The sequence below is a fragment of the Eretmochelys imbricata genome, chromosome 24 (assembly GCF_965152235.1).
Source record: "Eretmochelys imbricata isolate rEreImb1 chromosome 24, rEreImb1.hap1, whole genome shotgun sequence".
NCBI lineage: Eukaryota > Metazoa > Chordata > Testudines > Cheloniidae > Eretmochelys > Eretmochelys imbricata.
The window spans coordinates 5,226,261-5,367,539 of record NC_135595.1 but is presented as its reverse complement, the minus strand read 5'-3'; the positions used below and the strand labels follow the sequence as shown (position 1 = coordinate 5,367,539).

The window sequence follows — 141,279 nt, the reverse complement described above, 5'->3', positions numbered from 1 at the left end:
AGACCAGGGCCCTGGCTCTTTACGATCGTTGGGCCGAGCGCTCCAGAGCTGGGGGGAGGTGGGGGAACGAAGATTTTATCGTTCATATAATGCAGGAGTTGTACTCTGTGGGTAATTTGAAGCAGATGAGGCAGAGTGGATCACATGCATCACGTTCCCTGGGACACGAGGACAAGCTCCTTTCTCCACCCCCATCTCCCCTGCCCAGTCAGCTCCTCCATCACCAGGCAAACCAGCCCCTCAGACCAGCCTGGGTGAGTCGACCCTAAACACAGAGAGACCTACATAACCCTACATAACTCCACTGAGCATGCAACCATTTCCAAATTCCTGCGGGGCTAGGGAAGGAGGGTTTGCTCCTGCCTTTCTAGCTCTTAAAGCCGAAATGGGGCAGGGAGAGCAGGGAACTGGGTGTGTGAAATAGTCCGAGGGGTGAGATTGCTTTCGAACTCTTTCCCCCTCTTCCAAAGAGGCCTGTCAAAGAGCTGTTCCCAGCCAAACCCCAGTGACTCAGAAGGAAAACAAGTCATTTCCATGGTATTAATAGCCTTTTGCCATATATAAGTCGCTTTTTGTCTCAAAGAGCTTTTTGATGGATGATCATCCTGACTGCAGGGGCGCCCCGGAGCTGAGCATTTCTAAAAATTGCCCCATGCTCCTCACTCACCCACCACTGAAATGCAGTGACTCAGAGGGAGCAGTGCCCCCTACTGAAATACCCACCCTGCATTTCCGATGAAATGCCTAATTTTTGTCATTCTGTCCATGAATCCCATTGTTTAATCCCTAGCCCGTGGGCAGACCAGACTCATCTCCAGCTTCAAAGCAAAACGAGAAAGAACGAACCCGGATCCCAGACTGGGCAGCTCTTTCCCTTTAATGTGCAGGCCTCTTGCGCGCCTGTCCCCAGTGATCATGCTGCCATTTCAAAAGCAGCCACACACCCAGTCCCCAGGGCTTCTCTGCTGAAAGACCCTAGGATTTTTCCCCATTGCGCTCCAGCGTTCTGAACAGTCTACAGGGCAGGAAAATGCTCCGTTAACCCTTGCTCTTCTGGGGAGCCAACCAGGGCTTAATTTGTGCCAGGGCTTGCCAGGGCTGAGCCCCGGCCCCTCTAGGCTGGGGAGTTCAGAGCCCCGGCACCACTGGCCTTGCCGCATCAGTTATGAATGTAAAAAAATTGCTTGAGCCCTGGCAACTAATTGCTTGAGTCCCGGTACCTCTCATTCCAGATTAAGCACTGGAGTCAACCCTCCCACTGGGGTCTTTGCAGTTAATCCAGGCACAAAACCAAAGCTCCTGTAACGGGGAGGACTTGAATGTCCCAGGGCTGGGGGAGGCTGACAGAAGGGACCAATTTAACTGAGGGTGCTTCCTCTTCCAGCTGGGATGGGCAGCTGAGGAGGAAGATCCTGGCCTAGGAGATGATCCCTGGCCAATCCCACTGCTAGCCCAGCGTGCAAACCAGCGTGGGACCCCCTGGGAGTGTTTGTTGCCTTGACCTTTTCCATTGGCTTCCATCCAGCTGTATCCTCACTGCGGGCGTCATTCCAGCAACACCCAGCACTGGGAAGTATCAGCCAAAGTCAGCACCTTTTCCAGTGGGTGGGTGAATCCAGCAATGAGCGAATGGCCTCAGGTAACCACTGCCTGTGGGAGATTTGACAGAGCGGTTTGGTTCCAGAGCGGGAGTCTGGTGGCAGCGAAGATAGAACGAGGTTGGCCATTCCCACTTTACTGCCTTTCACTAAAGAGTGCGACAAGCCACCCTACAAGGTCACAGTAAAAGCCAGGCTTCAAAACTCCGATCGCTGCCCCCTCCCTCAGTTACACCTTTCACCCCCACCCCAGTCTCATACCATGGCTAACAGTAGTGCCTAAAGGCCCCACATGCATCAGAGCCCCGTTGTGCTAGGAGCTGTACATACGCACAAGACTTGTCCATAAGAGCACTTAGTTTGTGGCACACTAGGGTGTAAATCTACATGGCGCTAGCCTGCTGCACGCTAAGTGTCTGTGTAGACCTTACTGCTGTGCACTAACAGCTCCCTAGCGTGCTTTAATCGGCTCCTGCTTCACCATGGGGTAGATCAAAGTGCACCACAGAGCTTTTAGTGAGCAGCAGCAGGGTCCATGCGGACAGCGAGGTTAGCGCAGGGTAGATTTACACCCCGGCTTGCTGTGAACTAAGTGTTCGTATAGAGAAACCCCTGGTAAGAGACACTCCTTCTCCTGAAGCCCTTATCATCTAAACAGGCAGGGCAGACAAACTGAATATTATTAACCACCTTACACAGATGGAGAACTGAAAAAGATCACACAGTATGTGGCAGAGCCAGAAGTTTAACCTAGGCCTCCCGAGTCCCTGTCCAATGCCTTACCCACAATGCCACGGCCCTGCTGATGATTGGTGCTGTGATGACCAGTGCCTTCTTCACCTTGCTTTGGTGGACTTTTAATTCTAACTGCTAACAACTTGTGAACATAAGGGGTTTGTGTGTGTGTGTGTGTGTAGGAGTTTTAATTAGCTAATAATCTTTACTAGGGCTTAATTGCCTTGTTATAAAAGGTAATTACAGCAATACATCAATTAGCACTGTGAAATTAATAGATTTACCAGTTGTATTCATTGAGAGAGAGCGGACTCTTCCAGCCAGCAGCAGCCCGGGCACCCGCTTGGAGATGCTCGTGCTAGTGGAAGTGAGAACCTGACAGCAAGACCTTTGCTAATTCGACAAGGAATCTGGTCACCCACCCCTTGCTTAGAAGTGACCCCATACGAGCCCCTGCTGCCCCAGGAGGGATCAGAACAGGAATTGTCTACACTGCAATTACAAATCTACGGCTGGCCTGCGCCAGTTGACTTGGGCTCGCAGGGCTTGGGCTAAGAAGCCGCTTAGACATTCAGGGCAGTGTGGACATCTGGGCTTGGGCTGTGAGATGGGAGAGTCCCAGACATCAGGCTGCAGCCCAAGCAGGAACCTCTACACGGCAATTACAAAGCCCCTAAGCTGGAGAGCCAAGTCAGCTGGCATGGGCCAGCTGCATGTCTAACTGCGTGCAGACATACACTAAGAGCACAAGGGTCCCTAGTCCTTACCAGCCAGCATGCGGCATCCCTGTCTCTTTATCAGTAGGATCCCTATACTCCGATTTCCAGATTCCCTTTATCAATACCGTCCCCGCCCTCTGATCTCTGCCTATAGAGTCTCACTTCTTTATCTATAGCGTCTCTGCAATCATATCCCTGACACTTTATCTATAGGATCCTTATCTCTTTATCTATCTTTATGCCCCCTTTAGCTTTAGGAATCTTGCACTCTGATCCCAGCCCCATTAGCTATAGGATCCCTGTGTAGTGTTCCCTGCTGCTTTATCCATAGGATCCCAGTACTCCGTTCCCCACCCCTGCTTCCATAAGGTCTCTGCACATTGATCTTTGCCCCACACAACATGCTTTCCCATAACATTTAGCAGGGAACAATCTTTCTTTTTTCCAGAGACAGGACAACCCTATTCCAAGTGTCACGCCCCTTTTTCCTGTCTATGAGAAGCAGCTAATCCAGAGGGTCTAGCCAGCAGCAGCTGGATCCGTGCCCCATTTTGGTCCCGTGCCCAACTCCTTTCCCCCCGAGAGCAGAGATAGTAAACCCAGGCTTTCATGTTCACCAGCACCCCCTCCAACCTGCCCTGCATTCACCCCCCACCCACGAGAATGGAGTAATGCAGCTGACCAGGGTATGGCCCATGCTGCTCATTAAATAACCTTGTGGTGAAACTTCCTCTCCCAGAACGAGGGGAATCTATTCTTCTATCAGTCTCACCTCCCCGGGCACTGTGGATCCTTCTTCAATTACATGGTTGATACTGATTTGGTAACACTTTGCATTTCCTTAGCATTTGCCTCTCAGGGCTTGTCTACACATGGGTTTATTCAGGAGTGGCTATGTCAGGTGGATTCAGCTTCGTGGGTTAAGGTAAACCAGAACAAGGCACTCTTACTCCAGAATAAGACTGTCCACACATGGAGTTAATCAGGAATAGCTATTAGGCTTTAAATTCACACCCTCTCTTAATCTGGATTAACTCTCAAGTGAAGACAATCCCTGAAGCTCAGAGACAGGAAGGGTAGATGGGTCACAGGCCAGGATCCTTCATCACCAGTGCAGGCTACAACAGACATGTTTGCTCCCTAGTTTGAAGGTGTTTTTATCCAGTCACCTGGTTCCCCCAATTCCTCCCACCCCCCATAAATCCCTACCCACTTCACCAGCTGAATTTATCAACTCTTGTGAAGTGCTTTGAGATCTTTCAGTGGAAGGGAAAATATTGCAATGAACTGACTGTGGTGGGGGGGACGGGACAGGGTACATGTTCGAGAGAAAGAGAGACCACTGCCTTCTACAGCATGGAATTAGTCAGGCTCAGCTGTATATCATAGACCCTATATGCTAACAGCTAGTGAGAATTCTCCTCTAGCCATAATTGGATTTTGGAGCAAGAGGAGCTGAATTCTAGCTCCTCCAAGTTCTGCGTGGCCATGGATTTATTACGGTATAGCCAAGGTAACCTAGGGCTTTGATGGAGAGGCGGGTGGAAGGCGGGGCTTTGAGGCAGAGGCAGGAAGCTCCGCCTCCTTGAGGCCTTACCAGGGAAGGGTGAGTGGCGGGGGAGGGAAGGCAGACGCAGCTGTGCGGTTTCTGTCCTAGCAGCTGTTCTTTTTCACTGCGCCTTTTGCATTCCTAGCAACTGGCAGAAGAGAGCTCTCTCTAGGCTTCAGCTTGCTCCCAAAGCAGTGGCAGGCATTATAAACCGCCCACATTTGGGTTTGCCTGGATAACATCATGAGAACAGCCTCTCCATTGCAAGGCTGAAATTTAGGGAACCGAGTGTCCAAATCCCTTCGGCATTCTTGAAAATCTCGGCCTAAATATTCAACAAGGAAAAGGAAAAACCCACTACAACAACAACTGTGGTAGAACCTCGTGACAATAACGGCTGTCCCTACAGCAGCAGTGAGCTGGCAAAGATGATTTCCTGGCGACCAATGCAGTCCATTGTCCAAAAATATCCACCACAAAATAAAACACCTGTTTTGGTAGCACCTACCAAAAATAACTGCTGATCTTGCAGCTACAGAGGCAAAACAAATCAGACCAAACAAAAAAAACAAGCCCTGTCCCTTCCGCAAACCAACAACCCTGTGAAGTCAAACTCTGATTGTTTCCATATAGAATTACTTGTGGGGAGCGGGAGTCAACTTGACCCAGGGGCCCTAGAGATTGTTCATACATGAATCAGCCCCTCCTAAGCATCTTCTCCAGATTGTGACTCTCCCTTATGGAGCCCTTGAGCAGGAGGAGCAGTCACATGGGCCGGCAATGGCGCCATTCTGCGGGGGCCTCTGCCCATGGGGGGATCACACAGATACAGGAACAGGTGGGAGTTTTTTCCACGTGGATACGACAGGCTGGGCACGGAATAAGTGCCCAGGTTACAGGCAGGTCCGGCTCTGTTCGTGTGGAGGGAAGAGGGTCACAGATCAGAGCTCTGCAGAAGAGAGAAACCTTCTAAGCAAACAGGTTGAAACAGCCGAGTGCAATTAAAGGGAATTAGAGCAACAAGCAGGAGCCGAGCTTGGGAATGCAGAGTCTGTATAACTGCACCTGGAGCCAAAGGATCTTCTCTCATCTCCATTTCTAGATCATGGGGCAGGGAGCAGCTTGCAGGGACCCTATGCGTACAGGGGTAGGAATCAAGGTGTATGCATCTTGTAGATGAAGGGGCAGGGATTGGAATGCAAGGACACTATAGAGAAAGGAGCAGGGATCAGAGTGGAGGGATCCCATAGATTAAGGGGCAGGGATCGGAGTGCAGAGTCACAGGGAAAGGGGCTGGGATCAGAGACCTCTGCTCTAGTGGTCATGCTGTCCAGACTACGTTCTCGTAAAACACACGCGTGCTGGTGCTGGGGAAACGTGGCCAAGCCCTAGGGACACAGGCCGTTCCGGGCCGTCTCACGGAAAACACACCTCATCCTTGGATCACCCTCGCCTCCTCTTCCATCGGAGCAGGGAGATCTCTTTAAAGGAAAATCTGCCGAACCTCTTGCCTTGGAGCTCCAACTCCAGGCCCCAAGGCAGCCAGCCACGTGGGGTCCATGAATCTTCCCTGCTCCCATCCTGGGCCAACGACTTCTCTTCTCTTCTCCCCTCCGGTGTCCATGAGACGCCTTTATCTTTAATAGCTGTTGGATCAGGCCGCAGCTCAGAAAGCCAATAGCCCAGGCTACAGCCCTAAGGGGTCGTGACTAATTTGTACTAGTGATGCCAGTGCCGGGGGTGCCCGTAGGGAGCCAATCACACCCTGCACCACCCGCCTCCCTCCCCAACACCACCTTGTTCCACTTAAGCCAGCTTCCTGGTGAAGAAGCCTAACCAAGCCAAATTCCCTCCTCCCTCCCCACACCAGGAATGCCGGTGGGTTGGGGTTAAGCTCAAATTTCAGTGTACATTTTTTTCCTCTGTGGCTGCCAAGGTAGCAAATTCAGAGAGCTCAGAGAAATTCAAACACAATGAGCTGGCTCTGGATCTGTGCATGGGGGAGGGGGCAAAGGGAAGCAGGCACCTCCCTGCCCCCCCAGCCCAGATGTGCCACACGAAATGCCAACCTCGGAGGTTTTTCTGGGAACAACGTTGGTTTCCTGTAGATAAACTGAGCCCCTGAAGGGCTGATTCTCAGGCTATGTCTATGCTGCACGCTGTAGGGTGTGATTGCAGCATGTGTAGACAATACAGGAGCTAGCTTTGATCTAGCTAGCAGCTCAGGTCCTGGAGGAGTATAGCCGTGCCAGCACAAATATCAGCAGAGGCTTGAGAAGCTGCAGCTTCACCTCTCTAGGACCCAAGCTAGTGAGTGCATGTCTATACGTATATATGTCGCGAGCAGCCTCAGGGCTGCTCTAACTTTCACTCTGCTTCCTGTACAATGGAAAGCAGCAAATACCCACAGTACAGTGTGTTCTGGCCACACCCCTAGTCCGCCCCCTATACTGGAGGCTGGGCCCTTCAGCCAGTTCTACCCTGCATGGAGGGAAATTCCCAGGGGGTCGCTTCCACCCACTATCAGGGCCCTTTATGCTACTAGCTTACAGGGCTTTAAACACGGCTTGTCCCACGCTAAGCAACGTTGAATGCCTCCTTTGTTGACCCATTTTCTTACATGATGTTTTTTCCCCAGTGCAGAAGTGGCCAGCTTTGGGGGAGTGCAAGATCCAAGGTTTTATTCCAGCCCTTTAATAAAGATCCCCCCAAACACACCCACACACCCCTTTGACTGCTGGGAAAGACAACATGTTCTGATACAGTCTGGCAGTCCCTGAGGAGCTTCTGTTGGCACCATTTTCTGCACAATGGTTGCGAGTGGAGAGCTTCCCCCCTCCTCCCAAGCTGACAATTCTTGGAAAAGCTTGTGAGCCTTGGGGAGGAGGGGGTGAGGAGGGGGAGACTTGGCACTGCTCCTTTCTAGCAGAGGTCCCCACCCTTTCATCTCCATGCCGGAGTGGCAGCACTGTGGTTTCTGGGCAGTTCTGGGAGAGGCACATGGTTTCCCGTAAATTACAGATCAAGGAGAAGAGACAGGAGGGGGTAAAGTCATGTGACCAGGGAGAGGATTTCCCATCCACACTCAGTCACTCTCATGGCCCCTTGTGCTGCTCTGGAAGCACAAAGGGGTCTTAAAGTAGGTGGAAACAGCCTCCTAGACCCCCACCAAGCAGGGGGCCTCCCCCGACAGGGTGGAGTTGGCATAAGGGCCTTACCCCAGCCCTGCTCCTAGAACCTGGTGCAGAGCATGGATCGGGGGTGCAGCTGGAGCACACTGCACTCCCGCTAGTCTCTGCTCCCCAGGAGCCAATGGACTCAGATTGTAAGTTAGAGCAGCCCTGAGGCTGCTCTAACTTACACTGGGGGCCAGGTTGTAGGGCCACAGAATCTTGGAAGTGCTAAGGTGGCTCAAGGCTGCCTTCCCTTTGCCCCCTCCATCCCTGCTCCCAAGGCAGGAATGGGGGAGCTGAGAATCTGGCCCACTATCAAAGGCACCAGGCTCGGTGGATGCCTCAGGCTGGTGATGCTTGGTGTGTATATTAACATGTTGGCTCCTTGTATATTTCTCATCATCCCAGCAGAGGTAATGGGCTTTGGACGCTTTCACCTCCAGGTCACCAGTCTGAATCCAGCCTGGGTCAGCCCACTCCTTCTATGCTGGCTGTTTGGTGGCCTGCAGGGAGTTTATGTAGGAAATTATGTGTCTGCATCACAGAGCCTGCTGGGGCAACTGGCACTGGCTGGCCTCCTTGTTGACAGCATCACCAGCAGCTCCCAGGACCAAGCCATATCTCAGCAGCCAAAGATGCAGATCAGAGCATGCATGTGTTACAAGCAAATGTGAAACGTGCAAGCTCTTACCCTGGTGCTCAAAACCATTTTAATTCACACATCAGCTGGCTCTTTCACCAGACATTGTGGGCAGGATCCAGCGCTGCCGCCCTGTTGTCCCAGGCCAGAGACAGTCCAGGCTGAGTCACCAGGCAGCGGCTTATCAATTTCCTACCAGCCCAAGTGGAGAGGTTTGGGGGGAAATGTTTGTGCAGGATGGAGCTGGAACCCATCCAGGACATTAATGGTACTCAGCCATCCCCTGGCAATTGTGGGTGGAGATGAAAGTGCCTGCAGGAAACACAACGTTAACCTGCAGATGGGTAATCCCTGTCCTGCTTTACAGGCCAAATCCTGGCCCTGTTGAATGGGAGAACTCCCCATTGGTGTCAACAGGAGACAGGGTTAGCCCAAGGACTGGTACAGGCAGGGAGGCACCTCAGTTCTGATCTCACTTCCACCAACAGCAATCCAGAGCGACTCCATTTAGACCAGCGGAGTGAGTCTGGATTCACTGGGGAGCTGAAACCAGGCCCAAACCGAAAGGCAGATCCCCAACCTCACATCCGGGCATAGAATGGACCTCACCCCTTGAATGCAAACAAGGCGCTCGACTGCCCCTGGGGCTCTGTTTCACCTCCGGAGCCTTCAGAGGGCTTTCTGAGGGAGTGCAGGATCCTTACAGGGAAGGGGAGTCGAGGGTGGGGGGCACCACAGGCCAATCCACCAGATGTGTGGGAGGCTTCTCCATGGGAAGGAAGTAAGCCCCATCCCCTTCCAATGGAATGATACGGGAGGGGGGCCTCTAGCCCAGATGGGTACAAGTGAGGGGCCAAAGAGTCAACCTGTGGAACTCCTTGCCAGAGGATGTTGTGAAGGCCAAACCATAACAGTGTTCAAAAAAGAACTAGATAAATTCATGGAGGACAGGTCCATCAATGGCTAGCTATTAGCCAGGATGGGCAGGAATGGTGTCCCTAGCCTCTGTTTGCCAGAAGCTGGGAATGAGCGACAGGGGATGGATCACTTGATAATTACCTGTTCTGTTCATTCACTCTGGGGCACCTGGCATTGGCCACTGTCAGAAGACAGGAAGACAGGATACTGGGCTAGACGGACCCTTGGTCTGACCCAGTAGGGTCATTCGTCTGTTATGCTCTTAAGAGCATCAGCAGGGAAAAGTCCTTTACCTGCTTGAAATCATTTTACTATAGGAATGGGGCCAGAGTCTCAGCTGGTGTCAATGGTAATGGCTCCAGTGCAGCGACACCAATTTATGCCAACTGGGGAAGTGTGGCCCACTGGCTTCAATGGAGCAACACTGATTTACACCCGCTGTGGATCTGGCCCACTGGCTTCAATGGAGCAACACTGATTTACACCCGCTGTGGATCTGGCCCATTGGCTTCAATGGAGCTACGCCAATTTACACCAGTTGCCTATCAGGCCCATTGATTCCAATGAAGCGACGCTGATCTACACCAGCTGGGGATGTAGCCCTCACTGAATTGTCATGTGCAAGCATGTCCACAGTGGGACTTTAGCAGCAGATAATGACTCATATGAGCAGGGATTGCAGGATCAGGCCCACTCCTTCTCGTAGACAATAAAGCCCTTTGCCACTGATCTGGTGCCTTAGGATATGTCTGGACTTCAGTCTGAGGGTGTGATTGCAGCGAGTGTAAACATACCCAAGTAATCTTTCGTCTAGCTGTACCAGGCGCTCTGCCCCCCGCGTCTCAGGCGGACTTGTACAGCCATGCTGAAGGCCCTGCGGCTGCAGCTTCCCTGCCATGGGTGCCCAAGCTGCCTACGTTAAACCCAGCTCGGGTAGGTCTACACAAGCCGCAGTCACATCCCGGGACTGCAGAGTAGACGTACCCAGGAAGTGAGAAGCCCATTTAGGCTTCCAGGTGGGTGTCAAGGGGCCCCAGTGTTTCTGGAGCAAAAGCCACCTTAGAAATGGTTCTGGGGGAGGCGTCTGTGCAGGTTCCCCATGAGCAGGTGCCCGGCAGGGCTCACAGACAGCAGCTGGCCTCCACGCCTGCTGCTTTTGCTGCCTGGCAGGGCAGACTGTATCCAAACTCAGTGCGGGCAGCAGTGACTCAGGGGCCACTGCTTGAAGGCTGTGTTGTTCCTTTGGCTGGTTTCCCTAGTGACAAGAGGGAAACCCCGAAGCATATGGTTTCCGGTGCATCCCTCTGTGTGTCTCCCCATGTGTGTGGGTGGCAGGGGGACCGTACGTCACTCTGCAGGCGAAACCCCTCTCGAGATGACACCAGACAAGAGTCAAATCAACTCTTCCCACACTCAGAGCTCTGCTAGCCACTGCTGACAAAGGGCGTCCATTAAAATTACTCACCCAGGCAGACAGTCACCCTCCATAGCTAGCCTCAAGCCTCTTAGCTGTGATTAATGCTAGTATAGTATTGCTAATGGACAGCGTATGATGCCAGCTGAAGACAGCAGGCAAGGGTAGGTGTAAAGAATCACATACAACCTTGAGAAATCGGAGAATCATAGACTATCAGGGTTGGAAGAGACCTCAGGAGGTCATCTAGTCCAACCCCCTGCTCAAAGCAGGACCAACGCCAACTAAATCATCCCAGACAAGGCTTTGTCAAGCTGGGCCTTAAAAACCTCTAAGGATGGAGATTCCACCACCTCCCTAGGCAACCCATTCCAGTGCTTCACCACCTCCTCGTGAAATAGTGTTTCCTAATATCCAACCTAGACTTCCCCCACTGCAACTTGAGACCATGGCTCCTGGTTCTGTCATCTGCCACCACTGAGAACCGCCAAGCTTCATCCTCTTTGAAGACCTGGTCTGAAATCAACAAGATGAAACTGAATAAAGACAAGTGCAAAGTACTTCTCTTAGGAAGGAAAAATCTACACAACTACAAAATGGGGCATACCTGGCGAGGCAGTAATACTGCGGAAAATGATCTGGGGGTTCTAGTGGATCACAAATTGGAGATGAGTCAACAGTGCAACACCGTTGTGAAAAAGGCTAGTATCATTCTGGGTTGCATTAACAGGAGCGTCGTATGTAAGGCTCCGTCTACACTACCCACCTTGCAGCGACACGGCTATGCCACTGAAAGGTGCACGGTGCAGCTGCTGTTTGTCGGCGGGAGAGAGCTCTCTGGAGAGAGCTTTGGAGAATCCAAAGGAGAGCACCAAAAATTCTAAAAGGTTTAGAAAACCTGATCTATAAGGAGAGGTTAAAAACCCTGGGCATGTTTAGTCTTGAGAAAAGAAGACTGAAGGGGGGACCAGATAACAGACTTCAGATGTGTTAAGCACTGTTACACAGGGGACGGTGATCGACTGTTCTCCATGTCCACTGAAGGTAGGACAAGACGCAATGGGCTTAATATGCAGCAAGGGAGATTTAGACTCAGACTCCACAGAGATTTAGGTTAGATATTAGGAAAAGCTTTTTAACTCTAAGGGTAGTTAAGCTCTGGGCTAGGCTTCTGTAGCGGGTTGGTGGTGATCCTCCCGCTCTGGCTCAGGGGGAGGTCACTCTACCTCACTGTGTCTCTGGGACGCCGCTCCCTATCAGGAATTAAAGCTGCGGCCCTTAGGCAGGACTGCTCAGTCTAGCAGTTTTAAGGAGTGCAGGGAGTGAGGGCTCTGGCTAGGGGTACAGGCTCTGGGGTGGGGCCAGAGATGAGGGGTTTGGAGTGTGGAATGGAGTCAGGGCTGGGGCAGAGTGGAGGGGTGTGGGCTCTGGGGTGGAACCAGGGATGAGAGGTTTGGGGTGCAGGCTGCCAAAGGGCTGCGGAGGAGAGAGAGGACTCCCCCAGCCCTCTCTCGCTGCAGCAGCTCGGAGCCAGGGGAGAGGCGCCTCTCCCCGGCTGTGGCAGCCCTCGCGGGGCAGGGCTGGGCCGAGGGAGGGGCTCCTCTCCCCCAGCCGTGGCAAGTCCAGGGCAGGTCCATGCTGGGGCTGGCAGGGAGAGGCGCCTCTCCCCGCCACAGCCCTGTTCCCCTTGCACGGGGCTTAATAGGCAGCTGCATGGCTGTGCAGCTCAGAGGGAACTTGGCTTCAGACTCAGGCCCTTAGGCCCAAACAGTCTACGATCTCTGGCCCCAGGCAGGGCAGAGCAAACAAACGACAAGACAGACTGGCATCCTGGCTCTGGCAGCCAAATGCAGGCCTCTGGGCCTAAGGTTGAGGCCACCTCAGGGGTAGGGTTGGCAGCCGGGGGTAGGTGGACCCAGTTCCACCTACTCGACCGGGTCCCGGCCCAGGGCCCTAACAGTGACAGAGCATTCCAACACTAGGTCAGGCGGCGACGGAACCAGACTATAGTCAACTGCCCCTGGGCAACTTCCTACTCTCCCAACGTAATGTACCTGCAGCTCGGGGTCGTCCCCCACCTCTTTGGGGTATAGGGCGAGTGGCAGTCCTGGCAGCTCTTCCCCTGGTTCCGTCTCCTCATGCGGAAGGGCATGGTGGAGCACCAGTCCAGCTCTGACGCTGTAGCCACTCGCTACGGCGATGGGAGGGGTTCTCGTATGACTGTAGGTAATCCAGCTCCCCGAGAGGTTGGGAGCTAGGTTGACATCTACCTAATGCTGTATACTCAGGGGGTTAGTGGATTGGCTTACATAGGCCACTCAGGGGTGTGGATTTTTCACCCCCCGAGCACTGTAGCTGGGTCAACTTCACTTTTTAAAGAACTCAAAACATCTCTCTATATAATATAATGATTCTTAAAATAATCTCATGATTTTGGGGGGCCTGACTTGTGATTTTTGAGTTCTTGCGGTTGGCAATTCTGCAGATTTGTGTGAACACGTCATCTCCCACTGAGCTAAAGAGAGTTACATTGATGCGTAGATCAGGACTAAGGGCTTGTCTACATGGCAACACTCAGGAAAATTAATCCAAATTAGCTGCATTAAACACCTCTGTGGACACTCCCTGGCCCTGGTCTGGGACTCAAGAGGCCTGGGTTCAATTCCCAGCTTTGCCATTGCCTGGGTGACCTTGGGAAATCACTTCACCTTTCTGTGCCTCAATTTCCCCATCTGTAAAATGGAAAGAATGACACTGACTGCCAGCCTTATTACTTTATAGGCCTTGTCAATACTGCATTAGATTAACCCTGGATGAGTTCTTGCCAGAAAAAGGGTGGTATCCTTACCATGTGCTAGCTACCACATGGTAAAAGCCTAGTGAAGACAAAGCAGCTTATAGTTTTCCCATGTCTTAGCAAGTTGAGGTAAACCCTAGAGGTGAGTGCTAACAGGATGCTAGACAGGACTGAGAGCATTTCACAGCCACTATGCAGTGCCGTATATGAGCACACAAGGTGCAGGGCAAGGGAGAATCTGGCCCTCTCCTCTTTTGTTCACTGGCAGGCACAAATTGCTTCATGCATCAGATTCTTCCAGGTTCTGGACTGCAGGGACACACTACAGTGGTTAGCAGTCATCTCCCTCCCTCCCTCAGTGCCTCTTCTGCATGTCCTGGAGATGAATCATAGCTCCCTGTAACCTAACAACGCCAAAACCCTGTTGCCAAAACACTCCAGCCAGTCCCAGAATTGTACCTCGTAAGCAGTCGTACTTCATTCATTTTCCTTTAAAGCGGTTTCTACAACTGGTGTTTTCTCAGTATCCATTATTAGCTCATCTTTCATGGAAAGGCTGTGATTTTCAGCAGTGGGTTTGACTGACTTTCATATAGCATCTTAGCAACACAAAACGGGATAAAAATAGCCCCAAACCAAAGGGCACATGCTGGGATGGCTCAACTACAGGAGTGGGGCCAGGACATTACAAGGAGAAAGCAGTGGACTCTAGGAGTCAGAACAGGGCCCTCTGAGCGAGAGCCAGGGGGCCCTGGGTGCAGATTTTAAAGCCTGCTGTTTTCAGGATTGTTCTCATGTGTTGTTTGCACTTTCTCAACCTGGTTCTGAGTGATGCTGAGGCCCCTTTAAGCCACCCTGACAGCAAAGATGTCATTGGACTGGGTGGAAATGACCCCCTGACGATGACTCCCCCTGCCCAGGTAGCACTGCTATATGGGGTGTGCACAAGCCCCTCGGCGTAGGGGGCAGATCTGGGGCACGGTGGCCACAGTGCACTTTGCTATGGCTGTTCTTTGAGTCTAACGCCCCTGTTCGTGTTGGGTTGGGAGAGCAATCCCTGTGCAGCACTGCTGTCTGCTGTTACGACAGCTGTTGTGTTCTGCCCCAGAGGTGGCTGCATTTGAGAGGTGGCTGAAATAATCCAGAGAGAATCATCAGGGCAACCAGACTAGACAGAGCAGAAGGTCTCTTCCAGCCAGGCTGGAGGCAGGACACTGAGAATGGGCCAATGGACTGGAGTGGCTACGCTGCCTAGCACCTACATTCCCGTTACCTCCTGGGGAGACCTTCAATCTCCAACAGCCTCTCCAGCATCTCAGTTTTATTGCAAGGAGCTGCAGAGATTAACTGAGGCCAAACTGAAGAGTGGGGGAAAGACTCTGAGGAACAGACCCCCTTGTTAAAATAATGAGAGCAACATATACAGCGAGAGGAAGGCAGGAGCGTACCCTAATTAAATCATTATATTAGAGCCCTGGCAAGGAGCAGGAAGAGAGAATTCCAGATGCCTCAGCCAAGCGACCTTTCCAAACCTGGTCCCCGCTGTCTAGTTAGACGCCTGCTAACACAGCCAAAGCAGACAACATGCCGTGTACAGGCCAAGCTCTGAGCTGAGGTAAACAAGGGCACCGAAGCAAACGGAGTCACACCCTGAGTTTGCTCCCAGTTCCTCCTCCCCACCAACCCACATGCGCTTTAATAACTGAGGAAGAGCCGCTACCAACCCTGGGGCGTGGAGTATAGAGCAATGAGCAGATCGTCCTGGGAGTCAGTTGCCGTTGGGAGGGAAGCCGTGATCTGGATCATTGCAACACCACCAGGAATCATGGTGGGACTGCCCGCAGCCCTTTTGCCTCACAGGACTGTCTCTTGGACCAAGGAACGCTCATCCTCACCGGACACTGCTTCAGCATCCCGTGCTGAGTGCGGAGTCGGGGTTCTCCTCCCTGCAGCTTTCAGGTACAGCTACTAACCACTTTGTCCTTCTGCTTGCAGGGTCTCATTCTCGTGCAGGTGATCCTTTGCCGCTCTGGCAATGCAAAGGGGATTTGGGGGATGGGCAATCTGTACAGCACATACACCCATGTTCTCTATAATGCACAGTTCCTTGATCCCTCAGCATCCCACATCTGTAAACCCAGGATAACAGTCCTTCCTTTCCCCAAGCCTTTGATTGCCTTTTCTATTTAGATTGTAAACTCTTCAGGACAGAGACTTTCTCTCACTGTGTGTATGTACAATGCCTATCTCAGAAGTGCCCTGATCTCAGCTGAGGACTCTAGATGCTACAGTAATACAAATAATAACCATTTACTATTAAGAATTATAAATAATAATACACAGTCCATATGCTCTATGTTATACAGTCTACACAGTCCCGCATACTCTATAAAGCATGGTCTGTATAGTCTGCAGAACCCATGCACTCTATAATGCTTGGTCCCTACACCCTGTACAGCCCAGATGATCTCTAATGCATGGTCCATATACTCTATAAGGCACAGGCTGGCTTGTACAGTCAACATGAGTGCTGGGCCAAAAGCAGAACTATTCAGCTCAGCAACCCGTTAACTTTGGGGTGCTGATAAAACAGGATCTGGGTAAAAATCCCTGTCTGATCCCATGCTCTCTATAAAGCCACGTTTGGAAAGTACAATACAGCTCTAAGCCAGTGGTACCCAACCTTATTACATAGGAGAGCCACATAAACCTACACACAACCTTGTGTGGGCCAAACAGACTCCACATATTTTAATAAGATTTAAAGTCACCTGCTTAGATTTATATTTATATTTTAAGTTCTGCTTGTTTTGTATGTGTTTAGACAGGTTGTGTAAACTAACCTGATGTAAACGTGACGACAAAAAGCTCACGCATCGGCCGTTACTATATTGTGTTGAAGCAGGCCATGGGTTGGACACACCTGCTCTAAGCTGCTGCGGAAGGTGCCTGGAGCGATTTCATTAATGGGATTGTCCCATTTCATGGATCAGAAGTGCACCCCCTGCAGGGCTGGGCCTGCCATGTCCTTTGTGTGCAGGGTAGAGATCATTTACCAAGCCAGCGGCTATCAGCCTGCTGATCCTGCAGACGCAGCTCAGAAGGGAGGATAGTCATGTGGACTCCTAGAGCCCATCCCGAGGGTGCAGTGTACAAAAGCCTGCCAACCTGCACCCCAAATCCAGCGGGGATCTGCGGCCGCCCCGCAAAGGGTTCACAAATCAGCGAGGACATGCCCGCTGCACGTCTGAATGCGCAAGAGCATTGCACTCCTCTCCTGCTCCGTCCTCTTCTCCCACCCTGCTCGGATTTAACTGCAGCATGGACACCTGCCCACAGCTAACGGGTACATGTGACAGTCATCCATCTTCGCGCAGGCAGAGAGGCATCCCCCAAACGCATCACTCTCTTCCCCAGCTCCACAAGCACTGAGAGCCAGACACCCTTGGACTTGGCACTCAAGTGTCCGACTGCCCACACGCACACATTCACACCCAGGGACACACCCAATCAGGCACTCACTCACACCCAGGCACCCACCCAATCAGGCACAGGCTTACACCCCAACTGTGGCTGTGCATTCACCTCCACAAACTTACACAAACTCACATGCACACACCCACTACCACCTTCCCTCACCGCACCATTGTCACCACCTGCCAATGCCAGACAAAGGCAGCCACCTCTGCACAACAACACCGGGACACACACTCCCAGATCTCCTGTGTCTACAGGCGTGTACTCATGCCCACACACATACACACTTGGATCACTCCTCACTGCACAGTCGTGCGCACACCCCCCCATGGCATGACTGCACACAGACTCACACTCCCAGAATCACAAGATGTGACTCTCCCTTCACACACACACGTCATCAGTGGAGTTACTCCTGATTTCCAGCAGTGTCAGGCGAGAATCAGGCCTCCCGTTCCTGGGAAAAGCCAGATCCCTCAGGCACCAGATTAAGTCCCCCCAATGTATGATTAACTCCAGTGCCCCCTTCCTTGCCCTAGGAGATGGTGCCAGTCACTGCAAGCTGTCAGCTGCTGCCTAGAAAGCTACTAGTTGTACATGCAGCCCATTTACCGTTGGATCTGTCACCCAGGACAGTCGCCCTTTAGAGGGCCAGGACCTCTCACTCCAAAACCAGCAGTTGTCTCTACCCACATACCAGATGTAAAGCTGCCCAACTTTACCAAGCTGAGCATTGTTGTGGTCACCCAAACAAGAGTGAGCAACTGCGCCACCTAGCATATAATGCGAAAGATACACAACAGGAATTTTGGGTGAAACTCAAAAACTCAGGGTGAAATTTTCAGTGGTGGCTCCTAACTTTGGGTACCACATTTTCAGGGTGCCCACCTTGAGCCTGATTATCCTAGGTTTTGAGGCCAGAAAGGAATATGCTGATCATCTAGTCTAGCGGTTTTCAACCTGTGGTGCACGGACTCCTGGGGGTCTGCAGACTATGTCCAAGATGCCCAAAGGGGTCCTCACCTCCCTTTGAAAAAACGTATGGGTCCACAAACTAAAAAAGGTTGAAAACCACTGATCTAGTCTGGCCTCCTGCTTAGTACAGGCCAAAGAACCTCACCTGATATATTTGCTTCAAGCTCCTAGCTTCTGGTTGAGCTATGGTGTATCAGTTGGAAAGATATCCAGCTTTGACTTTAAAGACTAAAAGAGACAGAGAATCTGCCATGTCCAGAGGTGCTGAACACCCAAAACAACCGGCTGAAGTCAAGTGGAACTGCAGTGGCTCAGGGAATCAGGGCTCTTTCAGGCATCAGAAATTGAGGTGCTCAAAAATCAGTCCCCACTTGTGAACACTTGAACTTCTGCATATACAGGTCTGAAACTCCCCCCAACCCCACTGATTAACCCCATCCTCCCCCGTGAGACAGGTCGGTACTATCTTCATTTCACAGGTGGAGAAACTGAGGCAACGGAAAAAGGAAGGGACTTGCTCTCAGGAGCCAGATATGGGAGCAGAAGTCACTGACTGTTCCTAGCATCTGGTCCTGTGGCCTGCTCATTTGCTCATCCTTCCCTAGAGACACGCCAGCCTTCTCACTGTCTTCCCTGCAGCTCCATGTGCTTATCCCATGCTCAGTGTGGTATCAGGGCTCACATTTCCAAATCGACCCCTGTGGAAGATCAGACTTGAGGGCTGATCCGGGGCCCAAGCCATCACAGCCTCCTGGCTTTTTGCTCTGGAGCGCGACATTTTTTTTGGAAAGCTCAGGCCACCAAATGCCTCTACGTATATATTCATTTTAATAGGCACGGTGCCAAGGCTGGAAAATTGCTCCTTGTTAGCTCAGCAAAGCGTGGTGATAAATCATGGGTCATGTAATGTGCTGCAGGCTAGGGCCGTACCAGTGAGGGGGACGCGACAGAGTTGGGGAAGGGAGAGTCCTTTGTTTGAACCCCAGAGATCCCCCATAAAACATGTAGCTACACGATTTTTTTCCTTCGATGCTTCCTTTCAGTGGATGGTGGCGCCCCCTAGTGACCGACTGCAGCTTCTGACTCAGTCCAGCTGGCATCTTCCCCAGAGGGCTGCAGATTTGCATCCACCCAGCAGGGTTTCTCACCCCGCTTTCCTTGCAGAGCAGCGGGAAATAATCCCCACAACTTTCTTAACTCCGCAAGTGCTGGGAAGGATGGTGGGTGCAGCAGCTGGGCTATGCTGGCCCCGAGTGTGTTCATGCTGGTGGCTGGCAAGGAGCCACAGGGCCTGATTCTCAGTTATTGCCACAGGGACGGAGGGGGTTTAGGAGACTTTAAGGTGGTCTTTATACGCCCCATATTCCGGGGCTAAGCAGGTTCCCTGTGTAACTAAGAGCAGCCTCAAGGCTGCTCTAACTTATGATATTCTCCCAATGGGCCCTGGAAAGCAGAGAATAGCCACAGTGCAGTGCACTCTGGTCACCCCACCAATCTGCCCCCCTACATGGGGGTCTGGGAGCAGTGTGGGTCCAGGGCCCTCATGCCATCTCCACCCCAGTTAGGGATACCCCTGCATATGGGGGACAATCAGGGGGGCTGTTTCAAGGGCCCATGGCTCCACTGTGTTCCTGTGCTCCGTGGAGACACTACAGTCATAGCCAGAGCCCACAGACTTAATTCTCAGTTAACGCTGTTCCTGGGCTTCAGCCAGGGATGGGAGGTGTAGGGGAAAACAAATTTTAAGCCACCATTGCAATCCCCATATTATGGGCTCTACCCCTGTTGTCAAATAGTGCAGCCTCGGGGTGGCTCTAACTTACGCTCCGCTCCCTGTGGGACCCCAGGATTCAGAATCGGAGAGCAGCTGCAGTGCATTCCAGCCACACACCTGATCCGCCCCCTCTGCCGGGAGCAAGGCAGGTGCAAAGACCCACATCTGTGCTGGGGGGAGGGGGATTCTCACATGGCCCTTTCCACCCATTCTGAGGCGTCTTTGTGCTGCCGGAACAGCCTAAAGGGATCTGAGGCTAAGTGAGAATCAGGTCCCATGAGCAGAAATCGAAGCAGGGATTCCCCAGGGCAACAGAGACCCGTTGGTTTGTGTTCCCAGCCTGTGTCTGAAGGGGCTCCCCATCATCTCCGTTCCCCCAAGCCAGCTGCCCACACCCTGCCCCTTTCCTCTGCTTAGCCCCACTCCTGGCATGCCCCGACTTGCCCTGGCGCCAGGATATTAGTGCTCCCAAGGCAGGGAGCCAAAAGGAGACCTGGATGTGGCCAGTTAACAGGCAGACAGCACGGCAGCAGGCTGCTCTACGGGGATCAGGCTTGTCCCTTTTCACTGGGCAGGGGTGGGGTGGAATCCAGGCCTCTCTGCTTTCCACCCCTACGAGAGAGGAAATATGATCTCTGGAGAGGCAGGCTGCCCAGCCATCACCTGGCAGGCGCCAGGAGTGCCAAGTGGCTGGCTCCAGCCCAGGAGGCTCTCTGGTAATGAAGCCAGGAGAGAGCAGCCAAAGGGTGGGAGGGGTGGGGGGGAATCTGGTTTTGAGTGTCGTCAAAGGGGCACCATTCACACGCAGATCAGACGCCGGCTACACCCTCAGCCTGGTACGTGTAAATCATTTCATCCCCTCCTCAGCCCAGCCGGGCCCCAAGTGCCCTAGGGAGGGAGCCCCCCGGCAGGCATTGATGGCACCTGCCTTCCTGGTGGAGTCTGCGGGATGGGAGTGGGTCGAGTGGCAGTCTAGGCACCATTGCGGGGACGCTTGCCAAGGGGATGGGCTGAATCAACTCTGGCCACTCTGCTCTCCCGCCTGGCATCACCCACTTCCCCCCCCCGTTCCCCACTCCCGCCAGTGGCTGCAGTAGCAGGAGCATGGACGCGGCTTGTGGATCCTGTCATGGAAGGTGGCCGTAAAGGGCAAAGGGGCTGGTTATCTTACAGTCCTCTCTGCCCCAGGTGCCTTGTCCACCCCTTTTTGCTAAAGCACATTAGGGAGCCAGCCCAGCCAGATTAGCACCCGCAACCGCTCCTCGTCCTCTGACCTGGACACCGTCCCCGTCCCCATGGCTTCACTGAGGGGAGCGGCAACGGAGCCTGCATGAGATGCCAGTTGCTACTAGCTTCTGGGAAGCCCCAAACGCAGGAGCAGGGGAACTGAGAAGCAGAACCACGTGTCCTGGAAGCCACAGGCACAAGGAGTGGTCAGGTGGGTGGCTGCTTTCCAGGGGGCACCGCATGCGAGGAAGAAACCCATAAAAGTCCTCAGGCCAGAGAGAGCCAGAGCAAGCTGCATCTCCCAGCACTGTCATGCTGGAAGAGGAGCGTAAAGGTGGGAGGACGCAGCAATCTTCACCCACCATTTATGAGTCAATAAGGCCAACCAGAACGTGATTTATAACCAGAGCTGGGACATAGGGTGGTGTCCTCTGAGGAGCTGGGAGAAAACCAGACATCCACAACAATCTGCCCTATACTTCGTCTAACCTTCTACCCCCTGCCATATTCCCCGCTGCTGCCACTGCCCTCCCCTCCCTGCCATGGGAGCTTAGTATCCTCAGCTATCCCTTTCAATCCTGCTTTAGCCCCTAGGGAGGCCTCATCCTGCCAGGCGCTGTCTGTACACATAGTGAGAGACAGTCCCTGCCCCAAAGCACTTAGAATCCCAACAGGGAAGACAATGGAAATATTATCCCCATTTTAGAGTTGGGAAACTGAGGCCTCATTTACCAGTGACACTAAGGCCCCTTTCTGATGCCAGAGTGGTGTAAAGGGGCCTCAGTGTAAATGAGAACCGAGTTCTAAGCTATTTTGCCAAAGGACATGCAGTGAACCCAGGTGTCCTGGCTGCCAGTCCAGAGCCTTTCCCACAAGATCATCCTTCTCAGATTGGCAAACCGTGGGGCTCTATGGCAGTAACATGCTAGCAGTGTATGAGGAAGCAGGAGCTGCTTGACTGTCGCGCCAAGTTCCCTGAAAAACTTTCTCGCTCTGAGACTTCTTCCTGAGGGAAACGTGTGGCCATGATGCAGCATCAGCCTAGACCAGCACTCTGGGTGCAGCACAAGCGCTGAGCGGGGGAAATTTGGAGAGGGGGTTAAGAGGAGCAGTTTCCAGGTGAGATCTGAAAAGAGCCAGCTCCCCAGCTGGGCCTAGCTCTGCTGCAGGCAACAGAACTGCATTGCACCAGCCGAGGTGTAATTCAGGCCAGGTGGCCCATTTTCATCAGTGGAAGACTGGGCCTTTGGAGAGCTCTCAAAGAATCCAAGGGCCCATTGCTTTGTTCTTAAATGAATCAAATTCCAGCCAGCCCCGACGACATTTATTATTCGAGGTCCCTCTTAAAGTGGAGCCGGAATTAGCTGCTGGGCATGAAGGGTGGGGGTGGGGTGGGGTGTCTCTCCCTCCCATCCAAACCCACTCCCCGCCTCTTTCCTTTGTGTTTCTCCACTTCTCTGAGTGGCAGGAGGAGGCGCGGGCTCTCAAGGCGGCTTTTGTGCTGCAAGGAGCTGGGCGGGTGTCCCCGTGGGACCATTACACCACCGTGCTCCCTGGCGAGACTTGTCTAGACAATAATTGCATGCACCTGACTTTTCAGCGAGCAAAGGAAACAGTGAACCCAACCTCCCACAGCCAGCATCCCCCAGGAGCACATGAGGCGAGGGGGGATGCATGTGGAAATAAAGGCCTTTGTCCCCAGCTCCCTTCAAACACCTGTCGTTAACATTTCTCCCCTCGGAGCAGCTGGTGGAGATCAGATTTATTGGGGCGGGGGAGTCATGGTTTATCATCCCCCACACTGGTAACCTGAGAAAAAACTATCCTGGGCTGGTAGAAGTTAGGACTTGGGCCATATTCCTATCTGGTGTAAATTGCCCTCACGCCATTGAAGTTAATGGAGGAACAGCAGTTTATGCCAGCTGAGATCCTGCCTTGTATTGATGGAATTGATTCTCAATTACTCTATTCATGCACTTGGGGCAGGGATAGAGGGGTTAAGGGGCGCTTTAAGTTAGTTTTGTGCTCTCTGTATTCTGGGGCTGTGCCCAGTAGCCAGTGTCAGTTAGAGCTGCCTCAGGGCTGCTCTAACTTACACTCTGCTTCCCATGGCACCCTATGAGCCTTGGGAAGCTGAGAATTCCCACAGTGCATTGTGCTCTGGCCATCCCCCAACCTGCTCCTATGCCAGCGGTGGGGAGCAGGGTGAGTACAGAACTCTTACACCAACCCTCCCCCCCTCCCCCCACCAGCCAGGGAAGCTCCCAGTGCAGGAAGATTCTCAGAGGGCCACTTCCACCCACTAGAGGGGCCTAATGAGACTGAGAATCAGGCCCTTTTAATCTATTTCTGGGCCAAATCTGCAAAATTCTATGTGACCTGGGGGTCTAGTGGTTTGAACTGGGGACTAAGAGTCAGGACTTCTGGGTTCTCTTACTAAATCCAGCAGAAGTGTGCAATCTAGTGGTGGGAACACATGGGGAGTCAGGACTCCTGGGTTCCACTCCTGGTTCTAGGGTGGATAAGGTTCATATCCTGCAGTCTCACTGACTTCAGTAGGGTTATTTGCCAGATCAGGCCCTCTTGTATGATTTTGACAATAATCTTCATCTTGCTTAGGGTAGGAGCAGATTTGTATGCCTGGGTGAGACCCTCTCGTGGTGATTTGGCAAGTCTCCTTCAATCAGGGCAACTGGTATGCATGCGTTCCTCTCTGTGCTGCCGGTGGTGTCCATCCAGATTTTCCGAACATCTGGCCAGGTGTGCCTCTTGGAAGGGGCAGGACTCAGGCCCACATGCACCTCTTGGAAGGGGCAGGACTCAGATGAGATGGATGGATCGTGCTGGGGAAGAGGACTCTTGAGAGTTCCTTGGCTGGAAGGGGAGGAGAACCTGATGGAGCTAAATGCTTCGGGGAGAGAAAAGGAAGGGACAAGCCGCAGAGGGGCGGGGAAGGCAGGTCAGTAATATGCAGCCGGAGGTCACCCGCTGGCTCCCTAATGGAGCAGGCTGCAAGCACCATGAATTAGTGATGAGGAGGCTCTAGAGCGCAGGAGGGGAGGGGGCCTAGGCTCAGCCCATCTACCCTGCAACTGGAGGTGTGAGTGCTGCTCATGCAGCCGTACCCACGAGAGCTTTGATCTAGCTAGCTCGTTAAAAATAACTGAGCGCATGGCTGCAAAGGCTTCAACATGGGCTGCCCAAGCCTGCCTGGGACCCTGGCTAGCCCTTGCATTGCCCATCTTCACTGAAACCCCTGCTGCTGCCTCTGCACTCCTCTTTCTAGCCACGCCAGCTGGATGAAAGCTAGCACAGGTCTGTCACCACAAGCTGCAACTTACACCCCCCACCCCTGGTTCCAGTGTAGACGTAGCCAGAGGGCTAAAGAAACAGCTCAGCTCAGGCCAGGTTCCGATCTAAGCCCTCGTCTACATGAGAAAGCGGTGCAGGTTTAACAGAAAGCAGACTTTGTCTTCACTACAAATAAGGTGCGTGTTTGACGTGGATGTAGCGATGTTGATGTACAATTCTAGCAGAGATGAGGCAGAGGTTGTTTTTAACTATACTGTAGCTAGTCAAGATCATCCCTACATCCCATCACCACCTGGGGTTTTGTCGTGCCTGGCTATGTCAGGAATTACCTGTGCCTTGTCTCCACTCCAGGATTTTACAGCGAGATAGCTATCGCCAGAAAAACCCTTCCTTTTTTGGCTGTAAAGACGCAGCCAAAGGCAAATTCAGACTGGACACAAATCTTGTACAGTGAGGGTGATTAGCCACTGGACCAGACTACCAGGGGAAGCAGTGGGGTCTCCATCTCTTGGAGTCTTCAAATCAAGACTGGCTGCCTTTCTGGAAGAGATGCTTTTGCCGGGTTGGTTGGTTCGACAAAGGGGGAAGTGAATTAAATGTCATGCCCTGTGAGATACATGGGGATGGTCCCATCTGGCCTTAAATGCTATGAATATAGCCCCTCTGCACCATGCCGGCAAGGGAAGAAGGGAATGGAAATGTAACTGAGGCCCCTGTGTGGTTCTAGAATGGTGCAGAGGGGCCTTGGTGTAAAGGAGAATCCATCCCAATCAGTGAGCAATGATATCGGCTGCCTTTGGCGTCCTGAGATGTGTCGTATATGTACAGCGTGCACACTGGCCCTCATGAATTTAACGCCAGCTCTCGGTGCCACACGGATACCCCCTAGACAGCAACGGCTTCTGTTTCCCCACATAGCAGGCATACAGCCTGGGCAGCTGCTTGCCCCAACACGTCACCCCGCCAGCATGTCTCACTCCTGCCCCAAGGGGACCCCCTCTAGGGGGGCAGATGAGAGGAGTTAGTCTCTACGGCCTGCTCAGCCCCTGGCCTTTGTTGAGGCTGCCAGCAAAGGTGCCAATTAGTGCCAGGTCTTGTTTGTGAGTGATCCTCTATGCAAGGGTTTTGTTTTAATTATCCTAGGATTTGGGGGCGGGCAGGGGCATCAGTTTCCTTTCCCACCCCCATTGCCCGGGATTGGGTTGCTCGATCAGCCGTTGCAATTAAAGCTCCCCTTTGTTGCTTGAATCCAACCGTCTGCAAACCCATAGATGCGTCTTACACCACTTAGTCTGCTTTAATATCTCAACCAATAAGCTTTAGGCACATTAATCCATTCGGCGTTACAACCCCTGTAACCCGAATCCTTCGATGAAAAGGGGCTGGATTGATATAGGACACTAGTAATAATAACTTTGTAATAATATGTAGTAACATGCTACATCTGCATTGAGGGGAAGGATGAAATTCAATAAGGACAAAAGCAAAGTACTACACTTAGGAAGGAATAATCAATTGCACAAATATCACATGGGAAATGACTGTCTAGGAAGGAGTACTGCAGAGCAGGATCTGGGGGTTATAGTGGTGTAGCTCACGAAAGCTTATGCTCAAATAAATTGGTTAGTCTCTAAGTCCTCCTTTTCTTTTCGCAAATACAGACTAACACGGCTGCTCCTCTGAAACGAAATACGAATCAACAATGTAGCACTGTTGCAAAAAAAAGTGAACATCACTCTGGGATGCATTAGCAGGAGTGTTGACATGAGAAGTAATTCTTCCACTTTACTCAGCATTCATAAGGCCTCAACTGGAGTACAGTGTCCAGCTCTGACCACCACACTTCAGGAAAGATGTGGACAAACTGAGAAAGTCCAGAGGAGAGCAACAAAAAAAAAGGTCTAGAAAACATGACCTATGAGGAAAGATTGAAAAAACTGGGTTTGTTTAGTCTAGAGAAGACTGAGGGGAGACATGATAACAGTCTTCAAGTACATAAAAGGTTGTTATAAAAGGCAGGGTGATAAATTGTTCTCTTTATCCACTGAGGACAGGACAAGAAGTAATGGGCTTAAATTACAGCAAGGGGGATTTAGGTTAGACCTTAGGAAAAACTTCCTAACTGTCAGGGAAGTTAAGCGCTAAAACAAATTCCTAGGGAGGCTGTAGGATCTCCTTACTGGAGGTTTTTAAGAGCAGGTTAGACAAACACCTGTCAGGGATGGTCTAGATAATACTTGGTCCTGCCTCAGTGCAGGTTATTGGGCTAGAAGACTTACCCGGGTCCCTTCTAGCCCTACGTTTCTATGGCTGTGTGGAAAAGGCATAGGGATAGGAGTGACAGGTTCAAGTCCTAGCTACGCCACAGATTTTCTTATGTGACCGTAAACAAATCACAGAGGGCCTAATCTACATCCTTTGTCTGTTTAGCTTTTGGGGGCAGAGTCTGCATCTGTGCAGCACCCAGCACATAGAGGCCCTGCTCTTGGTTGGGGTCTCTAGCTGCTACTGTAATACAAATAATTAATAGTAGTAATCATGGATCTAAGCTTTCTTGATGCCCACCCAAATGCATTGTTATCTGGCCCATAGCCTCTTCCATCCAAGGATCTCCAAGCCCCAGCTCATTTTGCCCAGAGCACCAAAATGCCATCTGGTTCTCATGAGCCTTCGTATAGCGAATGTTACAGAGACCAGCGCTGCCAAATATATAGCTCCTGGCTATTGTCTCCTTGTTTTCTTGTTAGAGCATAAGGTGTAGCTCACGAAAGCTTATGCTCTAATAAATTTGTTAGTCTCTAAAGTGCCACAAGTCCCCCTTTTCTTTTTACTGATACAGACTAACATGGCAGCTACTCTGAAACTTGTTTCCTTGTGTTCCCCTGTCTGCATTCATCTACTGTCTCTTGTCTTACCCTTAGACTGGAAGCTCTTTGGGGCAGGGACGGTCTTTTTGTTCTGTGTTTGTACAGCGCCTGGCCTGTAACTCAATGTAGTAGTAAAAACTGCATTGGCTAATTTCTCCCAACCATGCCAGAGAGAGCTAATTACTGGGAGGGAGAAGCTTGAGTAGTGCCAGGTCCCTAGAAAACAGTGGGTTAACCACAGCTCATTTTCCCCTTGCATGGATGCACCTGGCTCCCCAGCCATGGTGGGAGACCTAGGCTGGCTCCCAGTTGGGGCAGTTTCTCTTACTCCACTGATTTCGGCTTGGTGACCTGCTTTGATTTCCTATCCGCTGAGGAAACCCTTCACTGATTGCACCTGGTCTATGCCACACCAGCTCACCAGCCCTCTAAAAACACAAGGTGTGATTCTCATCTATGCTAAGACCTCTTTATTCTGCTTTGACAGCATGAAGGGGCCATAAAGTAAGTGTAACTGTAATTTTATACCCACTTTAAGGGCCCTTTATGCTACCAGAATGTGGCAAAAGGGCCTTAGTGTAAACGAGAATCGGAGCCCTTTAAGAACAATTTGGATCACGCACAGTTTCTGCTTCAGGTGAGGATTTGTTTTCTCTGCTCCTTTGCTAGCTATGGCCCCATCCAGCCCCTCCCAGGCGCCTCCAGAGTCATTGTGATAATGAGCTGTCTCAAACTCAGACCCCCGGCCTGGTAAGCATGTCTGTGAAGGTGCAAGACATGAGTCGCTTTCATAGATTCTTTGGTTTAAGCATTTTAAACTCACTTTGCTCGGGTGTAAATGATTACACTAAGTGCAACGGAGAATCAGGCCCCATGTGACTTGGATGGCAGAATCACGCTCAAACTATAAATACATATAAATTGCAGAATCAGAAAAGTAAATAGGCATACTGAACCTAAATCTCATTTGCAAGGCCATGGGAAGTCAGGACTCCTGGGTTCTATTCCCAGCTCTGGGAGGGGAGTGTTCTCTAGTACTTAGAGCAGGGGACTGGGTTCTATTCCCAGCTCCAGCAGATGTGCATTGCAGAAAACAGCTCAATTTCCAACACACACCCTCATGAAAAGCATCCCTCCCCCGGCCCCGCCATGAGCCTACCTGTAATACAAAACTTGTACCACCATCTGGGACCACGGAGCTGGCATGAACTCTCCTACCAACAGCTGTTGCTCTGTCTCAGCACAGACCCCACCTGTGGTCTTGGCAGCTGCTGGGTGTCTGTCTGACCCACAGGTACCATCTCAGGAGAAGCAGGAGGATCTGAGTTCTCCCTGCATGCGAGCAACCAGGACACAACAGGCATCCTCGCACCATCTCGCTGCAGATCTCTGTACCAGAGCCAGCATCAAGCAACATCGCTGGTCCCGGGAATTGCTGGATGCTCCGGATCACTGAGCATTGCTCTGGGGTCCTGTCTTCCCCTTTTGCAACAGAGCAGAAAATATAAGGGAGACAGAAACACTTTATTAAAAAGCTTTGAAGGCTCCCACACTAATTATGAACAATAAAATAACTAACAGCAGCAGCTTTTGTTCAAGGATTTCATGGCACTTTATTACTGTTATTTTTATTATTATTTCTATTACTGTAGCACCCAGGAGCCCCAGTCACAGACCAGGACCCCATGGTGCTAGCTGCTGTACAAACACAGAACAAAAAGACTGCCCCTACAAATGTTAATGCATTTAGCCTATTATCCTCCCAGGGTGGTGGTATGATTATCTCCATTATACAGGTGGGGAAACAGAGGCACAGAGAGGGGACAGGATTCACTCATGGCCACAAAAGAAGTCAGTGGCAGAACAAGGAACAGAACCCAGGAGTCCTGACTCCCATTTGCCTGCGCTAATCGCTAGATCATGCTTTCCACACAAGAGCCAGGAATAGAATACAGGGGCCCTAGCACCTATTGGCTCATGTTCTAGCCACTACATCCCACTCCCCTGGAGTAGGTGGAAAGAGATTCATAGAGTCCAAGGCCAGAACAGACCACTGTGATCATCTAGTCTGACCTCCTGGATACCACAGGCCACAAAACTTCCCCAAAATAATTCCTAGAGCAGATCTTCTGGGAAACCATCCAATCTTGATTTAAAAATTTTCAGCGATGGAGAATCCACCACGACCCTTGATAGATTGTTCCAATGGTTAATTTATTCTCACCATTAAAAAAATGACACCTTGTTTCCAGTCTGAATTTGTCTAGCTTCAACTCCCAGCCATTGCATTATGTTAGACCTTCCTCTAGATTGAAGAGCCCATTATTAAATATTTGTTCCCCGCATAGACACTTATAGACTATAATCAAGTCACCCCTTAACCATCTCTTTGTTAGATTGAGCTCTTTGAGTCTACCACTATAAAGCCTGTTTTCTAATCCTTTAATCAGTCTTGTGGTTCTTCTCTGATCCCTCTCCAATTTAACACCATCCTTCCTGAATTGTGGGCAGCAGAACTGGACACAGTATTCCAGCAGTGGTCGCACCAGAGAGTAGAACCCACCCAGTTTGAATGCGAGACCACACGGTCTCATTTGGCCAGTGCACCTGACACTGAAACAAAATTACCTTTCAAATGCCACATGCCAAAACCTTGACCTCCTAGCATGCCCCACTGACTAGTCTGCGTCCACAGAGCCCTCCCTGCTCCCAGGACTGCGGCCGCACAGGGAATGCTCTGGAAGCATGGCTGAAATGTTGCAAAGTTATCCACATGTGTGTGTGCGGGGCGAGGAAGCGGATACAAAGGTACCGGATTTTGTCAGCTGATGGCTCTCCCCTCTCCTGCAGATTCCGGGGGATCCACAGCATTTAAGGGTGGACCCCAGGATCTCTGGGCAATGTGCTGATGGTGTAATGAGGGGGTGGGGGCATCTCTCTGTGACAGGGGAAGGTCTGGCCCTTTGCCCTTAGCTGACATCCTTTCCTCTGTCTGCACTCCTTTAGCCCAGAGCAGCTGAGCCCAGCAGTCTTAAAGGGCCAGCTCACCCCTTGACAGGCCTGCTTAGATCATAGGCATTTCTGGGGAGCAGGGAGCTTGACGGCTTTATGTGTCTGTAAATTAACCAGCGTCCTGGTGTTGCTATGGAAGCAAATACAGGAAAAGCAAACAATAATTAAAGTGATCAATTAAATAATAATAACTACATGAATAATTAATAATTGGAAAAAATAATGAATAATAACGGCTAATAAGAACATAGCGCAACGCAGTAGCCAGAGATCTGCTCATCCAATGCAGAGATGTGTACGCTGGGGCAGAATGGCCCATCCAAAGGGGAACACAAGGCCAGGGTGTCTGCTGCCTGCACTCAGTGGCTTTGAAGCCCAGAGCGCAGCAGGAGTCAGGAGGGATCAGACTTCTTGGCCATGTCAGCAAGTGTTTTGATGCCAGATTTATTGTCTGGGCTGAAGGAGCTACATGCTCCGACAGAACCAGGTGCACCTCTTACAAGTCTCTCCATTTATTCTTCACCAACATCTGCTATTTTCACTAGAGCCTCTTGTATATCTGATGTTCCATGCAGTCCACTAGGTATGTTGATAAGCACCTCTGGATGTGCTTCAGGTCCAAATGGGTTTGTTGTATGGTTGATTACATGGTTAGTAAGGGCAGTAACAAACTCTTCATCCTCCTTCAGTGCAGAAGCGAGGACTTGTTTGTGGACTTTGTCTTCACTACTTCTTGTTAGGCCACTTTGTTCTCTCCTAGCTTTTGGAGATTCGTAATATGAAGCTGTTGTCATTTCTAACACTAATACGGACCTGTGCATGATTGTCACTGAATTAAAAAGCTAGTTTCTAGAATATTTCAAAGGCTAGTTCTATAGGCATAGGCAATTACAAATGAAAACCTTCTACCAGGCAGACTAGATGATACATTGCAGGTACAAAGGCTTACAAATGGAGAAGCATTACATTAGGAATTCACATACATTTATATCTACCCACTATTCAGTGCAAACCATGGGCACGCAATCTACTGCTACTGATGCGCAACCTTCACTGTGAGACTGATCCAGCTAGCAAATCTCAATTGAAAATACAGAAAACTATTATAATTACTTCTGAGATATTTTGACAATTAGGAATATGTGATGTGAAAACATTTCATGTTAGTATATTGCACAATGTTGATCTTTGCCATTTTTCCATATGCTAAACAGCTTCATCATTTCTGAAAAAACAAACAAACAAAACTTGCCCATGCAAAACCAATAAAAATCTTTTAATACATTGTCGTTTGGAAGCTCTGACCAATGAACTTGACATTAAGGTGTTTAAATTAACTTAAACAGTAAGTTTAATCATGTTGCAGTTTCTGGAACTGTGCACACAGTGGCATTTTCTCATTTTGGGGACCATTGTTTCACCTCGCCTATAGGCTTACAGTACCACTTGACAGCTCCACATCAGGAGCCTCTCTGAAATGAAATGCCTGGTCTCAGCCTAATTCCTAGCAGACAACTGCCCATATCCCCAGACCCACCAACACACCAGATGTGGGCTGTCCTCCTTGTTAGCTGTCTCAGCACAGAGGCTGAGGAATGAATGGGCTGGAGAGACTGAATGTCCTTAGAGGTGGAGGTCACTTTGGATCCAGGTTGAGGAAGATTTTGAACATCTCAGCCTAAATGCATGTGATCATGTTGCCCAGGCTGGCCGGGTGAGCAAGGAGAAGAACCTGCTGCTTTGTGACTGCTAGCAAAGCTTTTTAGCTCAAGTCATAGGGCTCTGTGGGTGTTGACAGCCACCACTTCAGTCCCCATCAACGACCATGTTTATAGGCGTTGTTCTATTTGCTTTTAAATGTCTCATGAGATGTAACTTCCACTGCTCCCCTTTGGAGTAATTGTTAATTACTAATCAACAATCACTAATCATTATTTAATTTTAATATCAACCTTAACTGTTAATAACATGAATTAAAAGTAATTAGTGCTCATATTAATATTATTTATTTACTATTGCTGTAAAGCCTAGGAGCCCCTGATACCCGAATCCCATTGTGCTGGGCACTGTGCAGACACAGAACAACAAGAAAGCAGTGGCAGTTTGTTGCAGTCTCTACCATGTGATTAAAACTAGCCTCAACAGAAAGCATGCCACAGCCTCCCTCACTGAAAGGAACAATTAAAGCATCTTCTGAAAGGAGATAATACATAATGAAATGTAATAACATCCTTCTTCATCCAGAGCACTAAGTGCGACATTGTGGAATGGGAAAAGAGAGGTGACCCATCTCCCACAGTTTAAATCTGAGCAGATGAAGGGTTTTCTAAATACAGACTATTCTGCCACAAGGGGCAAAAAATTAAGAAAAAGTAGATACACAAATGAATAAATAAAATACCAATGCATAAGATGAGAATACTACTAAGGAGAATACTACTAACAGGAAGTAACTGTTATCAAGACCAGTGTTTCTCACCCTTTTTGATACTAGAGCCTGGCTTGCTGCCTTCCTAAACTGTGTCAGGGAGATATCAGGGACCGGTGCTGGTCCACGGACCGGTCCTTGAGAAACACTGGTCTACAGGTTGCAGGAACTGGGAACAGCTAGGACTCCTGGGTTCTATTTTTGGCTGTGCCACTGACTCACCATGTGACCTGGGCCAAATTACTTAAAGGGATGCTATGAATTTAAGGCTCATGCTACTGTCTGAACATTTGTCACCTGCTTTGGTTCTGAGAAAAACTCAAGATTAGAAGATAAACAAAATAGCTGGGTGTAATTCTCAGCACGGGTAGACACACCTACGCCACCTCTGCTCAAGCTAGCCCCTAAAAACAGCAGCGTAGCCCCAACACCACCTCGGGCTAGCTGCCCGAGTACAATCCCACCCCAGTACAATCCCACTCAACCACCCAGCTCGAGCCACAGCCGGTGCTGTCACAGTCACTCCGCTTTCGTTCACACACTAGCACCAGCAGCCGTAGAGCAAGTACACCGCCCCGCTGGCATTCTGGGAATCACACCTCCCAGCCGCTGTGTGTAGACGTACCCTTAGTGGCTTGTCCCTGTAACCCACGTCCCTCTGTCCCCTCTAGTTGTGGCTGAGACTCATGGAGAGGTCGGTTTCAGAGTAACAGCCGTGTTAGTCTGTATTCGCAAAAAGAAAAGGAGTCCTTGTGGCACCTTAGAGACTAACCAATTTATTTGAGCATGAGCTTTCGTGAGCTACAGCTCACTTCATCATCTGATGAAGTGAGCTGTAGCTCACGAAAGCTCATGCTCAAATAAATTGGTTAGTCTCTAAGGTGCCACAAGGACTCCTTTTCTTTTTATGGAGAGGTCGATCAGTCTACTAAAGTCTTGGCTAACACAGCTGGGTTTGTCAGCTCAAGCAGTAGAGGCTCGTGCTTTAAACCGGAGGTCTGAGGCTCAAACCCTGCAGCTGCTGAGCCACCTACAGATGCAGCATTACACCCCCGCCTGTGGCAGCTGACGTTGGTACAATTCGTTTGGAACATATTGCTCTGAAACCTGTTTGCTTTGCAGCATGGGCGGACGGCAATAGAGATCTTGCAGTGACAGTGCTTTCCAGACAAGGATCCCAAAGTGCTCGACAAACACTCATTCATGAAGCCCCTGTGTGAGATAAGTAAATATGATCTGTAAAGGCCTTAATTTAAAGTTCAGTGACATCCCGGATGGAGGCTGCTGAGCGCTTGGAAACCTGACCCTGAGCTTTTGGGAAACTCTGCCCCATGGTGGCTAAGGGGGCACCACCAGTTTGAAACCTAGTCAGTTTTGAACATTGGTGAGTAGCTTCGGGGATTACACTTGGCCCTGAGTGTCACTGCCAACTTGTGTGGTTTTACAACTACATTTTCTTATTTAAAGAACAATATGTTTCTCTCCCCTGGGTGGAAGACCCACACAAACGAAGGCCCCAATCCTACAACACAGCAGTGGAGGTGGCTGTCAATTTATTTACTGTAGCATCTGAGCAAGCTCGCCATCTTTAGTATACTTCTCCTCCTGTGGGGGAGAGCAGTGTTGTTACTCCCAGTTTACAGCTGGGGAACTGAAGCATAGAGAGACAGAGGCCTGGATCCTTAAAGGCATTTAAGCACCTAACTCCCAATGGGAGTTAGGCACCTAAATATCTTTGAGGATCTGAGCCTAATTGAGACTCACCCAAGCAGTCTGTGGCAGAGCTGCGAATTGTACTGTGGCCTCTTACATTATGTCTACACTGCAATAAAACACCCATTGCTGGCCCGCATCAGCTGGATCGGCCTCACATTGCAGGGCTATAAAATTGCTATGTAGACATTCGGCCTCGGGCTGGAGCCTGGCCTCTGGCACCCTCCCACAGCACAGGGTTCCTGAGCCCCAGCTCCAGCCCAAGCCCAAATGTCTACACTGCAGTTTTATAGCCCTGCAGCATGAGCCTGAGTCAGCTGACATGGGCCACCATGGGTGTTTTATTGCAGTGTGGACATAGCCTGACCACTAAACTATCCTCCCCCTCTAAGGCTTGCTCTACACACAGTTTTAATGCAAATTTACCTATTTCCATTAGGGGTGTGATTTTTATGCCAAAATAGTTAAGGGATTAAGGAAGACCCTTAAGCCCGTGTCAGATCTCAATGACTTTAAAGAGAAAGCAGGTGGGTGTACAGCTTTGACTGCACTAGTCCTTGTTTGTGGAATTGGGATAAAAAAGGAAAGCTAAGAGCCGGATTCTGATATCTCTACACACACTGAACAAGTCAGTGGCTGCCCTAGTGCAGTGGTTCTCAAACAAGGGGTCCGGGGCCCCCGGGGGGGCTGTGAGCAGGTTTCAGGGGATTCGTCAAAATAAATCAGAGAGCAGGGCCGGCGTTTGACCTGTCTTAGCTTCGCAGGGCTGCCTGTGGTGTCGGACCCCAGGCCATTGCCCTGCTTGCTACCCCCTAATGCTGGCCCTGGCTTTTAATCTACTGGATATGCATAAAACAGTTGTGGCAAAGGTGGGCTGAGGAGTTTTTATAGCATGTTGTGGGGGGCCTCAGAAAGAAACAGGTTGAGAACCCCTGCCCTAGTGGACTGTACAGGAGAAACTGTGAAATGGACTATATACATAACGCTGTCCAACGGACACAGTTAAACAGCACCTCAGACCCCAATCCCACAATCTCTTCTGCATGGGCAGACCCCCCGACACCCATGTGCAGTCTGACTGAAGTCACTGGGGCATTTCGTGGGCACAGATATCCCCACCACAGGGAGCAGCTTGCAGGATCAGGGCCAAATTGTGGATCTAAATTCGCTGCCCCAAAAGTTAGCTAATGTACCGTTAAGTTTGACTGGCAGTGCCCCAGGCCCTTCCAGAATGTCAAGTATGCAGCCACGTTTAAACCTCTGAAAACCAGGAAATACAGAGTTAAGGTGCATCCCTAGCCCCTCTGGCTGTTACACACTAAACTAGTAACCAGAACTATGGTGGTACTACTGCTCCACCATAATCCAGATCAGGATTCCGAACACCCATCAAACTCAAAGGCATGTTGGGTGTTGGCGTGACCTATTTGTATTCAAATCTCAGTTTGGATTTCAAGCACAGTAGCCCTTCCTACAAACATAAGAACGGCCATATTGGGTCAGACCAGTGGTCTATCAAGCCCATTAGATTGGCCAGTGCCAGGTGCTTCAGAGGGAATGAACAGAACAGGTAATCATCCAGTGATCCATCCCCTGTCGTCCACACCGAGCTCCTGACAATCAGAGGCTAGGGACACTCAGAGCACGGGGTTGCATCCCTGACCATCTTGGCTAATAGCCATTGATGGACCTATCCTCCATGAACTTATCTAGCTCTTTTTTGAAGCCCGATATAGTGTTTGCCTTCACAACATCCCCTGGCAAGGAGTTCCACAGGTTGACCGTGCGTTGAGTGAAGAAGTACTTCCTTTGATTTGTTTTAAACCTGCTGCCTATTCATTTCATTGGGTGACCCCTGGTTCTTGTGTCATGTGAAGGAGTAAATAAACACTTTGTTATACAAACGCTTACTCATGTGAGTAAGTAACAAGCAAGCCCTGTGCAAGTTGCCCCTCTGACATTAATGGGGCTATTTGCCTGAGTAAAGTGAGCCAGTATTTGCAATATCAGCCTATAAACATCAGAATTACTCTTCCCCTCCCCCCCACTTTCATTGCTTTAGGGGTCACAGTTCTGTTCCTGAATTATAGGGTGGATCATAAAATGGGAGTTGGAAGAGAAACCGTCTCCCTAAAATGAAGTGATACCTAAAGACAAGGCATCACTGCCTGTCACTCTAAAGAGATCAAACTCTGACCAGGTGAAAAACAACTTGTGAATGCTATAATTTAGAAGACAAGTACATTGTTTCTCAAAGATATATATTCTGTCACTCACCCCAAAAACTACAGTGTGTGTGTAAGCTCACACAACTACAGTATATATACGTATTTTGTGTACGCACACACACTTTACGCAAAAACATACACACTAAGTATGCCCACACACTATATATATGCACTCACACACCTTACACACACACTTTATGCACACAGATATATGCACATATTATGCGTACATATACACAGTACATATCTATATATACACACATACTTTATTCTCTATATATCATTGTCTATGTGTGCATTTGTGTAATTGATATCGATCGTGTATGTGTACGCGTGACTGAGTGTGAGTATATGACTATCTATATTAAATAAATGCACATATAGACTTATCCTGTAGTATATGAAGTGTTCATGTCTCATACATGAGTACGCGTGCGTTATGAAAACAATGTGTGTGTATGATGCGTGTAGGTTTACATGTAAGCACATATGGATATAGATACACATTACACAATTCTAAAATCATAGAACAAGATGCACTAAATATAACACGGTGGCTTTTTTGTTCTTGTTTTACTTGGGTTTTTTCCGATCGCATCATAAACATGAAATATTGAAACAAGAATAGAATCATTTCATATGCTGTAGAAAAACAAAACTTGCAGGGCTGTCTGATCTGATGGTGTTGCAGCATGCGGCTGACTTTTTGCCATGGACCAGGGAGGCTGGTTGGAAAAGACACAAAATACCCACTCCCAAACTGCCCAGGCAAAGTTGCAAAGAAAGCTGTAGCAACACCTTACCTTGTGAGTCACTGGATGAGACATTTCCTTGTGCAGTATCCCTTATCTGCTTAATTCATTTGCAAGCTGAGATCTTCTGCCGCAGCAGAACCAGAAAGAGAGAGAGAGAGCTAGTTGCAAGGATCTGAGAGAGAGAGGGAGAGAGAGAGAGAGAGAGGAAATAATGCAAAATACAGTGCGGGGTAGCAAATTCCTGCTTCAGAACAAGGCTACCCACTACACACACTCACACACACACACTATTCCCTCCAGCCAGAGAGGCAGACGTCGCCTCTGCCAAAGCTGCAGTGTAGCGTGGCTCAATGGGGTCTTGCATCTTTCTGCATTGTCTCTCTCCAGCGTGAGCTCATGCAATCTCATTTCATGGGAGAGACATCTGGTTTGATTCAAAGAAAGGGGAAGGAGGGAGGGAAACAGCTTTGCAGGCTTGGAACTGAAAAGCGATTTTCAATGCTCCCCTTCCACCAAGTCACCCCTCATTTCAATAAGAAAAGGGAGCACTGTATTTCTACCACCCCCGATCTCTAGATTTGGGGGAAGGGGAGGTTGGGTTATTGCAATCAATTCAAGGGTTTTCTGCTTTTGCATGGAACAAGTAGCACATGAGTTCCTTTGCCCCCATCCCCCACCCTAGCAGCTCTGCCAAGTCTGGCTGATGTAGAAAATCCTTCATCGGGGAGTCATCTGAAAGCAGGGTTGTTCGTCTTTTCTTTCCAAGGATCTCACTTCTTCTGGTAGATGGTGAAAGATTTTTTTTTTTAAAGTTGGGTCTCTGTCCGTTAAGAGGTTTAAAAAAATCTTGTCTGAGATGGCCCAATACTGCTTAGTGGGCTTGATTCCCTTGTCTCTTGTGCTGTCATTTACACGGGTGCAAAGCAAGTGTGTTACCAAACCAGAGCAGTACAAAGGACCAGTGCACAAGGCAGTGGAGAATCAGCCCCACTTCCCCAGTCTCTTTCTCTCCATGGGCCAATTTACTGTCGCCCTACAACTTGAGTGGTTGTTTCCACCCTCATGAAGTGAGAGCATTCTGATCTGGTAGCGTTTTGCACTAGATTCACAGATTCCAAGGCCAGAAGGGACCATGGTGATCATTTAGCCTGACCTCCTGGATAATACAGGCCACAGAACTTCCTAGGGGAGCAGATCATTTAGAAAAGCATCCAATCTTGATTTGAAAATTGTCAGTGATGGAGAATCCACCAAGATACTTGGGAAATTGTTCCAGAGGTTAATTACCCTGGTGCAAACAGCTGCACAAGGCTACAGTGAAATGACCCTGTGTGTCTGCTTCTCTGGCTCTGGGTCTCTTTCTGTATTGCTTTCTCTACAGGGCCCTGATCCTGCAATGAATGTGTTGATTCCTCTGTCAACTGGAGCTCCCCACGGAAGTGAATTAGACTCTGCACAGGCACAGAGTACCCACATGCAGCCCTGTTGCTGAATCAGGGGCCTGTGTGAGCATATTCCTTTCTGTTCCCAGCTAGCTTGTTTTTTGCCACCGCTCCTTCTAGCTTCTGGGGCTGCTTCTCCTCTAGATTTCAGTGGACTCACTCCTGATTTGCCCAGGTCTAAATAAATCTCTCTCTCTCTCTTTGCTCCTGTCTAGTTTCCAGTGTCCTCTCCCTAGTACTTATCACAACAGGATCTGAGCCCCTTGCTGTTATTCCTGGATTTTATCCTTACAGCATCCTGTGGAGATCGGGAAGGATTATTGTCCCCATTTTATAGTTGCGGGATCAGATGCTGCAAGATTAAGTGAAAAGAACAGGAGGACTTGTGGCACCTTAGAGACTAACCAATTTATTTGAGCATAAGCTTTTGTGAGCTACAGCTCACTTCATCAGATGCTGTAGCTCACGAAAGCTTATGCTCAAATAAATTGGTTAGTCTCTAAGGTGCCACAAGTCCTCCTTTTCCTTTTGCGAATACAGACTAACACGGCTGTTACTCTGAAACCTGTCATTATGCAAGATTAAGTGACTGGCCCAAGGTCACAAGGGGAGCCAGTGGCCGAAGTCAGATCTCCTGAGTCCCAAGCCAGTGCCTTACCCACAAGACCAGGCTTCTTACCTTCTTTCATCCGTTCCTCCCTCCCTCCCTCCCCTTCTTTCTTTCCCTCTCTGTCTCTCGCTCTCTCTCCCAGACTGCAGGAGCAGCAGGAAAAGGGGGTGTGTGCGCCTGGGTGCGAAACTACATCCCCCAGCAGTCTCCGGGGCCCTCCTGAGTCTCAGTGTCATGCTGCAGCCAGGGAATTTAAAACAAAAGAGTCGTCGTCCCCCCCCCCCCCCCCGTCTTGTCTCCCTCCTTTTGCACACGCTGGCTGCTGCTGTTTCTTGCACCTCTCCCTCCACACCCCCCTCAAAAGCCAGGCGGGGTCTGCCAAAGGGGGGGGGCCGTGGGGGAATCTTTTCTGTGCAAAGGTGGGAGGGGATCCACGCTGGAGTGGAAGTGCCTGGGAGAGAAAGAGGGAGAGAGATCAGGTTACAGAAAGGAACCGGGAGAGACAGAGAGAAAGGGGCTTGGCCAGTGAGAGGGGAGGTGGGCGGAGGGTCCCTTTCTCTCTCTCCCTCTGTCTGTTTCTCTCTCTCTCTCTGCCTTTTTCCCCCTCCTCTTTCTCTCTCTCTCTCTCTCTCCCAAGCTCTTTGTTCCCCCCCCAACTCCCCTCCTCTCTCTCACACTCCCCCCCCCCGCCGCCGCCACCACCACCACACACACACACACACACACACACACACCCTCCCCAACCCACCACCACCACCCAACCCCCCTCTCAAGTCTTTGTTAGCCATGCCTAGCCTGGTAGTATCAGGGATAATGGAAAGGAACGGGGGTTTCGGCGAGCTAGGCTGCTTCGCGGGGAGCAGCAAGGACAGGGCGCTGCTGGAGGATGACCGAGCTTTGCAGCTCGCCCTGGATCAGCTGTGCCTGCTCGGGCTGGGGGAGCCGTCCTCCTCCTCCTCCTCCGCCGCCGTGGTGGGAGCGGAGGACAGCAACAACAACAACAATAACCCGCCGCCGCCGCCGCCCCAGCAGCCGCCCCAGCCCCAGCCGCCCCAGCCGCCGCCGCCGCAGCAGCAGCCGCCGCCCCCGCCGGCCCCGAAGGGCTCCGCGACCATTTCGTCCTCCGCTTCCACCGCCGAGACCAAGTTGTGCGCCTTGTACAAGGAGTCGGAGCTGCGGCTCAAGAGCAGCTCCAACACCACGGAGTGCGTCCCCGTGCCCAGCTCGGAGCACGTGGCGGAGATAGTGGGCAGGCAAGGTACGCGTGGGCTTGTGTGTGATGCGGGGGGGGGGGGGCTTTTGTGTGTGTCTGTGTGCCCTAAGCGTGCCCTGCTGCTGTGCCCGAGCAAGCCCCCCCCTTCTTAACCTCCCTCCACTCCTGATTCTCCCCCCTCCCAGACCCCCCCCAGCTACACTTCCCCCCCCCCCCCCAGGGCTCTGTCTCCTCTTTCCTTCCTCCCTCCACGCCCCCCATCTTCGCCGTCTAGCATCCCACCTATTTCTTTTGTTAAGATGGGGGGGGGGGGGGGGAAGGAAAGGATGCGTGGAAGTGGTAAAAGTTAAACCACCCGCTCAGTTGGCATCACTAGGAAACACCCCCCCCCCCAGACTTTCCCCTTCTTTATGGGATGGAACTCAAAGTGGGTTTTAAAGTTAAATAGTTTCCGCTTGAGATTCTCTTCTCCCCCCCCCCCCGCCCCATTCTGAGGCCTCCTCTCCCATTGTTATCAACGAGGTCCATCCATCTATTAGTAGTTTTTCCACCCACCCTCTCTGGTGATGAATAATGGCCACTGCAGGGGGAGGGAAATGCTTCCCCCCCCCCCCCCGTTTCCCTTCTCCTTTCCACCTCATCACCCTCCAAAGTGTTTCATAATGCCAAGAAACAAAGGGGGGGAAATCTGGATGTTCCGCCCCCTATTCCCCCCCCCCCCCCGGAGAAATAAATCTCACTTCTGATCCTCCCCCCCCCCCCCAGTGCCCCAGACTGAAAGGAAAAGGACTTCTCTGGGCCGAAGTGAATGGAGGGATGGTCAGGAGTTTGTTTGTTTGTTTGCTCTAAACCCCGGCCGGATGAAATCTGGAGGAATGTGTGTGAGATCATTCCGCTCGTTTGCAAAAACCTTTTGCTACTTTGCTGGGGTGAAAGATGTCTATCCCCAGCCACACTCCCTGCCTTCCGGCTAGGGAGACTCATGCGATCATTCTTTCCACGGGGGCAAGGCGAGGCGAGGGGAAAATCCCCTTTGTTGAGCTCCGGGCTGGAAGTCGAGGGGTTGTGCTGTGGGTTGTGGTGGGGGGTGGAGAGGCGTTCTTAAGGCCTATAAAGGATTCAAATAACAGATTAATGAAAGTTGAACTCTTTCTGGAATCATGTGACTGGAGGGTTTGGAATTTAACAATCCTGCTTGTGCCCTATTCTTTATTTTCCATCCTCCTTTTCTATCCCCCCTCCCCGAGCTGACCAGAATCTCTTTGACAGTGATGCTTTTGTTCTCTTTACGGGCTCCATTCGAAGCGAGGTAGAATGGAGGAGGGCTTAAAAAATTATATATATACCACACCCACTCCTAAGTCGCCCATCTCCCCCCCTCTTCTAGTCTTCCAAGTAGAAGGAATTGCTGGAAGCCACCAGTCCGGTGCCAACACAGGGTTAAAATTAATACGGCTGTCGGAGAGAAGTTTTATGTTGTTGGGGGGAAAACTGTGGCTAAGTGAGGTGTGTTTTTTTTTTTTTTTTTCCTGAACCAGTAACTTGATGCGCTGGAAGTGTGACTGGTAAAAACTGCAGTTCAAAACCCAAATGCCTCCCCTTGGGTTGTGAGTCAAAATTGCATTAACAGGGAGTTTTGTTGTTTGACAGATGTGAGGAGAGTGGGAAGGCAAAGGGGGTCCTTTCTTGAGGTTGATGCTCCCAGAGGGAGAGGTGAGGGGGGAATTAGAGAGGGAGAAATATGGATGACTAATGGTTGTGCATGGTTAAGTGGAACATGTATGTGGAACCTTCGGTGGCTTGACTTTCTACTGTGAAGGCGAGTTTTAGGCCTTTTGCCATCAGTGACGTGCCTGCTGCCTTGAGAGGACCCCAGGGTGGGCAAAAGTGCCTCAGGGGTCTGATTTCAGTGCAATTCTATTAAAGTCAATGGATTTCACTCTGGATTCATACCACCAAGCCCAGGATCTGACCCAGTGTCTCTGCGAATAGAGGGGATAGGGGTTGTGGGGGTATGTTGCTACCAAAGAAGATCTCCCTGGACCCAATTCTCAATGGCCCTGCACCTTGTGCAGTCATTTACGCCAGAGCAGAGTGAGCATGGTCAGCAGGGTTTGCACCAATGTTAATGATTGCACAAGGTGCTGGGCAATGGAGAATCAGGCCCCCTTTGTTTAATAAAGTTAAAAGAGAGAGAGATGTGTTAGGCCGAATCAAAACTGGAAATGTTATGTGATGCCAGAAAGATGCCTGTGGTTGTTTTCTGTCTGGGTAGCATCGCTGACCCAAACTCTGAAGCAGAGAGGTGTGTTTTGATTTGTTTTGTATGCAGCAGTGTGTGTGTTGTGAATGGAGTGATGGAAGGCAACGCAGAAACCTGCTGCAATTCTCCCACTAGCGGTTTGCCTGTGGGGAGGGAGGGTTGGTTCCAATGTCTGGGAAACTGGTAAGTATCCATGGGCCAGATTCCCAGCTGGGGTAAATCAGCATTGCTCCATCTAAAGTCAACACGACAAATTTTCAGCTGGTTTAAATCCGTTTCACTCCATTAAAGTCTATGCAACCACACTGATTTACCCCCGCTGAGGATCTTTCTTGCCTAATGTTATGCCTTTGGGGGTCTGTTTTTTGTTTGAAGGTTAGGTGATGGGGTCCAGGTTTCCAAAAGTGCTGAGCATGTGGTGAGAACAATGGGTGCTGCTAGGTGCTATGCTCTGAGAACCTGGTCACTTTGGTTAGGTGAATGGGTGCTGAGTTCTTTTGAAAAGCCTGCTTGGAGTCTCTAGAGAACCCATTGCATGAAGATTATAAATGAGGTCCCTTGTTTAATAGAGTGGATACATTAAAGGGGAATGGTTGCTTTCAGAGGATATCTGAGGATCAGGAGATAAAAATGTATGGAAAAGAGATATAAATATCCATTTTTTTTAAACTTGTTTGAGGATTTTTAATCAAAACCAGTTGTTTTTCTTTTAAACTTGACATTGTTCCAATTAAATAAATTGCTAAATTTCTTGATCTTTAAAAAAAACTTTTCCCAGCTGTCAAAGTGCAACTTATTAAAAACATACACATACAAGGCCTCTTTGCACACTTCTGGCAGTGCAGTTTATGCCCACTTTAAGACCCCCTTTACACTGCCAGAACAGTGTAAAGGGATCTTAGTGTAAATGAGAAGCAAGCCCCATGTATTTTTATTTGAATGGTTGTGGTGCTGTTTGCAAAGTGGTTTAATTTGGGGGCAGGAGGGGTGGATCTATTTTGAATGATAGATGCTCCAGGAAATAAACTTATGCTTGGTGGATATACATGTTCCATGGGAACTGTTAATATACCCTTAAAGAGCCAGTTGCTTGCTATAAACTGTACTTGAGTTGTGGTGCTCCCGGTTGCTGTGCTGAGAGCCTCATTAATGATGCAACCCCAGGCTATGTGGCCTGTGGACTTTAAAATGGACAAAATTCTGAGTCACTGGGACACTGGCTTTTTGGAGGAACTGGCTAGCCATGTACATAGGGCTTCTTCCTCCCCCATCTTGCCACAAAAGTCAGCAGTGAACCTGGATGTCTGGTGGGATGAGCCAGTTACTTGCTGCCTTTTTAAATCAGGGTGGATGGAAGGAAACCAGAGAAGGAAAGACAGGGAGCAAAGTAATAATGATTCCTGAGAGTGGCATTTATGAACTCCAAGTGCACAGGGATTGGAGGGGAGGCAGAATCCACCCCCCAAGCCAGGGTCAGTACCTAGACCAGCCAGGCATTCCCTTCCACAGCTGGAGTGGGAGCAATGACCCCTAGGCAAACCCCTACTTGGCTGCCTATGGCCACTGGAGGTGCAAACCCACTGCGGGCACCTCTGCCTGGCCCCCAGCCCCTTGCTCACCCCCTCTGTACATGAAGTTAGTGCAGAATACAGCTTTGCTGGGTTTGGAGAGTACAGAGACCCTGTATGTTTTTTCTGAACTCCTATGTGCAGATGTTTGCCTGTTCTGGGTCCCTTCTGGGTCTGCTCTGGAGTGCTTTGAATTGCTACTGGCTCCTGTATTCTACCTCTTGTAGACAACACCCATGCAAGCTGCTCCCAAGAGCTGAATATGCTCACAAAGTTAAACACAAAATTCATAGCAGAGGGCAGGGGAGAAGTTCAATAGGTTTGCAGGTGACTTTGAAGATCAGAGAGAGCAGAGTTGCAAAGGAGAAGGCTCTTGTGCCCAGACTGTCAAGATTGTCAGAGAGGGGACTGATGCCAGATGAGAGTGGAGGGGAGCGAGTGGTGTGACCCCTCGCTACACATGCCTGGGACTTTAAAAGGGACAAAATTCTGAGCCACTAAGACACCTGGGTTCTTCACTGAGGGGCCCAGTTGTGGAAAGGCCTGAGAGGCAAGGAGCTGAATTTATTGTTGGGGTAAATTGGTGCCATTACCTCCCACAGGGAAGGTAGGCCCTGGGGCTGGCTGGGGACTTCCAAGATACTAAGGAGGGCAGTTTTTAAACTGCATCCTGAGCTGATATGCAGTTGCATTTCTTTGTTTGTCTAGTGGGGGGATGGGGGAGGATTAGGTTTGCTTTCTAATGCTCCCAGCGGTGGGTTTGCAAACACTGCGCCCTCACCCTGTCTGAGAAAAGAAGTCCTCTGTAAGATCTAGGTAAAATAGTAATAATAAAATATAATTAATTATTATTATTATTATTTATTATTATTTATTTTATTTTATTAGCAATGGCAACATCATTACTCCCTAAACCCGGAGAGACTCTCTAGTGAAGCATCTCCCAGCCTGCTCTTACTAGCCCTGTTGTCAACAGAGATGAGATTATGCTGAGAGGGAGCTTAACATAAATTGTGCTTTCTTGGTGAGGTGAAGTCAAATAACAAGAGGCCCCAGTAACCCCAGGTGATTGGGCTCTTTGTGTTGCTCTGAACATGCTCTAACGCTCTCTGCATTTAAAAATAGTCCAAGGGAGCCTTTTCATTGAGGCAGCCTGATGATTATATCTGCTCCCCTCCGCCTCCCATGTGGAGGTGTGTCGGGAAGCAGCTCTGGGTCAGATCCTGCTGTCTGCTGTGCCATGGAAATCCCAGATTTAGCTCCTTTCGGTGCAGTGGGGCCTGATTCTCACTCTGGCGGTGCAAAGGGGCTTTAAAATGGGTGTAAATTGGGCTGAGTGCCCAAGCGGTATCAAGTGTAAAGGAGAATCAGGCCCAGCTTAGTCTCGATTTACACCAGCGGATGCAAGAGGGAACTCTGCCCTGGCTGGTTCTTAAGAACCTAACCAAAAGCGTGTAGCAGGAGGAGAAAGTGAAGTCTGGAGAGACAAAGAATTTTCCATGTATTGGGTCTGGCTGCTGGCTGGGCTACTGCTGCCCAAACGAACCTCACTGCAGAGTGGGGTGGCTGGAATCTAGGGCGGTAGGAAAACGTCTTGCTGTTTGGTTCTTGGTCCCGTCCCTCCAGATTTCCACCACCACCAATTTCCCACCTTCGTCTGGCAGCCCCCCATCCCTGTGCAGTTCTCCTGGCCCTGTTCTCCCAGCGAGGTCTAAAACATGTGACAAAGTCAGACGTCAGGGTTGCGCCATGCGGGCACAACGGTGACACACCCACCCTGCATGATGATGCCTCGCTGTTTGAGATCTGCTGCTGAGATTGGTTTTTTCTCTAGCATAACTTCCATCTGCAACACAACAAGATGGTGGTTGTTTGTGGTGTCTTGAGGTGTATATGCGTGTGGGTGTGTGTTGAATAACTTTAATCAGCAAAAAGGCTTCAACCACACAGAAATCAGTGATTGCTTATTTTGTGGTGTGTTGGGTCTTTTTTAACACAACTTGCATCAGCAATGCACTAAAGCCTCGCTGCAAAGAGATTTAGTTGTTGTTTATTTGTGGTGCTTTGTGTGTGTATGTGTTTTTTAATACAGCTTTCATCAGCAATGCAACAAATCTCACCCAACAGATAATTAGTGGTCGCATGTTTCTGGTGCTTTGCGTATGTGTTTGGAACTCAACTTTCACCAGCAATGAAACAAAGTTTCGCCACACAGATATATTTGATGGTTGTTTATTTTACGGGCCTCTTTTAATGTTATGAATATTACAGACAAGGGGCCAGGTCCTCATTTTCTTTGAGGCCCCTTTACACTGCTCTGGCAGCGTAAAAGTGCCTTAAAGCAGGTCCATACATATGTAATTTACACCAGAGCGGTGTAAAGGGGTGGTATGGAAGAGAATCAGGCTGAAAACTTTTGTCTGTGGGAATTATTTATATCTTAAAATATATATATTTGTAAAGACCAATAGTGATTTGATGTGATCTGTTTAAAAACCTCAGGACCAGATCAGCAGCTGATGTAAACTGGAATAGCACCATTGGCTCCTGTCTAACACACTGGCTTCAGTGGAGTTACACCAGTTTACACCAGCTGAAGATATTCATGTTGGCTTCAACCGAGCTACACCAGCTGAGGATCTGGTCTTCAGTCTTTAGAAATGAAAAGCTGCATTTTGCTATCAGTGAAATTAACTTTGGATTTACACTGGTGTAAACTTCCAGTGGCTTGATTCTCTTTTGCACTGCGCTTTGCATCAGCATTTACACCCAAAGTGAGTGCATCTGTAATTTAGATCCCCTTTAGGGCCCCCTTGACGCTGCCAGGGACCTTGGTGTAAACAAGAATTGGGTCTCAATGGAATCACACTGGTGTAAAACCAGTATGAGAAGATTATTGGGACCAGTGTATGCAAACGATAGCATGTTATACCCACACTGCAGTGATTAAATAACTGCACTAGGTACAGGAAAATGACAAATCAAACCCTTAATCTTTGATCCCTCAACTTCAATGTGTTTTTGGAGCAGGCTCTTACATTGGGGTAACAGAGAGGAGAATTTGACTCATTCCACACCAATCTTCCACATTTCTAATCACTAATCCTACCCATATTTGGGACATAGCCAAACTAGACTTTTTAGCTGGAGTTAACTGATTACCAATTGCCTCCAGTTAGCTAACTCGTTTGTACATGCAAGTCTGGACATGCCACAAAGGTTTGTTCTGGGACACAAAGGTTTATAGTTTAGGGAAATAATTTACAAATTTGTTAGTGAACTTAAGTTAATTGGCGATCAATGAACTTGAGTTTTAAAAAAAACCCAACAACCTGTATACGCAAGCAAGGGCTTATTTCCCTTCCCAATACAAAAACCTAGCTGGCAAGGATAAATTAACTGATGTTTGTGCAATGCCTTAAAGAGTACTTACTGTCCTATAGAAATGTGCTGGAGGTTCTCTTCGCTACTTAGTTTTACATTCTTAATGGCGTACTGGGTAATTCTGCCCCTTTAATAATCCTCTAGGTAAAGTGGTTTGTTCTGTGTTGTACGTTAGAGATGAGAAAAAGCTTTGAATGACCAAAATAGGGGAAAGGAGTGTATGTGTTTGTGGGGAAAGGATACCATCCTTATTGCTCATTCCAGCTGGGATGAATAGAGCTGGATCCTGACCCTGCTTTGTGCTGCCAAAAATGGGGCATAACCCCCACTGAAGTCAATGGAGGTTATACCCCTCATTTACACTGGCATAGAGTGAGATCAGGATCGGGTGTGGGCTCAGGATTAGGGCCCCGTCATAGGTATAAATAGAAAAATCAAATATAAGAATGGCCAGATTTTTAGCTGGTGTAACTCAGCGTGGCTCCCTTGGATGTCAATGGAACTAAACCAGTTTACACCAGCTGAGAGTCTGTTTCATTGTCTTCCGTGGAACTACACCAATTCACATCAGCTGAGGATCTGGCCCATTTGACTGTGAAGGGCCTCCTGGCTTAATGGTTGGGTGTTGGTCAATCTTGTTTCCGGTGTTTTTCAGTTTAAAGCAAAGGTTCCCCCCATCTGTCTGTCTCTGCAAAGCTAGCTCTCCTGTCTGCAGGCCGCTTGGAGACCCTCCCTCCTCCCCCCTGCTTCTCACACCATCAGCTGCACCATGCGTCCTTTTGTCCGTTTCTAGATCTTCCCTCCCCCTTTCTCCTGTGCTGTCTCCTTGCCTGTGTCCCCTTTGCCATTCGGTGTGTTTCTCCTTCTCCCCCGCCCTTGCATTCTCCCTCTCTCCTCCCCCCCATCACTGTTTGTTTCTCGCTGTCTCTATAACCTCTCGCTACCTGCTCCAGTTTATATGATCCTGTTCTACATTTGTCCCCATTCGTGTATATCTTGCCTTGGTTTCCTTCCATCTGTCCCCAGCTTGGAGCCCCTTTCCTTTGTCTCTGCCTGCATGACCCTTTGTGTCACCTGCTTGATTGTTTCCTATCAGGCTGGGCCTGGATCTCCCCCCATCCGTGGGCAACCATTGTCCCAGGTTCTTCTGTTAGCAGATCCCAGGTCCACCCCTGGCACGTGCATAACCTGACATCCTATTTTGGTTGCAAACGGGACTCTTGTTCCTGGGATGCAGACCTATTTACCTAAATACCAGGGCGTTTGGGCAAACATAACGTCAGTCCCATGCAATAGGTGGACCTTCACTGCAAGGCAGAAGCATGTCATTAACTATATAATGGTGAGGTGATCTCCCACAGGACATCATGGCCTCTCAGTTAATCTTATGAAGATGGCGAGCTCCTTGGGATAGGGACTGTGTTTTTGTTCTGTACCTAGCACAATGGGACCCGGACCCCTGACTAGTGCTACTGCAATACAAATAGAAAATAATAATCAGTCCATGTGAACTATTTTAAACCTTGACTGGACAAAGCACTGCAAATCTACTACAGGGCACAATCTCAGTGGGGAGTAGCATCAGGCTAGATAGCACTCAGTAGGGTTTCTAGCTGGCCAGGATTTTCTGGGAATTGCCTTGATCTTTCTCAGGGTTGTATCTAGCAACCCCCTCCATGGGGCTCTGTGAAATCAATGCCTTGGCAGACAGTTAGGTGTAATGCAATGCTGTCACATTACTTATTGTGCTAGGCTCTATACAGATACATAGTGAGACAGGCCCAGCCCTAAATAAAGGGAAGAGGAGTATTTCCCCCAGAGAGGCAAAGTGACCTGCTCCAACTCACACTGAGTCTGTGGCAGAACTGGGATGTGAACCCAGGCTTCCTGAGTGCCAGGCCAGTGCCTTAACCACCAGACCATTCTTTATTTGTTAGCTTGTGATGTTTCGATGTGGTGTCGTATTTCATTGCCACAGAATGGTTGACTAGCATAGTGGTTGACTAGCATGATGTGATGGTCCAGTCAGTACGCTTTATGCAACCCTATCTAGTGACTGAACCATATAAACAGTCTATCACTATTGCCAGCTGACAGAGGGCATATCTACAGTGGGGAAAAAATCCCGCAGCAGTGACTGTCAGAGTCGGGGTCAACTGATTCAGGCTTGTGGGGCTTGCACTACAGAGCTAAAACGAGCAGTATAGGTGATCCAGGCTTCAGTGAAACCCAGCAACGGGGGTGTGTCTGAGAGCCCGGGCTCCAGCCTGAGCGGGAACATCTACACTTCTATTTTTATCTGTGTCCCACAAGCCCGAGTCAGTTGACACTGCAATTGCTGCTGCAGGTCTTAAAAAAAGAGAAAAAATGTGGCTGTCCCCAGAGTTATCCTTATAGCTCGAGTGGGTGGCCTTGCGCAGGTGCAGGGTTCAATCCTTGCTGCTGACCCCTGGCAGCAAAAGTGTTACATGGGTGTAAATGCCATGATGTCACCATAAGCCAGTGTCTTGCAAGATGAACTCCAGTCCAGAGCTCCCAGCTCAGAGAGTTGCTGTTACTTATTAGGATCTATATAAATAATAATGTTCCAGCCTACGAGCTGAGGAGTCTGAATATTTTGGGTACAGAGCACCGCTTTGTAGGCCATGGTGTGTTAAAGGTACAGTGTAAAAGGAGGAAAGGAGGTTGGGACCAGAGGGCAGTAGAAGGCAAGGAAGTTGCTTATTTTCCAGGGAAGGGGGTTTCAGAGGTGCTGGAGGGCAGTCTCTCAATCACAGATAATGCCAGTCAGAGGATCAGAGCCGTATCGCCTTGCTTCACCAGTATCCCTATTGGGCCAGGTGCTCCATTGTCCTGCACCTTATGCAGTCATTTGCAAAGCACTACAGTTCTGATTTGGTTGGCAGAGGTGGAGATGACTGCACGAGGCCTGGCGCAGCAGAGAGCCGGGCGCCCTGAAGTTTGCTTTAGAGTTCTGGGCTGGAATGAGCTGCAAAACCTCCAGCTGGGATGTGCCTGATTGCCATCTGAATTTGCTGGGAAGGAACATGGGGCCAGATATTTTAAAGGGCTGATTCCCAGGTGAGCACCTTAACCACACCACGACTGTTCCTCTGTTCATTGGTTATGTTCCAATGTGATGTCATCATGTTTTGTGCCACTCGGTCTAACGCAGCAGGGTGTGTTTAGGCCCCTAACAGTGCAGATAGACACACAGTGTGATTTACATAGGCACTTAGGGGGAATTAGGTGCCTGGATGCTTTTGAAGATCCCACTAGGCACCTACCTGGATCTTTAGGCTCCTAAATACCATTAACATCTAGCTCTTGGTCTATCTAGTAGGTACATTTTTGGCCCTCACTACAGTATCTGAGCATCTCCCAATCATTAATGGGTTTTATCCCCATTTTACAGATGGGGAAGTGAGGCAGAGGGGAAACGAAGGGTAATAATTTGCAAAACTACCTAAGAGACTTAGGAGCCTACAGGTCAGATTTTTAAAGGTATGTATTTGGCTGAAGGGGTGGATAGGTGCCTAGTGGCTGCCTGGGTGCTTTTGAAAATTCCACTGTCGGCATCTTTTGGTATCTAAATGCGTTTAAAAATCTGGCCCTATGTCACTTTTTCAAAAGGAACCTCAGTGCAATGAAAGTCAATGGATGCAGGTCCCCAGATCATATTTAAAAGTGGGACTCAGGTCTCCAAAGTCAGTTGTGTGCTTTTGAAAATTTTACCCAACATAATTTGTCGAAGGTCACTGTGTGGCAGAGCTAAGAATTGGTCCCAGATTGCACAAGCGCAGTGTTCTACCCACTAGGACATCCGTCCTGCCTCTAGATCTCCGTTACATTTCAGACATACTCAGATCCGGGTCCAGCTTCTGGAGCTGTAACAGTATGGGAAAGCAGGTGAGTTGCAGTTGGGCTAGGGTTTGCACAGCTCTGGCTGGGAGCTGAAACCTCTGTGCTCCCCGGTCAGCAGACACCAAGGGGGAACTGTATTTATTGAGACTGGAGCAGGTTGAAGACATCCGCTTTTTTGACCAGCTGTAACTGAGACATCTGCAGCTGGGAAGAACCCCATTTGCCTACTGCAGATTGGGGAGGGGGGTGGAGGGAAACGATCACTTTCAGATCTCATTCTTTCCCTGGTATAAGGCCGTTTGCACAATGGCTCCTTCCTACATCAAACCACCATGAATCTCCTTTCCCTCCCTTTGGAAAGACAGGAAGCAATTTTTGACCAAGGGAGAGGGGACTGGTGATGGGGTATGTACCCTTTCCCCTTTAGGATGGTGTGTAACTCTCACCCAGGTCGATTATGACCAGAAGCCTCACAACTGTTCAGTGGCCTGTGTGGAGTGAGTATGGTGTGTGCTAGTCCAGATCCATACCAGAAAAAACACCAGGCAGCCTTAGTAGAGAAGTTGAGTGACTGGACCGTGGAGAGTCAGGTCTCCTCTTAGCACTTTGATGGGGTTCCTATAGAGTCTAGGATATTGACAGGGAAGTAGTATAGGAAGGAAGCTCACCTTGCTGCTGCTCATGCTGTACTATCAGCTGCCAGGGCTGTTTATTTTGCATATCTCACCTCTCTGAAATTCATCCAGGGCAAAATGCTGCCCTCTCTGTGGCAGCAGAAGCTGCAGATTTGATGCAGTTCTACAGGAAGATTTGGGGCGCATGGGTGGGGCCCAGGCATCATGCAGTCCTGCTCTGGGCACTTCTTCACAGCAGGGCTTTGGAGAGTGGGGTGGCGCTGGTACAGCAAAGCCAGGGAGGCGGAGGGGCAGCTGCCACGCTGTGGGCTGGGATGGGGACGCAGCTGCTGGCGACCTGCAGGCTTGGTGCTGCAATGGGAGAGGGAAGGGCTAGCTCTAGACAAAGTGAAAAGAAGAGGGATTTCTAGGTGAGCCGCAGCTTGGCAGAAAGGCTGCAAGCCAGCTGGTGAGATCATGTGGAGCCTTGAAGCCCTAAACCTGACTGGTCTTTCCAAGACCTTCAGGGTGTGGGCAGAGCTGATCATCTGCAAGTTTTCAATACCAGCTCAGCAGTGGTAATGCAAGATTCTACCCGCTACCCCAAACGTACCATGCTCCCCAATGTCCTTCAACTCTGGGGATCATCTGTGACCGAGAGGGGCACATTCAATTCTCTCTCTGCTGAGGCTAACAATAAGGGATCCAGTGACAACAGGTGTTTGTGTCGCAGGGAACTGGGCTGAGCCCTGCTGAACTCGTTTCTCACAAGGAACCCAATAGCCTCCAGATGTTAACAACACTGGGTCACCACCAACACGATTTGAAAGGATGGGTTAGATGTGAAAGGCTCTATGTATCATCCCCCTTGAGCTTGCCAGTCCCCCGGCTTTGTTATTTCAAACGGACCAGTGCCTGACATGATTTGTCCCTAAAGTTGAGATGCTTGTAAAAAGGAGTTTTTAATAGACTCTATGTCCTACAGAAATGCCGTCTGGAAGAATTTTTCTCTTAACTTACAAAGGACACATTTGTTTTTTAACTAGTAATTATCCCTTATTTCCACTTATAAGAAGGATGTTCTTGTGGCTGAGGTGCTGGGCTAGGACACAGGACATCTGGTTTCCTGACTCTGCCACACACTCCCGGTGTGCCCTAGCGCAAATCATTTAGTCTCTCTGTGCCTTGGTTTCCCATCAGTAAAGGGGGGATAATAATTGTTCCTTTGTCTATTTATATTGTAAGCACTTCAGGGCAGGGATTGTCTCTCACCATGTGTTCATACAGCGCCCAGCACAATAAATCCCAATCTTGGGAGGGGCCAGAGATACTACCATAACAGGTAATCTCGAAGGCCTAGCAGGCCTACTATAACTGTGAGCCTAGCCAATGGAAAGTGGATAAAGGGTCATGAATTGTTATAATGACCTGTTACATAAAACTGTTTAAGAAAAGATTTAAGGAGACAGAAAGACAGAATTAATTTAAACAGAGAGGGCTTACTGATATTACCCAAGGACTGCATTAAGATTATGACTGGTAAACAAGAGGAGCAGCGGACCAGAAATTAATGAGCCAAAACTGGTGCTTTTGAGCTTAGGCCTAATTGGTGGGCAAAATAAGAAGAGGGCGGGCCATTCCACCCATCACACTTTTGGGGGCACTAAAAAGAGGCTTGGGAGGAAAGGGAAGTGCTACAACCATTGTGGCTGCGGTGTAGGGATTTTTACCTTGATACTCCACTGGGGACTCTTGGCCACCATAGCTGCTCCAGTGAGGAACCCAGGCTCATATGAGTGAGGTCCTGCCCTGTCTTCCCCTCCTTCATGTGTCTTTCTGTCCCCCACTATATTCCTTCTCTCCTATCTCTCACTCTGCTTTTTACCTGATCTTGACTACACCACACGGCACACTGACATAAGGCAGTCCATTCAGTCCTGCAGGGCCTGAGATGGACCAGGAAAGGGACCTGACCAGATCAGTGAGATGGTCGGAGGTGTGGCGGGGTCCAGAACATCCTAAAGCATCCATTCCTGACTGACCTGCCATCCCGTACCATAAAAACATCGACAAAAGCTGTATTTTCCCCATGTTGCCCCCCTCTCCCTTCTGTGTTGAGGCTATCATTCCCAATTCAGAACTGAACACCAGAATTAATCCTTTTTTCCCCACCAAGGGACTGTTTGACCGAATAAAAGACTTTAACCAGTATTCGCCCTCTTTAAAAAGAGGTTTTGATTAAATTTGTTTTGCATAATCACTCAATCTCAGTTCCAACGCTTTTTGCCGCCTGTTGATTCTTTGCCTTTTGTGTGTTTCAGTCAATACGTTTCTAACTTTTGGCATGAATTTCCTAGCATGTTTGCCGTGGTACGAAGCAGGCTCTGCATACCAAACCCCAGAGGTTATTTAACACTGTTTAAAGTGGGACAGTGACAGACAGAGTCAAGTTAACAGCTTTGACTCTTCAGGCCCATATATTCCATCTAAATTAATATAACAAGACTCACCGCTGGCTCGCCCCCTCGTTGCTGGATGTGGCATGGCAGCTCTTTCCTCTGTAGTGCTCCCTACCAATGGTCGCTCCAGTCCTGCAGTGGGTTGTCTTTTGCTGCAGCTCAGCCCTTCGGACAGGCCATGTTTTTAATTCCACCCCTTCCAGGTTAACAAAGTCTGTTGTCCTCACATCTGGTCCTCAGTCCAAGCTCTCAGCCCCGTGGCCCTACCACCCTTTGCTCAAGGCTTTAAATCACACTTATCCCCTTTTGCTGGGGGGCTTCATGCCGCTTTCCCAGTGGCTGGTTGGGGAGCCCAGGCCCCGCCGTCTGCATTATCCCTTCCTCGCCTCTTCCCCCTGCTCTCTGCTGCATGCTTTCCATCATGCTGCCCGCTAGACTGGGACACTTCTCTGCCAAGCACCTGGTCCCTCCTTTAAACCCATCTCTTCAAGCAACCCCCCCCCAACCTCCTTTTCACCACTAGTAATCCTCCTCACCCAAGGCTACTTTTAGGAGCTGGACCTTCAACGTGTGGAGAGGGGCTGAGCCTCCCGCATCGGCAGTCGGGGTCCCGTTATTCCCCTGGGGGAGTCAATGGGATGAGGCCTGTTAATGTCAATGAGAATGATGGGTCGGAGCCCCTCGGCGCATTAGGCAGGCCGAATCCTGCGTTGCCATGGGAGCCGTTTAAGGGCCCAGGCAGTGCGTAGGGAAGAGGACAGGGTTCTCCGGGTGACACGATGGGACCCCTGGCCTTTTTTGGGGATTGGTGAACAAAGGGACTGAGGAAAGGAGCCACTGTGGGGCAGAGGGCAGGTGATTTCCTGAGGCCTCCATATGCAGTGTTTATGTGGGGGGCGAGAGGGTCTCTCCCTCCCCAGTGTGTGGCGGGGGAAGGGGGGGGCTGGAGCCTCTTCCTCCCCCTTCCCCAGTGTGTGGCTGGGGGGGACAGGGGGACTGGAGCCTCTCCCTTCCCCCTCCCCAGTGTGTAGCTGCGGGGGGGGCTGGAGCCTCTCCCTCCCCCTTCCCCAGTGTGTGGCTGGGGGGGGGGGAGCTGGAGCCTCTCCCTCCCCCTTCCCCAGTGTGTGGCTGGGGGGGGGGGGGAGCTGGAGCCTCTCCCTCCCCCTTCCCCAGTGTGTGGCTGGGGGGGGGGGAGCTGGAGCCTCTCCCTCCCCCTTCCCCAGTGTGTGGCGGGGGGGGGGGGAGCTGGAGCCTCTCCCTCCCCCTTCCCCAGTGTGTGGCTGGGGGGGGGGGGAGCTGGAGCCTCTCCCTCCCCCTTCCCCAGTGTGTGGCTGGGGGGGGGGGAGCTGGAGCCTCTCCCTCCCCCTTCCCCAGTGTGTGGCTGGGGGGGGGGGAGCTGGAGCCTCTCCCTCCCCCTTCCCCAGTGTGTGGCTGGGGGGGGGGGGGAGCTGGAGCCTCTCCCTCCCCCTTCCCCAGTGTGTGGCTGGGGGGGGGGGGGAGCTGGAGCCTCTCCCTCCCCCTTCCCCAGTGTGTGGCTGGGGGGGGGGGGGAGCTGGAGCCTCTCCCTCCCCCTTCCCCAGTGTGTGGCTGGGGGGGGGGGGGAGCTGGAGCCTCTCCCTCCCCCTTCCCCAGTGTGTGGCTGGGGGGGGGGGGAGCTGGAGCCTCTCCCTCCCCCTTCCCCAGTGTGTGGCTGGGGGGGGGGGGAGCTGGAGCCTCTCCCTCCCCCTTCCCCAGTGTGTGGCTGGGGGGGGGGGAGCTGGAGCCTCTCCCTCCCCCTTCCCCAGTGTGTGGCTGGGGGGGGGGGGGAGCTGGAGCCTCTCCCTCCCCCTTCCCCAGTGTGTGGCTGGGGGGAGGAGCTGGAGCCTCTCCCTCCCCCTTCCCCAGTGTGTAGCTGAGGGGGGGCTGGATCCTCACTCATTAAGGGACCAATCTCTGCAGTGATGAAATGAATTTTTCCTCCCCAGTGGGAGGCTGAGGCTGCTGGTCTCAAGATGGTGGCACCACCAATGGTCACCAGCCTCGCCCGGTTGCCGGGGGCTGGGCTGACGTGAGGGGGAGAGAAGGGGGCTATTGTACTGCGACCCCGAGCTCAGGGGGGCCCTAAAACACCTGTAATGTCTGTGCAAACAAAATGAAATGGGGAGAGGATGAGGCCCCAGCGAAGGATGTACTAGAACCTCATATTTCTCTCAACAGACCTACTGGGTGAATGGCTACCCAGCACCCCCTGTTGGGGAGGAAGGAGTGGCGGGGAGGCTGCTGAGCATAAAACACTGAGCTATATCATGTTAAGGCCCTACATTTCTGGGGGAGACCACTGGACAAACGCACAAGCCTGGGAGTGTAGAGCGGGGCTGGGACCAGGAGATGAATGGTGTTTTCATGGCAAGTGGCCAGATCATTAGGTCCCTGGCAGGTCTGGGCCTTGAGTGGGAGGGTGCTTGGCCCCTGACGGGGCTGGGCCCCAGGGTAGGCCTTGAGGGAAAATTGAGCGCCAGGTGGAGTTTTGTGAAGAGGATGTTAGGGAGAAGACCTTGACTCTAATCCCTCTCCCTTGTTTTCTGTCTTTGCTTTTCCCCAAGGCTGCAAGATCAAAGCTCTGAGGGCAAAGACCAACACCTACATCAAGACCCCGGTGCGCGGTGAGGAGCCGGTCTTCATGGTGACGGGGCGGCGGGAGGACGTTGCCATGGCTAGGCGGGAGATCATCTCAGCAGCTGAGCACTTCTCCATGATCCGGGCCTCCCGCAACAAGGCCGGCACCACCTTTGGCAGCGCCCCTACCCTGCCCGGCCAAGTCACCATCCGGGTCCGTGTACCCTATCGTGTGGTGGGCTTGGTAGTGGGTCCCAAAGGGGCCACCATCAAGCGGATCCAGCAGCAAACCAATACCTACATCATCACACCCAGCCGGGACCGGGACCCTGTCTTCGAGATCACAGGGGCACCGGGCAACGTGGAGCGGGCCCGGGAGGAGATCGAGACCCACATTGCAGTGAGGACAGGCAAGATCCTGGAATACAACAATGAGAATGACTTCCTGTCCAGCAGCCCTGACTCGGGCATGGAGAACCGCTACTCAGAGGCGTGGCGGGTCCACACGCCTGCCCCAGGCTGCAAGCCCCTCTCCACCTTCCGACAGAACAGCCTTGGGTGCATTGGCGACTGCTCTGTGGACCCGGTCTACGAGACACCCCGACTGAACGACCAAAATGACTTCAATTATGGTTACCTCTTTCCTAACTATGGTGTGAACAAACAAGATCTCTATTATGGGGTGCCAGAATCTGGTGCTCCCATGTGGGCCGGGCAGGAAAACACCAACCCCGTCTCAGTGCTCTTCTCTAAACAGCAGCGATCCGGCAGCACTGGTGCCGTCCATCCTAACTCGCATCGCTCCCCGTCCTCTTCTATCCAAGAGCCTAACCTCTCTGGGCTCCCCAGAAGGTCTCAAGGGGAACCACTGCAAGGATTTTCCAAGCTGGGAGCCAACACCACTGCCCGGACATCCATCTCCAGCAGTCGGGAGTGCATGGTGTGCTTTGAAAGCGAAGTGACGGCAGCCCTGGTGCCGTGCGGCCATAACCTCTTCTGCATGGAGTGCGCTGTGCGGATCTGCGAGAGGACCGACCCGGAGTGCCCGGTTTGCCATGCTGCAGCCACTCAGGCTATTAGAATATTTTCTTAAAGAGACAGGACGGGGTTGGGGGGGGAAGTGGGGACCGAAATGGGGAGGGGGTGGGAGTCCAATAAAAAGATGATGATGATGATGATAATAATAATTAATGACATCTGAAGACTAAACGAATGAATGAAAGAATAAAATAATTAATTTAAAGAAGAAGAAGAAAAAAGAAATTATTTTACGAGCAATGTACATTATTTTTTAAAAAAAGAAGTGAATAATAATAAATTAAAATGAATAGAAAAGCCAGAAATTTTGAAGGGCAAACGATGCTCCAGCCTACAATGTCTTTTTAAAACAAGTACTCTGAACGCACACTTGGATCTCGGAAGCAAAGCGGTTTAGTTAATTTTTTTTTTGTGGCGAGACAGGACTCAGAGCTCCTCTGCATTGACCACGCTTGGTCATCTTTATTTGACCAGGACACCGGGGGCACATGGGGAAATGAGGGTCTTCCCCAACAGCTCTTCCTTCCCCACCGACACTCCCTCTTTTAACTTGGTCTGAAGCTGCCCCCCCCCGGGACATCAAACCAACCGGCAGACAAGAGCTCAGAAAGAAAAGAAAACAGACGGCAAAGGGGGAAAAAAGAAAGAAAAAAAAACCATCAACCTCTGGGAACCTGTTAGAACGAGGGCACAACTCTATTACCTCAAAGATTTTAAAAAATACAAACAAAAAAAAACCACAAAACAGCAGCTAAAGAACTTTTATTGTTTTCCTTTTTTTTACTAAAAAAAGAACATTGAAAAAACAAATAAAAATGACGCCGGTGAAACTGAAGAAGGTTTGGAAGAACCTGTAGGAGTCACACTGGGTGCTTAGCATTTATTTTATTATTCTGAGCCACCGTGGAGTTTGGAACTCTGTTTTGTTTTTTTTGTTTTTTTAAATCCAAACAGGGATTTGTTCATCAGATGAATCAGGAGTCACTAACAGGGTATTTCAAAACCAGTCTTGAGTTCCCATCCAAGGGCAAGGATTGACTTCCATGTTTCCATAGTTCACTCTTCTTTGCTTTTTCCAAGTGATACCAGCTGCAGCTCTCCACACACACACAGAGCATTGTTCTTTTCTTAAAGTACACACACACGCTAACATTCTTTTCTTTTCTTAAAAAAAGTATACCGCACCAAAACCTAAGAAAGACGATCATGCAATACAAGCAATGAGCCCATTTGAAACCAACATGCATCCCGACAGAAAGCAAAAAAACGAGTTTATATGTATAATTTTGTCGTCGTCGTTGTTTTTAAACTGGACCAAAACTTTTGTTACCCAAAACCAAGTGGAAAATTTAAAAAAAAAAAAAAAGGAAGAAGAAAATATTTCTTTATGGACCAAAACCTCTTCAACTGTCCTTAACCTGGATCTTCCGGAGGTTGCCACTTTTATATATTATATTTTTTTCAGAACAAAACAAAAAAATAAATAAATGAATTGCCTTGTTGAACATCCTTTTAATCATTTGAAGACTCCTGGTTTTGTTAAATCAGATACTTTTTAAACTGTTGGGAAGTGGGAGAGACAGGCTTCAAATCTGGCCTCGACGCCAATCACAATCCAGCATCTTAACGTGATCAGGTTTGTTCAACCGTGCCTGGATGCCAAATTGCCATGGTGGCAAAGTTACGTGTGTTGGATTAACCTACCAAGTACCAATATATATATATATATATTTCCCCCCACCCCACTCTTTTCCTACCCCCAAATTACTTCTACTCACGAATCCTGGACCCTGATTTAGAACTGTGGACCAACGAGCTTAGCAACTTGGGAGAGACAGTTCTACAGCCAAAAAGTAAATAAATAAAAATAGCCAGAGATGTTCCTTGAGTTACAGGAGACTTTAATTTCATCGTAATGTGCTTCCTGGGACTATCCCCTCTTCCTCTTGATTCTTTGCCACTCAACCCCAACTGAGCCCCTCTACAATTCATTCAAGACATCCTTCGGTCACATACAGGGGGTGGATTGCTGATACTGAGGCAGGCCTTTGTTTGGACTTTAGCCTCAGAAAAGGTCCATGTATGATCTTCAGATGTTAGGTGGAGGGGCTTGAGATTTTGTACTTATAACACTTTGCATTGATGGTGGATTGTTATACAGGGCAGGCGATAGACAGTGGTAGGAGGTTGCGCTCCTAGGTTCTGCAGCGGATGCTGATAGAAAATGTTGTACTAAAGGGGACACTGTCATGTCAAAGTTATATGACCCCTCTTCTTCCCCACACAGCTTTAACAAACCTTAAGCAGCCTAATTCTCCATTGCCCTGCACCTTCTGCAGTCATTTATACCGCTGCAAAGAAGGTGTCAAACTGCTACCAAATCACAGCCATAGCATTTTAGACCCACTTGCTTGTGTTGTCATTTACGCCAGTGCTGTAAGGACAATGGCGAATTGGGCCTGTTGCCTTCCATAGGAGCAAGAGGCTAGGTACCACTCAAATCTTGAAGGCTTAAGTGGTGCATGGGATTCGGGCTGTTCCCAATGTGCAGGAGTGAGATCCCCTCCCAGCCGCTTCAATGGAAACACGGCCTCAGTGAAAACTTGAGGATCTGTCCTGTTCTGACCACGTCCTTTTCAGAAAGGGTCCAATAATTATTTGAAATCTGTTTGTTTCAAACCCAATAGAAGAGAAGGAAAGGTAAAAAATAAGTTTTCTTTTTGGGGAGTAACCCCCACAATTCTGTTCCTCTTTGTGCATACCTTTCCTACTGATGTCAGGAGAGTGGTTGGGGGAAAAAGCTGGTCGGAAATCAGACCACCCTTCCAAAGGGGCATTCAGAAATATCTGTGTTGGTAACGGATGGGATTACAACACAACAGCCGGTGCTTCCCTGGCTGAGTCCCATGGGGCCAATATCTTAGTTGAGTGACTAGTCATGATTGGCTAAGTGAAGTCTGTTCGTGGTAATGTGAGCGAGTTTTTGATCAATGTTTTTCTTTGATGCCAGGTTGTGAAGAGGTTTGGGTGGGGTGGGATGGGATGGGATGGGTTGGAGTAGGGTGGGAAGATACCCAGACTGGGGACCTGGTGTGGACGGGGGCCGTATTCTAACACTGACCCTAGGGAGTGGTGGGGAGGAAGGTATGGGAGCTTAGAATCTCTCCCTTCCCTTCATGAAATAAAGTGACGTAAAAGCCTCCTGCATGCTGAAAATGTTAGAAAAACCTTTCTAAAGGGAAAAAAAAAAAAAAAAAACCCTAACCCAAACAACTATCCAAGCTTGTTGATCGGAACCAGGAGGGGAAGCCATCCGTATGGCCGGTAGGCAGCCTGTCCATATCTCCATGGACTGGGCTTTCCCACTCCAGCTTCCAAGTCGGCCTTTAATGAAATGTTTAGTTCCAATAACCTTTTTATATATATATATTTATATATATATATATATATATACACACACACACATATACATATATATTAAAAGAAAGCTTGATGTAGCAGTTCTAGTTTATACTGAGTAGCAGTATTGTGACCTGTTTTATTTTGTTCTCCCTTCCTTACCCCTCTTCTTCCTCCCCATATTTTGATGTAGCAACTTCAGAAGAAAGAACAGCAGGCTGCAGGTGCACCAAGAGCTACCTCTGGTCTGAGAGGGGGCTGTACTTTCGGGGGGAGAGGGGTACAGGGGGCCTAAATCCTCTTGAACTCCTGTAGGGGGCATTCAACTGATGGAATGCCCCAGGCCCCGCCTCTTAGCAGCTCGCCAGGACCCCAGCGTGTGGCTGAGCATAAATTTGCATAACTCTTTATTTTCTTTTTAAATATATGTATATATATAAAAAAATCTTTAAAAAAAAAACCCACAAAAAAATAAAAAAAAATCAACAACACAAAAAATGCCCATGACCTTAACTATTTGCTCTGACTTACACCTTCCTGGACAGGTGACTAGAAATGGCTTGTTGGTCCAATTCACCAGCAATAAGGATGAAAGAAAGAAATGCCCCCACTCCAGTCTAATGTGTCTGTACTGTGTTTTATTTGCTAACCTACACGCAGTGTAAATCTGTATGGCTGTATTTGCTGTGAGGGGTAAGGTACTGGGTGACCCATCTTGCAATTGTTACACCCGTGCAAATGTCTTTAGTTTGGACAAATCCTTAGTGTCTCCACCTTGCAGTCATGGGAGAAGGGACGTATTTCAGGACTCCATGAGGCACTATTTGGGGTGTGAAATTTATGGGGATCAACCTTCCCCCTTCGCTCCCCTAAAACATCCCCGGTGGAAAGAGGTCAATGTTGGACTGAAATGCAACCCAGCAAATGTGACCAGTATCAGGTCTCATTTGAGTTGTTCCACCCTCTCCCCACCTCAGGGTTTAAGAACAAACAATGCTCAGTGGGAGCTGGATCAGCCCCCAGTCCTGCAAACACTTACACCTCGCTATCATGAGTCATCCCGTTGAAATCAGTTAGGCTTCTGGTAATAGTAAAGTTACGCATGTGCCTAAGTATTTGCAGGATTGGGGCCTCAGAGGGTAGGTCTCTGCTAATGCTGCTGCTGCCAGTCTACCTCTTGGCACTGCTGGACAGGCTAGAGGAGGGTTGTAACTTCAGCATCGGGCGATACTAAAGTGCAGTGGGCTCCTGGGAGAAATGGAGCAGGTGGGGGCTTGACCCTATATAACAGCAGTGACCATATATAACACCTCAGCAATGGCTTGAGGGGCTTGATCCTGTCAAGGTGCACAGTGGTGTAGGCACGTGTTTAAGTGCTTTGTGGGACCGCAGCCAGATTGCACAGCAGAGGGCAGGACGGAACCCTCGTTGTGTGTTGGGGGCCAAGCCTGCGAGTCAGTAGGAGGTGAAATGGCTCGGATACCATGCTGATGGGCACTCTTCGAAAGAACTAGGTCGGTTAGATGCATAGGTGGATGGGGAGAAAGGGACATCTCTGGTACATTGATCTGGGACCTGATTTATGCAAATAGTTCTTAACTCATACTGGTAGAGACATTAACGTAATTTGGGACTGAAGAGTGCTGAGCCCTTTCTCTGGAGGCTCTCAGGACCTGGCAGGATTGGGCCCTTAGGAGTCTGAGTGGGTAGAGAAAACAGAGACATATCTGGTATCCAATTCAGCAGAGCCTTGGAATTTAAGCACATGCTTTGTTGAATAGGAATGGATTTAATCCTGTGCTTAAAGATAAGCACACACTTAAGTGCTTTGCTGAACTGGGGCCTAATCCTGCAATCTTTACTCACTTAGACAACTAGTCCTGATGGGCGAGTAAAGATTTTTCAGGACTGGGGGGAGATCCCTTGGTGTTATATATGGTACTGCAAGCTTTTGGGACAAAGCACCCCTTGATGGTGGACTGTGACACTAAAGAAGATGCGGGCTGTGACAGGATGTTCAGAGGAGGGGTTAATTAATTAATAACATCTGCTTTGCCTGTGAAAGGAGACACAAATATGCTATGTCTTTGGCCATTATTTTAGAGGTATTGGGGAGGGGTTGTGGGGGTGGGGAGGGATGACTTGGGGAGGAGGGGTGATAAATGTAACAAAGGGGCAGGGAGGGATATAAAATATACTGTGATATCCTCATCATCATAAATTATATAGAGAATAGTATGTATTATAATACATAAAATTAAAAAAGAACCAAAATTGGATTTATATTTAATGAGGAGATACTATAAGAATATCTTGTCCTAGCTCCCATTTGCAAATGTATTTTTCAGCTGGAGGGATATCTATTCTTTTTTCTCTTTTCTTTCTTTCTTTTTTTTTTTTTTTAAATCTCCATACATGCAAAGGCTAAGACTGTTAACATTCAGAACCTCTTAAATCAAAAATATTCAACTTGCTTATTTGGTGTTTGACTTTTTATTTGGGTTCTTTTACAGGTGTTTTTTAAAAATAAAAAGAGAGAGAGGAGGAAAAAATAAGATTTAAAAATTAGAACATTTCTTTATAATTTAATATTCTATTTTAATAAATGCATTTATTACATGTAAATGTAGCAAGGAACTGGGCTAATAAAAATACTTTTTATTAGGTAATTTATTATAAGAAAAAAAAGGATATTTTATTTTATGATAAAGTGATCCTTAAAAAGTTTAGAAGGGTTAGACTATATGTAGGTTAAAAAAAATACATTTGTATCCAGAGTATTGCTTAAAAAGTGTTTTTAATATATGTTTCTTTTTTTGTGTGTGCGTGTGTGTATGTAAAAGTTGATAGTTACAGTGCAAATGGCCCTTCCCAGAAATAAAAGTTACACACAGTTGTATGTATTTTAAAAAAATTAAAAATTAGAGAAGAGGAAAACCACTATGAATTCAAAATCTTGCTGCCATTTAAAACCCCAGTCCTCCCAACAGCTCCTCATATGTGTCACTTCACATATGGGAGTAGTCCTTTTGCCTGGGGGAGTAAAGTTATCAGCAGGCATGAATCTGCAAGATTGGGCCCTGAGTCATTGCAGGATCGGGCCACAGCCTTTGCTAAATCAGTGACATGTTTCACTATGGCTTCAGTCCAGGAACCCATCCCTGTATGGGAAAACACTTAAGCATATGCTTAATTACCAGTAGAGTCGAGGGTTAATCATGTGCTTGAGCATTTTCCTGCCTGGTGCAATCATGCTGTCATTTCAAGCCCTGATTCAGTGAAGCACTTAAACACGTTCTTAAGTCCCTTTGACTTGAGCAGGACTTAAAGTTAAGCATGCACTTAAGGACCTGATCCAAAGCCCATTGCGTGAATTCCTGGCCTCACTGAAGTTCTGCCTTTGGCTTCAGCAAGGCCAAGTTTTCACCCCTTGACCCTAATGTGCTTTGGGTCAAGCCCTTTGGTGCGGATCAGAAGCTTGACCCTGAGGACTGTAGGGAGCGGGATTATTGATCTGCCACAAGGGCCCAACCTTGCAAACGCTATCAGGCGCCTGTTGTCATGAGTGGTTCCACTGCACCCAGTAGCTTTTACAGGATGAGGGCCTTAATGCGGCCTTCTTAGGGTATAGTAAGTGATACGACCAAGCCAGAAGGATGGGGAAGAGGGTACACAAAATAGAGCCCATCTTTTTAATATGGATTTCTGGCTACCCTGACCTTGCCCTCTTTTGACCTCCTACAAACTAGAGCAGTAACAGCACCTGGTGCAAAAAACCATAAAGATAATGCATCCTCTTTAAGAAAATTGTGGGCTTTTGAATGGGATGGTGGGCATGTTCATTCCCCTGCACCCTTTTAGCCATTAAGGTCCCGATCCAGCAAAGCGTATGTTTAAATCCATCCCTGTTCAGGAAAGCACTTAAGTGCTTTGCATGATCTTGGCTCAAGGACCTGACTTGCAGAAGTGCTGAGCACCCTTGACCCCAGTACAAGTCAGTGGGAGCTGTGTTTACTTGCGTCAGCTCTGAAAATCCAACCTTAATGGTATTCACCCTTTTCAAGGCATCAGAAAGGTGGTAGTGGGGTGTTTCTAATCTGTTGCCTTCTAAAGAAGCATTTTAAAATAAGAATTGTTTGTTTTTAACCAAAAAGAGGGGGGGGGGGAAGTTTGAGTTGATGGGTATAAAAATATTAAAATAATAATAATAATAAACATTGAAATTTATTTCATATAATCCTATAGAAAAGATTAAAAAATAAATAAACTTAACTAGTTCATATAGTAGATGCTATCCATATTGTTTTATCTATAGGAGAGGTGATGATCCCAGACAGAACAGAATGTAAACTAAACTTGTAAACAAGGTCAGTTGTTCCTGTTTTAATTTCCCCACAGGTTCCATCCATTTTTGCTCAGTGCTATTTCCTGAAACTTAAAAAAAAAATTTCAAACCTCCACCTGGTACCTTCTGTCAATCAAAGTCCTGAAGTTATTTTTATAGAGGGGGAAAAGTGGGATCTGATAATAGGTATTTTTTTAGGAAAGATCAGTTTGGAGTTTTATGTTCCTTTCTTTAATGTATAAAAATTGGCTATCCACTGAACACACAAAACTGGCAAGTAAGGCCCTTGTTTTTGCCTTATTCTGAACTCCAACCTTGGGCTAGCATGGGTGGAAGTGGAGATTTCAGAGAAAGAAGGGTTAAAAGTAAATATCTCACCATTGTTATGTTTCTTGTACTATTACTTTGGTTTTTTAAAACGTCTCAAAAGCACTAATGGTTTTGGAAGGTCCCTGAAGCAGGCTGGTGGAGACAAGTTACATTGTACATAGGCAGAGAAGCAAAGGAAAGTGCCTCTCTGCCTATGTACAATGTAACCTGTAAAGGTAAAGAAACGTGCTGTAAAAGGATGGTGCTTTTTAACCTCTTTCTTCTTCCAAGTGTCTTGAGGTCAGAGGAGTGCGTCCACCGCCTCATGGGTCGTGCAGTGTTGGGGCCTGCGTTTCATTTGCACCTAAGGCCGGTGTCTTCAAGTGACTGGTGTGAATGAGAATCAGGCCCTCTGACACTGTTCTGCCATAGGTATGGCTTCTAGGTGTGGGATTCGTCTAGGGTCCTGTGTGATGCACCGGTTGGACTCACACACTGTGCAACTCTCAGAGCAAAAACTGATGGCAAGTTTCTCTTGGAAATTCTAAGTCCAGCCTGCTAATATTCTGCACCCTGACCATCTGAGCCACACAGGGAGAGCATCAGGCCATTAAGCCCAGAGATGAAATACCCCTCTGGATGAGGTTAGCCTCCAAAGTGTCAAGTGTCTGTCTGACAGCATTACTGACCCTGCACTATTTGGGAGGCCAGACGAGATGATCGTAATACCTTGGAAAATCAGGACTAGTTTCCATGGACAGCTAGCATTGGCGGGTCGACCTACGCGTTTGTACCATTCTGCCAGGGCTCAAGCGCTGGAGGGCACAGAGGTGTCATGTTTGGGGAAAGCCTTTCGGACTTGCTGGGATGGAGGGAGGAGCTGGTTGCTCCATTCTCTTGTGTATCCACCTACGCCAGTTGACATCGGAGCTGTCAGTTCAGGTCCTCTGTGGGAAGGTTAATATTTCTGCTCGGGTTCCTAGGTAGAAAAGGAAAGACCGCACTGTTATCTGTTGGTTAGAGAGAGGGATTGGGAGTCAGGAGTCCTGGGTTCCATTCCTGGCTCCGGCCTGGGAGTGGGGTCTACTGGTTAGAGAAGGGGGCACTGGCTGTCAGGATTCATGGGTTCGATACCCAACTTTAGAGGAGACAACATGATCTAGAGGCTAAAGAAGGAGACTTATGTGTTCTTATGCTGGGCTTTGGAAGGGCAGTATGATCTAGGGGCTGGTACAGGGAATCAGGATTTCTAGGTTCTATTCCAACCTTTGGGAGAAACAGTGTTATCTCGGGGTTAGAACAGGGGACTGGACATCAGAACTCCTGGGTACTGTTCCCAGCTCTTGAAGTGAGCGTGGTCTAGTGGTTAGAGCACAGGTCCCACGCAAGGACCCTGGGATTCTATTCTGACCCTGCTTCTGGATTCAGTGCAAGACCTTGCACATCCCCTGGCTCTGTGCCTCAAGCTTCCTCTCCCTGTAAACGGGGATGCTCGAATGGAGGGGGCCGAGGGAGCGCAGAGTACCACTAAGGGGCAGGGATGGAAGTGAACGAACCACGTACCTATTTTATTTTTATGGCTAATCTATGAATCCAGAGTGTAAGAGGGAACTATTCCCAGCTCTGCGGCTGAGATACTGTGATCTCAGGGACGGGTCAGCCTCATGCTCCACCTGCCTGCCTTTCCCCTATGTAAAAGGGGAGGCAGGACTCCTGGGTTCTTTTCCCGGCTTTAGTAGGGAGTGTGGCCAATGTCTCCCTACCTGGCAGAACAGTGTTCAGATTTAATGGTCTGATCCAAAAAAGCCATTGAAATCAATGTGACTTCAGTGAGCTATGGATCAAGGACGAGAGCTTTGAGTTCTGCCGATGGAATCTTATCTGGTGTCCTGGGCATTCACTCAAGGCAGGTTTTACAGTAGGAAACACATCCCAGAGAGTACATTGGACAGCTGTAGATGAGACAAAGGTTGCCCAGCAACCTTGAGTATTGTCATGCTACACCCTAGTTCATCATTCAGAGTAGGGTGAGCCCTGTGTCCCAGCACAGTGGTTATTGCACCAAAATCTCCCATTTATATGATATTATTATAAAATAAATAACATAGTTTTTAAAATATATAGGTGCTATGAGAAGAAATTAACTACCGCAAAAGAGATGCCTCAGAGAAGTAGGTGTTGCCTTTGGTTTTAGTTTTTAATACTTTGTACTGTGATTCATCCACAATAACGTCCTACAGTTCAGTAGCACCCGCAGGATCCCAAAGCATTTCCACAGGCAGTGCAGTCGCTGCATCCCTCATCCCAACTGCTGGAAATGCAGCTGCTTCTGGGGTGGGATGTAGCAGCTGTTTAACAGCGCACAGTAATGCCATTTGGCAGTTTAGGACGGAAGTGAAGACAATTGGTTCTTGTTATGCTCCTGCAAATCAGGAGTAGCTCCATAAGGACTGATTCTGCTCTCTTTCACAGGTGTAAATCAGGAGTAACTCCATTGGGCCTGATTTCTTCTCTCTGTAATCAGGAGAGCAGAAACGGAGCCCTAACCACCATAGCCCAACTTGCAACAAAATTAAAACGGTGGCAGCTTTTTGAAAGCAGAGGGTGATGGTTTCTGGTTTGCGTGCTGGCCCGTTGGAGTTTGTGGTGGGTAGAGTCAAGGTCTAGTCCTTCCCAGCAGGGGTCAAGAAGCAGACTGTTTGCTCATTCATTTTTATTTTACCTCATTTTTGTTTTTAATACTTGAACTGTCAGTGATTGAAGTTATGCAGTGATGCCCTGGACTGGAGATCAGATGCACTTTATATTAACTTTTACACTGGCCCCATCCTACCTCTGTTAAGTCCATGGCAGAATTCCCATTGGCTGCAGTGATAGGAGTGGACCAGGAAAGGTTAACTAGTCAAAAAGTCGTTTCTAGGATTTTAGGGAGGGATTTGTATTTTATTACTATTTTTCACATACTGTAGAAGCTGAAGGCCAGATTCTGCTTTCTCTGGTGGAATTCCAGTGTCGCTCCATTGGAGTCAATCTAGAATCACCTCACTGGAGTGACTCCAGATTCTATGCTGGGGTGACTCCATTAAAGTCAATGGAGATAGAGAGACTCCAGATTTTTAATCTATTAACTTCAGTTGAGTTACACAGTGGAATCTGGAATCACTCTACCGATGTCAGTGGAGTAAATCCAGAGTCACTCTAGTGGCGTTACTCCACATGTGTCAATGGAGTTATACTGGGATAAAATTTGGAGCCACTATTGGAGCGACACCAGATTTAGCCTGGCAGCTAACGGCAGAATTTGTTTTTTCAGTCTTGTTATGATTTTCCAAGATTGTTTTGAAACAACTTGCAAAGAAATGTAGCAGCAACACCCATCAGCTCTCTCTAACTCCTTGGATCTCTGCTTAAATTGGTTCCTTCCGCAGCTCTCTGGAGCAGGCGGAAGAAGGTCTGGTTCTTGCAAACTGCTTTGCTATTCTGGAAGGTAATCAGCACTTTTCTTTTTTTTTTTTTTTTTTTCATAATTACAACTGACCTGCTTTTAAAAATACAAATATTCAGGGCCAGATCCTGTTTTGCCTACAGGATTTGCTCCTAGATTAGAAAGGATGTTAAGCAAACGTGAAGGGCGTCAGGGTTATGAGGCTGAGTTTTGGACAGTGGTGGCTGCTAAAATGACACTGCTGTTTTCAGCTCAATCTCAGCAAATGCCATTCTCTGTTCACACTGTTCCACTGTCCTCCAGCTGAGCCAGATTCTGATCTCACCTCTGGCATATCTCCACTGAAGTTACACTGCAGTCAAACTGAAGTCAACATGGGAGATTCTTCTCTCATTTGTCTGTCTGGAAACCACATTCATTCCAGTGAATTCAGTGGAGCTGCTCCACAGTTCACTGGAGCAACAGAGACTGGAATCCCAATCATGGACTTCAGCGTGCTCCACGGGGACCCAGCGATGCAGAATTGGTGAGATATGAGAAAGAAGAAGAATCAAAATGATAACTGGTGTAAATTGGGTCCACTAACTTCAGTGGAGCGATGCAGATTTACACAACTAACGAATCTGGCTCAGTGCGTTCAAAGTAAATTACAAATGTCCCTTCAGCCCTTTGTGTATTTTGCTTAACAACAAAATTACTATCCTCTTGTCGGAGATTGCACATGCTGTGCGAGCTTGTGTGCGTGCTTCGTTTTCCTTCTTATCTGGGCACCGTTGTACGTTTGTATCACTCGGTCTAAAACAAAATATCTCTCTTGATAAACCAGCCAGCCACAAAATTCCCCAGCATTAGCCTTGATTTCCCAGTTGTGTGGCCACTCTGTTGAAAGTCCATTCCTTGTTTTATTTTGTTCTTATCATAGGAAACCTGTAATTGGGATTGTTACTAGCAGAAACAGATCACATGTTCCATCCAGCTATTTTCATCTCTCCGGCATCTCGCAAAAATAAATAAAGAAAGGCCTGCGAGAGATATAACCGAACATAGAAAAGTAGAGTTAGGTTCGATGTCTGAGTTTTGAGGCATATAGTAAAGGGGAGAAGAAGAAAAAAAATTAAAATAAAATAAAAAATTAAAATAATGATGTTGCACAACTTGTAGAAAACAAAGAAGGGAAAGGGTTAATGTATTAAATGTGCTAAATTACATTAAGAACTTAATTTTATTAAAGTATTATTACTTAAGAAACTTGGCGTCATGTCTTGATTGTATCCTGCCTCTTCCTGCCTTCACTTTGGGATGGGAGCGATTCAAAGACTTGTTGACTGATCCAGTCAATCTAGCTGTCCATTCAGTGTGGCCTCCATCTAGGGATCCCAGCTTTGGGATTTGAACATAAGAATTGCCAGACTGGATCAGACCCAAGGTCCTTCTAGTCCAGTATTCTGTCTCTTACAGCCCTTTCAAAGTTGTTATAATTATGTCATCTCTGGATATTGAAATCCATATCAATGTCCAATCACTTTCTGAATCTTGGTATGTTTTTTCCCTTGTCAACGTCCTGTAGCAACGAGTTCCGCAGTCTAAGTGATTTTTTATTGGTTTTGAATTTCCCACCCTTTTGATTTCATTGCATTTGAATTAAGGATTTGGGATTTCCTCTTTGAGCTTTAACTCAATCCCAGAAAACATTCAGTGACTGAAGGTGTCTTCCATGGAATATGTTTTTAGAACCAAAATCTATCAGACTTAGTTACAAACTTGAAACATGGTGGTGATTGGCCAGGAGGTACCTGAGGATAGCGGGCTTTTTAATCTAGCAGACAAAGGCAGGACAAGATTCAACAGGTGGAGAATGAAGTAAGAAGAAATCAGAGCGGAAACAAGGTGCACGTTTTTAAACCGTGTGGGTCATTAACCATCAGAGCAGTTTGGAATTCTCCCTCATTTGGGTTGATTTCAATCGAGATGAGATGGTCTTTCTAAAAGCACCCAAGTGACTTAAGAGTCTATCTCCCTTTTTCAGAAGCCACATTAGGATTTAGAAGTCTAAAGCTCATTGATTTTCAACGACACTTTGACACACTCAAGACCCAGGCCCTCCAAGGTTTTTAAGCGCCTGACTCCCATTGATTTAAGTGGCTTGTTCAAACCTAAAAGTACAAAGAAGGGAGCAAATGCCACAAAAGGGTTCAAAAAAAAAAAAAGAAAGAAAAGAAAACCTTATAGATCGCTCGCACCCAGGAAACGGAACCTTTTTACCCTGCACCTTGGGCAAGTCACCCCATGCTCTGTGCCTCATGCTCTTTGTCAGTCCTGTCTCTTTATGCCTGTTCGACACACAGTTGTTGTCCCAGTATAACTAAGCTGGTTAGGGATGTGATTTTTTTTAAATCAACGTACTTATACGAGTACATAATGTGAACGCAGTTATACAAGGAAAAGGTGCCTTATAGCAGGACAGCTTCCTACCCTACAGCTATACCAACATAAAGTACCTTTCTATCACTATAGCTGTGTTCACACTAGTGAGGCTGTACTGGTTTCACTATACTAGGCTAATTAAAGCAGGGCAAATTTTGTGCATAGACAAGGCCTTAGGGGCATGTCTACACAGCAAAAAAAACACCCTCAGCAGCAAGTCTCAGAGCCTGGGTCAACTCACTCGAGCTTGCGGGGCTCACGCTGTGGGCTAAAAATACCAGCATAGACATCTAGACTCAGGCTGGATCCTGGGCTCTGAAACCTGGCAACAGGAGAGGGTCGTGAAACCCAGTCTCCAGCCCTTAGCCGAAATTGCTAGACTGCTCCTTTTAGCCTGAGTTGGCGGAGCTGGGCACCAAGCTGCACTGCCCTGGTTTTCAGGGATTTTTGTGGTGCAGTCTGTATGGTCCAGATCCTCAAAGGTAATGAGCCTTCTAATTTCCACTAAAATCAATGGAAGTCAGGTGTGGCGAGAGCTTTGAGGAGCTGTGTCCAAGCTCTGTGGGAGACTGGCAGCAAGAGAACATGGCAGAGACTGGGGCAAGCTGGGGTGAGATTTTTTACACACTTTCCTAAACTCCTTTTACCATGGGAACTGAACAGTTGCTCTGCCCCTAACCAATTTGGTGCTGCAGCCAGATTCCCACTGACCATGTGACCCAGTCACCTTTCCATGGAGAGGGACATGTCTCCCACCTGCCCCAGCTCCATGCAGTAAGAATGAGTCACCAGTCACAGTGTGTTAGAATAACATCACCCTCCCAGTCTCCACCCTGGCAGCGCCAGTGGGCGAAGCAGTTGGGGACTAGGATGACATCACCACTTGGCGCTGAGTCACGGTGTAGGCAGATGGTGGCAAGGAAGGTGTGTGTGTGTGGGGGGGGGACACAACACTTGGCTGCTCCATCAGCGTGATCAATGCAGGCCGAGTAATTGCAGCCACTTAGTGTGTGGCTGAGGTGCAATTGCCTCTTCCATGCTCCGCTTGGAGGGTTATTTTTGTGTGTGGGCTCAGTGCAGAGTCATGCTAGCTAATAATAATATCCCACCTGGAGACAGTCATCTAAAGCTGGCAGGGCCCCAAAGTGCACCACAAGGCCAAGGAATTGGCTGCTGCACCGGGGATCAAACTGGTGACCTCCAGGGCTGCAAGCATGAGCTGAAGAGCCACAGCTTGAAAGGGGGAGTTGTAATTACGGATATCCGCTGTGGCTCAGCACGGGGGGGGGAAGGGTCCAGATCCTCAAAGGTAATGAGACTTCTAATTTCCACTAAAATCAATGGAAGTCAGGTGTGGCGAGAGCCCGTGGGTTACAATTGCTCCATCTGGCACTGAAATGCTGCTGCTTCTAGGGTGGAGCATGGCGGCTGTTTAAGAGCACACAGTAACGTTGTGCTGGGATTGTTTCACATGATGCTGAAATGCAGCCACCTCGAGGGTGGAACGCACTCACAGTGTAAAAAAAAAAAAAAAAAAAAAAACCCAGCACTCAGCAACACTCACAACAAGGGATGTGGGAACCTGGCTCAAGAGGCTCTGGTGGAAGGTCACTGACCCACTCATTCCCCTCCACCCCACTGGCTCCTCACCCTATGCTGGGCCACAGGATGGCCCCACGCCCACCACCGAAGCAGATGGAAAGGGACTAGAGCCCAGCATTCCCTCCAGCTGACTTTGGCCTCTGCTGAGCGTTGGCAGGGGGCGATCTTCCCCCCACAGCACCCGCACCACCGCTCCACCACAATCCTGTACTGCAGCCCCCTCTACCAGTCCAGGCAGGGCCGCTCTTGAATAGCGGCTGCCTATCACACCACGCGGGGTGAGGGGGGGGACCAATACAGGGAAACATGCACCAAGCGGCTGTGGCATTTGAGATAAATGGTGCAATTTGCCCTAGCAGCTTAGATCCACAGTTGAACCCCGGGCTGCAGAAGTGAAAGGCTCATTCACCCCCCCTTGCCCCACACCGCTCCCCTGGGCCCTTCTTAGACGGGGATAAGGGAGCAGTAATAATTGATTGGCGTTTAAATCCACCTGTTGAATGGAAAGGCACCCACTGTCACCCCCTAAAACCAGCGAATAGCACCACCTAGTGGCAGTAAGGGCATCTCGCAATTAGATGCTTCTCTTCCCATTCAGCCTCCCTTAGCAGTTGATGGGGCTGACACAAAGGACGGGTGTTCAGAGCCCTTTGTGCATCGGCAGCACACTGCCCCTGGAGCTGAAATGCAGCCAGTTCTGGGGTGCCGCAAAGTTCGCAGCCATTTGGGATGTGCATGGCACACACACATGAATCTGAACGGCAGGTGGGGAAATGAGCCTCAGGCCACTCCGTGTCACACCATCCCACCTCGCGGGCAGCCTCAGCAGAGGGAGACAGAGGCTTGATTGTGGAGCCTGCACTGGGGGAGACTGCACCAACTCAATGCTTTGCATAAAGCCCCAGCTGCTGGCAACCTGTGATTTACAGCAGAATGGCAGTTTTCCTTTAACCAAATAAAAACATACATTTCCAGCTCTCCTAGCTGAGGAGTAAAGCTTGGAGACATGACTGGAGTATGAGCTAAAGGCTCAGAGACCAGTAGGCAAAAGACAGAGCATCCCAATAATCTTATTTTGTAAATGGGTCTCACAATATTTTTGAGGCCAGCCACCTGATTTGTAAACGCTTGGGATCAATTCTATGAACTCCCCCTCTCACTCCTAGCCGGGGTCCCTCCAGGACAGCATGCTTTGCTCCTGGGGGGCAGGGGTTTCTTGCAAGGTGTTGTCCGTATGCCGGTCCCCACAGAGTTTGCGATCTGGCATCCTTCACCCCCACTACGTTCCATTTTAAATAGGAACCTCAACTCCTCCTCCCCCAGATCATTTATGCTGGGGAGTCCATGCCACTGACCCCTAGAGGACAACAGCCTACTACCTCTGCCACTTAGAGTTATCCACTGGAGTAGGCGAGGCTCATGCTTTTAATGTGGAAGGTCCCAGGGTTCTGACCCCGCTGATGAGCCTGGTGGTGTGTGCTGAAGTCCCACACCCCATGACAGAGAGAGGGCGGCAACAGGGAAAGATGTTAGATATTTTATTTAAACTTTTTTTTTTAAACACACACACATTCAACAAAAACCAAGACACAGTCGAGAGCAGATGTTAAAAGGCTCCATCATATTTACACAGCTTGGGGGGGGTGCCAGGTTCAGAGCTGCACACAATCCAACCACAGCAGACAAAGGAGGGGGAATAAGCCACCACCAATTACCCCCCTTCCTGCTCATCACTGGTTGTGGCCCCAGCAGACAGGCAAATGACCATGCAGGCTCAACAGCTCAAACTCCCTTCTCAGCCCAGGACCCTCTGGGACAGCACACTGAGGAAGTTTGCCCTGAAGTTCCCCATTCTTGGCTCAACCAGGACTCAGTTTCCAAGACTGGATCCAGACAAGGGCATGCAGGGGTTAGCACTGCTTAAACTAACCAGCAGCCCCGGCTTGCCCTTTTCCACACAGAGAACTGAGCACAGCTGCGGCTACACCAAAGGCTGAGTGGGGCTAATCTCCAGGTGGGCGAGACCGCACGGGGCAATTTTAGTAGGATCAGTGCTGAAGAGAGCAAAGCTTTGGCTGCGGCAATGAAATGACACCACTTTAAGATTCCAAGCCGGCAGCTACACAGTTTAAAGCAGGGGCGGGGGCGGAAAGAGCATCAAGTTCTTCCTTTATCTCGAGTCCAAGGCTCTGCTCGGACAGCAAAGAATAGAGCCGGTTCTCCACTCCTGGCAGAAAACAGCCCCGCCTCTCGGGGGTGCCCTTGGCTCTCGGCATGTGACGGAGACATAGAGCTGGGTGAAGCCAATGGGAGTCGATGCTCAGACCCTCTAGAAATCCTGCTCTAGCCGGGGACCAAAACAGTCAGACATGGGTGCCCAAAACGGAGGCACCGCAAGCCACGAGTCACTCGCCACGTCAGTGGTCAGCCTGCGCCTTCTCTTTGGGAAGCGACAAAAGGCCATGGATTCCGATCCCCTTGATACTGGAGTAAATCCGGAGTTAACGCCGCCAGAACTCAAATCTAACCTGACTCTGGAAGGACCAGAAAACTGTCAGCCAACCTGGGCTGGGCTCTTAGTGTTTCTCATGAGATCAGTGGGGCTCAGCCCCAGGGCTTTCAGCAGAGTCACTCTGGATTAAGACGGGTGTAACCGCACTCTGCTTCCAGCCCACCTCACCGCAGACAGAAGAGCTTGGTGATCCACAATAGACTCTCCCCAGTGTCCCAATCAGACCTGTCTAGCAAGCCTGCCTAGCAGCCACACCTGCAGGGTTGGGCCGTCAGGGCCCTTTGAGTCTCATGTGAATGCACACGCACACTAGGCCATTAGGGATCTTTAAAGAGGTCTTTTTTTTTTTTAAAAAGGAGAGGCAGGGCCAAAGGGAAGATCCCCACAATATGTCTACTCCCATTAGAGTAGGCCCTATATAAACATACATCCAATAGCGTGCGGGAAGGGAGGGGCATGATACCAGAGGAAATGATGATCTCAAATAGATAACACCCATCTCCCCAAGGAACCAGTGGTGGCCTAGTTATGTTTATATAGGAGTTACATTAAGTAGAACAGTCCATGGGTTGCGGGAGGGAACAAGAGACAGGGAAACGACAGGATCTTATATAACACATGCTCCGACACCCCGCCCCCCTCACAGGGAAGCAGCCCCGGTGAGGGACGACAGCAGGGGTCTGCCTGCCTCTGGTGCCTCCCGTCAGCATCATATGTTCTGGCAGCAGGGAGCCTGTTTCCCCTCCTGGTGAGTGGGCAGGACTTTGACAGGGTCAATGGCCGTGCTGGACCCAAACTCCGGCTCCTGCTGCCCGGTCATCTGCCTCTGCGACACGATGCGGTAGATTTCTGCAGGTGGGAGAAAGAGCAACCCCAGGCGGTGAGGGGGAGTTCATGTTCATCCCTTCCCACCCTCCCCCCACAACATGGGCCACGGTTCCCACCCCACGGGAGCCAGGCGGCTGTGGGCCCCGTACCTGCCAGAATGCTGTGGAAGGCCGTCTCCACGTTGGTGGAGTCCAGGGCAGACGTCTCGATGAAGGACAGGCCATTCTTCTCTGCAAGGACAGGAAGTGGAGGGTTCAGACGGATGGACACACCTAGCAGAACTCCCAGGCCACTGGCAGTTCCCTTTACTTGGCCCAACAGAGCCCCCTTTAATCCAGCCCAGGTCCAGATCCCTTCAGGCCCACCCCCATGGCCCTTGCCTCAGCTCCCTCCCCAAACCCCGCACTGCAGTAACCAGCTGCTAGTGTGACAAGCCGCCCTGCTGGGGATCAAACCGGGGACTTCCCAAGCCAACAGCAGCATGAGCCAAAACGTCCTAGCAGAGGGTATAACCATTCATCTCCTCCACGGGGCATAAGGGAGGGGAACCTGTGACACCCACTCACCGGGAGGTACCCTGCAATGTGCCCCTCTGCTCGATCCCCCTCTCAGACCCCATCCACCCACAGCTGACTCCTTTAACTGGCCTCTCTTAGAGGAACTGGTGCAACGCACAGCCCAGCAGACCCCATTGCTCATTGGCCAGGTCGGGCTGGAGATGGGACCATCCCGCTGGCTCCCCAGCTGGGGTATTCCCTCCACTCCCCCGGCCTCCAGTTCAGGCCAAGAGGTGAATCTAGCTCTGCCTCTGCCCTGGAGCCTGCCCCCCCCAGCTGTGGCTGTCCAGAGCCCCTCCCCCCCCCCCCCCACGAGTGCCCAGTCACTGGAAGGCAGTGCCTTCTGGACGCTCCCTCCATCCATGTCCGCGATGCTGGGCACATCGTTGGGTGAATGAGGTGCCCGCTGCTGATTTACATGGACGGGGGGGTGGGGGCGCTGAGCAATCCGCATCCCTCCCCCCATGCCCTTCTCCCGACGTCCTCTGCTAATTCACCTCCATCTGCATTAGAGCAGCCCTGCCCCCTCGTCTGGGCTGTCAGCCCCCTCCAGACAACTGCTCCCCGACCCCCACTCATGCTGAGGAGCACGGCTGGCCAGGCAGGCCCAGAGGCTGGGGTTTGGGAAAGTCTCTAGGGTGAAATATGGCATGAAAAGCCACAACCCAGACAGGCTGTGCTTCCCACCACAACCCGGGGCCCTCTCAGTGCTGCAGGGCAGCAATGGGGATGGAACTGGGGCCCCCCACACCCAGGCCCCAGGTGAGCTGAGGGAGAATCTCCATCACTGGCGAGGACCTATGACTCACGGTTATGCAGCACCAAGGCCACCCAGAAGAGGGCGGTGCCCTGGCTCACTCATGCGCCCCCCCGCCTCCCCCCCCTTCAGCAATATTGAAAAGCAACACAAACCTTGCCAGGATTCCCATGCACACCAGCCAGCTGCTACCCCCCCCCCCCCCCCGAGTATCACCCCCATCATTTAACCCTGCCCCACTAAACCCCAGCCCTGTCCCTTCCCGGGATGCCAGCCCTGTCTCCCTGCTCTGCATTCGATCCAGTGGGTAAAGCAAAGAGAAACAGGAGGGAACTCCAGCTCTGTTCTCTCTGCAGCCCTGGGGCAGCTCCCGGAGCGGGGTAGCCGTGCCCATACCTGCAAAGCTCTTGGCCTCGTCGGTGGGCACGGCCCGGAGGTGCCGCAGGTCGCTCTTGTTGCCCACCAGCATGATCACGATGTTGGCGTCGGCGTGGTCCTGCAGCTCCTTCAGCCAGCGCTCAGCGTTCTCGTAGGTCAGGTACTTGGCGATGTCGTAGACCAGGAGGGCACCCACCGCACCCCGGTAATACCTGGGTGGGAGAAAGAGTGGCGGAGTTGTCACGGGCGAGGCAGGAGGTACAGGGGGCCGGAGTGGAGCAGGTCAAGCTGGATCCCGCCCAGACAGGGGCTCATTCCAGCGTCACAGGGGGAGCTGCCGTGCTGTGAGAATAGTGGTAGCCTGGGAGTCAGGAGTCCTGGGTTCTAGTCCCAGCTCTGGGGAGGGTAGTAGTGTCTAGTGGGTAGAGATGGGGGGGGACTGGGGACTCCTGGGTTCTATTACCAGCTGTGCCCAAGGTGACATACCAAGCTGTGCCTCAGTGCACAATTAGCCTGTGTAACTCACTGCCACAAGATATCACTGAGGCCTTGTACCAGGCTGCTTTGCCCCTTTAAAGGCCAGCCAGCCCAGTTCAGTTATCACACACAGCTACCAGGGAAGGGAGGACGGGATTAGAAAATGCCAGCGAGTGGCTCAGTTGTGGAGGGAACTGCAGAGGAGACAGGAAGCAGCTGTATTGAAAGGAAGGGAGTGTCTTTTCAGCACAGAGAGTTAAGGGGGGCTGGGAGCTGTGGCCCAAGCAGCAGCAGGTGCTGGCTGTTGTCTGAGACGGCATCCTGGACTATCTGAACCTTCGCTCCGATTCAGCCTGTCAATTTCTATGTTACTGTGTGTGTTAGACAGCAGTCGTGTTCCACCCCAGAAGTGGCTGCACTCTGAAGGGATGCACTGCCTGTGCAACCCAGGCTCTAGGGCAAAATGCTACTACTCACGCTGAAGTGATGGCGCGGTAACGCTCCTGACCCGCTGTGTCCCAGATCTGAGCCTTCACGGTCTTGTTGTCCACCTGGATGCTCCGGGTAGCGAACTCCACCCCAATGGTGCTCTTGCTCTCCAGGTTGAACTCATTGCGGGTGAAGCGCGAGAGGAGGTTGCTCTTCCCTACGCCGGAGTCCCCGATCAGCACCACTGAGAGGCACAAAGTGCAAGGTTAACAATTGGCCTAGGGCACAAGGGTGCTTGCAATCTTCAACTCTCACCTGACATCGGCTGATGCAGAGTGAGTATTGTCCCCATTCTGCAGCTGGGAAAACCGAGGCACGGAGCAGCAATTTGGAGCACACTCTCAGGGCCTAGTCTACCCTGGCATTGGCCCTGAGCAGCTACACCAATGCAAACCCTTCCTGTAGGTTTTGCACCAGTGCAAACAGTAGCGGGCAGCAGCTTTGCCTGTCTACACTAGGGGCTCTGGCCACGTGGCTATCCTGCCGGATTAGCACCAAGCGCTCTCCGTCCCTGGCCCAGCGGCGCCAGCTCAGGCGAAAAGATTGAGAAACACTGGACTAGATGACCCCTTGTGGTACCTTCTAACCCTCTGGTTCTATGATTCTATGAAATGTGATCCCAGAGCAGGGGTGGGGGAGAAGCAGCCCCTGTTCTCGGATATTGGAACCAAACAACTTATGGCCATTTAAATAACACCACAGACACTCAACAGGCTTTAAACAGGTCTTAGGAAAATTCCTGCCCCAGAGCTGGAGAGATTGCAAAGGTTTCAATCTTCTGCCTCCTCCACCCCAATAAGACACACCCAAAGCAAGAAGTTAGCACCTGATGCAAATTTTGAGCCAGGGTTTGGGGTGGATGGAATCTGACGGCGCACTATAAGCAACAAGAGGAAGGAGGGTCTTGTGGCTAAGGCGCTGGGCTGGGATTTGGGAGACGTGGGTTCCATTCCCACTTTTGCCACTGATTCCCTGTGTGACCTTGGGTGAGTCACCTGGTCTCCCTGGGTCAGGTTCCGATTTATACCACAGAGCAGCGTGAAGGGACCTTACAGCAACTGGCCGTGTACAGTTACTTGCATGGTCACTTCACCCTGATGTGTAACTCCAACATTCTGACCTGGAGCAGCTACCATCCAGTCAGTGGCCTGCATGGAATGAGTTTGCTGGGCCTCAGTTCTTTCCAGACATGCATCAGAAACTGCTCTATCAATGGCATACACAGCCCCTGCCCTGAAGAGCTTACAGTCTAAACAGACAAGACAGATGGGGAAACTGAAGCACACAATAGAACAGGGACTTCCCCGAGGTCAAAGCCTGGACTAGAACCCAGGTCCCCTGAGTCCTAGATGTGTTCTAGCCACTAGGCCACACTGCCTCTTGAGGACGAAGGCCTCTCTTGCCACAGAGAATAGTGGCCTACTGCTGCTGCCAGCTAATGGAGTTGCTCCTTTATCTCAATGAGCAGAGAGGCCTGCAAGCTTGGTGCTGAATGCCCAGAGGGTGGGTTACAAAAAGCATTTCCTACCAGTCCCAGCTTAGCCCTGTTCCTGGAGAACCCATGCATTAAAGTGCCTCAGTTAAACGAACAGTGGCGCCAGGGGTTTTCTCTCTGTGGTTTCCGTATCAAGTTTGTTCAGTTTATGACTCAGCAGAGAATGATTTTTCCAACCACCGGCTCTGCAAACCCAGTTTGGGAGCAGAGACACAAAACTGCTCTGTCTCCCCCACAAACCAATGCTCCAAGGCAAAGCGGTGTGTGTGTGTTCGTGTTCATGTGTGTTCATTCAATTAAACCCAAAGGGGGTGAATTCCAAACTGAACAAAGGAAAATACTTTTCTCCACACACACCTACAAGAGTTCTGAGCAGGGTTAAACAAGGATTCGACATTTGTACAGAGGGTTAGACAGGAAGATCCAGAGTTAGAAGATTGAAAGCTTTGGAAAGGACAGATATCTGAGAACTATGAACCAAGTTCTAGCTAAGGGATGGTGGTGGGGGATATCATCAGAAGCAGATTACAGTCATGGCAAAAATTCTTGCACTTCTCTCTGGCACTGGACACAGGACAGTCTCTAAAATGGTTATCTGGCTCCCGTTCTCTGAGCACCTCACAATCTCTAACATATTTCTCCTTACAACCCCCTTGTGAGGCAGGGAAGTGCTATTATCCCCATTGCATTGTATAGATGGGGAAACTGAGGGGCAGAGTGAGAACAAGTGACGTGCCCAGGGTCACACAACTGTGGCAAAGTAGGGAATTGAATGCTGGTCTCCCAAGTCCCAGGCTAACGCCGTAACCACCGGGCCATTCTTCCTCACTGGTCTAATCCACTCTAAATTACTGTGTTCCCAAGAAAACCCATTTCGGGCTCCCTTTTATCCCCAGAAGTGCCAAGGTAGGTGACTGCTTGTTTGCCGAGTCAGAAGACCAGACTCCAAGCCTCAGGGAACAGCGAGAAAGTTTCATAAAAATTACTTTTTCTGATTAAAGTCTCTTTTTAAATAAGCCCCAGATAACCAAGTAACACAGGGCCGGGGCGTGGGGAATCGCTTGACTGCAAGTGAACGGCAGCAATCTATGAAACCTACTGTCGTGTGAAATGAGTTGCTGTTATTAGCAAGGTCATTTGGAAGGCACAGAAGCATCATGAATGATTGCAATATTTTTTTAAAGGTAGGACGTAACTGGGAGAGGCTGGACTTTGGAAATCCAGAATCAGAAGTCTCCTGGTGTTAGATGGAGGCCAGGGAGGTGGCTGGTTTCTTGGCATATCAGGAGTGGGAATTGTACCTGGTGTGACAGCATCAGGCAGCAAAAATACAGACACAGGGGCCTGATTCTTATTCATGTTAAGGCCCCTTTGCACAGCTCTGGCCTTGCTCACTCAACCTGGGGGCCATTCACATCACTGGCAGCATAAAAGGACTTTAAAGTAAGAATCAGACCTCTAGATATCACCACCTAGCTCTCATCCAGCATGCAACGGAGGGCAGTATCACTATCCCCATTATACAGATGGGGAAACTGAGGCACAGCAGGGGTTTGACCTGCCTGTGGTCAACCAGGAGGTCAGTGGTAGAATTGGGAATATAACCCATGGTCTTCTGAATCCCAATCCAACGCTTTATCTACTAGGTCAGGCTGGCTCCCATAAGTAGAAGGAGTCATCTGAATATTTCACGCTGCCTACATGGCCTAATGTACAGACCACTGAACTGGAATTCAGAAGACTTTTCTTTCTGTTCTCAGCTCTGCCACCAGCTTGCTGGGTGACCTGGGCAAGTCCCTTCCTCCTGTGGCTTGGGACAGAGCTGGCCAGAAAACAGATTTTCCATCCCGCAAAAAATTTCAAGACTTCGGGGGGGTGGGGGGGGAGGAGGAGTCCTTCCTGATTAAGAAGAAAGAAAGTATCAGAAATGTTTTTGGGCAAAACAAATTTCATTGCTCTTGTGACCCTTCATACTAAAAACGTACATTTCAAAATGAACAGTGCTTTTGAAACGACAAATCAAAACTTGCCACGCTGCTAGCGTGACATTTAGACATTTTCAACATGCCTTTTTAAACACAAGTGTCCAGGTTGATCGGATTTTGCCAAAACCTTCTGGTTTTGTTGAAACTGCATTTTCCAAGGGAAAACTGTTTCCAGGAAAGTTTTCCAAGGAGCTGTATCCAGGAAGTGACGAAGCCCGCACGCACACTTCAGAAGAGTGCAGTCACTCCAGAAATGAAGACACTACAGGAATAAACCGGAGTCAGTGAGCTCTAGCAGGCCGCTCTGGGATTTGCCAATCAGCTTGCGTCCACAGGAACGTACCACTTCCCCTTGCTTAACCGCGGGGCTTCCTCCAGTTGCTGGTACTGCTAGGGTAACAGGTGATTCTGCCAAAGGAAGTAATGCTCATGCCTTTCCTCTCTGCCTACTTGAAAGGCCTGAACAGATGGCTCTCTCCCCATGCTACAGGTGGGTCAAGTTGAGGAAAGGAGAGATGACGTGACCGACCTGGGACAGCAGACCCCACTATACATACCCCTGTAACAGAGACCCTGCCTCTGAGAGCTTACAGTTTAAATAGACAAGGCAAAGTGTGTGTGGGGAAACTGAGGCACAGACAGGGGGACATGACTTGCCCAGCGTCACCCAGCTGGTCAGTGGCAGAGCCAGGAATCTAATTCTCTCCTCCAGCCTCTCAGGCTATGTCTACACATAGGGCAGCATGCAGAGCACAGGCATGTAGCTACACACCGCAGGGAAAGGCTCTGGCAGGACACTGCGCTGCTTACAATGGCCGTGTAGATGTAGGAGGCACTGCCTGGGTGTGTACAGAGCTGGGTAGGACATATAACCTTGGGGTTCGAGTGTATACGGCACTCTAGGGTACTCACCCAAGACATCTACATGGCTATTTATCCCCTTGCCAGCTGGGCCTGCAGCGTCCGTACTCGACACGCCAGTGTAAGCGTAGACATGCCCTCAGATGCATAGGACTTGGGATCGAGTTGGTCTTCCCATGAATTAGATATTCAGTGTCTTCTGCCAAGATGAATGGCAATGTAGGGTGCTTCCATGGTTCCCATCACCGGAGCAACTGAGCAAGGGTGCCCCCAGAAATATTTCACGTGGCCCAGGGCTCCCCGCCCCCTTCTCCCAGCCAGCCTCCCCGTGCTTGTAGCCACTCTTGAGGTTGACGTGACGTGTATACGGCTGTAGACGCCATTGCAGGGGAGCACCAGGCACCTGAGCATCCCCTGGGAAGGAGGGAAATCGTTGCCTCCCCCACTGTACAGATCAGAGAGGTTGATTGAGAGATCTCTGGACACCTGAGAGGAGGGTGAGTCTCCTACCACGCATAGCAGCTGCCCTCCAATACAGCGACAACCTCCCACAAGGCAGCACACCTGAAGGATACTGGGATGCCTACCCACAATGCAACATGTTTTGGCCAAGCCGAGCAGCACAAGCAGCCCAGTGTGAACCCCCAAAATAGCTGTGCCGATGGCCAACAAAACTATTCTCCAGTGCAACTGTCTAGTGCAGACCCAGCCTGTGCAACTTGACACACATGGAGTCCACGACACAGCAGGGAGTTGACCCTGTGTCTTCTCAGTGTTCGGCTAGGGTCTTAACCACAAGGCCATCCTTCCTGTCCTCATAAGCCTCTTTTAGCTGCCTCTAAAACCATCACTTCCCCCAAATCATACCCATTTTGCTAGCTGTTTTCTTGAGTCCACTCTGGCCCAAGGAGAGGTGGAACAGCATCTTGCCTGTGCCTTTCAGATGATTGTCCAGGTTTCGCACATCCCCTAAGCACCGAACGGCTCCGAGCGCCCCACTCTGGTTTTGTTTGCCGTATAAGAAGTGCTCGGATCTAACTCTTGTTTGCCTCTAGCCCATGGGGGAGTACTGGGGATTGATGCTGCCATAATTTGTCACTGCCTAACTTCCTACCTGGTGACAGGAAAATGCATCACCGTGGTAAAACCTCAGAAGATTGGGTGGGGAAAAGGAGAAAGCTCCAGGTCTGAATTCTTACTTATGGTCTGGTCTGGGCTGCACCAGGCTTTTTACCAGCATAGCTCTGTTGGTCGGAGGTCTGTAGAAGTGATCCTTGACAGACATAGCTGTGCTGGCAGGGGTGTGTGTGTGTGTAAGAAGTGCAGCTGGAATAAGCTGTGCTGGTATAAATTGCATCCATCTATGAGGACTTTGCCAGTATGGAGTGTATCTAAGAACTCAAGTCACTGGCTTTGTACCTTTGGATACATTGTGAAAAACAATTACTCTTACTCTGCACTTCTCTAGCCACCTTTCATGCAGGAAGTGTCTTACAAATGCATGAGACACAATTCCCCTGGGGAGTAGGGCCTGTTTCCCGGGTGGGGAAACCGAGGCACTAATGCCACTTTCCCAAGGTCACGCAGCCTGTCAGTGGCAGAGCTGGGAAGAGAATCCAGGAGGCCTGTGGTCTCTCTGCTCAAGGTCCCCATGCTGCTTACTTGCAGTAGCAAAGGAGACAGGCGAGAAGGCAGGATATAGGGGAAGAGTGAAGAGACTGAAAGGGGCGCATGAGTGTGATTTATCAGAATATGGCTGCAAGGAAAGAGTGCTGGGGCACATTAGCTCATTGTCCTCAGAGGTGAGGTGTGAGCAGTGGGCTGGGAGCCAGGAACTCAGAGATGTAATCCCAGCACTGACACCCCCATGGTTGCAGGATACTGGCCTCTGTGCCTCTATTTCTCCATTGGTGAACCACGGACGATGATTCTGACCCCCAATTACAGCATGGGTTTAACTTATATTTGCAAAGTCGACTGAAATCAGAAAGGCCCATGTCAGTACTGCGAGTTAGTACGTTGCAAATGCGGTTATTAATATGACAAGCTTGGGAGTCCAGAAGGTAATCGAAAATAGCTTATAAGGTCACCTAGGAACTATGGTAAGCCCCAAGCTGTTCACGTGGCCATTTAGAATGTCACAGCAACTGTGGGAATAGACTCAGACCCCCTGGCACCTAAATTGAGGCCCTACCTTCTGACTTAAAGGAGAATCACCACTAGGTGTTAGCAGTATAGGGTCCATGACTTACAGCATTGTAGTTCTGATTCCATCCAACACGCAGAGCACATGAAGAAGTGAAAGCACTGCAAAGCAGGCTATACATGAAAAAGGTATGTGGTCTAGGGAAGGCTTCCTAGCCTTGAAAATAAGTGGTTATAGGTTCAAGTCCCACTTGATTATTTATAGAAAGGGGTAAAAATGCTCTGACTGGTGCTTTGCAGGAGACCGGAATAGTCCCTTCTGACCTTAACCTCTGTCCAATCAGATTTTAATAACTTCCATTCTGCAGCCACCTTGCAAACCTGCAAAGAATTCACCCTGCCTTACCCTTCACTCTGCAGTGCCTTTTGCACTGAATATCACGTGTCCTTCAAAGTCTCAGTAGCAGGGACCGTGGATATCCTTGAGACTCCATTGGAGAGAACAATGGATACAGCCTTGAGCTTACAGGAGCACCAAGGAAGAAGTGGAGACAGAAGGATTTGAAGAAAGACTGAATTCACAGCCCCTTTGCATGGCCAGAACAATATAAGAATGGCCAGACTGGATCAGACCAATGGTCCGTCTAGTCCAGTACCCTGGGTCAAACAGTGGCCAGTACCAGAGCTTCAGGGGGAGTGTACAGAACAGGGCAATTTTGGAGAGATCCACCTCGTGTTCCCCTCCCAGTTTCTGGCCCTCAGGGGTTTAGAGTGGCTGTATTATGGGATTGTGTCCCTGATCCTCTTAACTAATATCTTATTAGCTTATCTAGTTCTTTTTTGAACCCAGTTATGCTTTTGGGCATCACAATGTCCCATGGCAACGAGTTCCACAGGTTAATTGTGCATTGTGTGAAAAAGGACTTCCTCTTGTTTGTATTAAACCTGCTGCCTATTAATTTCATCGGTGAAAAACTGCCATAAATTGGGGAGAATGGGCCCAATTCTGATCTCACAGGCACTGATTTTAAAGCGTTGCAACTCCACTGATTGCAATGGAGTTATACTCGATCACCACGGGGGTAACCGAGATCGGACTCAGGTCTGATGTTTTCCTGCCTGTGGAGCAACCTGCACAGAACTTGGAGGGAGGAGCAGAAGTTGCAGGAGGAAAGAGTTTGGAGGAGGTACCTGGAAGTCAGTCTGTGTACACATGGCTAGCATGCTAGCTGCAGCATTTGCGTGAACAGCTCTCCTAAGAAACAGTTTTAGAAACCTGTAGGCCTCTCATGTTATTACCCAGTGTGTGGTACCTGAAACAGACTCACAGTGGAGATTTAGTGCCTTATTCTCGTTTATATTCAGGCCCCATTTACAATCCTCTGGCAGCATAAAGGAGCCTTCAAGAGAGCAGTGATGACAATTGTACAGTAAGGTCCCTAGAGAGGAAGGATGTCCCAATGGTTAAGGACTTGAGAGACCTGGGTTCAATTCCCTGCTCTGACTCTGCGGGTGACCTTGGGAAAGTCATTTAGCCCCTCTGTGCTTCTCTTCCCCCTGTGGCACAATGGGGATAACAGCTCTGCCCTGCCTCACAGAGATGTTGTGAGGATAAATACCTTGAAGATGGTGAGATGCTTCAGTATTACTGGGATGGGGCCAGTTACATATCTTAGCCCCTGTTGCCAGCAGGGTGTAAAGGAGAATCAGGCCATAGAGCTTGTCCACACCCAGGCTTAACTAACAGTGGGGTTGTTTTAAAGTCAACCAGTGAAAACCCTGGTTTATAGCAATTTAGCTCAAGTCGATTTCTTGCCTGTGAAGCTATTACATGCTGCCGCCTCCTACTGACAAGGAACCCACCTCAGATCCCCTTTACCTTCAATGGACCGGCATCTACAGAAGTGGGGCATCCCCAACTCTTTTACTAGCGATTGGGGTGAAGATTGAGTTCCATTGGATTCGTATGTTTCGGGTACTGCAAATACCATAGGGTTTTAAATGCCAGGGTGCATGGAAGCCATGAAATGATTCAATTAAGTGAAAATGAGCTGGGAAGGAGGCTCTCTTCATCAAAGCAGGGATTCTGTCACCCGCTATCTTATCATTTACACCAGTGTGAAATGCTACCATGCAGGAATGGCAGCATTTTGCCTCAGGGTAAAATGACTCCATGTGAAGGTGTGGAGCAATGGAGATTCTGGTTTTATAGGAAACCACCTGAAAGGCACAAGCGGCTTGAGCCATTTATGGCCTTTCAGAGAAGTGCTTGGAAAGAGAAGTGACTCATCAGGAGCGGAGCATGATGACTTAATGCATCCTGGACTCGATTCATCAGTAGATGATATCTTGCCAGTCCAGCCTCTCCTTACCTCCCGACCCTTTCTCTGTCCTCATTCATCTGCGGCTGGCTACCACTAGATGATTGCTAAACGGACCCATGGCAGGCACGTGGAACTTCATGGCAACAATGGGGACACAACCCAGGTCCTCTAGCACAAGAGCCTGCCACCTGAGTGACAGGAAGATCCCCATCAGCTGGCAGCAGTAAATGGCCTATGACACAGAGTGGAGCAGTGCTGGTTCCATCCAGCAAAGGACAGTGGCACACATGCGATATCATGACAATGTGTTGAAAATCTACGCTCAAAACCTTTTAAGTCCTTGTAGCCTTTGCTGGAACTTAAAGATAGAAGAAAAGCCAGTGAGTTGGCGGTCAGAGACACACACAACAGCAGCAGCAGCAGCTAGTGCCTGGTATCCACGGATCTCAAAGCACTTTGCAAACATTAGTGCATTACCCTTGGCATCCCCGCGTGGGAAGTCAGTACAATTCCCATTGCACACAAGGGGATGCTGAGGCACAGAGCGTTGCTGGGATTTGCCTAAGTCACCCAGGGACTAGAGCTGGGAGTCGTAGAACCCAGGAGTCCTGACTCACAGCCCTGTGCTCCTGCCACAAGCCCTTCCCCTTCCCAATTGCAGCAGAGTTAGTGACATCACTTGGTTCAGTATTACTCACTCAAAGAAACCAGCATCACCTCTGTGCTTTGTGCACCAGGTCAGCTCAGAACAGGCTAGTGAAACCTGCTGGGTTCTGGGAGGGGCCCACGGTGCCGGGGCAGGCAGATACCAAGGGGATGGGCGCTGCTCAGACACTGGGGCTGCGTGGTGCAGGGGGAGGTTTATGTGGGTTGATCTGGGAGGCTGCATTGAGCAGACTGGGCCAGCAAGGGGTTTCCCCCTCATCACAGCCCAGCTGGGGCATCCCCCATTGATTTTCCCTCAGCCCTTTCACACACACTATCCATGCCCCACACCCAGGCCAGTAGCCAGGGCAGGGTAGCCAGAGAGAACCACAGGGGTTGTCAGTGTCCAGCAGCCTCCATAAAGTAAGCCACCCACCCACCCTGCTAGGACGCTCTCTGGGCCAGGGCGTCTTTCCATTATATATTTGTACATGCATCAAGAACGCCCTGTTTAGGCCACTAGCGTTATCCCAACACAGACAACCACTGCCACCAATGTCCATCACTTCCCACCACCGGCCCCCTGCAATGCGCCTGGTCCTAAAGGACTCTTGCCTCAGTGAGCAGCCCTCTTCCCATCCCCCCACCCCCAGCATCCAAGCAGGTGCCATAAAGTCAAGGGGATGCCCCCCCCCACCCGATTCTGGGTTCAGAGCAACCCATGCAGGTGGCTTTTTTCAAGTGGGATCATGGATGATAATTATTTGCATTGCAGTAGCGCTGGGAAGCCCCTGTCTTGGCCCAAGATCCCACAGCACTAGGTGCTGTACGAATATAGAACAAAATGACACTCCCTGCCCCGTAGAGCTTGCAATCTAAACATGGGCCATGGAAGGGGGATGGGGAAGACAGAGTTAGACCAGCAGGATCCAAACCCCAAGGGTAGCTAAGCCAGGGGGCTCTGGTTCCAGGCCATCTCCGAGAGCAGCCAAGACTGGTAATAACTCATCTCCCAGCCCAGGCTGGGCAGGTGCCTCCCAGGGATGGAAGCAGTGAAGCCCGGTTGCAAAGAAAGCCCCAGGAGGAAAAGTTACCTTTAAAGAGATAATCATACTCATCATCCTTGCCACGCATCCTGCCGCCCGCTCTCTAGATGAGGCTTCCTCCCCGTGCACACCTGTGCTCTGGTCCCCCTGCCCCCAGACTCTAGCACGGCTGATCTCAGCACTCCGGGATTTCCTGGGCTGGGCCAGTGACCCCCCCCAGGGCAGGCCTCACCAAGCCTTCCCTGCACGCCCATTGGTCTGCTGCTCTCCGCCTCTCCTGCTCTGACTGGCCGGCGGGGCTGTCCCTCGCTGGTCAGGCTGGCAAGGTACTCACCTGGCACAGGTATGCAGGGTGGGGCTTGCATGATTTTTTTTTTAAAGGAGCCATGTCTCTTTTTCCCTCTCTCTCTCTTGGGTGTGATGGGAGAGGGTCAGGAGGCAGATTAATGGGGTGGACAGAGCAGGGAGGCTGGCTCTCTTCCCTAGCTGGCAGCCTCTTTGAGGGAGAATTTGTAAAGCACACCCAGTGCCTGTCATATTCCTTTAACTCTTTGTCTTGAACACGCAGTCACATGGGGGGGAGAGATGGGGTGAGGGGGCTTTTGTGTGACTATGTTAATAAAATGATCTGCACACCACTGCCTCTGCTGGATGGAATCAGAACTGCTGGTCTGTGTGTCATAGACACTTCACTGCCCATGGCTCCTGAACTAGGAGGATCTTTGTTCTAGCTGCGATGGAGCAGCAAACGCACACGTGTGTGCTCAGACACATGCATACTCCCTCTCACTTGCACACTCATGTGCAGACACATACACAATTGGTTAGTCTCTAAGGGGCCACACGTCCTCCCTTTCTTTTTGCGAATACAGACTAACACGGCTGTTACTCTGAAAAAAGGGTTAGAAGGGACCACAAAGGTCAAGTAGTCTAACCCTCTGCCAAGATGCAGGGTTTGTATGTTCACTTGCACGCTCACACTCATGTTCACTCACTCACACACTTGTGTGATTGCATACACACTTGCTTTGCACACTTGTGCGGGTGCACTTGTACTCACTCGCACTCACACAGGTGCACACTCACGTGCACACATGCATGCTCAATCATACTTGTGTGCATACACACGTTTACACACATGCGTTAATGCTTGTGCACACACACACACCGCGTGGCTCTCACCAAAGTTTTGGGTTTGTTCCAATTAGCCCCAAAAATTCAGCACAAAGCCGGGCTGAATCAAGCCACTGGGCTTGGAACGGTTCCATCGACAAGCTCTGACCCAGCTCCCCGGGGCTGGCTGGGAAGCAGGGCCCCAGCTCTCGTCTCCAGGAACCTTGCAGCTAATCTGACCAGACTTTCAGGTTGCTGGCTCATCGTGGGCCCCTGAGGCTGGTGTCATTAGCCAAGGTCCCTGCAGCTCTAGGGAGGGGCTGATTGACATGGCTGCTCCCTGGGAGGTGGGTCTGTATGCAGTGAACTATGGTACAAACTCTGGCCTCTCTCCGTCCCCCAGCCCCTATCCTGCCAAGTAAGCAGTTCAGCCCCCGCCCCCCACACCCCGTAGCAGACCAACACTAAGGAGCCCCCATGGGCGAGATACAGTCTCTCATCCCCCATCCCTTAGCGTAACCAGCTCCTCTTGGGCTGCTAACAGGGCTTGAACCCAGGACTTTCAGAGCTCAAAGCAGGGAGCTGCTGCCAACCTCTCAACTTCTTCCATGGACCAGACACTAGAGGGCGACAATGAGACACCCTCAGGGCTCCATTCGTTGAGAACGGCGGATGACTTATCAACCGCTTCTTCACACTGGCCACTAGAGGGCAACAAAGAGGCAAACTCTGAGCTAGGACAGCCCTTGGGTACTTAGAGTCGGACCCCCTGTTACCCAGAGCTCTGGGGAACACCCATGACTTTCCGTGTGGCTGACCAGCAGGCTTTGAAGTCTGAGCTTAGAGTCCCCTGATGTGGAGTGCAGACTTGCAGGCCCTTTGGACCAGCTGCCTCTGTGCAAATCATGCCCTTGGCACCCCCTTTTTTCTCCTGGAGAGGGGTCCTCAGCGCGGGAATGGCCCTGCTCCCCAGCAGTGGCCTGGCAGGATGGCAGAACACTCTCCAGTCATGAGTGAAAGAAGTCTCCCAGCGCTGCAGGGAAGCGATCTCCATGGCCCTGTCGCACCAGGGATGCTGCTGGCTAGTTTAGGACAGGACATGAAGGACAGTGCTGTCTCCCGTTGAAATGGCAGGGGGCATTCTGAGGGGGCAGCGTTCTGTGGTTTGGATGGGGGCACTGGATGTTCAGGGCCTGGTTCTCTGTCCCCTCCAGGCTCTGCTGGAAGTGCAAAGGGGGCTTAGAGTGGGTCGAAACAGCCCCCAGAGAATCCCCCCTGTGCGAGCGGGCCTCCCCGTTCCGAGTCAGGCCAGCATCTGGAAGCGACACGGGGCACGACCCGCATTGCTTGCCCGAGCCACCTGGGCCCTGGGACTGCAGGGGGCCAAGGGAAAGCACCAGCAGCGTGGTGCGGGTGTGTAGAGAGAGAGGGAAAGGAGGCGTGAAATCCTGAGGTCAGTTGTAAAACTCCCATTGACTTCAATGGAGTCAGCATTTCATCCTCTGTGTGCGCGCGTATGCATGTCTGTGTGTGTCTAGGCATGCGTGTGTGGCCACGTCATGCTCTGGAAGGACCCCCTCGAGGGGTGAATTGGCCGCTCAGTCTCCATGGCCCGGTCTGATCTCAGCTTCCAGCTGAAATGACCAGTAAAGCGCTAAGTCGTGCCAACGGGGGGGCCAGTTATTGTCATGTGGACGCTGTCTGGTGGACCCTAGACAAGGGGACTGATTTGCCTGGGCTGGGGCTTGGCCTGTGATGGCTAATACTGAAGCCCAGCTACCGCTCCAGTTCCCAAACGCTTGGCCCTCCGTTTGCCATGCTCTGCGCTCCTAAACTCTCACTGTCCCCTCTGAGGGCACTGCGGAGGGGGGGCCCAGGGCTAGCCAGCCGTTGTCCAAGGCCTGGCTTCTTTAAGAACAGATGTTCAGAAAGGCTCAGCAGACCAAGCTTGGACCAGGGGCCAGCGACAGGTCACTACCTCCAGTCCTGAGCATTATCAGGGCCTGCTGTTCACTCTGCCAAGAGAGATTAAAGTCAGGGGAGGTCTGCAGGTAGGGGGTCTGGAACCAGGTGAGAAACTGAGGCAGGGTGACTGCTATGCTGAGGCCCGGCCAGCCCTCTGGGACTGACCGTGCTGCCCTCCCTTTAAACTCGGATGATTCCGTGTGTGATCTTTGCAGCTAGGCCCTCGCTCTTGTAACGAGGCCTCGGGCTGACGCAGATCTCGTCGCGAGCAGCTGTGGGGTAGGTCTGCTGAGACCGATGGAGTGATGCTGATAGACACCACCTGAAGATCGGCCCCACACCCCACAGCCCTGAGGGAGCTAATACAGCGAAGGGAAAGCAGCTGAATTCTTCTCCCAGCCAGGGTGAGAGTCACCTCTCTGCAGCTGCACAAGGACAAGGCCCGGCTTTGAGTCTATTTAGTTGGAGGGTTTAGTCGGGGTTGGGCTTTGCCCTAGACGAATTACCCAAACCGTCAGCGGAGATCAGCTCTTGCTCCCCTTCAGCCCGTGGGCAGAGTTTTGTCACAAGGCAAAGTAAGTAGTTTCTTTCTTCTGCGTAGACCAAATGCAACTGGGGAGGGAATAAATGAAGCCCCTCTCCACAACGGCTATAAAAAAATCTCGCTGGGAGAACCCAGGGCTGGAACAGCTGGGGACTGGAGTGGGTTGGAACAAGGGACATCAGCAGAGCTGCGTGTGGGGAGCCCAGGGGATGCAGAGGTGGGGGCTACGGGTGGGGACTGAGATCTGCAATCAGAGCTGTGTGCTGTGAAATCTCCCGACACAACCGCCCCCCCCCCCGACGGAAGTACTGCTACAGGGCCACTTCAGAGCTCACAGACACTTGGTTGTCCAGTCTGAAACCCCTTATCTTGCAGGTTTGCCCCACATCCTACCCATTAACATCCCTGAGGGTAGGGAAGGGGAATAGAAAAATTAGATGAGATCCTAAAGGGAAACACACCAGGAATATGCAAGAGGTCAAGATAGGCAGACTGCTATCTTTGAAACGTTCTCTAAATGTTTTAATGTTTGGGTCAAGGTCCTATAATCCATCACATCATGCACACTCCCTCGCCAGGGCTCCTCGTGAGACAATCTGTACAAAAAGATCCAGCCCCGTTCTGGCGATCATATAAATAATTCCCACTGAATTCAGACGTTCACAAGATGCTGCAGTTAGATTAACGGCAGGTAAAAGCCAGGTTTAGACAAGAATGAGAGGTGTGACAGGGATTTAGTATTTCTGTCTCAGCACAGAATCTGCTCCAATGAGTTAAATTACACTGGTGTAAATCCAGAGGCACCTCCCCAGACTCCAATTGGCCAAATTCTGATCCCAGATACACGTTTGCGAATTGAGTCGCTCCAGGGGAACTGGGCCAGATTCTGATCTCAGATACATCCGTGCAAATCCAGAGTCACCCCATTAACTCCAATGGTGGTGGGCAGAGTTTGATATCGGATACATTGGCGCACACAGCCAGAGTCAACCCACTGGGCTGGTGTATATCGGCATAACTTGGGTGGAGTTTTGCCAGTTTACACCGGCTGAGACGTGGCCCACTGACTTCAGTTAGGGCCAGATGCTGGTGTCTGTGGATTTGTTCCACTGAAGTCAGCACGACTCCAGCTTCCCAAGATTGCCCAGAGATCACAATCCAGTCCAGGTCCCGTAAAGAGCTCAGACGTTTAACTCATTAATTACGGGCAACCTCCCACCCTGCCCTTCCCTCCCCACCCCCCGCAACTTCCTTCTCTATAAACTGGATCCAATGCCCATTGGACTCCATGGGGAGAACTTTGGTGACATCAAGGAGCTTTGGGTCAAGTCCTTAGTAGCCAGAAGTTAGGAGACCCGTGTTCAGTGTATATTGACGGAAGGGATGATTTGGTGAGGTAGTCACAATTCCAGCTGGAGTCTAGCGGAGCGAGGCACGGTCAGCTCCTCTGAAACCCAAGCCCTTCACTGAGTTATTTTAACGGAGTTCCTCCCTCCATCTCACCCTCCCGTCTCCAAGACCTCAGACCTTCAAGCAAGGCTGCCGCACAAGGTAAGGCTAATTAGGCAACCCACGCCCCAGAACTAGAGATGTCTGCTTTCTCTCTCTCCACTCCTGTATTGCCATTCTGTATAGGGCAGAGTCACATTTTTACAGAGGCTGTCTATTCAGAGAAAGAGATTCTGTACCCAGGGGCTAGGACAGCGGTGTTGTATGCATGCCACTTGGCAAATGACCAGGTTATGGCAGACAGTGAAATGGACGGGGTGTTTAAAGTGGCAGCATCTGGGCAAAAATCGTGGCTCCGATCCTGGAATTGGAGCCATGTGGCCACACCCTCCACTGACTTCGACAGGGAGGGCCGGATTCTGACCTCCGATGCATCTGTGTGAATTTGGGGCAAGCCCCACTGAGCTGAGCGGCGTTGAGGCCAGATTCTGAGTGCGCGTGGATCCAATGGCAGGATCAGACCAATATATTGATAATATTTAAATTCCTTCCTTGAAACCTCATGGTTGAAGGAAGAGAGGAAGGACTGCCCAGTGGTTATGGCGCTAGCCTGGAACTTGGGAGACCCAGGTTCAATTCCTAGCTCTGCCACAGATGACCTGTTTGACCCTGGGCATGTCACCTGGTCTCCCTGTGCCTCAGTTTCCCCATCTGTACAATGGGGATAATAGCACTATCTGCCCTAGGTTTGTGAGGATAAATACATTAAAAAGATGCTCAGACACTGTGGTAATGGGATCAGATAACTAAGATAGATGGGTGTGTTCCTATGGCTGACTCCCCCTCTGCTAGGGGGGAAGTTTGGCCAGCCCCCCCGCCAAGATTCCCCCTGCCGTGGCTTGGCAGACACCAGGGGGCAGAGGTCTGGGTAGGCAGCATCCCCTTCTCTAGTGCTGCTGTGTGGGGGGTGGGTAATGGCTTTGCCGAGGGGCACATGAGAGGGGGCGAAGGGACCGCTCAATTGCAGCCGTGTTTCCGTCGCCCAGCCCCGGCCTGGCTCGGTGCAGTTACGGGGCGTTGAGGGAGGGGACGGACATTCCCCCAGTCAGAAAGCAGAGCGGATGGAGGGGCTCGTGCCTCCACGGCGACGCCCGGGCCAGCTCTCAGAGGCTCACGCAGCACGCTCGCTTCTCCTCCGGGCTCTGGGACGCGCCGCGGGGGGTCTCGCTGGAGAGCGACACCGCATTGTCCTGGGGGCTTCGCTGTTGCTGCTTCTGCACTTTGCTGAAAATGCCTGGAAGGGGAAGCGATAGGGAGGGATCCTGGAGCGTTCCCCCTGGCCCAGGGTAACCCACACCGGGTGGTGCTGTGTCCCCCTCGAGTGGGGGCTAGGCCACAGACAGGCTGATGAGCCTCCTCCTGCCTTAACCACCACAGTTGGCTCTATTAGTGCATATGCTGTACCAGCTCCTGCTTAAAGCGCTAGGGTCCCGGGTTCAATTCCTGCTGGGGCTTGGCATAATATGGGTGGATCTTCCAGGCCTGCTAGGTTTTCAGCGTGGTGCAGGCCCATAGAGAGAAATGGGGGGCCCTGATACACCATGTTTGCTAGGGTCCTACCTCCTCCCATTTCACTTTATTTACACAGACATTTTGGGGTCCCCCCTAACCCCGAGCTCAGGGCCCTGGTACGACTGTCCCTCTTTTACACCCGCCCTCCCCCATCGGCCCTGCTTCAGGATGGTCTTTAATCCTGTCCCCTTGAACCGTGGTAGAAACAGGCAGCATGCGGGTAACTCCTTGCCCAAACCTGCTCCCCAGCCGTATCTCTCTCCAGAGTGTCACATGGTGTTTTGTCCCTGCCGCTGACCTAGGAAAATCCCCTGTCTAGCCCCAAATGGGAGACCAGTTGGCCTCGTCGTTAACCTGCCCCCCCCTTGGTGCAGAGAGAAGCTCTGGGGGTACACAAATGGTCGGACAGGGCCCAGCAGGATGCGGGAACAGATGGGCCAACGGGCTGGTTTGTCATGGCAGGAGGTGGGATACTGGATTCAAGGAGAGTGCAATAACCCACTCGGTCTCCTTAGCACTTCCTGGTGGCGGGGCAGATGTCGCATGGTGCCTTGAGCTCTTTCTATGGAGAGTTCACACCCCCCCTCCAGGTGCTTCTCCATCAGCCATCCCCGGAGCATGCTGTGCTCAGAATCCCGCACCCCGACTCCACGTTCCCCTACCCCGGGCGCACCTCGCAGTATGGTCTCGAAGGCCTGCTCGACGTTCGTGGAGTCCAGCGCAGACGTCTCGATGAACAGCAGCCCATTGTTTTCTGCAAGGACAGGGGCACGCAAGAGGCATGGGAACCATGGTACCATTTGGGGGTCCGGCTACCCGAGCATCCCTCTTCCGGCCAGAACAGGGCAGGCCCTTGGCCCATCTAGCATGGCTTCTCCCCCAGCAGAACGACACTGGGGCATCAGGGTCAGGGAGGGGAGAGCACCCCCACCCTGATCCCCACAGTACAGCTCCCCGGGGATCAATACTGAGTCAACACGCAGAGCGCCCCCTACTGAGCCCCCACCTCCTTGCAGCCTGGCACCCCTTGGTCTATCACATTACTGACCCTGCTTAGCTCATGCAGGCCCAGCACCAGAGAAGAGCGGTGATGGGTAGTTTTCAGGACGTGTTCTCGGGATGGGGTAGCAGAACCCAGCGGGCGCTGGCTGTCTCAGGGTGGGTCTGCCTGGGCAGGCAGCTCCATACCTGCAAACATCTTTGCCTCCTCGGTCGGCACCTCGCGGGCCTGGGCTAAGTCTGTCTTGTTGCCCACCAACATGACGATGATGGTGGCCTCGGCGTGGTCGTACAGCTCCTTCAGCCAGCGCTCCACCACATCGTAGGTCTGGTGCTTGGTGATGTCGAAAACCAGGAGGGCGCCCACTGCTCCCCTGTAATACCTGCCGAGAGAGAGCGGGCAGCATTCACAACAGGGCCTGAGCTGGAGCCTGTCACAGCCCCACCACCTCCAGTGGGGTCAGACCTCTTAGGGTATGTCTCCACTGCACGCTAAGCCCAGGCACTAACTCAGGTTGGAGCCCAAGTCTCTCTTCCGTCCTCACACAAATCCGTCTGACTTGGATCAGCGAGCACTCAGGACCTAGGTCCAAGGACTCTGCTAGGGGGATGGGTCAGAGAGCGAGTCCTGCTGCAACTCAGGTCCAAGCCCTGTCAGTTTGCAGTGTGGATGCAGCTCAAGCATCAGACCTGAGTCAGAAGGTCTGCGCAGTGCAGTGTGGACTTGTTAGCAGGGCTGTGAGACCTGGGTCCAGCAATTGTAAGCCCAGGTTTACAGGGCAATGTGGACGCTCAAGCGTGGGCTAGGAAACACGGAGTCCTCAAGGTCAGGTCCCACTGACCTGGGCTTACTGTGCAGTGTAGACATACCCATAGTGCGTCTACCTATAACCCAGCACTGCTGCTCGAAGAGCAGTCCCACGGAGTGGCTATCGCATCCCTGTCCTTCCCCCTGCCCCCTCCCTCCTCGTGGCTGCACTACTAGGATAACAACCTACTACTGCTTCCGAGCAGTGGAGTCACTCCTTTAACTCCACCAGTAGAAATCTGTGCTGTGCCTGGGGAGAGCTAGGATTCAAATGCCGCTGGGCATCCCTCACAGTCAAATAAACACCCCGGCGTCGCTGACTTCCCCCCCCCTTCATTTTCACAATAAAAACATTTCTCTTGCTGCTGAGGGAGATTCCCACCGCTGCGCAGTGAGCTTCGGCCTGTCGGCTGCTAAAATCCCGCTCGGTCCTGCACGTGGATCTGAGCGGAGCCCCAAGGAAATCAGGGGCCCGACGCCTGTTTACACCTGCTGCAGATCCCGCAGTGTCCTAACCCAGTTTTGCACTCATGTAAATGACTTGGGAAGTGCAGGGCAATGGAGAATCAGGCCCTGCGGCTTCATTTGGGCAATAGACACTCTCCATCCCACCTGCTCTAGGGGTACCACGGCTCCTCTAAGCAGGGGGTTAGCAGCGGGGATCAAACCCAAGATCTTTGGCTCTAAATCCACGAGCATCTAGCACCTGAGGTAAAAGAACTGCTAGCTCAAAGACTGCAGCAGACTCATAAACCCCTATGTGGCCCAGCCGCTGGAGGGAGACAGTGAGTCACGCCGAGTATGGGCAGCTCACATACAATAGCCCCCTTGGCCACCCCCCCTGGGAGTTCTGCGTTCAGATGCTCCTGCCTCCCCTAGGAACCGCTGCTGCCATTGCCAAGCCCTCCCGTTGTGGCATCAGGCGGCGTGGCCGGCTTACGCTGAGGTGATGGCACGGTAGCGCTCCAGCCCGGCCGTGTCCCAGATCTGTGCCTTCACCATGGCGTTGCCCACCATGACGGTGCGGGTGGAGAACTCCACGCCGATGGTGGTGCGGCTGTCGTGGTTGAATTCATTGCGGGTGAAGCGCGAGAGCAGATTGGTCTTCCCCACGCCAGACTCTCCAATCAGGACCACTAGAGAGACCAGAGGAAAACGCCTAGCAAAATGAGATGCAAATGGCAATTGTGCACCAGGGATAGAATTCTGATCCTCCTAATACAAAAGCACAGGAAGATGGAGAATCCTCATGAGCTGGGAGCAGTATAGGGCATATGACACCCAGTTGAGGTGTTCTGATTCCAGTAGAGAGCTATGGAACATGACTTTGACTGTAAGCTCTTTGGGACAAGGACTTTTGTTCTTCTTGTATTGCGCCTATCACAATGAGGCCCTGATCTATGACTAGAGCTTCTGGTGCTACTGCAGTATAAATAATCATACATACCAGCCAGCCCGTCGTTGTTTTATTAAGAATGTGTTGAACTCTCTCATGGCGCACAGCAATGTACAAACGCAGAGGAATCGTTGTCCCCAAGATGGCTGCAATGCAAATATTTTGGTGCCTGATTCCCCACAGCCTTGCGCCTCGTGTTGTCATTTACACCACCAAAAGTGGGTATTGTATGCTACCTAGCCAGAATCACCACTGTGCACTGGTGCAAATGATGACACAGACTGCAGGGAAATGGTGAGTTGGGCCAATACTCTAGTGTAACAGACAACTGCTGCATCTAGGAACATAGCAATTGCCACATGGGAGCAGCACAAGTCCATTTAGTCCAGCATCCTGTCTCTGCATTAAGCAGTTATGGGAAAAACATGCCCATAAGGAAAATTTCTTCCTAGCCCCCATCTGTTATGTTTTTCCATACGCAAGGAGCAGATTTCAGTCAGAATCAGATTAAGGAAACCAAACAAAAAAGAAAGAACAAAAGGAAAGTCCCTTATGAGAGAGAGCACAGTGGATACAGCTCCCCTGCACCAGTCTGCATGGAACCAACTTCACAACAGCTGCTGTCTCCGCATTCAGGGAGAGTTCTTAGAAATACAGCAGTGCAGGACAAAGAAACAAAAGTTTTCTAGCTACACACACACATGATACGGCTGCCAGTGCTGCCCCAAGTCTTGCAGTTTTACAGCAACTCTTGAGACATTTGGGCGAGCTTAAAGTCCCAGCTGCTGGAGTCAGCTGACTTTGTGAGAATCTCAGCTTTCATCTCAAAAACCCCAGGAAGTTTCTAGTCCTTGTGTTGATGGAGAAAAATTAGAAAATGTGAAGCAAATGAATCCAGAAGACAAATAGAAAGAACCCCCAAAATTATTTATTTAAAAAATCTCAAGATTTTAAGCCGGTCATGATTTTGGGGGCCCGACTCGTGATTTTTGAATACTTGGGGTTGGTGATTCTGGATCACCCTAGACAACAATCACTTTGTTTGCTGGAACTTTCATAAAATACCCCAAATTTCTTCTACTGGGCTACAGTTTTCCTTCTTTTCATGTGACAGCCTCTTAACACACCTGTATTAAGCCAAAGTGAAAATAAAACCGAAGAGCGCTTTCTCTCTGTCTCTCTATTTTAAACAGCAGCTGAAAAAGCTGTATGGAAGATTTGCCTTTTGTTATGGTGCTATATCTTCTGATCTCTCTGTTTTGTGGAATGCACTTGAATTTTCTAGCACAGAGCCAGGAATGTGGCTTAGTAGCTAGGGGTATGTGTACACAGCAGAGAAATACATGCAGCAATGCATCTCAGAGCCAGGGTCAAATTACTTGGGTTCATGCTGGGGGACTAAAAATAGCAGTGTAGACGTGCAGGCTGCACCTGGAGCCTGGGCTCTGAGACCACTCCGCCCCGCAAGTCTTTTTTTGTGGTGTGGACACACCCTATCGAGTGAAGGCACTTTTTCTGGCCCCTGTTACCATAATACCTGAGTGCCGCACAAGCTTTAATATGTTTATTCTCTCAAGCCCTCCTTGTGAGCCCGGGCAGTGCTATTATGCCCATTGTACAGGTGGGGAACCTGAGGCACTGACAAGCTAAGTGACTTGCCCAGGGTCACATAGGGAGTCTGTGGCAGAGGAGGGAATCCTAGAAATGCAGGGCTGGGACCTCAAGAAGTCATCAAGTCCAGTGCCCTGCACTGAGGCAGAACCCAGAAAACCTAGACTGTCCCTGACAGGTTTTGTCCAACCTGTTCTTAAAACCTCTAGTGACGGCGATTCCACAAACTCCCTTGGAAGTCTGTTCCAGAGGTTAACTACCCTTAGATTAAAAGTTTTTCCTAATATCTAACCTAAATCTCTCCTACTACAGATTTAGTCAATTACTTCTTGTCCTGCCTTCAGTGGACATAGAGAACAATTGATCAAAGTCCTTTTTATCACAGCCCTTCATATTTTCGAAGCCTGTTATCAGGTCCTGCTTAGACTTCTTTTCTCAAGACTAAACATGCCCCCTTTTTTTAACCTTTCCTCATCAGTCAGGTTTTCTAAACCTTTGGTCATTTTTGTTGCTCCCCTCTGGGTTCCCTCCAATTTGGCCACGTTTCCTAAAGTGCTGGACACAGGACTCCAGCTGAGACCGCACCAGTGCTAAGTAGAGCAGGACAATGCCCTCCCCTGTACATACGACGCTCCTGTTAATACACCCCAGAATGCTATTAGCCTTTCTCGCAACTGCATCACATTGTTGACTCATATTCAATGTGTGATCCTCTCTAGCCCCCAGATCCTTCTCAGCAGTATGGCACCTAGCCGCCCCATTTTGTAGTTGTGCATTTGATTTTTATTTCTTCAGTGCAGGACTTTGCCCTGGTTTTGATTGAATTTCAGACCAAAGAATGTAAGCCAGATCGCTTGATTACTCCCCCAACCACTGGGCCACACTTTCTTCTCCTGTCTCAGCCCTGCTAAGTCTTCCACAGTTTTGATTGAATTCGTTTATTTACAGCACTGATTTTACGTCCTAGAGCAGAGATTCTCAAACTTTTTTACTGGTGACCCCTTTCACATAGCAAGCCTCTGAGGGCGACCTCCCCCCCATAAATTAAAAGCACTTTTTAATATATTTAACACCATTGTAAATGCTGGAGGCAAAGTGGGGTTTGGGGTGGAGGTTGACAGCTTGTGGACCCCCCATGTAATAACCCTGAGGGGTCCCAAGCCCCAGTTTGAGAATCCCTGTCCTAGACACTCCACTGCAATTAAAGTAACAATTGGCAACCCGCAAATAAACTCCCTCTCCAGTCCTTAAGAAATGCATTAAACCACCAGTGGGTGCTCACCTGATCCTCACTGTCGTCATAATAACTCATGATCAAACCCACCTTATCTACCCCTCCCCTCCCGAAATACCTGTGTAAACTTACTACCTGTGCAGCCTGCCTGGAAAGTTAACAAATCCCCCCGCTTTTAAAGGGACACTGGCACTTTGGAGTTTAGTCCAGATTAAGCTAACGCAGGGAAAAGGCACTTTTATTCTGGAATAAGAGTGTCCACATGGGAAACGATTTCAGAATAGTTTATTCTGGGCACTCTCCCCGTGTAGACGAGCCCTTAGGGTATGTCTACACTACGAAATTAGGTAGATTTATAGAAGTCGGTTTTTTAGAAATCAGTTTTATATATTCGAGTGTGTGTCCCCACAGAAAATGCTTTAAGTGCATTAAGTGCATTAACTCGGCGGAGCGCTTCCACAGTACCGAGGCCAGCGTCGACTTCCGGAGTGTTGCACTGTGGGTAGCTATCCCACAGTTCCCGCAGTCCCCGGAAATGAGATTCAAAAGTTCGCGGTTCTTTTCCTGTCTACCTGGCCAGTGCATCTGGGAGTGCTGTCCAGAGCGGTCACAATGGAGCACTCTGGGAGAGCTCCCGGAGGCCAATACCGTCGAATTGTGTCCACAGTACCCCAAATTCGACCCGGCAAGGCCGATTTAAGCGCTAATCCACGTGTCGGGGTGGTGTAAGGAAATCGATTTTAAGAGCCCTTTAAGTTGAAAAAAAGGGCTTCATCGTGTGGATGGGTGCAGGTTTACATCCATTTAATGCTGCTAAATTCAACCTAAAGTCCTAGTGTAGACCAGGGCTTAGTTTCAAACCAGGAGTTCACAGTAGTTCCAGGCCCAGCGCATGCCTTGAATCCCTCTGCCCACTGTTGCACCTTTATACTTGCATGCTCCTATTTCTCTTCAGTGCTTTTACCCCCTTCTCCGCCTGCCACATGTGAGATCCACCCATGCCAGAGGGGAAACTGTCCCTGTATCCGTGCTGAAAGAGAAGTGGTGTGATCAGGCAGGTAGGGCAATCTGTAGACATGGGTTCTATGCTTGGCCCTGCCACTGGCCTGTGGGGTGACTGTGGGCATGCCCATTCCTCTCTCTCTGCCTCAGTTTCCTCTCCCACCCAATGTCTATGTGGACTGTTAGCGGTTCAGGGCCAGGCATTGTCCGTGTGTACGTACAGCCCCTAGCACACAGTAGGGTGCAGACCAAATGTTGCCAACTTTTGCAAAGGATCATGATATCTGGTGCTTTTCTTAAAGCCCCAGCACCCAGGGTCACGTGAGTAAATGAAAGCTGAGATTCTCATGTCGGGGAGAGAAGGCAGTTTCTGGCCTTCAGGATTACAGAGCGAAGCATGAAAATGTGACCTCTAAAGTCTTCAGCATCAGAAGGCAAACAAAAACAACCCCCCAATTCACGACTGTTAAAATCTCATGATTTCTAGGGCCTTGATTTATAAGTTTGAAGGCATGGGATTGAAAATACTGGTGATCTAATAATAACGAGAGCTTGCCCGAACGTCATCTCCTGGCATAGCTGCACTTCTGCAAACCACCAAAGTAGACAGGAAAAACAACGAGGAGTCCTAGTGGCACCTTAGAAACTAGCAAATTTATTTGGGCAAAGTAGACAGGGTAAACCTATATATGCCATGATTTGCACTGGGATAATTTACCCCAGCTTCCAGAGTAAAATCCCCAGTTGGACTTTATCTTCATCAAAATTGGATATGTTTCTGAAAGAACTGCTCCAGGAATTAGTTTGTGAAGGTCTCCGGCCTGTGTTCAAAAGGAGGTCAGACTAGATGATCACAATGGGCCCTTTTGGCCTTGGAATCTATAAATCTCCTCCCATTGGACATCACCATCCTGGGACTGCCACAATATACCACCTCCCCTTATCAAGAGCAGAGACCATAGTGCATCTTAGGAGATGCAGTCTGATTAGAGAGCCCAGCCTATAGAGGAGCATGGGAGCACGAGGAACTCTAACTACAACTCCCATGAAGCACCATGGCGGTATTTCTGAATGGAAATATTTTGCCAAAATCTCAACATTTTCCGGAGTGGGGGAGGGGCAGGGTCACAAAAAATTCCTGACCCTCTCTCCAGCCTGATTCTATTCCTGAGCACCCTCATGTCCTGGCTGTTTGGCGCATGGGCCCATCTCAAATGTCAAGGCGGTTTTGCTTCTCACCAAAATGGATTTTTGCGATGTGTTTCGGTGAGACGTTTAAGATCCCACCCATTCAAACAGACACAACGTAACTGTCCTGGGTTTGTCTTTCTTCATAGTTACTGGGCCTGATTCTCCCATCAAACTGTGTCGTCAATTACCCCAGTGCCGAACAAGTACGAAACGCCTCCTGTTCTGAGTCAGAAACATTTGACACCCCGCTTTGCCCTGGCGTAAACACCTGCAAGAGGCGCAGGAAGAATCAGACTCATCGTTGTCTTTTTAAGGCTAAGAAGGATCATTCTGGTCCCCTCAGTCAGGCCACAGAATTGCACCCAAGAGCCAGGACAGTTTCTGAGTAACTGGCCCACCAGCTGGAATAGGCAGTAACAGCTGGGCAGGCTAGTCCTCGAGGTGACTCCCTAGGCAAATAGGTTTTGGCTGTTTGCTTTCTAACAAATAAGGTCCTCCATCTTTTTTCCTTTCCCTTCTAAGCCTTCCCCTGACTGACTCCATCTGGCCTCCACTCCTCACTCCCTACAGTGAGGGATTTGTCTTCATGTCAGCCTGCCTCCTCCTGCAATTGGCGCTTTGCTGATGGCCCCTCTAGGTCTGTGCATGTGCGGATGTCTTTTGTCCAGATGGCTTATGTAGTAGATCTTCCACGCAGGTGGCAACGGAGACAGTCTCCTCCTTGTTTCAAGCCACCCTGCAGCTGAGCTGAGCTGTGTCAGCTCTGTTTGCAAAGCAAACTGGTAGCTCTGATCTTTTGCTCCCTGGGGAACAGGGGCAGCTGACCCTGCAGTGGCTGCTTGAAACCTGGCTGAAGGATCCCGGCTGAGCTTGCCTGTGCTCTGTGTTTCATAGATACTAAGGTCAGAAGGGACCATTATGATCATCTAGTCCGACCTCCTGCACAACGCAGGCCAAAGACCGTGTTGCTCGCTCATGCAGGTGTGGCAGGCGGCAGTGTGTGCAAAGTCTGCACAAACACAAGCCTTCCCGCACCGTCGTGCTGTGTGAGTGGGACATTAAAAGGCCAAGCAGCCGTTTGTCTCCCTGGCTTTGTTCTGAAAAGGACACCGCCAGCTTACAATTCATGTAGCAAATCTGTTGCTGCCTAGGACGTGGCACTTCATGGTGACCCTGGGGGCAGAACTCAGATTCCCACTGCTTCAAAAGTTAAGGCCCCTGGCACCCAAGCTAAAGGCAACTCCTCTTTAGCGACTTGCAGTATAGAGCCTGTGACACACAGTTGAGTAGTTCTGATTCCATTCAGTACCAGGCAGTGACACATACCAGAGAGGCAGTGTTATCCAGTGACGAGAGCACTGGACTGGGAATCAGGAGGTCTGGGCTCTTGGCCCAGCTTTGCTGGTGCCCTTGCCCAAGACAACTCCTTGTTCTGTTTCCCCTTCGACTATCTTGCTGTAAGCTCTGCCGGGCAAGGGCTGTCTCTTATTATGTTTATGTACAGCACCTAATGTACTGTAATACAAGTGATGACATACACACGGGCCAGGTCATTATAATATTTCTAAACCCTAAATTACTTTACCTATAATCCTAATGACAACTCCCAAGATTACTGAAGCAGAATGACTTTTAAATGCCCGATGTACTTTCCCCATTTAAGCTGCTTGGGCAGTGTTTACGTTTTGCCTTCCACTCAGCTATGCCGGTCCAGTTTGCTTTTCTTTGCTCCTCCTGCACTTTCACAATTCCACACCAACACAGTCTTCCCCACCAGCACTTAATTCCTGAGCCCTACAGAACCCCTGGACCATACAAGGCAGCACCAGTGCTGGGAAAACCTTCCTGACCCTGGAACCAGACAACACAAAATGAAATAACAAGAATGTAAATTACACCTCAGTTGGGATTTGAACCTGCAGCTCAAGACCATTCAGAGGCTGAAGCTAATGCAAAATGTGACAGACTATTTATTAAGGGGAGTTGCAGGTTGGGAGCCCATCAGTCCATGTTCCATGATCAACACTTACTCCCAAAAAGCTTCTGGGTAGAATTCAAGGTGTTGGCTTTCACTAGGGAGGATCAAAAAATTTCCATCCAAGCCGCTTTTCTCTGGGGTTTTTGATTAAACAAAATTTTTCACAGGAAGTGTTTCATTTCCTCAACAATTTTTTATTTTTTTTTTCTTGTTGGAAAAGCAAAAAAATGAGAATCTTTGGGCAAAATCCAAAAATGTTTCAGTTTTTGGACATTTTTTCAGTGTTTTGATGAAAAATTGAAATGTTCATCTGAAAGTTTTGAGGATTTTGTTGTTTGTGTCTAAGTTCACCATGGAAGGCCCCTGCCCCCAACGTTGTCCAGCTAGCTCTAGTTTTAACCTATCAAGCCCGGAAAGGTTTGGGATCTGGTTGCCAGAGCAGGTGTCCTTCTCCCAGTGAAATATGGGCATAAAGAACCGGCTAGAAAAGAGTAAACATTTTCCTCAAAATATTTAGAATTTTTTTGAATGTAAAATTCTTTCCCTGCAAGTAAAATTTTGGTTAAAAAATTGATTTTTTTTTCCAGAAAACCAAAACACTTTCCTTTTTGGGGAAAATGACTTTGTTTTTGGTTTTTAAAAAATGTAATTCATTTTGGCTTTTGTTGCAATTCCAGTTACTGGGTCAGGTTAGAATAAACTGCTCCCCAGAGGGGTGCAATCCTGTCAGGCCCCAATCCTGTCATCGGGCATTAAGCTGTGGGGGCGTTACTATTTTTTGTATTACGGTAGCTCCTGGAGGCTCATACCAAAACTGAGGCTCCAGTGTGACGGGGGCTGTGACTACACATAGCAAGAAACAGTCCCTTGCCCCTTATGGGGCCTGAGAAGCACAGAATAGCCACAGCACTGTGCATTCTGGCCACACCCCTGATCCACTCTCTATAGCCCTTACATCAGCTCCATACCAGCTGGGCCAGGCCCGTGTGGAGGCAGGATCCTTACGGGGCTATTTCCATCCATATGGCTACCAGCCCCCCATTCTTCACTGCTCTCCCTCTCATGCAGACATTTGCACCGGTGTGACCCATTCTGAGTCTTTGCATGGATGTAAATGAGCACTCATGGTGCAGTGTGAAGGAGAATCAGCCCCCAGGGTGTTCAGTCCGGACATCCATCAGGAGCCCTGGGGATCTGGGTCACCAGAAGCCCCCGTGCCTCCACAGTGGCCTTGCTACCCTCCCTCCGTCCCACTCTACTGGTTCCCCAGCAGTGTCCCTTCTGTAAGGCTGGCCCCATCCAATTGACCCACCAGTCCAGCTAGGCCAGCAGTGACCAGTACCTAATGCTTAAGAGGTACCCCCTGACTGCACCCCACAAAGCAGCTGTCAGTCCAGGCATTGAGCTGGGCAGTGGATTTACTGACAGGATGCTCAGTGGGTTCCTAAACCAGTCACAACCTTGCAGTGACTGTGCGGGAGGAGGGGGCGAGAGTGGCAGAGAGGCTCATCTGACCCAAATTCCTGGTGCATCTGCACTGACTTCCCTGGGGCTTATACCCAGGTGTGGTGGGATTTGGCCTCAAAGATCCACCACCAAGGACTCCCACTACCACAGGAGAAAGACCCTTCTGCTCAGCTGCCCTTCTGGACGGCTGCTTGCTTCCCCTCCACCCCTTGTTTGTGCTACGTGCCCCAGACCACCACCGCCGCTCCAGCATCCACCCCACATCCCATCCATCCTGTGCCCCCCTGCCCCGGGTCCCCAGTTCCACCGCTTTCAAAAGGCAGAACCAGCACGTTGCAGAAGGGGCAACCCAGCTTGAAACCAGCCACGGAAAGGGGGTGCCGATAAAACTCACCCTTAAAGACAAAGTTATAGTCTTCCTCCGCCGTCCCCATCTCTCCCAGCCACACCTGGCCCCCCTCCGGCCTGGGATCCTCTTCTCAGTCTTTGCCTGCTGCCTTAACAGCCAGGGTGTGTGGGATGGTGGGGGGTTTTTTGGTTTTTTTTTTTTTTTTATTTGCCACGATCTGATAAACCAGGAAGGTGGAGGACAAAATTTCCTCCCAAGACAGGGAAGTTGAAAGCGATTGGGAGGAGAGTTGCCAGCGGGGGAGGAGACCCACAGGACCAAGTTCCCTTTGCTGCACCAGCCAAACAAACAAAAAAAGCCAGCCCTGTGCTTCTTAGGCCTCTTTTCGAGGGGGCTGGGCGCGGAGTAGCTCCTTTGCTAGGCGGGTTGAAGGTGCAGCTCTGCTGGGCTGGCTGACTCAATGGGGTGTGACCTGGGTGTCACCCTACAGGTTTGTCAGGTAGTGCTCACCGCCCCCACCAGTGTCACATGGCTGCTGAACACACCCACGTACGCTCCCTCTGCTTTTGTTAATGCTGGACTAGGCCGGGGTGCCGATTGTGGTCGGACACGTTCCTGGGGGTCTCACCACATGACGTCATCTCGAATGAAAGATTACGCTTTAATTCCTGGGCACTCTAGGGCAATCCTGGAGGCGTGGCAACCCTAGGAGTGTGGCCCCGATCCTTCTTTGCTCTCCTGTGGAAGTGCCCATGACTTGCAAACTGGCCCAGGCTGCATAAGCCGCGGGCACTGCATTTTATTGATGAGCTGGCCTGTTAGACCCCCGACCCGCCACAGGACCTCCTGGCCTAAGCGCAAACTGCAGGAGGCCAGAGAGCAGGGAGTGGGAGGCTGAGGATGGAGAGAGGAGCATTGTGCAGGTTGAACCAACTCTGCTGATCTGGGGGCACGTGCCACAGATAAACATGCCTTGCGTTGGATGCTTCTGTACCTGCAGCTGGCTCAGCTCCCCTAGCAACAGCGAGTGCCTGACTGGTGGCTGATGCCCGGGACTGACCCAGGCACCTCCAGGGGGAAAAGCCCGAGCCCCTCTCGCGTGAGCTCAGCCCCATAGGCAGAGGCCTGTTCACTGTGGCTAAGGCAGAGAGAGAGGCCTATAACACACACTCTGGCCTGGGGCTTATACTGTTTTTTTTTTCCTGGAGGACTCTTTGGAGGAGCAGAGAGCCAAGGGGACATCTACATCACACGAGACGAACGACTGAGTGTTTGGGAGGAGAAGGGATGAGTTGACAAGATTCTGGCCAAGGTTGACAAGAAGGGAGGGAAAGGGGGTCTAGTTGTCCACTGGGCCAGGCTCTCCTCTCACAAGCATGTAGTGTAATTGCATAAGCATCTGCACTGGGAACTGGTATAAGAGACACTGGGAAGCCCTCTAGAGGGGTTGATGGGAAAGGATTTAAACCCAGGTGTGTTGGTGGGGGACCCCCAATGTATTTGTGGATTGTGAAGCGAAGGGGTTTCTGAGTTCCTAGCCTTAGATCCACTACAATCCAGAGAGCTGGCTGCAAAAGAATCCACCATAGGATCATAGGGAAGGGAGGGGGCGTGACAGAGCCAACAAAGGCCTTATTCTGTGTCTGGGACTGCGCCTCTTGACTGGTGGGTGGAGAGTTGGGGATGCTAACGCCACAGCCTACAAATGCAGGTGAAAATTCAGCAGCGATGGGAGAGGCCAGGCTCAAGCAGGAGAAACCGGATGCGTTAGGGGATTAACGAGGCACAGCACCAACGCTGCGCTCCAGCAAGCCATTTAATGTCCACGCAGGGGTTGTGACACAAAGTCCAGTAGGCTGATTCTCAGTTGCACTAAGGCCCTTTTACACTGCTCAGGCAGCAGGCTCCACTGCACTCCCTGCAAAGCTCCCATTGGCCTCACTTGGGCCAGCTTTTCCCTCTGTGAGTATAGCTCATATTGTTCTTCTGCCAATCTCAAAGTACTGCACAAAGGAGGTCAGTAGCATTGTTCCCATTTTACAGACAGGGAAACTGAGGCACAGAGCAGGCAAGTGACTTGCCCAAGGTCACCCAACAGGCAAGAGGTGGGAATAGAATTCATGTCTCTTGACTTGCTGTCCAGTGCACTGTCCACTAGGTCACACTGCCTCCCCCTTAGCTCTCAGGTAATCACAGAATATCAGGGTTGGAAGGGACCTCAGGAGATCATTTAGTCCAACCCCCTGCTCAAAGCAGGACCAATCCCCATTTTTTTGCCCCAGATCAACTAAACAGCCCCCTCAAGGATTGAATTCACAACCCTGGGTTTAGCAGGCCAATGCTCAAACCACTGAGCTATCCCACCCCCCGATAGCAAATGTCCTTCTATATCCCATCATTTGTATTGACATGAGTGGGGGGGGACACAACACACAATTTAGGGCTCGTCTACACAGTGCCGCAGCCCAGACTACAGGGTGGGGGGCGTGTGTGAATTGGCGAGCGCTCTCATGTATCACACTCGACCTGCCCCGTGCAGACACTGCTGCTGTGAACTAAAAGGTACCTAGTTCGTACTGATGTAGTCTTGTGTCAGACAGGACTGAATGAACACAAACTGGTGCCTTTCAGTTCACACCAACAGAGTCTACATGGGGCAGGTCGAGTGCAACACATGAGAGCGCTGGTAGAACGCTGTACCAGCCATACCCCTGATGTCCTTGGCATGACCCCAGCCTTCAGCCTGAGCACAGCGCTAGATTAATTTGCTAGTTTCACTTTAAAAAACACCGGGCCGGATTTTCCAGCTGCTGGTGTAGATCAGGAACAACTCCACTTACACTGATGTAAGCAGGAGAAGAATCAGATATTAGTGTGCAAAGCTTCTCCAGCAGCTGGATTTACAGAATCATACTGGGAGGGTACTGGTATCTCCAAGAGCAGAAGCTCCGAATCCCCTTCTGCTGTCGGTTACGTGGGTGTAAATCGAGAGCGATGCCAGTGACTCACTCCAGATTTACACCAGCATTACTGGCAGCAGAATCTGGCCCCTGCAAGTTTTGTGTTAGAAAATGAAAGTTGCGTTTCCTATCCTCTGCTGCCATCATGTGAGCAACAGAGGGAAAAACTAGCCATCACAGCACCCCCTGAATCCTTATAGGAGTTAGCCCCCTGCTCCAGATCAACTTGTTCAAAAAACCACCTCCGGCCGTGGCCAGCACCAGCTGCTTCAGAGGAAGATGCAAGAACCCCTTTTCTCCTCCACAAATAGACAGCTATGGGATAATCTGCCCCCATCCCCTTTAAGATCTCCTCCAACTCCCTCACTGTTCGAGACTGATTGAAGCCTTGAGGCTAAGGCTTTGCATTGTACAGGGGCTTGATCAGTCTTAACTATTCTGATACTCTTGTGCTTGACAAGTTAGTCAGACCACTTAATATACTAGTGCTCAATTACTAGAGTGATGAGCTCAACACAAGAACCTATGTAAGTGTAGTCCCTCTTTGCTAAATTCTTGTCCTCTGTATGAACTTGTGGCAGAGAGTTCCAAAGTCTAATTACACAGTGGGTTGAAGGGAGGGAAAAATACTTGTGAGAGTGTGGCACATAGGCCTATGTACATTCCAGGAATACCCAGGGGCACCAACCAAGATCTGAACCCCACTGTGCTCGGGTATGTAGAGAAACATAGCAAGGGGATCCCTGCCCCAGAGAGCTTGCAATTGAAATAGAGAAAGCAGGAAAAGAAAACCGGAACAGAGAGGGGAAGTTACTTGCCCAACAGCACCCAGGCAAGTCAGTGGCCGTGCTGGGAATAGACCCCAGGACTCCTCATCCAACACGCCACCTTATGCTGCTTTCTCTAGTCTCACAAAATCGGCTTCACGCTGGCTTTCTGCAGAGGGGTGAGTTTAGCCCAAAGTGAACACCTCAGGAGCCTTAGCATAGACAAAGCTAATTTAAAGATCGAGCCAAGTGTTGGTAGGAAAGCAGTCTAGGCTCCAGGCAGCTGTAGCCGGCCCCTTGTCAAAAAAAAAAAAAAAAAAAAAATATTAACACCAAGATCAGCTCAGGAGAGGGGAATATTGCTCAAGAGGGATGCAGCTGAAATCTGTCCCACTGGTTGAGTCCAGCTACTCCATCCAGTCACTGCTTCTGCTGGACAGAGCCTAGGATCACATGCAGGATGGTGCTCTGAGGTTGGGTGGAAGTGGAGCTCCAGACTGACAGGCTTCAGGTGTTACACCACCCTTCTCAGATTACAGCCCTCATCCACAATGTGCTGATACAGCCATCAGCCTGTGGCTTCGATCAGGCTTTGGATATGCACCCTTGTTACTACATCAGAGCGGGAGGGTGCAGACCAGTGGTTCTCAGTCAGGGCGACACATATCCCTGGGGGTACGCAGAGGTCTTCCAGGGGTCAACTCATCTAGATATTTGCCTAGTTTTACAACAGGCTACATAAGAAAGCACTAGCGAAGTCAGTACAAACTAAAATTTCATATAGAGCAGTATAAACAAGTCATTGTACCCTATACACTGAAATATAAGTACAATATTTATATTCCAATTGATTTTATAATTAAAAAGGAGGGGCGTGTGTGTGTGTATATATATATATATATATATATGGTAAAAAGGAGAAAGTCAGCAATAGCGAGCTGTAACACTTCTGAGTTTTTAGGTCTGATTTTTGTAAGCTTGTAGTTTTTAAGTGAAGTGAAACTTGGGGGTACGCAAGACAAATCAGTCTCATGAAAGGGATACAATCGTCTGGAAAGGTTGAGAGCCACTGGTGTAGACTAGAGCCGGTCAGGAGCTCTCAAGAAAAAAAAAAAAATCACAAAACGCCCATTTATCAAAAACAAGTTGTGGGGAAGGGTTGATTGGGCCAAATCTCACTTCAAAAAATTTTTGAGAAGAGTTTGAGGGCTCAGGATGCTCCATTTTGACTTTTTTTGGGGGGGTAAATGAAAAGTTCTGTTTGAGTCAAAGTGACTGTTGCAAAAGTTAACATGGTAAAAAATAAACAAATAAAGGTTGAAACAGACAAAATGTTGCCATTGCCCCAATTGAAATTTGTTTGGAGATTTTTCAGTTCACAGCCACTTGCACGATTTTAACTTCTCCGTCCCAATTTGCGATGGGAAAGTTTTGAAAGTCATAGGACAGGAGACCTGTTCCTCAGCCAGCTCTAGTACAGACCCACGCACCTCTCCTTGTCCTAACCACCCCCTCCACACACACCCCTTTCCACCTCTTTTTAACCTCTCGAGCCTGGTCTACACTAAAAAATTAAGTCAACTCAGCTAACCCCTGGCGTATGGTCAGCGCTAGGTCGACAGAATGCTATGACGACAGGAGAATCCTGCCCATCGGCGTACATAGTGTTGGAACTGCAGTGGCTTAGCTGTAGTGTTTCAAGTGTAGACGAGCCCTAGGATGAAAGTCTCCAGCCCCTTCCTCATCTGAAAGAGGCAAGACGGGACTCAAGTGTTAAATACTCCATTTTATTTTTCTTTTTAACTATATATAAAAAAAGGCCCCAAGTGCTCTCCACTGCTGTCAGGTAGTTTTCAGTGTGATGCCAATGCCTGGATTGCCTATGGAACCATTCACAAGCCTACTTCACCGATTCTCCGTTATAAGAGCTTTTGGGGGAAGGGTTCTTTGCCCTGGAGCTGTGACAGCCTCATTCATCCTCCGCTCTGCCCCTCTGTCGCTTGTTCAGGATGCTGCCACTTGCGTGAGAGGTTCTTCCAGATACTGGACAAGGGCCTGGGCCTGTGAACAGAGTATTATGCCACACAGTGAGACGAGCATTAGTGAACGGGCAATAAGCCACACTCAGCCTTGACTACAGCCAAAATGCTCAGAGGTCGTGAAATATTATCCTAATTTTACAGCGGAGAAACTGAGGCAAACAGCCTGCCTGTGGGCACAGAATTGGGACTGTTGGGTGCTGTACAAACAGTAAAGGCAACCCAGGCCCTACCCTGAAGTCACATAGACTTTGTAATGGCCTACAAAATCTATGCTGTACAGCACAGATCCCACCTTCACTAAACTCTGGTAGTTTACAGAGGCCTTAAAATGTAAGTGTAATTTATGCCCAATTTTAGGCTCCTCCTTTGCTAGGATAGGGTTAAGGGGCCCTTTGGGTAAAGTGAGAATGAGGCTTTTTGGTTCCCCAAAATTTCATCCAGGTTCCACCCCCAAATGCCATTCTACAAACTCCCCCCCCTTCCCCAACGTCAGTTAGAGATCCGCTCATCCTATGCAGAGTTGACTAAACCACTTTTCAAACTGCAGCTACACAGCCTGCTACCAGCGGCCCCCGCCCTCCCCTCAAATGTGATCAGTCAGCTCAGCATCACCTTGGCTTTCAGCATCCCAAATCCAACGGTCTCTTTTGCATACATGCACAGCAAGAGATTCGCCACCCGGGTGATAGCAACACGGCCCTCCTGCAAAGGGGGGGAGGAGGGACAAGATGGGGTAAAAAAAAAAAAAAAAAGCATTTGATTGACAGGTTTGCAGAATTCTGCCCTAACACCTCATGTTCCAGTGTCCAGGGGTGCCCTAGAATGGACATTTTGACCTTCTGCTCTTACAGTCAAGACACTGGGGACCTGGATTCTCTTCCCAGTTCTGCCACTGGCCTACTGGGTGACCTCGGAAAGTCGCCTAATTTCTGAGCCTCAATTTTCCACCCGTACGACTGGAGACTGAATTGCCGAGAGATCTACTGATGCTAGGGTGCTGCTTCAGAGCTAGGTATTATGTTCCTACTGCCCTGCACAAGGTGGTCAAAACAATTGTACAATGTTATCCAATTGGACTGTCCAGTCACACTTGAAAGTCTAGGTCATTCTTAAAAAGCAAGGCATTTGCTCTGAAATAAGCCCTTTCAACTGTGTGGGGGTGGGAATGGCAACCTTCTTAACGTTTTGGCTTTAGATACTTGCATTCCTATAGCCCCTTCCATTATAGGAAGATCTAAGCAACCGCCACCCCACCCCACAACGCAGCTATTAGCCTCATTTTACACGTGGGGAAACTGAGGCAGAAAGAGGCAGTTGCCCAATGTGAGTCGGTGGCAGAGCTGGGAACAGGAGTCTGTAGTCTTCTGTTCCAATTCCACCCTTGTTTTAGGGATCTATGGGTTAAACTGGGAAGAGCAGGGACCTGCAGCAGTGTTCCTCCAGTCCTGCTGAGAAACTCATCCTCCCTATGGGAATACAGCCCTTGCACCATTCCTCCCGCCCTCTTTCCCCACCCCGCGCAACGTACCATGCAGTCCATAAGGATGAATTTCAGATTGTCCTCGTTGAAAGCCTGATGACCGTTCTTGTCATAGGCTACCCAAATGTTACTGGCAATGGCCGCTGTGACCCTGGCATCTGTGTCTCCATAACCAGAATATGCGAGCAGAGACCCCTCATTGTTCAGAAGCCTACGAAGGAGAGAGGAGGAGAATTTGAGCTAAACACCCACAGGGCTTTACACCACTTCTGCTTAGGCATGGAATTTATTCATAGGGGTTTCTATGATGCTTCATCGCCTTAGTACCCAATTAGACAGATCATGCACTGACCCTCCTGACACCCCCTCCGAGGCAGGTCTCATCCTCATTTTATGAGAAGGAATCTGAGGCTCAAGGTGAAGTGACATGCCCAAGGTCAGATGGGGGAGGCAATGGCAGAGCTTTTCCTTTATCCACCAAACCATCTTTCCTCCCTAGCAAGGGTGCTCTTTTTCCATGGGTGCAGCTACTAGGAAGAGGGGGGTCAAGGGGGAATGGACCATTTTAGCATCTAGTGGATACAGCCAGAGAACTTGTGCAAAGCTCTGCATTCCCCACTCCAAGTTCTCATGTTGTTGGAGCTGGGCCCGCCCTCAAACTCCAGCCCTGTCTACAAGGGGAAGAGGCGTATTAGATACCATATTTACATGGATCCCACTGTTATCCACTCCCACATCTTTGCACTGGTGTAGCTGCCTCCATGCAAACTCCCAGCATGGCTGGCCTAAACAAGGAACACAGACTATTGTCATACAACGATATGGTGTCCCTCAACAGGGAGAATACTAGTAATCTGTTCCCCAAGTCCCCTCCCCACAATGCCTTTTGGTGGGGGATGAGTATTCCTTACTGGGGTGCACTGGGCTGCCCCCTCCTCCCCACTTCTTTCAGATAGGCTGTATTGCACAATTCCTTGGGTGTGGGGGGGACACTAAGATGTCCCTGTTCCTAACTGAGCACCGAGTGTGTGTGGGGGGGGGGGGAAGAGGAGGAGATGGGGAAGACCATTTGTACCCGGGGGCAATAATCCTTAACAGGAACACTGATCTGGCCACAGTACTTTAGGACGAGGGCTCCCTGACCCATACCCAGCCACCCCACATTCCTCCCCCAAACACCTTTATACTCACAGGGTGCTCTGGACCCCTCCAGTGTTGGCCTGGCTCAGGACCTGGGTAAGGGCCTTGGGGCGCAGCATAGTAGCAACAGACCCTCTCTCCTCCCTGCAGGGGTGGAAACACACAGCTCAGAGATTCTGCTTCCCCATCAGCTGATCAACTCATGTGGGGAACCTCAGCCCAGAGCATGCTGGGAATTGTAGTTCCTTTCCAGTTATTTTGCATATTCAGGCCCACGTGAAGGACATGGCATTTCAGTCACACAAATTGCCTGTGTAATTTCTCTTTGTATGTTACACAACTCCAAAACCCTGAGATCCATATCTATGTGTGATTCTCACGTGACTCCAGGAGCTTTCACTTTAAGTCAGACACCAAATATGGAGAGGCTTATGATTTAAAAAAAACCCTTTGACAAAAAACCCTTTGACAAAGTCTGCCCCCAATTGAGAGTGCTGAATATCAGGGCATTGGGGTAGGGGGAAGGAGAACTAGCTTCACACAAACTCTGCTTTAACTACATTGTACCCACAATATAACTACATTTGTAGCACAGGTACCCCCTAAAATCAAGAATCAAATAACTAATTAAGTCATTCACACTGCAACTTACATTAAGAGACTCATTTTTCTATCAAAATACTACAATCACTCTTCTTCTACTTTAGCTTCCATGGGAGCACCTCACAGCAAGGCTTTTTATAGTTCCTCTGCAACAGCAAACTAGTGTGGGTATGTGGGAGGAGCCTTTGAACCCTCCCTCTGACAGGCTTTATAGCTAATTAGAGTGGGACTTGGGGAGTCCCTGCTCTGCCATAGACTTCCTGTGTGACCTTAGGCAAATCATTTAATCTTTCTATGCCTCAGTTCCCCATGTGTAAAAACTGGAGACAACTGCACTTCCCTACCTTACAGAGGGTTATTTACAGAATAAATACACTGTAACTTGGAGGGACTCAGACACTAAGGTAATGGGGACTAATGGGCCAGATAAGTACCTTAGATAGATACACACTTTAGAAGAAACAGCTGGGCCCTTGTCTTTACCTGCTGCTCAGCCCCAGGCTAACGGCCCCATAGTTGCAGTTACTGAAATATTGGTACCAATTTTGCTATGGTAGACATATCCTAAAAGGGCAACTTGTATTTCTCTCTGTGCTTTTGTTGCCATCTCAGCAAACTTATGGGTTGGGACTTGAATAATAATAATAATAAAATGCTATCCCTTGCTGATATCACCAGGCCTTACCCACAACAGCAGACTGCACAGCCATAATTAACCACCCGCGCAGCGCTGGAAATGGACGCTGTGGTATAGACAGGGCTCTCACCACACTTCATTCACACTTTTCCTTCTCACGCCAGATGCCTATTCACAGCTATCAGTCAGAACTGTCCCTTCCTATCTGTTCCTTCCCAGCTGCCACGGAACCCTCTGATCCCGACACTCCATCCCCAGCTACCACGGAACCCTCTGATCCCGACATTCCGTCCCCAGCTGCCACAGAACCCTCTGATCCCGACACTCCATCCCCAGCTACCACAGAACCTTCTGATCCCGACATTCCATCCCCAGCTACCACGGAACCCTCTGATCCCGACACTCCACCCCCAGCTGCCACGGAACCCTCTGATCCCGACATTCCATCCCCAGCTACCACGGAACCCTCTGATCCTGACATTCCGTCCCCAGCTGCCACGGAACCCTCTGATCCCGACACTCCATCCCCAGCTACCACGGAACCCTCTGATCCCGACATTCCGTCCCCAGCTGCCACGGAACCCTCTGATCCCGACACTCCGTCCCCAGCTACCACGGAACCCTCTGATCCCGACACTCCACCCCCAGCTGCCACAGAACCCTCTGATCCCGACATTCCGTCCCCAGCTACCATGGAACCCTCTGATCCCGACATTCCGTCCCCAGCTGCCACAGAACCCTCTGATCCCGACATTCCACCCCCAGCTGCCACGGAACCCTCTGATCCTGACATTCCGTCCCCAGCTACCACGGAACCCTCTGATCCCGACATTCCGTCCCCAGCTGCCACGGAACCCTCTGATCCCGACATTCCGTCCCCAGCTGCCACGGAACCCTCTGATCCCGACACTCCACCCCCAGCTGCCACGGAACCCTCTGATCCCGACACTCCACCCCCAGCTGCCACAGAACCCTCTGATCCCGACATTCCGTCCCCAGCTGCCACGGAACCCTCTGATCCCGACACTCCGTCCCTAGCCCTAGGTGCTGGAACTAGGGGGGCTGGTTGCTGGAGGTGATGCCCCACCCCCGGCTTGAAGCGGTTTCCATCACATACAGGGTTTGCAGTTTGGTTCAGTGGCTCTCAGCCCCCCCGCCAGCTCTACAAATTGTTCCAGCAGCAGCCCCCTGTCCCTAGCTGCCAGGCAACCCTCTGATCCCGACTTTCCGAGCTTCTCCTGTGAAAGGGGCATCACCCCATCTGTTCTGCCGGCTGTCAGAATCGGAACCCAAAGGAGAGAATGCCACGAGCCTGCCCCACCCCCGCCCCGGTTACCCTCCCCCGCCCTGCACCGGGAGGCTCAGCCCCGTAGCTGCCACTCCGGTCCGAACCTCCCGCGGCTCGCCCAGCCCTGCAAGTTCTCTCCCCGGTCCACCTCCCGCGTGGGGCTCCCGCTCCCCTGTTGCCCCCACCCCCGGGATCCCCTCCCGCCGGTGGAGGCCGGTCTCCCCCCCGCCCGCGCCCGCTCCCCGGGCTGCAGTTCCCCGCCGGGCCGGCTGGGGGCGCTGCGAGACGGGCTCGCTCCCCCGCAGCGGCCGGGCGCCGCTCTCCCCACGCCGGCTGCCCCCAGGCTGGCTGGCTGGCTGGCGGGGCGGGCGGCGAAGATGGCGGAGCTGAGCGGCGGCGGCGGCCCGGGCCCCGGCGGGGAGGGCGAGGCGGAGCTGGGCGGCCCCGGGCCCGGGGGGCTCCTCATCCGGGTCACGGTGAAGACCCCCAAGGACAAGGAGGAGATCGTCATCGGGGACGGCGCCTCCGTGCGGGAGGTGAGGCCGGGGGCTGCGGGAGGGGGCCGGGCCGGGCAGGGGGCTGCGGGCGGGACGTGGGGCTGGGCCGGGCCCTGGGGGGGCTGCGGGCGGGCGGGCGGGCGAAGGAGCCGGGCTGGGCGTGAGGCCGCGGGCGGGGTGAAGGGCCCAGGGCGTGTGAACCTGGGGAGCATTTGGAGGAAAGTGAAAGGGCTGATGGGGGGGGGGGATCTGGAGTGGGGGGGAGGTTGGGGGTTAAGGGGCCTGGATCTGGAGTGGGGAGGTTGGGGGGCTGGGTATGGAGTGGGGGGGAGGTTGGGGGTTAAGGGGCCTGGATCTGGAGTGGGGAGGTTGGGGGGCTGGGTATGGTGTGGAGGGGAGGTTGGGGGGGCTGGATCTGGAGTGGGGAGGTTGGGGGGCTGGGTATGGTGTGGAGGGGAGGTTGGGGGGGCTGGATCTGGAGTGGGGAGGTTGGGGGGCTGGGTATGGTGTGGAGGGGAGGTTGGGGGGGCTGGATCTGGAGAGGTTTGGGTAGGTGGATGGGAGAGAAGGGGATGGACTGAGACATGGGTTGTGGGTGCTTGTAATCTGAGAGCCAGCAAGGCCCACTGAGTGGGACCCAGGGCCCAGCGTGGAATCGCAACTTGGGCAGTGGGGGGAACCCTGGGCTGGGTAGTGAGGTTGGGAGGAGAGTGGCTGGGCTTCCTCTGGGATTGGGGGCGGACAGGGTTTTAGGGCACGGAAGAGCAGGTTGTGAAGGGATTTAAAAGGAACATCCGGTATTGCAGAAACATGTGGTCATGGCCACCAGGGCAAAGTATCCTTGGTGCTGCTTGTGGTAGCAGGGGCCGTGGCAACCCTTGGTTGGATGCTGGTGTAGGATATGGCAGCTGAGCATACGGTGTAGTGGATGTGCTGACTGTAGCAGAGTTCTCCGTGTTAGAATTAGACCTCCACTTCCCCTCATTCAATTCCTAGCGGCCCCTCAGTACAAACAAGGCATTTAGTGAATGTGGAATTCAGAGGAGGGTATGAGGGACGTGTTTTTAGCTGTGTGCCTTGGGTGGCCTCAGGCTTCAGAGCTGTATGTTTGCAGGAGTTGAGCTCAGGGGCTGGGCACCAGTGCAGTGCAGCTGGCTTTTTGAATTTTGAGAACAGCGCTTTCCTTTGCGAAGTCTTCCCCCATGGTCTGTGGCTACCAAAAAGCAAAGCTGGGGAATGCCCGCTGGCTGGGCATTAGCCATGCAGTTCTCATTGCAAGGGATAATCCCACTCCGTCCCAAAGAGTAGTTGTCAGCTAGTGTTCTACGATATGGCATGCTGAAAAGGAATATGATGATAGAAGTTAGACCTAGGAAAGACCATTTAGTCTGTTTCCCCTGGCTATTGCAGAATTGTTCCCTGGTTTCTAGACCTGTTTTAAAATCACTCAAGAGCTGGGTTTCCCTTTATGAAATTCAAATGAGCAGAGAGACAAAAAAGTTGTAGACATTCAGAGGATAAACAATGTCTTTGGATGAGATCAAAAAGGGACAACTGGTCTAGCTTTGTCAGCCCTTGTTTTTCATTGAGGTGATTGCGCTGTGGCTCCCTCCCTGCCTCTTCCCCAAACTTGAGTTGCACTTCCCAGATGGATACAGGATTCTTGTTCCTGTTAAATAGCTCAGGCAGAGACTCTATAGATATGTCAGCTGTTGGTAGTGGCTGTGTAGTGAGTGTGATGTTCTGCTGCAGACACTTAGACATTTTAAAATCTCTGCGTTCAGTCCTTTGCCTGCAAAAAGAATTAGATACATTCCTGGAGGATAGGTTCATCAATGGCTATTAGTCAAGATGGTCAGGGATGCAACCCCATGCTCTGTGTCCTCAGACACTAACTGCCAGAAGCTGGGAGTGGACGAAGGGGATGGATCACTTGATAATTGCCCTGTTCTGTTCATTCTCTCTGAAGTATCTGGGATCGGTGGCTGTCAGAAGACACGATACGGGCTAGATGGACCATTGGTATGACCCAGTGTGGCTGTTCTTATGTTCTTATATCGTCTTGTTGTCTGTTTTCCAGTTCAAAGAAGAGATTTCCAGGAGGTTTAAAGCCAAACAGGATCAGCTGGTTCTGATCTTTGCTGGAAAGATCCTGAAGGATGGAGACACTTTGAATCAACACGGGATCAAAGACGGGCTGACTGTGCATTTGGTCATTAAGACTCCACAGAAGTAAGAAATCATTCCTTCCTGCTGCTGTCAGAAACTTACTTTGTGAGGAAAGTATGTTAGAAAGGCAGTGTTTTGTCCAGTGGCTAAAGCAGGGTACCAGGAGTCAGAGCTCCTGGGTTCAATTTCTGGCTCTGTGGTGGTGCTTGATCTTATGTTTAGAGAAGGGGAACTGGGATTAGGACTCGTGGGTTCTGTTCCCCTTTGTGACACTGCGTGTAAGTCATTTAACCTATTTTTGCCTCATTTTAGCCACCTGTAGAATGGTTATTCCTGCTACTTGGGGTTTGAGCTTTCATCACTATAATTATCATGTAGAACTTTACATTTGAAGAGAATTTACGATTTATAGGTGTTAGTTAATGCTTGCGCCATCCCAGGCAAGTAGGTATCACCCCCGCTTTACAGATGGAGAGACTGACAGAGGTTAAGTGACTTTCCTAAAGCCAGACATAGTGTCAGCATTGATGCCAAGGACCAGACCCCAGCTGTCCTGACTCCTGTTCCTTGACCTTTAGTTCGTGCAGTCTCAAGTGCTTTGAGATCTGTTGATGAAAGAAATGCAGTGAGTACGAAGCTTTAACCACAGTACAAGTTCGAGCAGCTAAGAAACACATATGAAAATCAACATATCAGATGCTACCAGATGAAACTTAAGTAAATGTCCTAGATGTCAAATGATTCAAAGAGCAGTTGCTGCATTGTCGATGTGAACACGTGGTTTTGCTTTCTAAATGCCCTTCGCAACAATTTTGTGGGTTCCCATTGCTGCCTGAGCAGCCGTGTGCTGGTGAACAAACAGGGCTGCGTCTCTTTGTGAAGCTGCATTGCCCCCTTGGGAGTCCTTGCTCACTGGCTTATTAAAGATCAGTGTTTTTTTTTTTAAAGAAGCATGGGTATTGTCAGCCATTGCAGAAGGACCATATGCTAAATTCTGCATTTCTGTGAGGAGTGGTAGGTTGATGCCGTTTACTGCTGTCTTTGCAGTGCTCACAAACTATTTCAGAGGGAACAGTAAACATCTGGCTAGTGTCATTCATTTTATTCTGTGTGATGGTCATTGGTAAAGGTGCTATAGTGCTTATTGCAAACATTACAGCTTCTTCCTGTGCAGAGAGGATCAAGTGATCTCTATCCAACTACCCCTCTTCCTTTTTTTTTAAACTTCCTATTTCCCATCCGCTTTGCTTCCTACCCTGCCTTGCCTCCCTCTGAGTGAGGGCTGATTTCCAGCAGCAGTCAGATGACTCTGTAAAGTGATTGGGGATTAAGAGGTACTCTGTACCAGTTTAAAAACACACATCTGACAGTTCCTACCCTCCCAGCAGCCTTGAGCTTGCTACCTGGGGAGTTATGGATCTAGGTCTGGTTCTGCTAGGTCTCTGAATCCAGTGTCTTATAACAGCTGGCTAAGCCCCCTCTGTTTCAGCTGCTTTTGTTTGAGTGGCAGGAAATGAGATGCCTAATAAACAGAGGTAGATGGCAGCACAGGGAGCTTTTGGAGGGCTGTGTGGAGAAGGACTCTACAGATAGTTTATCTCTAAGTAGCTGGCCAGTTTGGCATTCTTTAAAAGAGAATGGCTATCTCTGCAAGCTTCAAGCCTCTGATCTCTAGAAGGGGGATGAGTCCAGATTACTTTTTCCTGGTCTGATCACTCCCCTCCCCCATTCTCAGATGTTCCCAGAATATTTTTGTCTTAAAAATCTGCATTCATGTTTGCTCAGCTCAAGTGGCATCATTTGGCATCCACATGATTGAGTCACTTCCCAGCATACCTTGTTAAAGCGCAAAGCTTGCAGCAGCTGGAAATCTAGTCAATTGAAGAAAGTTCAAAGTAGTTTCAAGTTTGGCCCTGCATCCCCATGTTAATTTTTGTGCCTCTGTAGATTTTCCTATTTTAAAAGATATTTCTTTCTCCTGCTGCTGTTAAGGACCCAAACAAAGAGGGGAAACCAGACACTGAGCCCTGTCAAATGCGCAAAGTTAAAGCCCAAGCAGTAGTGAAGCCTTTCCCCCTAATCTTGTAGTTATAACTGTAGCCCTGCAAACACTTGTGCATCTTAACCGTAGCCTTGACTTCAGCAGGATCGCTCACGTGCTTAAAGTTAAACACGTGTATAAGTGTTTGTGTAATTCACTGGTGAGTGTATGTTTCAGGTACCCGTTTGTGCCAGTCCACAGAGGATGTGGCTTGTTACAGCCCCATTTTTACAGAGCTTTAGCAGCTCATGCTGTTAGCTCTGCTGGTCCCTGGTTCAGTCCCGGAGTGTCAGCCAAGATGGTGGCTGTCACATTTGCAGGATGGGGGCTGTAGTTGTCTTCAGTTGATTTTAACCAGCATAGTAGGTTTAAGAGAAAATCAGACAGTGTAAGTTGACTATATATTTAGCAATCAAAACACAGGTAACTAAACAATGTAATATTAAACATTAAAGTCTGTGACTTGTTAAACCAAAATGGGAAACAAACTAGAGAATATTTAATATTAGAGACATTGCCAGAGTTCAGTATATATATGCTAAAAAACAAATTCTTTCCTTGATAAAGACTTCAGTTATTGAATCTGAAATTATTTTTAAAATTAACGTCAGTGACATATTTGCTTTTGCCTAGCTTGGAGAATGAAGATGAGTTAATTATGCTTGTTTGTAATCCACTGTCAGTTGAAACCTCTCATGCACTAGCCCAATAATGTTGGGGTTGTAAACACTCCAGGGGAGTTTAAAAAGAGAAACATGGGGAAAAAAATCATGGTTCTAAGCTAACAGTTCAAGTTGGCTCTGCAGATGAAAGGCATTACAGAAAAGCAAATGATTATTATTTACCCCTTGCAGTAAGCATGGTTTAACGTGCTGAGGTTTCCAATGAGGCAGTAGGAGGCTTTTCCTGCTTGGAATGAACTGCTGCTGGGTATTATTGAGGCCAATAGCTTAGCATGATTCAAGAAGGCATTAGACTTCATTCAGAATAAGACTAGTGCCTCCATTACACTGGCCAGGGATGTTGTAGATCATTGCAGACGGCTTGTCACCAGCTGGGGATGCGGGATGGGGGGGTTGTTGAAAGAACACACACAGGGCTGATGGAAGCATCCAGAGCAGATGTCCCATTGATCTGACATGGCTATTCCGAAGTTCCTCTTATGAGCTGCAGGTGGTGCTATTTAGATTACTGAGCCCCAGCTGTGACCTGTTTTTTTTTTGTAGGGTTCAAGATCCTGCAGCTGCTTCTGCCCCTGCCCCTGCCGCTCCTGCTGCCACCACCGTCCCCACTACAACCCCTTCCTCTCCCGCTGCGCCACCTCAGCCTTCCACCTCCAGCAGCGCCCTCTCTGACACTGGGAGCAGCAGCAGGCGGAGCAGCGGAGCAGGGACCACGGCAGGTGCCGGAGATGGAGCACCCAGCAACGCTGCATCCATCCTCTGTAGGTGACAACTTTGCTTTCTTGTTATCCCAGTGCCTATTCTGTGAAGGGAGAGTTGCCCAGTGGTTAAAGGAATGGGGCCATGCGTTAGGACTTCTGGATCCTATTCTTGAGTCTGCCACTTGCTGGCTGACCTTGGGCAAGTCACTTCTCCACTCTGTGCCTCAGTGTCCCCATCTGTAAAATGGAGCTAATAGTACTGCCCTCCTTTGTAAAGCACCTGGAGGACTGTGGATAAGAAGCTTTCTGTCAGATCCGGCTGTTACAGAACTGGAAGGTGGTGGTATTAGCAATGAAGTATCATTGGGTTGCAGTGGATAGAATTCAGCCAACCCCCTCTCCACCCCCTTTCTTTCCGGTTGCAGATAACTGCATTAACTGGCATGCGTCTCTCTCCATGTCTTGTTTCCTCTCTAGCTGGCTTTGGTGGCGTCACTGGGCTCGGCAGCCTCGGGATGGGTTCCGCCAATTTCATGGAGCTCCAGCAGCAGATGCAACGGCAATTGATGTCCAACCCAGAGATGCTCTCTCAGATTATGGAGAACCCCCTTGTGCAGAACATGATGTCCAACCCCGACCTCATGAGACAGATGATCATGGCCAATCCCCAGATGCAGCAGCTGATGGAACGAAACCCTGAGATAAGCCACATGCTGAACAACCCCGAGCTCATGAGACAGGTGGGTGAGAGAGTTTACACCTGGGAGCCTATTTCAGGTGCCTCTGAGGTCATCAGCACGGACTCCCCAGCTTCTTGCTTCTCTTTGGTCCCTCTGCATTGGTGTCTGTTCTGTAAAGGGAGTGAGTGGAGTCCAGATCCAGTTGATTCAGAGATCAGATTCTTTATCTACCTGCTGCAGGGTCCTCCCAGACACACAGCAGTCTGTGTGTAAACTCATGCATGTTGTGTGAACCACAGTCATACACCAATGTGCTTCCAATCTTTCTACCTGTGTCAGTGCTGCTGAATAGACCACATGCATAGAGGCAAAAAGGATCTTCAGAGCTGCCCAAAGTACACTATAGAAGGGACACTGGCCCCTGTTCTATTGCAGGGACCAGAAGCAAAAGGCGTTGCTTTCCATAGGAATTAGAGATGGCAGAGAAAGATCTCATGGTCCATCTCCCACTGCCAGTGTAGGATTGTTCTTTATGGTGTGTTCTTCAGGGCAGCTCATTTCATTATTTTATTACCGTAGTGCCTAAAAGCCCCAGTCCTGTATCAGAACCCTCTGATCCTAGGTGCTGCACAAGCACAGACCAAAAGACAATCTAAGTATTAGACAAGAGACAACAGATGGAGTCAGACGGGAGCACCACGAAGCAATGAGAACTCTAGTTTTAAATACGGCAAGCGGCAAGACTTCCATCATGTTCCTTGGGGGAAGAAGAGATCTCATTGTCGGCAAATGTTTCTTGGTATGCGGCCAGATGTTTTCTATGCCCAGTTTCAATCTGTTACTCCTAGTCTTACCCCTGCTTGGGCCATGCTAACCAATTCTTAGCTCCCAAACTCCCAGTGAATTGTCACTGTGTTAGATGGACTAAATCGTCTTGTGAATGATCTGTGCTTTGGTTCTTTGAGTTGGAGCAGGACTTTCAGATAGGTTCTGCCTTTCTGGGGAGATCTGGAGGACCTATTGGAGGTCTGGAGCCACAAGATGATTTTATTTTTACTGAAATGTGAGGGAATTATCTTCTCGTCAATCCTTGGACAATTTTCAAATGCAGTCCATCCCAAGGATGTTAGCCAGGTGTTCGTGCAGGTGACTTGATCTTGCATAGAAACTACATGATCCTAACCAGCTGAATTGAGATAGTAAAAAAAAGCAAGGCATCATAGCTTAGCAGTGATAGCAGGGAACTTGAGGGGCTAAGATCCTGGGTCCTCTTCCCTTGCTGTGCATTATCTTGGACAAATGATTTCCGCTCTCTGTCTGTAAAATGGGTTTATTTATGCTTTTCTTCCAGGAGATCAAGACTTATTTTTTTCAGTGCTTGGATGTAAAACAGTGGGGTACTGCTGGGGGCTGTGTCACCCGCAGTTCAATTCGCTGGACTCTTTTTGTGGTGTAAACAGGCCCAAATTCTTCTCTTTGCCCCAGACAATGGAGTTGGCCCGCAACCCCGCCATGATGCAGGAGATGATGCGGAACCAGGACCGAGCTTTGAGTAACCTAGAGAGCATCCCAGGAGGATACAATGCCCTGCGCCGGATGTACACCGACATCCAGGAGCCCATGTTTAGCGCAGCTAGGGAGCAGGTATGACGCACTCCTGCTCCAGTTGGAGTAGATTGGTGGGTCTTATCCCCCCTGTCTGCAGGTGGTGGTAGAGCTATTTTGTCCAACTGTCTGTGTGGTCTGGGGCAGATTCCTCAACAGGGAAACTGCACAGAGGGTGTCGCAAGTCCTGGTGAATGTGATCTGTGCTCCGTGTTTTCCACCGGCACCTGCAGAAGAGGCAGGGTGGTTAAGGCACTAGCCTAAGACTTGAGAAACCTGGGTTCAATTTCCTGCTTGCCACAGACTCCTTGTATGACCTTGGACAAGTCACTTATCCTCTTTGTGCCTCAGGGAAAACCGAGTAGAATAGCACTGCCCAGTGAGGCTGAACGCATTAAAGGTTGTGAAACGCTTTGGGCTCTGCTGGTGAAAAGTGCTATATAAGAGCCTGGTATTCTTGTGTGCTGGTGGGTTTAGTCTGATCCTCTCCTTTACAGTGTCTGATTCAGTGATCTCTCTCTTTCTAGTTTGGCAACAATCCTTTCTCATCCTTGGCTGGGAACTCCGACAGTTCGAGCTCCCAGCCTTTACGGACGGAAAATAGAGAGCCTTTACCCAACCCCTGGAGCCCCACGCCACCTGCCTCCCAAGCCCAGGTACCCAGCAGCGAAGGGAGTACCGGATCAACAACAACCCAAAGCACACCCACTGTATCCAATCCCTTTGGGATCAGCGCTGCCAGCCTGGGGACTGGTACGTACTTAGGAGCGAGGTGCTGGTGACAGAACAAACCAGTCAGATGTAGATGGCATCAGATTACTTCCAGCATTTATATGTTTCTGTAGCTGCTGAGTTAATCAGATTGGCCATTCTGGCCCTGTGGCAAACTAGAATGGGTTATTCCTCATGTGCCTGACCAAGGGCTGCATTAGGAGCTCAGGTGCATTGGGGTTCTCCATGTGCACAGGATGAGCAGCTCTAGGGGGAGGCCATGGAGACAAAGTAGTCCCTGCCTGGCTGCTCAAGATGGAGCATTGAATTCTGGGATTTGTAGTCTCCCTGGGCTGCTGCTGTTTAAGATGAGGGTATTTCCATGTATTGGTCTAGTCCATCCCTGGTTTATTTACTTACCTGGCCTGAAAAGGGTTAACGGCTACTCTGCTGGATTTCCTTTCCAGCATCCACATCCCCATGTCCCACTGGAAAATCTCAAATCATCAGGAGCATGTGTTGACTTACCCTCTGACCCTTTCTCTTACGAAGACCAGCTGGTGAGAAATGAACATCAAGATTGCTCAGTGTTGCTGTGTGTTCCACCTTCTACCAACACTAAATTCAGACACGGCCTCCATCTTCTCTGTGCTTCGTGTTTGATTTTAGCTCCTGTGTAGCTGCGGTCAGGCTTGTAAGTTTTGCTCTTTCCCGTATTGCTGCAGGGATGTTTAACAGCCCAGAGATGCAGGGCCTCCTGCAGCAGATTTCGGAGAACCCCCAGCTGATGCAGAACATGATCTCTGCCCCTTACATGCGCAGTATGATGCAGACTCTCTCCCAGAACCCAGACTTCGCAGCACAGGTAAAAATATAGCAGCATCTTCCTCTGTCAGATACAAGCCTTGGGTCCTAGGACGGACGCGGGCGTTCTGTCACCATAGCATGAGGCGCTGCTCATTTTAAGGAAGCAGAATTCTGATAGACCAGGCTCAGAGCTCTGTTGTGCTTCTTAGTAATATTAGCCCAACCACGGGACTGAGATCCCAGACGAGCGAAGTCTTCTGCATAGCCACACAGTGTGTACAACCCGGACAGAGGGAGGGCCGGCACCAGCCTGACTGCGCTGTCTTCCTGACCTGGGTGGGATGAGAGGGGGAATTCAGATTCCCGTGGCCCATTCAGTACTCAGCCCCTCTGCTCAGACTGCCAGCAAAGGTGGGGTCAGCCGGTGGTAGTGGCTACTGGGAGTCAGACGCACCTGGCTTGAGAGCCTCCAGCTCTTCTGGGTGACAGCTTCCGGTGGCTGCCATGCTGGCCTGCATTTGGATTTGGATCAGGGTGGGGGTGGGGAAGGCTGTGCCTCTCAGCACCCCGGAGCTGTGCAGTCCTCTCTAAAGGAACCGCGCGGGGTCTTCACTGAAAAGCACTCCCACCCTTTCTGCTGGCTGCTGCTCCCATTCATCTCTAAAGGCAGGATCAGGCTGTCTGTCAATTCCTGTTGGAAGTGGAACATACCAAAGCCACCGGTGGCAAGGGTTGTTAAAAGACCTAGTTAACGTGTTCTGTGGAACTAGGCCAGGAAGACAGTTTAATAACCCCATCGACTCATGCTGTGTGTGCTGTCTCCTGGCAGATGATGGTAAATGTCCCGCTCTTTGCCGGAAACCCGCAGCTTCAGGAGCAGCTACGGCTTCAGCTCCCTGTCTTTCTGCAGCAGGTAAGGAGTCTCGTCCCTTGCTCTGCGCTGGCCATCCTTCGGTCCAGAACTGTCCCATGGCTTTTGCAGCAGGGAAAGCCTTTGGTCCTTCATTCAAAGGCTCGCAGGAAGTGCACAGTCCTATTCGGGCTGGACTGTGACGCTGAAAGAACAGAGACTTTGCCTTGGTAGGTGATGCAACTAAGGCATAGAGAGCTGAAGGAGAAATAGATCCAGGAATCCACTCTCTTGCTGTAGCTACTAGATGCCGCTGTGTCCCATTGGATGATGATCCCTAGGGCTCATGTTTAAAGGGCTTTGTCTGGCCAGGGCCCTCCTGCCTCTAATGCAGATCTTTGACTGAAGGAAACTCTGGATCTTTGGTAACAGTTGAATTTTACCTTCCTTGTTTCCCAGATGCAGAACCCAGACTCCCTCTCAATCCTGACGAACCCCCGAGCCATGCAGGCACTCCTCCAGATCCAGCAGGGACTCCAGACGCTGCAAACGGAGGCCCCAGGACTAGTGCCAAGGTAAGGAGTCCTTAGATCAGAATCAGACCTGCAAAACCTGTAGTGCAGGTCTGCCTTGGGAGAGCCCTGGCAAATCCCCAGCTACTTTCCAGCACAGCTGTGTGCAGCCTCTGGCGAATTAGCTTTTCCTTCTGCCTGCTCACACTCCCCCTGCTGCTCTCTTCCAGGAATTACAAGAGCCCCCTTCTGATCTGCAGTACAGAGTACTTAATATCGCCCGAATTTAGCACTGGGGAAAGGTTTGAGATGCACAGCCCTGGAGACGGATAGGTACATTGGGGTAAATAATCCTGCCAGCGCCCCTTAGTCCTGCCCTAGGATGAGGATTCCCTGTGTGGGTGAGGGGGGAGTTCAGTCTTCACAACCCCTTTAGTTCTTGTCCTCCGCCCAGATTGCCAGCAAGGGAACCTGATAATCCCAGTTCTTCATGGTCTAGTGATGTAGGTACCTGCTCAATAGGACCAGGACCAGGACCAACCGGGTCGTTTCACAGAGGCCATGGAACAGCTGTCCCATGATAATGGCAGCCAGTTGCTCCTGTCCTTGGCTGGATTCGAACTGGCGACTTAGAAAAGGCTCCACACCCCATTACTAGAACGCTTGTACCATGCAATCCCAGAGAGACAGGCAGGGGCAACCTTGTAGCATCTCCTGCAGCGAGCATTCTGATTTCTTTCTCAGCCTCGGTTCCTTTGGAATGCCTCGAATTCCCCCACCCTCCGCAGGAGGAAGCACAATCCCAGAGAACCCCATATCCTCCACTTCGACGCCTGCCAGTGCCTCTCCAGCAGGGGGCAGTAACCCGCAACAGCAGCTCATGCAGCAGATGATCCAACTCTTGGCCGGAGGAAACTCTCAAGTACGTAATGCGCAACCTGGTTGTATCCATGCAGCGGGGATTCTCCCAGTACCATATGATCATCAAGGCTGTTGTCATAAGCCAGGTGGTCATTAGTTCAGCCCATTAACGGCAAGCTGCATGATAAATATTGTAGGAGATTAGGAGCCAAACTGCAATACTCCCTGTGAACATTGTCCCAATAATAGTCCCTTGAATACTGCGTGCAGATGTGGTCGCCACATCTCGAAAAAGTTGTATTGGAATTGGAAAAGGTTCAGAAAAGGGTAACAAAAATTATTAGGGGTGTGGAACGGCGTCCGTATGAGGAGTGATTAATCAGACAGGGACTTTCCAGCTTGGAAAAGAGACGACTAACGGGGCATATGACAGAGGTCTATACAATCATGCCTGGTGTGGAGAAAGTAAATAAGGAAGTGCTATTTGCTCCTTCTTGTAACACAAGAACTAGGGGTAATCAAATGAAATGAATAGGCAGCAGGTTTAAAACAAATAAAAGGAAGTATTTCTTCACACAATGAACAGTCGACGTATGGAACTCCTTGCCAGAGGATGTTGTGAAGGCCAAGACTATAGCAGGGTTCAAAAAAGAACTAGATAAGCTCACGGAGGATAGGTCCATTAATGGCTATTAACCAGGATGGGCAGGGATGGTGTCCCTAGCCTCTGTTTGCCAGAAGCTGGGAAAGTGTGATGGGGGATGGATCACTTGATGATTACCTGTTCTGTTCACTTCCTCTGGGGCACCTGGCATTGGCCACTGTCAGAAAACAGGATATTGGGCTAGATTGGCCTTTGGTCTGACCCAGTATGGCAATTCTTATGTTCCCTAGCTCTTATCAGCCATAGATCTCAAAGCATTTCACAAAGCAGGTCAGGATCACTTTCCCCATTTTATAGATGGGGAGCCTGAGGCACGGAGAGGGACAGTTTTCCAGGGTCATCCAGCAAGTGCGTGGCAAATCCTGGAAAAGCACCCAAGTCACCTGAGCCCCATTCCCATGCCCAGTAGGCCACACTGCTCAACACCACCGTGTCGTGCTAGGAGGCATGGTGCCACCTTTCTGAAAACGGCTCATACTGTGCCATCTTTTACATGAATCGGGGGTGTTGCTGGTCACATCCCAACTGGAGACTGCGAGTGCCCACAGCAAGGTTTTCTTGGGCATGGTATTCCCCATCCAACACCATGCCCTATGAAACGTACCAGCCCAGGAATGGCTGTATTTCAGCTGGAGCGAAGAGATTTTAGCATGTGACGATTACACAGCGTGATCGTGGGGAGGAACTTGGCCTGGTGACTCAGGCACCAGCCTGGAATTCAGGAGACCTGGGTTCTCCTCCCAGTTCTGCCACACAGGCACTGTGGGCGAGTCATTTCCTCTGTCTGTGCCTCGAGGATGGATTGGGGTGGTGGGGCAAACTCGTCTCTGCCAAAGTGCTTTGAGATCCTCTAATGAAAAGCATCAGATAATGACCAAGGGTTTGCTACCCACAGTAAAGGGGTTGACTGTATATACGCCTACATCTACCAAGGTACTGGTACGCTGCAGTGATGGGGGTCGTACAAACCTCTCTCAATTCTTAATAGATTTTAACTGGACAGGATCCTCAGCTGCTGTGCATGAGTACAACTCCATTGCCTTCATTTGAGCTACTCTTGAGAGCTGGCACCTTGACTTCAATGGAGCTACTCCCGTTTACACCAGCTGGGCATCTGGCCCAATCTAAGATCTTTGATTCCCTTCCCCTGGCAGGTGCAGAGCCCCGAAGTGCGATTCCAACAGCAGCTGGAGCAGCTGAACGCTATGGGCTTCATTAACCGCGAGGCTAACCTCCAAGCGCTCATCGCCACCGGTGGGGACATCAACGCAGCTATTGAGAGACTGTTGGGCTCCCAGCCTTCTTAAACTCAGTCATGCTGTCCCACAGTCATCAAACACCCACCAACACCCACACACAGGGGCCTTTCAGGAAGACCCACCATCATTTTCATATCCTCTGACAGCTGTCCATGTATTTAAAACAAACAAAAATGATACAGCTTCACCCCGACATTCCTACTAAGTTAAGATTTCATGTTGAAATGCTCTTTAACTGGCTTGTGTGTGGACCCCGATTCTCAGCAAGTGGCCACAGAGACTTCAGATGTGTATTTTTCCTAAATATGCCCTCTGTATCTCAGACACTCTTCTCTCTCTAGATGGTAGAGGTGATACTTCTAGTTACTTACCTGAATGATTGTGTTTGAGTAGCTTGATTTTAACTGTACATTATTCCTCCTTCCAGGCAAATATTTAAACCTAGGCTGAGTTTTTCTCCCCAGCATCTTATCAGGAATGAATCAAAAGAGGAACTGAAATGACTTGGATATTTCTGATGTCATTTGTCTTCAAATATTCCCATCAGATGCACTGGGTAGGATTTTCATTTACTCCACTATGGAAGTGTGTAAAGGGGGACTTAACACTGAGTGTAAATTACATTTGCTTTGAAGCTCTCCCCCCTCCCCCCCGCTGCCAGAGTGGTGTAAACGTGCCTTGATGTGATTGAGAATCAGATCCATCATCTTATTTTATTTTATTGTTTTCAACCCAAGTTTTGGAAGTAGTGTACCCTGCCAAGGGGAGCTTTCGAGAAGCAGTTTTCTGCCCAAGCATTACAGTTCTCTCGCACTGTAGCCTTGCGGGGGGGGCGGGGGTGGAGGCGGGGTGGCTCTTGTGTCTCTGCTGTCTGGTTTTTGAAAGTGTAAAAGCAAAATTGAAAGAAAAAAATTAACAAAGATCTTTCCCTCCACTGGAAAATGTTGGAAGGCCTCGTTCTTCTGTGTTTGTATGTCTGCTCTCTAGTTCAGGGGTGCTCAAACCTCACGATGACTCCACCCTCCTGAGGACCAGCGGGGTAGCTTTCCAGGAGCCAATACAGCTGCCTTATTTGCATCTACATTTGCATACCACTCTTATTGAAAAACAAAAAGAAATGCACACAACCATTTGTCTCCCCTTGCTCCACATACCTTTCTGGATGGCCGCAGTTATCCTTTGGGACCCTGTGGTCCTTGAGTGACCTGCAGGCGATCAGATTTTGTCCCTGAGATGGTGGTGGGTTTTGCATGACCGTCGGCCTGCCTTTTGGGGCAACCTTGCTCTAGTTGTGGGGAGGAGCGTTTTGATGCTGGCCGAGATGCACCAGGAAACCCATGCCAGCAACTTGACTAATGTCAGATGCCGGGGTGACTTGTTAGAAACCTCCCCTGTACTTAGAGTTTTGAGAGTGTGTAGGACAGGCACAAAGACCTTGTCAGCATCTCCTCTCTAGCAGGTTTAATTTTACCACCTCCCTCCATTGACTGGATCCAAAGCTCACCAAAGGCCAGCGGCACTCTTGCCACTGACTTCAATGGGCTGTGGGTCAGAACTTCTGGTAGGAAGCAGAACCACCACCCAACGAGTGCCTCTCTTGCCTAGCGTCCTCCAGGGCTGAGGCGATCCTGAAGAGTACGGGTTGTCGGTCAGTTCCATACACAGATGAATACACCTCAGGATCTCAAAGCAACCCACTGGGCTGTGTTGTGATTAATCACAGACTGTTGACTTGGCCTCCAGCTGTTCAGATGTTAGCCCGGGCACTTGCCCATGGCTTCGTATTTGGTGGTGGACGTGTATCAAGTCAGCTCTCTTTTGGGGGGGTGCAGGACGGTGAGTGATCCTGAGCTTTCCTGATTCCTTTTTTTCTATTAAACCATTCCAGGCGAGTCCATCTCCGTCAGTCTGATGAGAGCATCCTGTGTCCTTTTGTCAGAGTGTAGCTGGGGCAGTGGCTGCTGGGAGAGAGAGGGAAAAGGAGGTTGCGGGTGTGATGGCGACAGAAACGCTGCCTCTTTTGCCACAGCATGTGTAATATGGAGGCAGTGTGGACTGGGATTTAGGAGGCCAAGGTTCTAATCCTGGCTCTGCCAAAGGTCTGCTGGGGGACTTTGGGCAAACCACTTCAGCCCCTCTGCCTCGGTTTCCCCACATGTAAATTAGCTTGGAGATCTATGGATAATAGTGCTATATTAAAGGCAAGGTGGTGATATTATGCACAGGAAGATGAGGATAGGAGGGTTCTGATAATACTTTTGATCAGCCCCCTTAGCAGCTATGCGTTAGCTTGGAAGGCTGTCTGCACAGTCCTTGGAGGGATTTTCTGCTCTGCCAACGATCTAGTCTAGGAATGGGGCAGACTTCCTGGGGCAAGTCAGGACTTTTACCTGCAGGGAGCTCTGATCACTCAGCGTGGGGTTTACATCCTCTCTGTTTGAACCAGCAGTTGCAAAGGAGCATATGCCTGCAGGATTTGAGGAAGGAGAGTGGGGTGGCAAGATAAATTTGGTGAGAGATAAGGGGGTTTGGAGGGAACTTAAATTCATCTAGTTTCAGGTGGGTGATTAGAAGCAGGGAAGTGTGTGCTGCAGAATCTCTCTCTTGCTCCAAACATGGACCACTCTTAAAAACAAATTAGTCCCTATTTTTGTAGAGCCAAAGATTGCCTTAAGCCTCTGCAGCCACATCCTTGTGCATCTGCAGACAGCCTGAAACAGAGGTGTGAGCTGCCCCCGTGCATCGCCATTGGTGGTGTTGATTCTGAAGCTTAATGATTACTTGTCAGCGCTCTTAAGTGTTTCGCTGCTGATCTCTTTAAACAGATGGTTCTGCTACTTGCTTATCCAGTTAAAGCCAAAAGCCCTAATTGTCCCTGGTCCAGCTGCCAACATCAGTCTCGGTCTCTCCCTAGTTTACCACGCTAAGCTGTACTTATGTACATTGTGTCTACACAAGGGTTTTGCCCTGGTACAGCTGCAGTAGTCTAGAATCTGAGTGGTTAAGGTCTTGGTGTCCTGAAATCCCTAGGCCGTCTGTAAGCATAGATCCAAATTCTGGCAGGGTCAAGCCTAGCTTTGTATCATTTTTAGACAGATAAATTGAGTTCTATGTGGGGCATTGTGTGGAGGGGCCAGCGAGTTAGGAATGAAGTGGGGGCAATATATTTACTCTGTGGGTTTTTTTTTGTTTGACCACCAGATGTCTCTGAATGCTACAGGGCAGGGTGGGTGGTGTCTGGTAAGCAGAGACATAGCTGGGACTCGAGCTGTGTAGAAACCACATGTGTCTATAGCACAGCTGATTGGGAAACAGGTCTATCCCCCCCACCGCCCCTCGGATGGAATAATTTAGACAAAAATAACTTATTTTTGGTTGAAATGTTTTGGTTGAAAACCGTTTTGGTTGAACGTTCTTTAGGAAAACCTCAAACATTTAATTGAAAATGTTTCCTGCACACACTTCTGTTTGGACAAAATTGTTGTTTTCCACTGGCAAAAAAAACATTGCTACAGGACAACTTTTTGACTGGCTGTAGGCTGGAGCTCGTAGAATTTTTCTCTAACAGAGCCCTCCTATGTCCCAAGCCAGCGATCTGTCCCACTTTCCCAGGGGTTCAATCTCTACCGCCCAGGTAGTCCTTGATAGCTCTTTGCTGGTTTAAGCAGAAAACACAAATCTCTCATCTCTCCCTGGCTGCAAAATCTGCCATCACATCAGCAGGAAGTCATCACTCACTCGTTGCTGGCCCAGCATCCAAGCTGCTAAAATACAGATAATAGGACGGCTCGCTATCTCCCTTTGCAGCCCCTGTTTGCGTCCTGTGTTCGTTTACCAGCTTTCCACTTTCTGGTGGCTACTTTGGCAAGGCTCCCATCCCCTGCGCTCCACTTCCTGCTGCTCAGCAGGTGCCTTTGTTTATCCAGCACAACAGCATTGCCACTGCACCGTGTGTTTGTGTTACTTGGCTTGAAGCTTGTGTTGTCCCTTCAGCAACGCAAAGGTTGGCCTTTGGCAGCCGTGGTTGGTCGAGACTGGCCAACAGGTTTCCTCCATGCTGGACTGCGCTTGCAGTCTAAGCCGGGGTGCACAGTAACGCAGGCGTGTCCGGGTGCTGGGGTGGGGGAGGAGACCTGGAGACTGTGTGGGCTGTACTCTCTGTTCGCGTGTTTGGGCAGGAACAGAGTGCAGGGGAAGGATGGTTATGTCACGCCACCTTTGCACGCTCAGATTCATGGCCTCTGCAGGGCCCTCCTTGAAACTTAACATGTTCTGGTCCTCTGGTCTCTGGGAAGCAGAACTAGCTGCAGTGCAATGCACCCTGGGAGCAGGGAGGGTGCAGAGCACCTCTACCACCCCTGAAGGCACCCCTGTGCAGGGGGATTCTGGGCCAATTTTCCCCTACTTTTAGGCCCTATTGATGCGTGAGTGTAGCTGAGAACCAGTCCCTCTACCCACAGGGCAGGGATGGCCCAGGCAGTGGTAATGAAAGTTTCCCCCCATGCCAGTGTATCTTACCCGTGACCGCTCTGAGATGAGAAGGGATTTCAGTTCCGTGGTCCATTCCGTCCTGGTCCTCTGCTGAGCCTGCCCGACAAAGGAGCTCCTTGGGGGCGTGGATGTTTTTGCACTAGGGACCAGACTGAGCCTAAGAGAGGCTACCAGCCCAGGATCCCACAGCTGGGAAGAGGATGCAGAGAGGCACGGATCCTAGTCTGATCCCTTCCCAGTCCCTGGGATCGTGTATAATGCATGGCTTATCAATGGAGCAAGAGCTATTGCTAAGCACGTGTGTTCTATATTTGGGTCTTGCTGACAATCTGAGAACAGGCAAGATCTCTAAGACACAGCAGCCGCACCTGTTCTCTCTAGAGAAGCCAGTGTGGCCCTCACCTTTAATTAGCTGATGCTTTCAAGGCGGCTGCTTTGAAGAAGGGAGCTTTTTAGTAAGACCTAAGCCACTCAAGGGAGCTAGGATCAGCCTTAACACTCAATAATGTGCTATTCTAGGGACCTTTCTTTAAAGGAACAATTATGTTCTTCGTATTTTTCCTTCCCATAGGAGCAGATCCTAAAATGCTGCCTGCTGCCCTGAGTTCTGTTATTAGTGCCCATCAGACTTTACTCAGGTAAATAGATTTAATTCCCTTAAACCTGATTATACTTAATACAGAGAGAATTTCCCTAAAGTTGTTTGTGTGTTGGGAACACGAGGGTTGCTAAACCTGATCAGATCTATCATGCTACTAATCCAGTTGCCTGAAGCCGGATTCTCAGCTGATGTAAATAAGCGTATTTCCAGCTGTTTCAAAGAGAGGTTGAAAACTAGAAGTTGCATCAAAAAATGGTAAGTGTTTTCAGCAAAAGAACCTTCTGACTGAAACACAAATTTCCTGGGAAATCCATCCAGTTTCATACGAAATGTTTGATGGAATTGTCTGATGTAAATGATTTTTATTTCAGTATTTAACTGAAATGTTTAGTTTTTTTCAGTTCCCCACATTTCTCCCTTTTTTTGGAGGACAGCCCTCCCTCCTTCTCCACCGGCCCCCCACCCCTCACGGTCCCTCAAGCCTAAATTAAAAACTTTCCATTTGAACCTCCAGCTTGTTTCAAATGGTTTCTGGAAAGGGACAGACTTTTCAGTCGTTACAGACCTGGGCTCCTGATGTAAAGGCTCCGTAGGCCATTCTCATCTACCTGAACCATGTGGCTTCCCATGCATGCACTCCACAGTTGGCCAGCTTAGATCTGTGCTGGAAGTCAGAGGAATTGCTGAATCAGACCCATGGTCCACCTAGCCTGTCTCCAGCCATGGTCAGCACCATAGGCTTCAGAAAACCCTGCAGTGGGAGGATAATCACCCCTTCCTGACCATATTGGTTAGAAGTTGATTCGTGGCCTGAAGCAGGACAGTTTATAGTCCTTCTAAGTTGCTTTGGTTTTTTTAACCCCTGCTGTTATAACGCGGGCTGCTCTGGTTAGTCCTATAAATATCCAATCGTTGGCTGAATCTCTGTGGCAATCAGATTGTGGCTGTGTGTTTTCCTATTGGTAAAGGAAGAACAGTATAGTTTCACCGTCTCTCCTCCTCATGCTGCTTGGTCCCAGGGAAGGTACCATGGATGGATTCTTGGAGGCCAGTCCTGGGGCTGTGAGGAGACTGGGATTTGTTGTTCGCTTCCCTGACACCGGAAACAACAAAATCACAAGTCTTCCAGACCGACCCAGAAACGAGCGTTGCGAGGATCTGGAATGAGAAGCATCTTCCCCTTGCGAAGATCTCCCCGGGTCACTTGGCTCAGGGACATCACATTAACGAGAAGCTGAAAGAGACACAGAGAATGGGAGCCGTGTTCCACAAAGGCTGCTTTTATTAGTGGTTCTGACCCAGGCAGCTGGTTCTTGGGTCTCCCAGTGCCTGGTGGTAAGGAGACAGCTGGAGACCCTGGGCTTTTAGTCTCATTTTTACAAAGGCCCCTTTTAAACCACTCTAGCAGTAAGATGCATGCAAATTAATTTCTAAATAGACCTAACGGGGCTTTACTGTGAGAATCAGCTCCTAGTGCTCCTATCCCCTCTAGGTGGGAGCTCCTCGCAAAGGGTCTGGGCTACAGGCGTCCTCCCAGTGGTGGTGAAGTTACGAGATTCTTACTTAAGAGTTTGTCCACCATGATCGTCCTCATGGGCTCTGAGGGAATAAGTGCGTTGAGATCCTCAGAGGAAATGTCCTAGCGAAGGACAAAATTGTTATCAGAGAAGAAATCCAAGCCCTTACTCCAGACAGAGTCTGATGGCCCTCTATCACAGCACCCAGGTTTCAAATATTCCCGTGGTTAGGAGTATTCTGCATGGGCGAGATCTGTTCTGTGGACTGGAACAGCAAATCTAGACTCAGTTTCCTGGGTGCCCTCAAGTTTGAATGTGGGGTTCTGGTTTGGGATTGTTGCTGCAAATGACCCTCCCTGAGGTGTTTGTTCTTTGATCATTGAGAACCTCACATGCACACAGGAAGTGAAGTGTTATCAGCAAATCCTCTTGATCCCTTTATTTGGGACCCAGGGAAGAACATGTTGCCGTTCTCTGCACAGAGACCTTGGCCTTCTCCCGTTGCCAAGGCAACCACCACAATCAAAATGGCCTCGCCTGTCTTGCTCAGGCTTGTTGTGCTGCCTGGCGGCCAGTTTCCTAGGGTGGAGAGATAATGGTTCTTGTTGGTGGGGGGGTGGGTGGACTCTGGGTCCCTAAGTCCCTCTTGGC

At 50.1% G+C, this 141,279-nt stretch overlaps 5 protein-coding genes across 5 annotated transcripts; 2 read left to right on the top strand and 3 right to left on the bottom strand.

Moving 5' to 3' along the window:
• Positions 1-40,149: 40,149 nt before the first annotated feature.
• On the top strand, positions 40,150-58,416 carry MEX3A (mex-3 RNA binding family member A). Its single transcript, XM_077841543.1, has 2 exons — positions 40,150-40,621; positions 57,311-58,416. Exons 1-2 carry the CDS (start codon positions 40,150-40,152, stop codon positions 58,414-58,416), a joined length of 1,578 nt encoding a protein of 525 aa, XP_077697669.1.
• Positions 58,417-77,106: 18,690 nt separating this feature from the next.
• On the bottom strand, positions 77,107-88,766 carry LOC144279465 (ras-related protein Rab-11A-like). Its single transcript, XM_077840980.1, has 6 exons — positions 88,723-88,766; positions 88,138-88,148; positions 79,872-80,067; positions 78,936-79,129; positions 77,375-77,455; positions 77,107-77,246 (listed from the first exon to the last, which is right to left on the bottom strand). Exons 1-6 carry the CDS (start codon positions 88,764-88,766, stop codon positions 77,107-77,109), a joined length of 666 nt encoding a protein of 221 aa, XP_077697106.1.
• A 7,852-nt stretch (positions 88,767-96,618) lies between these two features.
• RAB25 (RAB25, member RAS oncogene family) lies at positions 96,619-109,353 on the bottom strand. Its single transcript, XM_077841081.1, has 5 exons — positions 109,108-109,353; positions 99,775-99,970; positions 98,216-98,409; positions 97,701-97,781; positions 96,619-96,749 (listed from the first exon to the last, which is right to left on the bottom strand). The coding sequence occupies exons 1-5, from the start codon at positions 109,145-109,147 to the stop codon at positions 96,619-96,621; spliced, it is 642 nt and encodes a 213-aa protein (XP_077697207.1). The 5' UTR covers positions 109,148-109,353.
• Positions 109,354-114,562: 5,209 nt separating this feature from the next.
• LAMTOR2 (late endosomal/lysosomal adaptor, MAPK and MTOR activator 2) lies at positions 114,563-117,651 on the bottom strand. Its single transcript, XM_077841102.1, has 4 exons — positions 117,503-117,651; positions 116,360-116,522; positions 115,444-115,533; positions 114,563-114,850 (listed from the first exon to the last, which is right to left on the bottom strand). Exons 1-4 carry the CDS (start codon positions 117,568-117,570, stop codon positions 114,794-114,796), a joined length of 378 nt encoding a protein of 125 aa, XP_077697228.1. The 5' UTR covers positions 117,571-117,651; the 3' UTR covers positions 114,563-114,793.
• Positions 117,652-120,327: 2,676 nt separating this feature from the next.
• UBQLN4 (ubiquilin 4) lies at positions 120,328-135,100 on the top strand. The gene is made up of 11 exons (XM_077841149.1): positions 120,328-120,515; positions 122,557-122,708; positions 125,913-126,130; positions 126,548-126,810; positions 128,236-128,394; positions 128,883-129,108; positions 129,792-129,931; positions 130,703-130,786; positions 131,183-131,298; positions 131,980-132,157; positions 133,915-135,100. The coding sequence occupies exons 1-11, from the start codon at positions 120,357-120,359 to the stop codon at positions 134,065-134,067; spliced, it is 1,848 nt and encodes a 615-aa protein (XP_077697275.1). The 5' UTR covers positions 120,328-120,356; the 3' UTR covers positions 134,068-135,100.
• Positions 135,101-141,279: the final 6,179 nt, after the last annotated feature.

Excerpts from the sequence above, each read along its gene's own strand:
- MEX3A (XM_077841543.1), top strand. The coding sequence starts at position 40,150 with ATGCCTAGCCTGGTAGTATCAGGGATAATGGAAAGGAACGGGGGTTTC. Across the intron at positions 40,622-57,310 it reads GGAGATAGTGGGCAGGCAAG|GCTGCAAGATCAAAGCTCTG; the intron begins GTACGCGTGGGC and ends CTTTTCCCCAAG.
- LOC144279465 (XM_077840980.1), bottom strand. The coding sequence starts at position 88,766 with ATGAGGACAGAGAAAGGGTCGGGAGGTAAGGAGAGGCTGGACTG. Across the intron at positions 79,130-79,871 it reads TACCGCGCCATCACTTCAGC|GTATTACCGGGGTGCGGTGG; the intron begins GTGAGTAGTAGC and ends TCTCCCACCCAG. Across the intron at positions 77,456-78,935 it reads CGAGGCCAAGAGCTTTGCAG|AGAAGAATGGCCTGTCCTTC; the intron begins GTATGGGCACGG and ends CTGTCCTTGCAG.
- RAB25 (XM_077841081.1), bottom strand. The coding sequence starts at position 109,147 with ATGGGGACGGCGGAGGAAGACTATAACTTTGTCTTTAAGG. Across the intron at positions 97,782-98,215 it reads GGAGGCAAAGATGTTTGCAG|AAAACAATGGGCTGCTGTTC; the intron begins GTATGGAGCTGC and ends CTGTCCTTGCAG. Across the intron at positions 96,750-97,700 it reads CTTCGAGACCATACTGCGAG|GCATTTTCAGCAAAGTGCAG; the intron begins GTGCGCCCGGGG and ends TTCCCCTTCCAG.
- LAMTOR2 (XM_077841102.1), bottom strand. The coding sequence starts at position 117,570 with ATGCTGCGCCCCAAGGCCCTTACCCAGGTCCTGAGCCAGGCCAACACT. Across the intron at positions 116,523-117,502 it reads GGAGGGGTCCAGAGCACCCT|GCTTCTGAACAATGAGGGGT; the intron begins GTGAGTATAAAG and ends TCTCCTTCGTAG. Across the intron at positions 115,534-116,359 it reads TCATCCTTATGGACTGCATG|GAGGGCCGTGTTGCTATCAC; the intron begins GTACGTTGCGCG and ends CCCCCTTTGCAG.
- UBQLN4 (XM_077841149.1), top strand. The coding sequence starts at position 120,357 with ATGGCGGAGCTGAGCGGCGGCGGCGGCCCGGGCCCCGGCGGGGAGGGC. Across the intron at positions 126,811-128,235 it reads ACCCCGAGCTCATGAGACAG|ACAATGGAGTTGGCCCGCAA; the intron begins GTGGGTGAGAGA and ends TCTTTGCCCCAG. Across the intron at positions 132,158-133,914 it reads TGGCCGGAGGAAACTCTCAA|GTGCAGAGCCCCGAAGTGCG; the intron begins GTACGTAATGCG and ends TTCCCCTGGCAG.